The 144179-nt window shown below is 38.3% G+C and overlaps 1 protein-coding gene across 1 annotated transcript; it reads left to right on the top strand.

Moving 5' to 3' along the window:
• The first annotated feature begins 28560 nt into the window (after window positions 1-28560).
• BASP1 (brain abundant membrane attached signal protein 1) lies at window positions 28561-106995 on the top strand. The gene is made up of 2 exons (XM_036742719.1): window positions 28561-28844; window positions 104532-106995. Exon 2 carries the CDS (start codon window positions 104542-104544, stop codon window positions 105244-105246), a length of 705 nt encoding a protein of 234 aa, XP_036598614.1. The 5' UTR covers window positions 28561-28844; window positions 104532-104541; the 3' UTR covers window positions 105247-106995.
• Window positions 106996-144179: the final 37184 nt, after the last annotated feature.

Raw genomic sequence — 144179 nt, 5'->3', positions numbered from 1 at the left:
AAGGGGCTTTAGTGGAAAGAGCCCGGGGCTTGGAGTTAGTGAATCTGGCTTTGATGATTATCACTTGTGTGGCCTTTGACAAGTCACTTGACCTCCCTGGGCCTCCATTCCCTCATCTGTAAAATGACGAGGTTATGTTAGCTGACCTCTGGTGACATTGCCAGTTTTAGAGCTATGATTTTAATGTGGCTTCATCAATTGAATGTTTTCTGGATAGAAGTCTCCCCCTTGTGGCTGGCTGGGAAAATAGCCTGGCAATCAGAAATCCTGCCACATTTTAACCTGTGATGCTTATTTTTAGACTCAGGCTATTACTCCTCGTTGTATAAGTTTGTTTATGATTCAAAATCAAATTGAGTTTCATATAAATTAATGTAGCATTTGGGGCACAGTCACAGGGGTGCATGTTGGGTCACAGTGAGGAGTTTCCTTTGAAAACCATAGTGTTTTGGAGAAGTGCTTCCTTGGCAGGCCAGAGTTCTCAGCTAGCTGTGTGAGCTCAGACAAGTCATTTAACCCTCTGCAGGCCACATGGTCCTCATTTAGTTGTTGTTTGTCCTTTGTTCTCGAAGAAAACTGTGATATCAGGAAGGTGATGCCATGACTTGCAAGTGACTTGGATTAGAGTGAGGGAGAGCTGTGCAAGGTCACCAGCCTCACTTTCTCCTCCAGAGCCATCTGGGTGTAGTGGCCTGATATAGATCAGGATAACTGGAGATGTCCCTCCCTGCTCCCTCCCCACCTTTAGTAAGGGAATCCTGGACTGGCTAATCCTTAAGGTTCTTTCTATTGCCAAGTCTATGAGTTTTGAGCCTTAAAATTTGACTGTTTTCATTGAGTTTAGATTTGAATCTCTGGATATTTGGAGGGACATCAACCTCTTGAAATGGAAATGCCCCTCAAGTTCAAAATCAAAACCACCATCTGCAGTCACTAGAGAACAGACATCATTTAAGGTAAATTTATGGCTTACATCTATTTATTTTTATTGGTTCTCTTCTGGCATTCTACTTCTAAAATGGAAAGTATCTTTTATTATATATCAGCAACTCAATTACTTTTAAAATGTCAAGAAATGACTATACCAATTCATTAGACATTTATTTTATGTAATATTGTATTTCACAGAACCTATGGATCAGAATGGATTCCAGAATCCTCCCTTCAAAGAACCTGGCAGGTAGCCATCTAGCTTCTGTAAGATCCTCACTTGCTTTTGGTTTCAACTCCTTATTAGTCATTTTAGATCTTTCTCTTTTCTGGAGAACATCAGAAACTCTGACTTCATTTGTTCTCTTTGCTTTTTTATGCTTTTGTGAGTAACAAAATATTCCACAGGGAGAATTTGTAGGTTATATGATTTTCCCTGACAAATGAAGTTTGAATTCCATAGCTTGTCATTTAAAACCCTTCGCAACTTGGGTCCAAACCTATCTTTCCAACTTTTTTTTCCCCTCCAACCTATCTTTTAGGGAAAACTAGGTGGCTCAGTGGATAGAGTACTAGGCTTGGAGTTGGGAAGACTTGAGTTAAATTTGAACTCAGACACTTTGTGATCGCTTAACTGACTCTTTCAGTTTTCTCAACTATAGAATGGGGCTAGCAACAGTGCCTACTTCTCAGGATTGTTGTGAGATAAAAATCACATTGATATAAGAGGTACAAAACTTGAGCAACCAACCAACTTCCTGAAAATTAAAATGGGCCAAATAAAAGCTAATTACTCCATGAGACAGGAAGAATTATAATGAAAAATCAAAAGATAAAAAAAAGAAGAAAATATAAGGTATCTCATAGTTAAAAAAAAAAAAGAAACAAAAAACAAACAAAGAAATTACTTCAGGATAATTTTCATGATGGTGCCTGTCACCAGGAGAGAAAAGAGTTGAAATAAAAAGAAGTATACATTCTTGTTTTATTTAGTTTCAGAAAAATCCACTGAGTGACCTATCATATTCTTAACCTGGGGGTCTGTGAACCTGTTAGATAGACAGATAGATAGAGAGATAGAGATAGAGAGAGAGAGAGAGACAGAGAGAGAGAGACAGAGAGAGATAGATTAATAGATATATATGTATATATGTGTATATGCACACATACACACATACATATATACATATATACACACATATATATTTTTATGGGTATATGTATATACACACCTATGCATATATATACACACATATACATATATGTATGTGTGTATGTGTATGGAGAGAGAGATTAGCTGTATGTCAATATATTTGATTTCCTTTATAATCCTGTGTATTTTACTTTATACATTTAAAAATATTATTCTGAAATAAGGTTCATAGGCTTCACCAGACTGCCAAAGGATTTCATGACACAAAGAGTTAAGAATCCCTATTGTAGATATGTTACCTAAATGGGGATAAAGAGCATTCTTAATCCCAGGATTGTATTATAAATTTGAGGTAGCTATATAAATTCCTGGGGAAGAAATTTCCTCTGTGAATGGGTTGTGTGATTCCCTCAGAACTGAGTTCTCTCCTATTCTGGGTTTTGGGATAGGAGATGAAAGGAATGGGGGAGTGGAGATAACCCCCAGGGTGGAGGATAGGATCACAAAATCTTCTGTGACACAGTAAACCTGTTTACTTGGGATGTGCCTCCTGTGGAACTTGGGACACTGTACTAGTGTGATTACCCAAAATGATGCCGGGCTGCCTACAGAAGCCAATCACTTTTATTAACTACCTAAAAAGAGAGAATGCAATATCAGATACGACCAGCAGGTGGTAGACTCAAGCCATCAGTCAAGCGGGGTGCCATCAGAGTTATTTTTGCAGTCTGACTGAGAATAGCCTTCCTCAAACAATTATGGGCATCCTCCCTGGCCCCTAGTAGTAATCAGTCAACAAAACCCATGTTACCACCCCACACACCCTCTCTCTACTGACTTGCACAGTTTCAAATATCAGCAAACAAGAGGCAAGTAAAGCCTATGTTGACCATGTTATTTATAATTTTTTTTAAATTCTGAACTTAAAAAAAGGAGAGCATTTATGTCCCCACAGAACTTGAAAGAGGATTGTATATGAAACTGTGAATGTCAATTTCATATGGCTTGCTTATCTTTTATTTTAAGTATGTAATTCCACGTTACTTTTAAAACTTCTTTCTGAATTTCTTTCTGTTCACCTCTAGGCATTTAAGCAAAATATCACAATGGCCTTTATTTTTGGCATCACTATTGCTAACATGTCTCCTTCTTCCATTAGATTGAGAGAATGGAAAAAAATAACCCTAGTAGCAAATAAACATAGTCCGTAAAAATGAATCCACACAGTAGCAATGTCCAAAAACATGTTTCTTTCCTTATGTCATGAGGTAGATAACACACTTTGTCATACCTCCTCTGGAGACAAGTCTTTCAGAGGTTTAGTGTTTTTTTTTCTAATATATAGTGTTGTTTTCCTTGAATCACTTGTTCAAATTCTGCTCACTTCACTCTGTATCACTTCATATAAACAAAGATTTTTATCTTTTGTCATTTCTTATGGTGCAATAATATAATGTCATTCTTCATTCATATACCATAATTTGTTTAGCTACCCCCAATTAATTACAGTTTCTCTCTCTGTCTCAGTCTCTCTCTTCCACACATACAATCCTTTCAATCTTCCCTCAGGAAATTTGATTTGCTTTCAGCTATCTCTGAGGCCCGCCCTCCCGGGTTCCCCAGCCCCACCAGGGCAGGGAGGTGGGGGATGGACTTGTCTTTGTGAGTTCAAATCTGACCTCAGATATTTACTAGCTGTGTGACCCTGAGCAAGTCACTTAACCCTGTTTGTCTCAGTTTCTTCATCTGTAAAATGAGCTGACAAAGAAATGGCAAATCACTCCAGTATTTTTGCCAAGAAAATCCCAAAATCACGAAGAGTCAGAAATGACTTAGGCAACTAAACAAAAGCATTCCCTCCCCAGTATTATTATTCCTCTTAACTTCCCCCTCCCCCAATCCCTGCTTTTTTTCTCTGTTGAGTATGATTTATTTCTACATCAAATTGTGTGTGTTCAAACTTACTTTGTCCATTTGAGATTGAGGTTTATCTGCAGACCCTTCCCCCATACCTTCCTTTATGTTTTTATTCTTGTTCTCATATGTCTATTTCCATATAAGATTATACCTAGCTTAGCAGGGTTTTATTTTTGGCTGTAAGCCTATTTCTTTTTGACTTATGAAATACTGTATTCCAAGATCTCCTTTCATTTATAGTAGGAGCTGCCAGGTCTAGCATAATCCTGACTGTGTTTCCTTGGTACTTGAACTGCTTCTTTATGATATATGCAATATTTTTTTTTCTTTGATGTGGAAGTTCTGGATTTTGTCTATGGCATTCCTAGGGTTTTTCTTTTAGGGAATTCTTTCAGGAGGCAATCCTTCTCTCTTCACATTGCCCTCTGTTTCTAATAGAACTGGGCAGTTTTCAGTTATGATTTCTTAAAAGTTAGTGTCCAGATTTTTAAAAAAATCATGGTTTCCAGGTACTCTAATGATTTATTTAATTATTACTTTTTAATTTGTTCTCCAAATTAGCTGTTCTATCATTCTGATCCAATAGAGCTACCCAGAGGACTGATAATGACTGAGTTTATCAGCAGTCTATTGTTGTTCTGAGCTAAATCCTGGTAAGGAATTAACAGAACTCAGACAAGGAGGACAGAAACTAGGTTTTTCTTGGGTTAGACGCTTTGAGAATGCTGAAAACTTGCAGGTCTTCAGTCCTTGAGGTCCTGAAATAACTCAATAATCAATTCCTAAAGAAAGCAACAGTAGGATCAGTCCTGACACTCCCTCTGGAAGTGCACAGAGCCTGGCCCTAAGACAAAGTACAAAGATAAAAAGTCTGAAAAAAATGAGAAGACAAAAAATTGAGTCCCATCATAAAAAGTTATTGGGCTAACAAGTATACTCAAAACACAAATGGAAGAGAGTGACTCCAAAATATCCAAAAGCAAAGACTTAGAGAAAAACATAGCTTGGGTATAAGTTCAACTAGAATTTCTGAAAAAGATGAAGCATAAATTTTTAAATTAGCTAAAGATGTTTTTATAAATGAAATGAGAGCTCTAGAGGAAGAAATGAGAAAAAAAAAATAAGACCTGTGGAAGAAAGAATTGGAAAGGGAATTAAAAACTTGGCACAAGAGGTATAAAACCTTGCCTAAGCAACAAACTCCCTGAAAATTAGAATGGACTGAATAGAAGCTAATGACTTCATAAGACAGTAAGAAATATTAAAACAAAATCAAAAGATTGAGAAAATGAGAAACAAGGTATTTCATAGCAAAAACAAATAAAAATTTATTTGGGAAACAGATCAAAGAGAGATGATTTAAGAATCATTGGCCTACTTGAAAGTCATGATTGAAAAAGAGCCTAGACATTATATTTAAAGAAATAAAAAAACTGCCCAGATTTCTTAGAATCCCATAGCAAAATGAGTATTGAAAGAATCCATTAGTCATATGCTGAAAGAAACCCCAAATGAAAGTTCCCAGGAAGATTATAGCCAAAACCAGAGTTTCCAGGTCAAAGAAAAAAATACTGCAAGTAGCCAGAAAGAAAGAATTCAAGTACTGAGGAGCCAAAGTTGGGATCAGAGACGATTTAGCAGCCACCACTACAAAGCAGTGGAGAAGTTGGAATACAATATTCCAGAAGGCAAAGGCTTACAACAAAGAATAATTTATCTAGAAAAACTGAGTATAATCAAACAGGGAGAAAAATGGATAACTTTGAAGTGCAAACACGAAAGTCAAGAGAATCACAAAAAGGTAAAAATGAGTCATATCATAAGAGACAAACAAGGATAAACTGTTTATATTCTAATATGGGGAGATGACACATATGTCCCTTAAGAATCCTATCATGATTGGGGGTTATAGAGGAATCTAATTAGACAGAGGGTCTATGAATGGTTCTATTATCTTTTGATGACATTAAAAGAAGAATGGAAAGGGAGAGGAAGAGGAATACACTGGGAATGAGAGGAAGGGAGAGGAAGGATAAGTCTAGTCAAATAAGGAGCAAAGCATTAGGAGAGTGATTGACATTTGAACCTTCTCATCTAAATTGAGCAAAACACACATATATACATATAGAGTTGGTTACAGTTTTCATTTTACTCCATAGAAAAAAGGAGGGAAAGAGGAGGAGGGAGAGGTAGGAATAAGGAGGGTAGGTTAGAGAGAGAGAGAGAGAACAAAACAAACTCTAAGGGCATACAAAACTATTTAAAGTGGCTCTTTTTGTAGAGGCGAAGATTTGGAAATTGAGAGGATGCCCATCAACTGGGGAATTGTCAAGTAAGTTATGATATATAAATGTGAAGGAATACAATTGTGCTTTGAGAAATGATGAAGAAAAAAAAGAGAAATGATGAAGGGACTGGTTTCAGAGAAACCTTAAAAGGGCTTATATGATAATTATTGCAATAAAAATTTCTAACTATCATAAGAAATCTTATCAAAATAAGCACCATGACTTAGCTAAAGGAATAAATGGTATTGTAGAAAAAAATAATATGATTGAAAAAAATATGTAAACATTTTAGTATACTCAGAAATATCTTATTAAAACAATTTTATATTGATTTAGAATTTTTTTTTCCCTTAAAAGCTTTTTGTGATTAAAAAAACAAGACCCTAGGCTATAAAACAAAGTTTCCTAAATGCTAACTCAGACTTTAAATTTGTGGATGTTTTTCTTGGGGGTGGAGGAAATATATTTGTGACATAATGAGTGTAGGAAATTCCCATACAAGAAATTCTCTCTATCAATTCAGATTAGCAACTGAACAGAAATTTTCAATTTTAGAGAATTTTCTGGGGGCAATGAGAAGTTAAGTGGCTTATTCAAGGTCACACAGCATTCATATATGAGAGAAATGAATTGGATTCAGGTGTTTTGAATCTGAGGCTTACCCCCATCCACCACATCATGCTTCTTCTCCAGGTTTTTAATACTTCCAAATTTTTTTTTCCAAGTCAGTTATATGGCATCTTAAATAGAATTGTACCTTGCAAGAATTTTGTATTTGAGCTCTAAGAGTTCTAACTCATTAAGTGACCATAGAGACTATGGACCTCAAAGGGGTACTGGGGGATGGGCTAAATGCTAACTGCATTGAAACAAACTTCCAGGAGTAATAACCACTACTGTGGATGTTTTGGTGTCCATATGACCCCAAATGAGGGCACACATTTTCTATCCCTATGGGCTGACACTGAAGTTAGTGGCATCTTAAGCATCTTAACCTTACTTACCATTATTTTAGAGATGATATATTTCAACAAAAAACCAAGTTTTGGGAGAAGAAAGCAAGTAGGCAAAAAACGTTTATTAAGGGCTATGTGCCAGTGATGAGGGTACAGTCTCTGAGAACCCCCTTGAACTCTCCTTGAATCTTCCCACTAGATCTGGCCTTCCTCTAAGGCCATAAGCTTTTCATTATCTAGGCCCAAATCTCTACCTAGCCTAGCCCTCTGTTGTCCAGCTGTTTCCCACCCTTGATCCTGACCAAAATATCTATACCCTTGCTCTGTTACCCTAGCCTTCAGTTGTCTGTCATCTCCTTTAGCTATTTCTCACCCTGGGGTCTGACCTCATCCCAGTCACCCCGGACCACCCTAAACCCCTCTCTCTAGTCATCCCAGACTACTCGAGACCACCCTTCAATCCCTCCCATAATCTTTCCGTATATAAGTCTCATCTTGCCTCCATGAAGGCACTCAGATTCAATCTAGCTCAGTAGGTTGAATTTGGCCCTCTTGTGAAAACAAGCGTCACAAATGATAAGACTTCTTAAGACAACCCATTATGGTGAATCCTTAATAAACTTTGTCTTTTTCCTTGACTGAGAAGGCTTGAGTGGAATTCTTTTGTCAGGACCCAGCGTGTCAGTGTTTTGGGGTGTTGAGCACCCCTAGAAAACACATGGTTCCCTACCATCATCATTTTTCTTAAACCTCATCACCAGGTCCATTTGCAAATACAAGCAAAAAAGAGACAGTTCTTGCCCTCAAGGAGCTTAAATTCAATGGAAGAAGAAAACACTAAAATAGGAGCTGAAAATTGGGGAAGGAAGTAGATTGTCTAATGTAGCAGATTGATGCTGACCTTGTCCCAGTTCCCAGATCCATGGATTGCTTGAGGCTGACCAAATATTATCATGTTAGAGTTCAGAATGTCAGAAACACAGAGAAATGAAGATTGGCATGTCTGGGCCCCTCACCAAAATGGAGACTCTGGAGGAGCTCACTAATTGGAAAAGGAGTCTGATGTGGGAGAAGGATCTTTGATGTTGAGAAGCCTACAGGGAAGGATAGATGTTCCAAGGTGAAGAGGCTCCAGGTACTGAAAGAGGTTTTAGGGTAAGATCACAGCTTCCATAGGGTGTTTGTCTGTTTAGCGTCTTAAAACACTATGTAAACATTATTTTCATCATGACTGGCAGTATAAATAAGTCCCCAGTCGGGGCTTCAATGCATGGTCTTCTTTGATCACTTTTCTGGCTGGTCACACCCTGTTTCTTATGTCATATCTAACATTTTGCATCTTGCTTGCTCCAGCTGCTTCTAGCACTCTTTTCTACCTCATTATTGGAATCCTGCATTACAACATTTTTATGCTTATGAGGTTTTATATGCCTTTTATTATGGTATTTTCAACAAAAGTATTAGCAAAATATGCCATTTTCCTCCACAGACATTTCTTGATAGAGCATCCTCTCCATTTAGCTATCCCTTGTCACAAACAAAACATAAAACCAAACCAGTGCACACTGTATTTCACAGCATATATAACATTTCCACACTCGTTGTCTCCAACTTCTCTGCCAAGAGGAGGGAGGGGTGTTTGATTTTGAGCTCTCTAGAACTAAACCTAGTGATTTTCTTTAAATTTGAATTTAGCTGCATTTTAACATTGTTTTCAATTATAACATTGTAGTGAATGCATCTACTATTCTGCTATTTTGATTTTCTTTATTCTGTATTATTTCCTACAAATATTTCCATGTTTCTCTGAACTTTTCATATTTCTCATTCTTTATGACATGATAGTATTCCATTATATTCATGTACCAGTTTGACAGTGTTAGAAATATGCTTGACACTGAAATTCAGGTATCAAGGGCAATTTATTATTATTGAGAAATCAAAGGAATTGGTAAACATTGCTGGCCAGGAGCGGTCTCCACCCTTCTTTAGGAAGGGGGACTGGAGAATACAGAAGTGAGCCCAGCTTTATTCTGTTAGATTGACACAGATTGATACACCATCAGCTCAGTACCTCTCTTCAGAGAATAGATTGGTCCGCTCCCTTCTGGGTTATAATCTTCCCTACATGCCCTCCACATGCAACTCCTTGTTAGCTTACTTAACTAATTAGTTTACTTGACATTCCTTTCACTATAGCTCTTGGCCCCCCACCTCAACATACATCCTATGTTCAAAAATGGTGGAAAACTCCTCCCTGTGGGTGTGTAAGGTAATATTCAATTAGCCAATTAAGCATGCCTAGTAGCCATTTGACCCAGTTTTCTCTTCAACCCTAACCATTATCTGGCCAGTTTAGACCAGTTTTACCTATATCCAGAGTTTGTGGTTTTCAGAGAGCCACTTGCTATTCTCCAATTGGCCTTATCCATCTACCTTGGTTAATTTTTATTCCCTTCTTTGTTCAAGCTGACACTTCATTAAATTATTCTGTGGAACTTAATTAACTCTTCTGTGGAAACCTAACTTTCCCTAACTTTCACCAATCTCTCACATCAATCATTCATTTCTTAATCAAATGGCATGTATTTTGTTTCCAGTTATTTGCTACCATGCCTTTGGATATTTTGCTATATATAGAACTTATCTTTCTGTCTTTTTCTTCTTTGAGGTACATGCCAATAGTGGAATTGCTGGGTCAAAAATTGTGAACAAGTTAATAACTTTTCTTTCACAATTCCAAATTATTTTCTACCAATAGTGTTTGTATGTTTGTCTTATAACTACTCCAACACTTTCCATCTTATCTTTGCCAGTCTGATGAATATATGGTAAATCCTTAAAATTGTTTTAATGTGAATGACTTTTGATTAATAATTTGTAAGATTTCTACATATCTTTGTTAAGAATTAGCAAATCTTTTTGAAATCTGTTAATATCCTTTGATCTTGTATGGCTCTTGGTTTTAACTATTTGTGTCAATTCCTCATATAGTTAGGATATCAGACCTTTATTTGAGATAGTAGATGCAGAAATTTGCCCCAGTCAATAGTTTCCTTTCTTATAGTTGCATTTATTTTGTTCATGTAAAAGCTTTAAAATGCTACCGTGCTCAAAATTGTCTTTTGTGGTCTCCTCTACCCCTTTCTTGGTTATGAATTCACCTTTAAAATACCTCTGCAACGTGTTTCCTTTAATTCCCTTTTAACTTCTTCATTGTATGACCTTTTATATTTAGACTGCTTATCCATTGTGGTCTAAAGTTTAAGATATACATCTAAACCCTTGTTTTCCACCAAGCTACTTCATAGTTTTTCCAGAATTTCTTGTCAAATACTGAGCTTTTCCTCTAAAAAATTTGTATATCATTGAACCACTGTACTCATGTGATTCTAGGTCCTACAAGGGTGGGGAACCTGCGGCCTTGAGGGCACACGCGGCCTTCGAGATCTTTTAAGTTAGGCCTTTTGACTGAATCCAGATTTTACAGAACAAATCCTTGTGGCCTCAAGGCAGCAGGTTCCCCACTCCAGTTGGCCATTCTGATCACTAATCTACCCTTTTATGTTTTGAACCAGAAATTCAATTCAATTCATAGAGCATTTATTAAATGCCTACTATGAGGCATGACTGTATGTGCGGGTGTATAAATGTGAAAACAATAACAAAAGAAAATAGTCCGCTCTCAAGGAGCTTATATCTCTACTAGGGGTGAGGAATAACATGGACAGAGATAAACATGATGGGGTTATGGGACCTGGATCCCTAAGAGGAAAAGACCAAGTCTTTGAAAGCAACCCAGTCCTGGAATTTTCCCATACATTCCAGCAGCCCAGATCACTGGCCCACCCCAGATTAATTGATCACCTAATTAGTTTACTCAACATTCCTTTTACTATAGCTAGGGGCTCACCCCAGACTATATACTGACCACTCCTTAATTCCATCTACATCACCGAATTAGCCTACTTGACATTCCTTTCACTGTGGCACCTGGCCCACCCCAGACTACTGACGACTCCTTAACAGACGCAAAATTTATAAAAAGCAAACAAAATCTAACTTTCAGTGAATATAGTTTGATAACTGCTAATTCAGGCCCTTTTGTTTTCACAAAATTTCATCATTTCCTTTGAAATTCTTTACATTTTCTTTCTTCAACTGTTTATTTGTCTAATTCTATAAGGTGGTCCTTTGGTAATTTATTAAAACACTAAATTTGTTAATTATAAAAGTATCATATTTTCGATGTATTGTCATGGCTCAAGCATGAAAAATGAACCTCTCTAATTACAATATTTATTTCTGTAAAGACTGCTTGGGAGTTGTATTTATGTAAGACTTTCGAGTGTGTCTTGGTAGGCCAACTCCTAGACATTTCATTCATTTTGTAGTTACTTTAAATGAACTACCTTCCTTCCTTCCTTCCTTCCCCACAGAAGGCAATTAGTACAAGACAGAGGCTTTGCCCCAGGGTAGGGAGAAGGTGGCCAGTCTGGCCTGTACCTCTTCCACTCCTCCTCCCTGAGTTCTATTGCCCTAGGCCTGCTTTCACTTTCAACCCGCTAGGAGAGAGAAGAGTACTTTGAGAACTTTAGCTTTCTCCTGCACTTTCTGGCCCAGAGGTTGATCCAGCTCACCTCCATCTCCCCTATGGAGACTGTCCTCTCTACCATGTGATAAAACCAGCTGCTTGTCCTTCAAATTCTTTTGCTCCTGGTGAAACAATACCTACTCATGATTTTGCTGTTGTATGTGAAATGTTATTATGAAAACCTGTCCAAGTTTAGGGGTCATTCCCAAGAGTTTACTTTATTCCTGGTTGTGTCATGTTTTTAAGTACTTATACAGGAAACTCTAGATTTGCAGATTTCGAAGACTTGATTTCAGATATTATTGGTGCACTTTTGATGAGGTTAAAGAAAAAGGATGATGGCAGGGAGCCATATGTTTCTAGGGGTGCTCGAGACCCCAAAATAGCAACACGCCGAGTCCTGCAGATGGAATTCGACTCGAGCCTTCTCAGACAAGAAAAAAGACAAAATTTATTAGGGATTCACCATAATGGGTTGTCTTAAGAAATCTTAACCTTTGTGACACATGTTTTCACAAGCGGGCCAGACTCAATCTACTGAGCTAGATATTGAATCTGAGCTCCTTCATGGAGGCAAGACGAAACCTATATACACAAAGATTGTAGGAGGGATCTAGGGTGGTCCTGGGGTGATGCGGGAGGGGGAGGTTTAGGGAAGGTCTTGAGGAGGAATCTAAGGAGGAGCTTGATGGGACTGGGATGAGATCAGACTCCAGGAACCAAGAGAATGGGATTAAGGGTGGGAAATAGCTGAGGGCTTGGATATCAGATAGTATCAAGGGTGGGAAGTAGATGGACAATAAAGGGCAAGGCTAGGTAGAGATTTGGGTCTAATGATAATGTAATGGCCTCAGGCCAAGGTTGGATCAAGTGAGAAGATTCAAGGAAAGTTCAAAGGGGTTCCCAGAGACTGTATTCCAGATTCAAGGGGGTTCCCGGAGACTGTACCCTCAACACCTTGACACAAATTCAACCACGTCATGCTCCCTGGTGGTCCTCTCTGGCTCCAACCCTATTCCCCCACCCCCTCCTTCCCACACCAACATTTGGCTGGCCGATGATTGCCTTCACAAAGCTCTGAGGGAATGAGGCAAATCTGTCTTCTTAAATGTTGCACTTATATTAGCAGGCACTCTCACAGTTGTAAGCACACGACTTTTAATAACACTGAAAAAGGGAGAGCTTTGAAGAGAAAGAAAATAGCTATTTGACACATTTGGTGGGAAACCTCTCATGATTTTGTCTTTTCCCAGGTATTGCTAGGATTTTTTTCTTATGGAAAATGGAAAATGCATTCATCCTAGCTTCTGGAGGCAAATCACAACAGGTTCAATTTAGTAGTATGTGAATTTTAAAGGAAAAAGCTTATTCTTGATGGTGTTTGTAGCTTAAAGAATTAGAATTAAAATAGCTCTAAAAGATTACACACATGTACATTTAAATCAACATTATTCACCAATTGCCTTATGCTCCAGATGAAGGCATTGTGGTAGTCAGTCAAGCATTTATTAGTCACCTACAATGTGTCAGGCGCTATGCTAAGTGCTTGGGGATACAAAGAAAGACAAAAGACAGTCCCTGCCCTCAGGGAACTCATGGTCTGATGGGGGAGGTGACACACAAACAACTGAATGGATGGCACTTTCAATGGCACAGCTGCCCCTCACTGCTCACTGGAGGGCCATTGGTATGCTCCAACTAACTGAATTGAGCAAATTTCCCCTTGTCTGCTAATGAAGAGTTTTGGGGTTGATGGGTACTCAACACCCCAAAGTACCAACACGCCGGGTCTTGCCGAAAGAATTCGACTCAAGCCTTCTCAGCCAAGGAAAAAGACAAAGTTTATTAAGGGTTTGCCATAATGGGTTGTCTTAAGAAATCCCACCCTTTGTGTTGCTTGTTTTCACAAGCTGGCCAGATTCAAGATGGAATCTGAGCACCTTCATGGAGGCAAGATGAAACTTATATACACAAAGATTGTAGGAGGGATCTAGCGTGGTCTTGAGTAGTCTGGGATGACTAGAGGAGGGGTTTAGAGTGGACTGGGGTGACTGGGGTGAGGTCAGACTCAAGGGTGGAAAATAGCTGGTGGCTACCTGGAGATGACAGGCAATAAGAGCTAGGGTATAGATATTTTGTTCGTGATCTAGGGTGGGAAACAGCCGGAAGGCAATCCAGAGGCAACCAAACACTGGAAGGGAGGCTAGGCTATTTGGGCATGAAAAGCTAGATCTAGTAGGAAGATTCAGGGTGGGGCTCAAGGGGGTTCCCAGAGACTGTACGCTCATCACTAATACTCGGCATAAACCTGCTTTGCATCAATATGCTTACTCCTATTCATCCATTACTCTGTATTGCCTGAACGACCTCTTCCTTCACCCCTTCTGGACATGGTTAGCCATGCTGATATTGAGCTGACTCCTATGCCTGACTAATAAGCCTTTGGCTCTCATACTCAGACGTAGGGCCCGTGAACCATGCCCCACATACAGATAAATCCTTGAGTGAGTGCCTGTCACCATTAGCCAGACATACGCCTCTCCCTTCCCAGGCACTGAGCAGGTCAAGACAATGAGATGCAGACAACCTATAAATCCCTCTTGCATAAAGAGTAAAAGGTAGGCTAGCTTGTTAACTCTAACAACTCAGCTCATCTAATTTCAGTATTTGTGCCTATAGAAATATGCTCATTCATATGGTTGAGAAAATAGCTATTGCCACTTAAAGGTCTGATAGACCAACCCTCATTTGTCCACATTCGCTTCCTCAAAAAAATCAACTATAGATATCTGGGGCCAAAATTATAAACCCGGTCTTTAATCATAAAGAAATATAGTTATTTGGGGGCAGCAAGGTGGCACAGCGAGTAGAGCACCAGCCCTGGAGTCAGAAGGACCTGAGTTCAAATGCGGCCTCAGACACTTGACACACTTATTAGCTGTGTGACCTTGGGCAAGTCACTTAACCCCAATTGCCCTGCCTTCACCCCTCTACCCCCCCAAAAGAAATGTAGTTATTTTAAAACAATTCATATTAGGCAGAGAAACTAGATACAGTATCCCTGTAAAAAAAAATCAAATAATTGTTAGAATTACTGTTGTAATACTAGACAGAGTGTCATTTAGAAAGTCAACACTAGTCTGTTCAATGAATTGCAGATATACCCCATACGGCATCATCAATACCTTATACCCCAAAACTGGAGAGGCAGCTTTCTGTAGCTAATGGCTTCAAAGTCAGGAGAAGCCGGTTTCCAGCCTTACTTCTGAAACAGACAGGCTTTGTGACCTGGGGTTATGTCCACTTTACCTCTCAGAATGCTCCCCACTCTCACCCCCAGCAATTCTCTGAGACTAAGTTACAGAGCAGGTGATCCATTTGTAGAGGGAGTTTCTTCATCAGTTTATTATACTATGAAATTGCCAGTCCAGTCCCAAACAAAACCAAAACAAAATCTCAGACAAATCAACCCTAATTCTACCCTGTTAGGAAAACCTTTATAATGTGATTCTGACCTGAGTCTGGCTAGGGTTGGGTCTGGTGCCAGGTTTTAGTCTTTGTTCTTTGTTCCTACCGCTCCTACCTGAAAGGTCACAGCTTCTAATTTCTACAAACACCTACTAAAACAAATACCCCTACACTGCTCCCTTCCACAAGAGAAAAAAAAAAGTGACCCAGGATTCAGCCAAGCTGAAAACTAAAGAGAGCCATAAAGGTGGGGTTGTTTAAAAATCACGGAGAGTTTGAGAAAGGGGAAGGGAAATTTGGCTCTTGAACTCAGGCTCCAGTTCTAATCAATTAGTCTCCCCCAGCTACCACAGGTTGGATGGGGTAAGCCTAAAGACTTTTGCTTTTGTCTGTCTGAGGAATGGATTTTTCTCTTCTGGCTGTGGGAATAGCTTAAAAAGTTGCTGTTTTTAAAGAAAAACAACATGCAGGCTCTTGTAAGAACTACCATCTATACTTAGATCTTAGAGACTACCAGATTCCTGAAAAGGAAACAATTAACTCCTCTTTCTAACCCCCTTCCAGGATGTAGTGGATTATTTAGCTCCCCATTCAGTCTCAGGGAAACATCTTCACTAGCCCCCAGGGAAACCCCTTTCGGTCTGCTTTTTGTCCTGCAGCCAAGCCAACACCTTTCCCACCCCACCCTCTGGCCAATTTTTTATTTAGTAGTTGGTCTTTCCATTCCATCCTTACAAATTCCATCATTCAGATGGACTCTGACTCTCTGACCCCTCTCAACTGCCCGCTTATCAGTTGAAAACCTGGAGGAGGGGATGGGGTGAGGGTGGGGCGGGGGGATCCCTCACTTTGGTGATTTAGTTTGTCAGACCTTGAGGCTGTTAATGTATTCTGGCACATTCCCCACGAATACTCATACTCTCAGGTCTCTATAAGGACAGATTTCAAGGTGTTTTTTTTTTTCTAGCAATAAGGTTACCAACAAAGGTCAAGAATACAATTTTTTACTATTTTTGTTAAAAAAAACCTAACTGCACTACCTCCTCCCCCCAAGTATTTCACTTAAAGTTGTGTTTTTGAGGAATCAATTAAAATTAATAGAGCCATTCCTGTATGAACATTCTAGGCTCACTTAGCATAAATATCACCACATGATCACATTAAAAAAAAAACCCAATTAGCAATCTCACATCTGAGACTTTTGCTTCTTTGTGTTTAGTTTTTCTCAACTTTGGGGATTTTTTATCAAGGGAAAAAGTTAAGGCCTTTCCACCTACGTTGTTATGAAAAGATCGCTTAGGGCCAGTATGCAGTTCATGGTCATAAGCACTTAACCAGGGTCAAGAACATTCAGAGAGCCCCTCAAAAGCAGCAATCAAAAGTCAGAGTCAGGCTATCAAGATTAGGTTGGAAGCAAAGAGTGTGAAGGATTTGAGGAAAAATATATTCAGTAAATGGAATTGAGGTCAAGAATAGCTGCTAAGCTCATCAGTGTTTAGGAAAGTGAAATAAAGTTGCTGAAATAAAGTTTCAAACACTAGAGGTCAGTGTGGATAGGAAAACTTGGAGCCAGGCAGCATCACAATTAAATATCTAGTTATCTTGTTCATCTTACACCCAGATCACAAGCTAACTCTTACCCAATTAACCTCCTTTGCTTTAGTAATCTAATGATTTCAAACTGGAGATAGAGCAGAGGTGGGAGAAAAGTACTTGAATAAGAATAGAGGCTCGGTCCAGAACCAAACTCTTCACCATGTGCCCACTGCCCAGCCATCTCCATCCCACCAGAACCTAGGACTCCACTCCTACCTCCACTCTGATGGTCAGGAAGCAGGCCTCCATGCCATTTTCTGCATTCTCCCCACCTTACCCTGCTTCCCTTTCTCCCTTTCCTCCATTTTATTCTTCTTTTATAGACTATCTTCTTCCACTAGAACATCAGCTCTATGAGGACAGGGACATGGTTGCATGTCTGGATCTTCAGTGCACAAGAGTGCCTGGCATATAATAAGTGTTTAATAAATTATCTATCTATTCATCTATCTGCTGTCTATCCATCTATCTATCTACTGTCTATGTTTCATCTATCTTTTGTCCATCTCTGTCTATCTCTCTATCAACTGTCTGTCCACCTCTCTATCTTCCATGTCTATCATTTGTCCATCTGTCTATCTATCTTAAATGGACTTGAGAATTGAATGAGAACAGAGGAAGAAATTAGAACTAGAGTTGGAGTTCCAGAGTATGTACGTCTCATATTGAGATTGTTTTTAAGCACAGGTGATGTGGATATGTGGGTACAGCATGGTACAATGGTAAGACTGCTCAATTTACAGTCAAAAGAGCTAGGTTTGGGGCAGCTAGGTGGTACAGTGAGTAGAGCACTGGCCCTGGAGTCGGGAGGATCCAGCTTCAGACACTTGACACATGTACTAGCTGTGTGACCTTGGACAAGTCACTTAACCCCAATTGTCCTGCCAAAAAACAAACAAAAAAGAACTGGGTTTAAATTCTAGCATTTCTATTTATTAATTGTGTGACCTTGGGCAAATCATTTTGCTCTTCTGGCATTCATTTTCTATAAAATGAGGGAATTGGATTAGAAAATCTTGGAGGGCCTTTCTATATCTACAGTAATTCTCTAGTACTCTAAGGTTCTGATAGAATCCCAATAAAGCTGCCCCCAGCCCCAATACTCTAACTTCCTTATAGGCCTCTCTGAACAGCAGGCCCACTGCCCCTACCTAGCCCCCTCCCCCCCCAATATCCTAACTTCTTCACTGCTCACTGGAACAACAGGTGTGTCCACGAATTCATATTTCTCTCAGATCCGTGTGATAGGATTCAAGCCACTGCCTCTAGCTAGCCACTGCCCCCAGACCCATTCCTCATATTTCCCACAGAAACAGCATGTGTGTCCATGCACTCAACCACAACCACATCCATCTAGTCTCAGACAGGACTACAATACTCAGCCAATCAGAAATCAGCACCAGCAGGATGCCCAAGCAGGATGTGGAACCCAAAACAATAGAAGGGACTTTCCCTAAATAGGTACCTGTGCTGGGTTATCATAGAAGAAGCTGTCCTTTAGGTGAACTTGTGATGTAGAGAGGCTTATTATATCATCATACATACTTACTCCTACCCCGAGGGTTTTTCTGTATGCATTGTGGGTAATCACATGCACAGTTCCACTGCAGCTGGGACCCCTCACCTATTACCTAATCCCTTAACAAACTCCTCTTGCCTTTTTAGTATTAATTTCTGTTATGGAATTGCTTCTTTACCCTATAAAAATCCATCTTGCTTTCCCTGAAGTTTCTAGTTCCTCTTGGAACTTACCCTGCTTCATGAGAGGTGTCAATCTCAATAAATGCCTACACTTGGATTGGAAGTGGTCTGACTCTGGATTCTTTGAGACGGTTCCACCACAACACATCATGAAGTTGCAATGGTTCTATAGTTCAAGCAATGATAATAATTTATAGAAAATGCTGAAATTAATCCTGCAGTAAGACCATCATTTTAGCATTTTAGTGCCTAAGGACACCGGTAATAAATAAAACCTATACCTCAGCTATTTTGAAGTAAAAGTGTGTGTTTGCTATAAACGAAAACTGTCTTATAAATACTATCTTATACATACCTATTAAGATATTTGTAAATGTTAATTTGTGATAGGTCATAGATAAACTGAGAGGAAACAGGATAGGAGGAAAAATATAATGGTTTATTAATAGTAAGGAAGCAATCATTTACCAAGCACCTCACAAATATTATCTTCTTTGAGACTCATACATAGCAACCCTGGGAGGTATATGCTATTATTATCACCATTTTACAGTTGAGAAAACTGAGGCAGACAGAGGTTAAGTGACTTGTCCAGGTGTATTCATAATTAGGTGGGACTTTTTACTGTTTTCTCTTTGAGAATGCTAACGTAATCAAGTGCCAGGTCCACACCCTTTTGCTGATTAGGTATGAAGCCTTGGGTACCTGAACAGGGTATATAAACTCAGAGGTTAGCATTTTGTTTGGGGCTCTCACTCATTGGAAGAGTGTTGGTGTGGAGTCTCTGGGTAGCCATTGTCAAGCACCCCACCCCCCTACCCTTGGAGAAAACCCAGATGTTGGTAACTATTGTGATTTAGTCAGACAGGTAAGAGGCCTGTCTGTTGATCTCTGTGTGTTATTTGCTCTCTTTATATAATTTCTGCTTGTAATTTCTGTTTGTATTTTCTCTGAAGTTCAAGGTGCTAGCTTTTTCCCCTGAACGAAGTGAATGGTATATATATTTAAAGTGGGATTGTTAACCCCTTAAAGTTGCTTTCCTTAGAAAAGTAGATCAAAGAACCTGTGCTGGCAGCCTTCTGTGTACTGGTGTTGTTGGTCTTACATAGTCACAGTAGCAGCAAGCACATTGTTGTTACACCAGGGTCACAAAGCCAGTAAGCATCTGATACCAAATCTGAACTCAGATGTTCCTCATTCTAGACCCAGGGTTTGGACTACTGTGCCACTTAGCTGCATATAGAAAATAGGGAAATAGGAATATGAACAGAAGAAACTGACTAGGGGGGAAAGAATAAGAAGATAAATAAAGGAGCAGACTAAGTCAACACAAGATCTGGAGGAAAGCAGAGTAAAAAACATAACTAGGTGAGATTTATTGGTAAAAGGCCATTAGGAAATGTAGAGAACATGATGTGTTTGAGTAAATCCATAACTTTTCTTTATTTTGGAATTGAAAAGAGGGGTGAAGAGAGATGGTCATGGTGTTGGAAGGGCTGAAAACACCATTGTAGTGCCCATGAAGAGAGGAGTGGATTAGTAATGGTAGATTTAAAAAAAGGAAAAAAAGCCTGCCACTGAATATTTGCCTTTCATCTAGTGTAAATCTTCGGTAACACAAAGTTGGGAGTATTTTGCATTTAATTTCTGAGACTTATGTTTGCTCAGGCTTTCTTAGATACCCTTTCCCAGCAGAGAAGCTCCAGAAACAAGGAAGTAGGAATTGCCAAAAGCCACATACTGGGTAAGAACAGGGATTTGAGTTTAGATAGTGCATGATTTTGTGGGACTTCACTTTGTCTTCTCAGAAATTGCCTTGATATTTAGAGGATGTGGTCAAGTTTCAGATATTTGGTCAAGTGTAGGCTCCCATTAAAAGAACCATGTAAGAATTTCAGCTTTGTTTTTTGAATAACAAAGTCATGGATGGGGTAGAAAAAGTTCTTGGATTTCTGTCCTTCTCCTTTGTTACAGAAAGTAATTGTGTAATGGAGCCTTTCTGACTTGGACATCTCGTTTGACTTCAATGTATGAATAGTATACTTTAAATAGTAGTAAAACCAATCTGAAATGAAATAAAAAAACTAAGGGTAACATTCTATTTGACTTTTTTGAATTTATAAATGTTTTAGGAAAGCAGGAAACACGCACATTTACATGCTATACTAATAATGTGTCCTCGAACTACACAACATATGGCTTGTAGTCTAGGTTTTGCTGAATAAACACTTTCACCCAGGCAGCAGTTCCAACTTTATCCTGCCTGTAGCAGATGGGATGTTCCCCTCCAACCTTGTTAATGGTTCTCCATATGTAATTCTTGAGGACAGAGTGTTTGGGATCATGCTATGTCCTGGAAAGGAAGACAGGAACTCTATAAGAATTCAGGAAAAGGAGTTGGAGGTAGGAGGAATGTTAGGGGAAGACTATGAAGGTGAACTGGAACTACTTTGCTACTCCTCTTCTACATCTTAGTTCTTTTCTTTCTACTTCCTCTTCCAGACAATTTTTCAATTTGATCATGTGCACATGCATGCATATATGTGTGTGTGTGTGTGTGTAGGAATGTTTCAAATGCTTTTCCTTTTTTGAACATCTCTTTACTTAACATTTTGGGTTGCATCTTGAGCTCCTTTGCTTTTCTGAACACATTATTCCATTCCCTTCTATGGTTTGTGATGGGTGCAGAATAGTCTTGTGTTATTTGAATTTTCTCTCCTTTATATTTGAAGAGCTTGCTCTCTTGCAAAATTTGTTTTTCCTTGGAATTATTAAATTTAGCCACTATGTCTCTTGGAGTTTGAAGCATAGAATTTTGTTTTTGTTTTCTGGAGGACACCTATAGATTCTTTCCATTGGCACTCATTTTTTTTTTTTTTGTATTCTGAAGTTCCCAGAAATTGTCTTAGATACCCTTTCCCAACAGAGAGGCTCCCGAAACTGGGAACTAGGATTAAGGAATTTCCAAAAGCCACATACTGGGTAAGAACAGGAATTTGAGTTTAGATAGTACATGATTTTGTGGGACTTTGCTTTGTCTTCTCAGAAATTGCCTAGATATTTAGGGGATGTGGTCAAGTTTCAGATATTTAGTTAAGTATGGGCCCCTACTGAATGTATCTTGCATTGTGGTGTTCGTATTTTTAACCTGTCATGTTCTTCTGGGCGGCCTATGATTTTTAAATTGTTTTACACATCCCATTTTCTAGATCAATGTATTTTGCTTATATAAACAACATAGGCTCTTCAACATTATTGCATTTTGCTTCTCTTTTAGATTGTCCTTTACTTCAATATATTTGTACTCCCAATCAATTGTTCTCTCTTTTGCATTCTTGGAAACACATGCCACTGTGAGGCAGTTAGTCATTCAGTTAACTAATAAACATTTATTAAGCATGTACTATGTGCTTAGGAATACAAAGAAATGCAAAATACAGTCCTTGCCCCCAAACAATATAATGGGGGAGACAATAGGTAAAAACAGTTTATGTACAGGATATATAGGAAATCAGAGTAAAAGACTTCTTGTAGAAGATGAGATTTTAATGGGGACTTGAAGGGAAAACAGAAGGCAGAGATAAAGGGGAAGAACATTTCAGGCATGGGGTAAAGCCAATGAAACCACCCAGGGTCAGAAGACAGAGTATCTTGTGAGAGGGACAGCAAAGAAGCCAGTGTCATTGGATAGAAGAGTAGCAGTAGGAAGCCTGTGTATATGTAAGGTTTAAGAATAGAAAGGTGGGGGTGGGGGGGAGGGGCAGACTGGGTTATGAAGAGCTTTTAACACCATAAAGAGGATTTTAAATCTGATTCTGGAGATGATAGGGAGCCATTGCAGTTTATTGAGTAGGAGTACGATATGGTTAGATCTGGACTTCAGGAAAATCACTTTAGCAGCTGAGTAGAGGATGGATTTTAGTAAGGAAAAACTTGTGGCAGGCAGACCAACCAGTACTCTATTGCAATAGTCCAGGTGTGAGGAGATGAAGGCCTGTAGCAGGGTGATAGCAGTATCGGAGGAGAGAAGGGGGCCTATTCAAGAGATGTTACAAAGGTAAAATTGATGGATTTGGACATGGGGCAGGGAATTAAAATATAATGAGGACTCAAGAATGATACATAGGTTGTGAATGTGGGGGACTAGGAGGATAGTGTGTTAGTATAGTAATAGTATAGTTTGGAAGGAGGAAGAGTTTAGGGAAAAGATAATGAGTTCAGTTTTGGACATGTTGAGTTTAAGAGATTTCCAGGATATCCAGTTTGAGATATTAGTTAGAGATATGCAACTGGAGGTGAACTGAAAGGTTAAAACTAGATAAATAGATTTGAGAATCATAAATGTAGAGATGATAACTGAATCCATGGGAGTAAATGAGATCACCAAGTAGTATGGAGAGAAAAGAGAGCCCGGGACAGAACCCTGTGGGATGCCCAAAATTAGGGGGCATGACCTATGTAAAGATCTAGCAAAGGAAAATGAGGAGTGGTCAGATAGGTATTGAGAACCATGAGATGATTCATTCCATTGGTCATAATTCTTCTCCACAACTTGACTAGTGTATAAATTAATTCAATGCGAAGTTATACGTGGTAGTAATATGAGATTCCATGCCATCTTGGGGAGGGAGGGGGGAGGGAGGGTAGAAAATCTGGAACTCAAAACTATGTAGAACCGTGTGTTGTAAACTAAAAATTAAAAAAAAGAGAGAACCATAAGAGAGTAGTATTTCAAAAACCTAGAGAGGAGAGGGTATCAAGAAGAGGAGGATCAAGAGGGGCAAAGGCTGTAGAGAGCTCAAGGAAGATGGGGACTGAGAAAAGGTCATTGGACTTGGCAATTAAGAGATCCCTGGTAACTTTGGAGAGAACAGTTTCAGTTGAACGATGAGGTTGGAAGTGAGATGGTAGAGAGTGAGAGGAAGTTTTTCTATTTTGCTAATTATTTCTGCTGTGCCTGTCGTAGATTCTGCCATTTGTTTCCTTCTAGTTTTTGCTTTCACATTTCTTATTTTTTTCTTGAATTAGTTGGGAACATCTTTGTGTGGTTCCATGCTCTCTTGGGGAATCCACATGGTTTTATATCATCAAGGGTTGGTTCAATTTTCTTTATTCTGCAATATTTATATAGAGACATTTCTGTTTGTTCAGATGTTTTAGTATCTATTTTAATATCTTCCTTTTTGATCCCTTTGTGCTCTAAGTATTAAACTGAAGTATCCTGAAATCTTTGGTGGTTTTAGTACTTTACTGGCTTTATTTCTGTGTTACTTAGTCTTTGAATTCTTTCCCTGGGATGGTAGATCCCCCACAAGGGCTGGGTCTCAAAACTATCACAGCTTCCTTTCATACTAGGGAATTCACTTTTCACCACAGTTCCTGCCCCAAGTGACTTGGGAGGCTGGGGGGAGGGTCTGGGAAGAAAGAACTGGCTTTAGCAGAACTTAGTCCCCTTTCCCTCAGGTACGATGCAGCTCATCACATACATGCTTGTGTACTACCCACTTCCTTCTGTTTTTATACTTCTGTGAGTGCTGATGCAGAGCAGAGTATGTTCTGCCTTCCTGTACTACCTTGAAAGTGGGTGGGCAGATGTGAGGTCTGCTGCTTTTTGTCATAGAATGGTGGGGTGAGATTAGCAGTAGAAATATGTTGGCAAAGACTGAAGCAGCAAGGAATTTGCTGAATGGATCCCAGAGCATAAGCTGGTGGGTTGGGTTGTGTGCTTTTTCGAAGTATGGTGGCTGGTGGTGGGGCGGGGAGGGCTGCTAAGTGAGAGTATTTGGGATTATCCTTCTCTGTGGTTAGTTCACAAGGCTGTTACTGCCTTGGTATCGTCCTTGGTGTCTTGGCCTGTGGAAACAACTTCAATTGCTTTAAGTCTTGTGTAGAATTCCTATTTTGGGGAGCTTTTAAGAGTTTGTACAGATTGAAAAAATGTCTAGTCTTCTGTATCATTCCTTCTAGACACTTGCTTTGCCACTATCATTCTTCAACAATCTCTCCTCCTGCAATTTATTCCATTAAATTATATCATCTCATCCAAATAACTGTTGGAGTCATTTACCTATCTTTAGGACACTACTTCAACCCCAGTTTCAGTGTTCTTCATTAAGAGAAACTATCCTACTTTTAAGATCCAGGATTCTGAAGCCACCCTTTCTGATCAGTCTTTCTCCCAATCTCTTCCAGTGAATGCATTCTTCACCTTCAGCATGACCTCTAGTCCATCAATCCCTTCCTGTCCTCCTCTTCTCTGACTCTCTTCTAGGGAGGATCTTGATGGGAATGGCCAAAAGGCTGGGGTGACTGAGGTAACAGAGAAGGGCCAGAACACCAGGGACCAGGACCAGTGGCCAAGAGAGAATGAGGTCTAGATAGGATCTAGGGTGGGAAATCTAGGGTGGGGCCAGGTAAAAGACAATGAAAGGCCAGTTTATTGAGATCGGTAGATGCCTCAGGCCAGATCAAATGGGAAGATTCAAGGATTGTTCCTGGGGGTTTCCAGAGCCTGTACCTGTCAATGGGGCCAGCCATTTAGCCACAACTTCCTTCTGTATTCTAGTTTTCTTTATAATAAGAATGGCAAAAATGGTACCATTCAATTCCTTGAGTTCTATGTTTACTAATTGGTAATAGCTAACTTTATGAAAACTGTGATTTTTGTTACCCTTCCACTTACACAGGGCAGAATGCCATTTCATTTTTTTGTTTATTTTGTGGGTTGGTGTGGTCTAGTTGGGCAGCCCACTGGTGACAATCTCAATAAATATGGAAAGAGTACATACAATTGCAAAAAAAAAAAATCAACTGTTAGAATGATTTTCCCTCCCCCAATGGAATAATATTTTAAATACTCTGGAAAAGCTTTCAATTAAAAAAACTTTGTCATGGATCCTTTAGTATAATTTTGTCACAAATTTATATTTGTGCATATTGGTTATATTTAAAGCAAGGAATACCAGCATTTTAAAGGGACAGATTTCAGTGTAAAGGAGTCCAAAGTCCCGGGTTGAGTCATACCTTTGCCACTTCTATTGTGATTCTGGGTAAGTCAATTCACTTTAATGAACCTCCCATTTTCTCCATTTGCAAAACGAGGATAATACTTATGCTAACACAAAGGGTGGTAATGTTTGGCTCAAACAATGTGAGCAAATTACTTTGTAAATGTAAACAATTATTGTCACTTTAAATGATAAAGAACTTCACTTTTGAGTCTAGGTTTAGCCTAAGAAAATATTTGAACCATTTGCAAGATAAGAAAAGTTCTCAGAAGGTTAAGTTTCTGAACAACTCAAGGTTTGGCAATAAAACAGGCAAAATACGTTCTTAAGTAATTTTTTGTATGATTTATTTGATTTTTAGCAAATAGAGAACCCCAATAAAACATTATTAACTTTGAGACTTTTGGGGGGTGCACATAGGGAATATTTTGTGACAATGCAAACTTTCAACCTGGGTTCAGTTTTTCTTGTTTCCTCAGGGTGAGGAGGAGGGGTGTGGCATGAGAGAGAAAGAGAAGGCAGATCTTCATGAAAAATAAAATAAACTTTTAATTTACAAAGAAAGGAAATCAATCTTCCTAAATGTAGGAGGTTTCAAATTCATTCCTGTGCATTCTCTAAATCAAACCTTTTCAGCCTTTCCAAGGCCACACACACACACACACACACACAAACACACATCATACCAGGATTCATTCGTCTGGATGTGTGATTGGAAACTGTACTAAATGAGGATTTTAAAGCTATGAAGTTGTTGAATTCAGGCAGTCTTTTGCATGGGAGGGAGTTCAAGGAAAATCTTCCACTTAGGATTAGTGTGCTGTCAGACTATTATTCTATAAAAGCAGAGTCCCTTTTTTAAGCTTCAGGAGAAGAGCTGAATATGATAGAAGATGAATTTCAGTGGACCTGTCCTTCTCATTGTTGGTTTGAGGATTTTTTCCCTGTCTAGTTTCTATGGCAGTAGAGGATCTGTATTCCAATCACAATGTCGGAAAGGGTTGTTTTCCTCATCATGAAAAAACAAGCCTCTACAAAAGGTAGTACTTAATAAGAATTTCATGTTAAAAACAATGTACAAATCTGAAGATTAGGAATAAACCCTAAATGTGAAATCTTACATAATGGGTTGCTTTTGTCTTGCCATCCTTTGATAAATAAAATACCTCACACTGACTTAGGCACAGAATTGAAAATATGTGGTGCCCAAAAACAAACAAAAATAACTTACCTACTAAGATGAGAAATCAATAACCAAGGCTTGAAATGTCTAGATTGACGAGTGTTAAGAAAATGGTATGCTTTGCAGTGAGATGTTATACACTGCATATAATTTACTTTCCTACACTCCAATAACATTGATTTTTCTGCTGTTTCATTTGCTTAAAAAATGAAAATTTCATTCCCTTGGCATATGGTAGTTGGAGAATTTAACTGTTGGCAAATTGCATACAGTGATACAGTCTAATTTAACTGTAAATAAATTACTGACAGTAAATAAACATTTACTACATTGTGATACATCTAATGTATCACAACGCAATTGCAGAACTATTTGCCTGATCACGATTAAGGTAAATTGATTGTTTTTATCCCTATCTTTTTTTAAATGAAGGAACTCTTCTTCCCCTTTCAAATTATGAGCCAACCTACTTAGAAACTATTTTCCACGTCAATAAAAGGACTTACCTTTTCCCAACCTAAATGCGGACACATTTATATCCTTGACGTCTATCTCCTCCTAATTTTAATTGCATTTAATTGCACAGACTCTGGATGGTGATGGCCACTTCTGAGATACAAATTCCTGTCTAAAACCCTGCTCCAATTAATCAATAATCCAGTTCTTCCTAGAATTTGAGGGAAATAGGAACGTTTCGGTAGTGCAGGAAGGGGGCGCCAAAATGCTGCAAATGGAAGTTCAAGTCCTGGACATTGAAGCTTTTTACCCCAAAGTAAATTTCGCTTTAATCAAATCTAACAGCTGTTAATTGAAAGTTTTCCTCCCTTTCATTTTTTTATTTCCTTCTTTCCAAAACGGAAGCCAGGTGTGCAGATTTCCCAACACGTTGTATTTGGGGAATTAATTGGTGTATCGGTTTTACATACTCGTGGCAGCTTTTTGCCAACATTAACTTGCCACAATTTGTCAGAGGTTGGAAACGTGCGGTTCTTTAGCTGGACAGCTGCTAGATGCCTCGAAATGATCCCTTCACTTGAGGCGTGGCTGCTCCCCACCCCCTTTTCTCTTTACCAGGACAGACCCGCTTCCTTGGCTTTTTTCTTCCTTTCTCTTGCTTTCCTAATTCCCTGTGCCTCTTGTCTTTGTCGGCGCCGGGGGCTAAGCAGAAGCACTCCCTTTCCCAGTCACAGTCCAGGCACTTGCGCGCATTTAGCCAACGGGCTCGTCGACCTCTGTTTATCTCCCCCGAAGTTGGAAGAGCCACGCTGCCGAGCCTCTGGCCTTCTGGGTGGTTCGGAGCTAAGACCATCTCGTCTACCGAAGAGAAGAAAAGGGATGTTTGCTGCCGTAGCGGTCTCAGTCTCATGCACTTCAGTCCCTCGGGCTGAGGGAACAATAACCTTCCCGTAGCCCCCCAAACACCAGTGTCTTCCCACGCCGAGAATTTCTGGCAATAGCGAGGGGGAAGAATCCTCTTCTCCCGAATGCTAGGATCCCCGCTAACTGGTAGCACTGTTTGAAAAGGTTAGCTGTTGCAAGCAAGGTACACTTATGGACCCTGCGTCCCAGAGCTCTTAGCACCTCTCCTTAAAACGTTGGGTCTCGACGCCCCCTTAAGACTGGGTGTGAGCGGGAGCGGAGTCTTTCCAATAAATAAAGCAATCAGAGCGGGGGGCGGGGGGGGGGGCAGCAAATACACACTCGGAGCTGGCGTGGCTTTTGAACTACCCATAGACTGTTACCAAGAGGCGAAGGGGGAGGGGAGGCAGGCGGGGAAGAGGGAGGGAACGAGGGAGGGGGGAAGGGAAGGAGGGAGGCAGGCGAGGGGAGGGAGAATGAGAAATGCAGAGGCAGCAGCGGCGGCGGCGGCAGTAGCAGCGGCGGCATTGCTCCAATAGGCTCCCCTCACTCCAGTCTCCGCTCTAGAGCCCGGGAGAGACATCCCGCCACCCAGCCCCAGCCGAGCGGACCCTAGGCTCCCCGAAGCTCTCTTGGTGACACCAGGGCGCACCTCACATACACCGAGGGGGCGGAAAAGAGAACAAATCCAGGTAAGGAGGAGCATCTCCTTTCTACCACTTAAACATTGCATACGTGGGGAAGCATTGCTTTGGAGCCCCTTTGCCTCCTGCCTCCCTTCTCTTCTCTCTCCTTCCCCGATCCCCTTCTTTCTTCCCCGGGAGCGGGAAGGTGGGGGGCTGAATTTGAAGGAGTGGAATGGGGGAAACGCCTCCACATTCAAACAGAGGAGCCGCCTGGCTGGGCTCAGGACGAGCCTCTGGCTTCTGTAAGGAGAGAGCTACGAATTAATGCCAGGCTTCCAACAGGATCGAAATAATTGTTCAAAGTTTGCTCTATTTGTAAAGACAGGGAGGCAAGGATTGGGATGGGAGTGATTAAATGTTGGGGAGGGGGGGTGCGGTGTGTAGTGGGTTGGAGAGCATAGCCATGGAGGGAAGCTATTGAATATAAAACACACACACACACACGCTTTAACTTGGGTGGAAAGCAGTTTTTTGAGGGTTTAAAAAAAGCATGTGTTAGTGGAGCGAATTAATGGTTCATGCTAGGGGTATGGCAGAGAGAAAAGATGGAGGGGCTCGAATGGGGGTGGAGATAGGGATGGGGTGGGGTGGGGGTGGGGAGGAGGAAGGGTGAAGAAATGGGGGATCTCTTGGTACCTTAACTAGAAGGGAGACGGGAATAGGGTGCTGCTTTTAGAAATTGGCTATATTTACCTGTGGCAGTTTTAGGATCTTTGACTTTGGGGAGCCAGGATATCAAGATATACAGGCATTAAAACATTAATCTGAAAACAAATGCTTAGCCACTCATAGCTCTAGCCTTCGACATGGCAATATTATCTTTCCACTAACCTATTGTAATTGTTGGATAATTAATTTATCCTTCCTAGTGTTAAGTAAAGGCGCTCCGTGTTTTTAATTCAGTGACTGGTCACTGGTGTATCTGCTTGGAATTGACAGCATGCTAGCTGCGCGGAAACGGGGTTTAATCCCACTGTGGTCAACGCTTTATGCAAATGTTTGAGGTTTAGCGGCTTGTGCCTAAACCGAACTAACGCTGCAATCAGCCTTCGGTTCCCGCCCTCCTCGCCCTCCCTTCATTCTCTCCCACCAAACCTCTACCCCCTCCACCCCCCAACCAAATTTACAGAGCCGGATGACTATCGCATTTCTTAATTGCAAGCAAACTGCCTGGCTCGGAAGCGCAGTTTTTCCATGAATATTCATCGAATGCTTTGCTGGGATCCTTATCCCCGTGCTACCATAAAGATTTCAGCCATGAAACTACATGGACTCCGCCTGTCCCTGTAATTTTTTCCTGCACTGAAGCAAACAGCATCTATACATTTTTAGAATAATCTGTATGAATACCATGACCCTACTTCCCCTGAAGCTTCTTCCCAGATGTTTAGTTTGTTGAGTAAACACTCAAACATCAATGTCTTTCTTGTATGCCCGGCTGAATCCACCCCAAGATATTGCTGCTCTTGCTAATAGACCAGTACTGCGGTGAAAATGAATGAAACTGGACTGTAATTACCTATTCCTTTGTCTTTGCCTCACGCATGCGCCAGAGAGCTGGGTGTGGAGAGGGACATAGGCAGCTTGATCCTCTCCATCACTAACCAACCTCGCATCAGAAGCGGTGGAACAAAGGCCTAAATGTTGCCTTAGACCCAGGGATGTAATGGCAGGTCTTTGGGGGAAGGAGGGGAACGTTCTTTTCCTACAGGATGTCATTTCTTGCTTTCTTAATGATGAATGTGACAATGTTAAAATTTTTTAAAAATCCAACTATATCCCTAAAATATTAAAGGTGCAATTTACTGTGTCCTGTCTTTCTATACTTATTAATAAATGACAGCTTCCCTTCTCCAGTATTTTATTACAAGTAACGATACTACTTATAGTATCTATCTTTTCATCCTTTGTCCTCCCGCACATGATTTTCTATTGGATCATTTGATTAAATCAGATCTGCTGACCATGAAGTGATCTGGGTGGTGCCTCTGGCATCACTGCTTAGGGAAGTTTACTACTGGAAAGCACACAAACAAGATGGCCTTCAAAATCTAGTGAAGAGAAAATGGTTACTTTTCTGAACATGTAGTTTAAACCTTTATGTTATTTTCGTTTCCATGTTATTGATAGTCTGTGTCCTTAAAGAATGGCAAAATGGAAATGCTAATTGACTGTGGAGACGTTTAGAGTGAGGGCAATTGTTCCTATAAGGTTCCATAGTGTTAACAAGCAGCATGGCCCAAATCAAATCACATTGGTTGTTGGATGCTGGCCCTTCACCAGATTCTTAAAAGCTTTAGGCTTCTAGATTTTTGTGGTCTATTAAATGGATGCCTCTTAGTGTGCTTACAAATAAAAAGATTAAAATTTTCTCTTATATAATGGTTGTGTCTTGATTATGAAGTGTTTATACATCTAAATTCTAGTAATCTTTAACAGCTACAAAATGTAGCTGGATGGGTTAACATAGAACTTGCTTATGGTACTTGATTATATTGTTTTCTGACCCAAAATTTCACTATTCACCAGAAGTTTCATATATAAGGTCAGGTCACATGTCTCAAGTTCTGAAAAGGAGAAAAAGAAGCCCAGTTGCTCCACCATTTTACAGTCAGTTATTTGGGAGGGCCATTGAAGATTGGAAGGGTGGGGTGAGTTATATTTTGTTCTTTTACAAAATCCTAAATTCAGTAAATCTTGGATTTTAAAATAATCTTTTTTGTTCATTACAATCAACCAACTACTTTATTTTCCCTTTCAATGTCCTTATGGCTTCTTTTAGTTTTTTACTACTACTCTGCAAGGAAATAGGAGTTGAAATGGAGACAATTGTCAGTATATATTGATAGCCAATTATTAATATTTTGCTAGTGATATAAGATTGAAAAATTTATTCTTGTGCTTTTGCTATGGAGTTTGAAGTAGACAACTATTTTTCAGATACACCTGAATTTGAAAAGTTCAACCCAACAAAATAGGAGCCCCAAGGTTTGTTTAGTAGTTTCGCCTATCAAACCAAGATGACTTGTGTTCAAATCCAACCTCTGACACATTGGCTGTGGGAGGACACTGGGTAAATCACATAGCTTTTCAGTGCCCTAGGAAGCTCTTTATACTATAAATGAGAAGGCACTGAACTGCATTAGTGGATGGAGATTCCTTAATCAGCCCTATACCAAATGAAATCACAGGTCCAATTCCTAAGTTCTTGTGTTTGCCCTCAAAGTTGAGACTTGGGGCTCTGTATCAAAGGTACTTAATTTTAAATTGAAAAGTTTGGGGGTGGTAGTGGTGGTGGTGATTATTTCACAGAACAAACGTAATGTCTAAAAATGATGTATATTGTCTCTCCAGTTTTTATTTCAGATAAACCACAATTCATGGTCAAGATAAAGTGTGCCAATACTGGGGACAAGTATGACTTTTGGGAAGGAGGGAATTATCTCTGTAAACCCAATAGATTTTTTGTAAGGTGTAGTAGTATTTGTGTTTGTATCTAACTGCATGATCTCATTTGTATCAGCTTGAATTTATGATTTAGTAATTACATTGTGTGAAAATAAAATTTATTTTATGACACAAAAGCCAACTATCCTAGGATGTCCTGTTGCAGCATTTTCATGCTGCTTTTGAAATTTGATTGTGTTTTCTTAAGTTTTTTTTCTTATAGCTTAAAAAGTGGGGCTATACAGTCTGCTAGTGTGCCATTCCCCTAAAGAAATGGGACCCATTGAAAATATCGACCTACTTCCCACTTAAAAAACACATTACTTTTAGAAATTTAAGAAAGAGGGATTCATAATAACTGCTATTAAACTAGGTGAATCAGTGGGATAAGTAATAGAAAAGATTTAAAAAATTGGCCCTGTTTTATATCAATGCCTTCATGTGACATTCAGATAGAAATAATATACATGTATGTGTTATATACATATAAATATATTATATACATTGTGTGCATGTGTGTGTGTGTGTGTACACACATCAACTAAAAAAGAAATTGCTTAGGTATATAATAACCCATATTAGCCCCATATTCTTTTCAGAAGAACTGTGTTGATCTAAGTCCTTTCTGGGACCCTCCAATCTGTGGTACAAACCTTATTAATTTACCTCCCTGTCTAACAAGATTACCATTTACTTAATGGTATCCTCACCTAGTTAAACTAGAGTGCAAACAGTTCAGAAATAATCTTAAGTATGTGGATGAGCTTGTACTGCCTTCAGGCACCCAAAAGATATCTTTGATCTTGTCTTCAAATGGTTGGTAAACCTTGGATTTTACTAAGTCAAGCTCAGGGCACAGCTTGCTTGCTGGGCCTTAACTGTGGAAAACAGTGTTTCTCTTAATAGTATCTTGACAAGGTGCAGTAGCTGTTTTTTTTGTGTCTTTATGAATTTAGGCAAGGTAATATACTTTCTCCTTTGGCTCAATTTTGGCAAACTTCTGGAAATGTATAGCTGGGGAATGATCTTTTCTCATTCCAGTTCTGTTTGTTGGAGACTTCCTTGGTAAGTTTTTTTTTTTGACACATTTGTTCTGTTAAGGTATCACTCTTGAAATTCTATTTGTCTGTTACAAGTTATGGAGTAACACATTCATAATTACTGTACACTCAGGAAGTATTCTATTTTATGTTTAATTCTCCACACTTGAAGAAGAAAAATTTTAAAATTTCTCCAAACAAGTTGGAGAACTAGGAAGGTGCTTTGATTACTTTGTCGATTTCCTAGCATGGTTCTGTGCACACAACAAAGTGCTTAATGTTTGTCAAGGATGTGCTGATGTTGGAGAATAAGCATAGGTAGAGTGTTTTCAAAGAGGCACAGTTCACACTCAGTCGTGCAACATTCTTTCACATGGAGTAATGGGTTTATGACATCTGTCTTACAGTTTTTCCTCACTGGAAGCCAGAGTGATTAGAAATTTTATGTGTATTTCCTTCCTTAAAGCCATAAAGATTTGACTAACTCTAGCCTAAAGCAACTACTTCTTTCTTGAACCCTGGCTATGGAAACAGAAGAAACTGATATTGACAAACCAAAGCTGTCAGTGGCAATGGGATTGGAATGAGGAGAGAAATCTAGGAATAAATTCCTGAAAGCATTAGAGGTTTAGAAATGGAAACCATCTGCAACACAACAGGTGCTCAAACATTTTTCAAAGGAAAATTTTTCAAGATAATATCAGAAAATGGTGTTTAGTTGTGAATGAAAAGCACTTAGGGAGCATATGTCCCATATCATTTTAGAATTTCCTAGATTTGCTCTTTGATTGGTTTTTGATCCTTGTTAGGACTAGTAAGGCACTGAAATTCATTGAACTTAACTGGATTCCAGTGGTTTTATGAATGTCTACTTTTAACAGACTTGTTTCTTTAGAAGACATTGCTGTAGTTTTTTGGATAAAGTGATGTAAAAGGCCTATGATTTATGAATGTAGACATCCTATAACATTTCTTTTTTTTTTAATCTTTTTTAAAAAAATTTATTTATTTAACATATTTAGTTTTCAGCATTGATTTTCACAAGAGTTTGAATTACAAATTTTGTGCCCATTTCTACGCTCCCCCTCACTCCAAGATGGTGTAAGATGGTTGCCCTGTTCCCCAGTCAGCCCTCCCTTCTGTCATTCCACTCCCCGTCCATCCCCTTTTCCCTTCCTTTCTTGTAGGGCAAGATAAATTTCTATGCCCCATTGCCTGTATATCTTATTTTCTAGTTGCATGCAAAAACTTTTTTTTTTGTTTTTGAACATCTGTTTTTAAGACTTTGAGTTCCAAATTCTCTCCCCTCTTCCCTTCCCACCCACCCTCCCTAAGAAGTCAAGCAATTCAACATAGGCCACATGTGTATCATTATCCTATAACATTTCTAATGTCAAATCTCACTAATCTTGCAAAAGTTTTTGCGTATTTATTTGTTAACCCATAATAGATACTATAGCTCATTTTCCTTTTGGGTATAGGCTCACACATCTCTGAATGCAATCCTTGCACCTGTTGGGAAGTAGAAGTAGATTATTCTAAAGAGTGGCAATATGGTCTAATTGATGGAAAACCCTTTTAAGCCCTTGCCTTGATGTAGAAGTGACTTTGAAAAATATAGAGAGGTGGTCTCTTCAATAGTTTCTTTATCTCTAAATTAGGGGAACCTAACGTGGCTCACAGGATGGCATGTGGATTTGGGGAACGAGCTATTTGCCCAAAACTTAAGAGTATGTGAAGGATTATAATGTGAAATTAGCCTGGAAAATTAGACTGGAGCTAGGTTGTTGAGGGATTTAAATGCCAGGCTGAGGGTCTTTTATTTTAAAGGGCACTGAAGGTTTTTGAGGAGGGGGACAAGGTTAGATCTCTTCTTTGGAGCAGATTATTTTGTTGTGAACATTAGAATGGAGCAGGAGGAGACCAGAGGCAAGGAAGTTTGTTAGGAGGCAGTTAGAATTTACAACTCTTGAGATAGACCGTCCTACTTATCAAGATGAAGGGAAACCCATATTAGATTAATAAACTGATTTGAGTATTTAATTCACTTAGGCCCCTGGAATTAATTGGTTAACTTCATTGCTAAAGGAATCAGTGCCATCAGCATTTGTAATAAGCACTCTAGTACTGCCAATAAGAGTGAATAAACCAATCTGGATTAAAAAAGTTCTACTTAAATTGATGCTGGCATCATTTCTGGCCCTACCCATAACCAAATAATCTTGAAGGTGATTTTTTCCCCCTTATAGTTGTCCCTCTGAATTTATGCTTCTACTTACCTAGCTTTCATTAGCAATGGTACAAAATATTATGCTGTTGCTTCTCAATAGTTTCTACATAGAGATATGGCGGTTCTTTTTTAGTGTCCAGAGGAAAGAGCCTTTGGGTCCAATATAGAAAACAAGCAGGACTGTACAGTTCTTAGAATAAAGGCTCGTGCTTTAATTCCTTATTCCTTTGCTTCTTCATATTTTTTAGTTTGGGTAAGGTGTATGAAGTTGGGTGGGTGCAGGAGCAGTTAACCTATTGGAATGATGCCACTTTTTGGCACCTTAAGGCTATTGTTACTAGTATTCCACAACTTACATAGAATGTTGGGTGCAAGGAAATTTATGCTTATAGACATGATATAACTAATCAATAGTAGGCTCAGGACTAAAACTTAGGTATAGTATCCTGGCTAAGTCCCTTGCTTTCCAACATTACAACACTCATTAGCAATTCTTTCCTTCTTTGCTCTTGGTAGGTGGTTAAAAAATGCTTATTGAGTGACTAGCACCCACTGACTATCTGGGTGGGGGCACTTGGTGTAAAAGAGAGTACTTAACTCTTTGCTTTAAACTAAAACTTAACCACTTGTGTAAAAGTTCTGGGCTTTGGCTCTTCCGTTGACTAGGTCTTTGTCTACAATTCCGTAGTAGTAGTAACAATCATCATCTTTCTCCCAGTTTTGTTGATGTGAGAAACGTGGTTTTGGGGATCACTGGACTTCCTAGGCAGGGCCAAAGTCCTGAAGAAGAACCCTGTGATAATCCCTAGGGAAGGCTGTACAGACCACAGGACTCCCAGAGGAAGACCAAGTGGTAGCCATCCCTTAATCTGTGGGGATCACAGGGCCTCCTAGGGGTCAGACCCTAAGGAAGACCCAAGTGATGGCCCCTTAGGATGGCAGTAAGATCACAAGGCTCCCGAGACAGGGCCGGAAGTCCCATGTGATGTCCCCTTAAGAAGGCCGTGCAGACCACAGGGTTCCCCAAGGGAATCCAGAGTGGTAGCCCTCTTAATACCGCAGTGGGGATCACAGGACACCCCAAGACAAGATCCAGGAGTAAGCCTGGCGAGCTTCCGCTGTCTGTTGCTTCCCTTCACTTGACCTTAGGAAAATCCATGTGATTTGCCCATTCACACCCAAAGAACTCAGGACCAGAGTGGGCAGAGGAAGGCATTTTATTACGTTCCCCGAGAGAGCAGGTGTAGTGCTCGCGGGAACACTAACCCTGATACAGCTGCAGGAGCAGGGGTAACCATTCCCTCCACTCCTGCTAGAGTCATGGTTAGTTTACAATCTTTGTTTTTTACATAGTTTTCCTAGGTTATACAGTTTATATAAATAGGATAATAAGGATACAGAAGCAAAAGTGAAGTTAATTAGATTTTCCTTGTATTAAACTATATTCTTTTACTTCCCCTACTTTCCCTCTTTAACATATGCAAATGATGCAAATCAGTAGGCCTGGATTCTTGACCAAGACCAGACCCTAGATAAGCTTGAACAGGTTCAAGTGGGTTTGGCCTCTCTAATTCCCCTTCTCAAAAAGTATGCACATGCGTACAAGCCTCTGACCTCTCACCTGACCGACCTTGAGGCCTGGTCTCTGCTAAAGCTGGGGTGGGGGAGGGCAGGGAAGCACACCTTCAGTTCTGTGGAAACAAAACTCCCCCTCCCATTTCTTACATTGATAAAGTGGGGAAAAGTTGAGCCAGTCTTTGGTATTTCAGATATTTTGGGTGAGTCTGTCTTTTGGAATCAGTCTTTGCATTTTTGGCATTTGAGGGCAGGTGATGCTGAGTGGAGACTGACTCAATAATTCCTGAGTTACTTGTTTATCTGGTGTGAAGCAAATAGGTTTTAGGAACCCCAGCAAATTATACAGAAAGGTTTAGATGATGAAGACATACTTGTTAAATATTACTACTTTTTACAAGCTAATTTACTTTTTTTCCCATAGAGGTTCATCAGCCACATGGAAAAGTCTTGAAGCTTGTGTTGGAGATGATTTTGCATTTCTGAAGCTCTCAACTTTTTAAATTTGAGAGGAAAAGGAGAGTTTTTAGGAGCCAAGCTGATTAAAGAGGGGAAACAAACTACTTTGTCTTATTTTTTGGGAACTCCAAGTGAGACAACAACTAATTTTTAGTCGTGCTGACTTGTAACCCATATCCCTTTACCTGCATAATCTCATCTAAATGAATATTGTTCATTATCAAATTGCAACAGTATTACCTCTCAATTTATAAAATTCTGTTTCAGCCAATTAGTAGCTCTGTGACTCATAGCCAGTAACTTAACCTCCCAGCCTCAGTTTCCACATCTAATAGCACCTACCTCATAGAGTTGTAAAGATCAAATGAGTTAGCTTGTAAAGTGATTTGTAGATCTTAAAGCACCATAAAATGTTAGCTCTAATTATGAGTGTGTATAGTAGTATACATGTTGTATAAATTGGATTGAAAGAAGTTAAATAAGTCCATTAAAATGTCAGGGTATGATTATGAAACAAGGTACTCCATTTGCCATAGAAAAACAGTGAATACTAGTTTCGACCCAGTGTCTTTTGCTCCTCTTCCATTTTTCTCCTACATGGGAGGAGATGAATCTATTTTAAATGCTTGCATTCTTTTTTCTCTTTAAATTCCCAGTTACTGTAAGTGGTATTATGCACTGGGAATTCTCCAAATAAGCACATGGTAGTAACCCTAAAAAGAATGTCCTCTATTTAATGCTGACTGCTTTTGAAGAATGTCATAAAGATCAGCAGGGGCACTTCTTGCAGATTAGAAAAAGCCAGGGATTGAATTACTGACAAAATGTCTCCTTTTGACTCAGCAGACACATTTACAGAAAAGTGATAAATACAGCTTAATTGGTTTACAAGTGAAATCAGTGCTATAGTGAGTACTGGAACCATTTTTGCTAAAAATAATAATATTGGGGCAACTAGGTGGTACAGTGAATAGAGCACCAGCCCTGGAGTCAGGAGGACTTGAGTTCAAATTCGGCCACTTGACACATTTACTAGCTGTGTGACCTTAGGCAAGTCACTTAACCCCAATTGCCCTGCTTTTTCCCCTCCAAAAAAAATCCTTTATAGAGCTGCAATAAATTTTAGAGAAAATTTAACTCAATCCCTTTTGCAGATGAAGTCCAAATAAGTTAGGTGACTCACACCATAGACTACACTGAGTTCCACCTTTTGATGCCTTTCTACATATAATGAAAAAACTGGGAAATCTTAAGTTTCTGCCCTACTTATTGTCTTCTCCCCGCCCCCCCCCCCCCCCCCAAAAAAACCTTGTAATTTCTGGCCATCTATGTTACTGACTTTGTCATTCTACCTTTCCTTGCTCAGTAATCTACTCTTTCTTTTCAATGATTGAAAATCTACTCACCTTTAAAACAACTCAAGGTCTAGATCTTAGAATCAATTGCAGGAAATATTAATGGCTTTTACCGTGGGCTAGTTAACTGTCAGCTAAGCCATTCAAATTGCTTGCGTTCTTCTGGGTGGGAAAAGTCTAGGAAAGTGCCTAAGGTGTCACCTGCCTAAGCACAAGCACTTTACAAATGTTAACTCTTTTCTTCCCCCAAACCCTAGGAAGTAGACCCTATCCCCATCATACAGTTATTTCCATTTGGAGGCAGAGGAGAAATGAGTTGCCCCAGGACACACAGCTGCTAAGCTTTGTGCTTTAGGGAAATTTGAGGTGGTAGAATTAAAATTGCAAAATTAGGATGCAGCCAGAATGTGGAAGGACTTTAATTCTAATATGTGGAGTTTACTTTAGGAACAATAGAGAGCCACTAATGATTTTTGAGCAGGGTAGTGAGGTAAAATTTCTTCTATAAGATTATTTTGGGAGCTTTCAGTATATTTTATTGGAAAAGGGAGAAATGAGAGGCCTGGAGACCAGTTAGGCTGTGGAGGTAGGACCTAGAATCTTAAGATTTAGGATAAGAAAGGATCTTTCAGAACACCTAATCTAATCTCTTCATTTTAAAGATTAGAGTTGAATTTAAGTAATTTAAGGTCAACAGAATTATTACTTGCCTAAGGTCATACATATTGTCTTGGATCACACATTTAGAACTCATCCAATGTGACCTCATTTTCTAAATGTGTAAACTGAGTTTCATGGGCTAAGGTAAGGTCTGACATTTATCACTTAATGTCCTCTATTGTTTTTCCCATATCAATGTCCCTAACTAAGTCCTTAATTTCAAATTTATAGTGCATATCAACTGTACAGGAGTTTGGGGTGTGTGTGTCTGTGTGCATCTGTGTGTGAGGTTTTTTTTTTTTGGTGCGTGTGTATTTTTGAGTTCTATCTTGCCTTTTAAAAATAATAGAGAAAAGATGAAGAGGTTGAGGAATGGGGCTAGCTAGATTGGTGGAGTTGGAATAAGGGGAGTGAACAGTTTCTTAGAGTATAAGAGACACTCATCCATGTTTGAAAACTTTAGGCTCCATTTTCCTTGGGCCTGGTGCTGGAGTGAAACTCAGGCTTAGGGATTGTTGGGATGGAAAGAACACCTAAGGTCCTCCAGTCCAGCCTACTACAGCATAATGAGACCACCTCTGGTGTAGTTCTGGAAAGTTTAGAAAGATACTGGGTTAACATTGTTATGGAAATATTTGGGATAGATGCCTTTTTATGCTGAGTGCCATTTGTTATTAGGGTTCATGTGTTTACGCTGACATTCTTAAATCTTCCTCTGAGCTTGGAATTGTGACCCATAAAAACCTTTCAGTTTAATTTGGATCATGGAATTTAGAGTTGGAGGAAATGTTAAAGGTCAGCTAGACCATTTCCCTCATTTCCAGACGATATAACTGAAGTCCAGAGACGGGAGGTCATATAGGTAGTATTTAAGTAAGCAGAACTAGGATTTGAACCCAGGTCTTTTGATTTCAGCTTTTTTCAAAACATTGTGCTACAGATATACAATCACAGATTTAGATTTAGAAGAGACTCTTAGAAGCCATCTAGTGTAGATAGCCCTCTCATTTTACAGATGGGGAAACAGACCCATGGATATCAATTGACTTGCCCAAATCCACAGTGGCACTACCTAGTGCCAGAGGCAGCGTTGGAACACAAGCCAGCTGACTCATTCATAATACTAAGTAAAATAGTTTAATCATAAGGATATTGCAATAATCTTATGAGTAGACCCCTGGATTTTAGAAAAATTAAAAAACCTTTAGATATTTAATTTTAAAATACCTTAAAATTTTCTAATGACATTCTCATTCTGAATAATCCTATTTTTAAAGGTTATGGATTTTTGCTTCAGATTTTGAAGCATACAATTCTCTATTTAACTTTAGTTGTGGTAACCACACAAGCTCTATACCTCATCATGGTCTGAAAATGACCTTGGGTTTTCAAAGGCCATGGTACATACTGTGATAGATACTTCCAAACTGGAAATGCTTTTAATTAATTATAAAACTGAGAGCTGTGCTAGATGCTTCCAAACTGAAAATGCTTTTAATTAATATAAAACTGCGAGGCTAGTAGGTTGATGGCTAGGCAATGAATCACTCGGCCTTGGGAGCCCATTAAAGCTTACATGAGAGAAAACTTTGTTCAAGCAAATTATTTTTAGATAAAGATTCTACTAAATATCTGACCTGGTTTCCAAAAAAAAATTATTAATTTTACTATGAAGCTCTGAAATCAGAATAGAAGTTGAGTAAGATTATCCACAAGAATTAGAAAAATGATGGGGGAAATAATATAAATGATATAATATATAAATATATATTATAAATATAAATAATATAAATAATGAATTCTAGGACACCAAACTCTGTGTTATGTACATATAGTAAATGATTGTTCTTATTTGAACCATAATTAGGTGCTCATTTTGATTTGAAAATCAGTACAGTTCATTGAACAGACTGAGAACCAACCTTTTAAAAGAATTGAGGGAGAAATATATATCAACTGTTCATTGGATTAAGACAATGAAACACTGGTTCTTCTCTCTGAACTCAGGTTTCCTGCATTGCTTCAAGAAAAGGAAAAAAGGAAGGAAGGAATGAATGAGCTAAGTTGGACTCTGGGTACAGTTTGCTGAAACTACTTCATTGAAGAAGCATAATGCTCTACATAAATTCTAAACCATTTTGGGAAAAGTTGGTCAAAACCAAAAAAAAAAAACCTAACCTGTGAAATCCTCTACCAGTCAAGGAAACTTCTACTGATTGCTAGCCTTCTTTTTCCTTAGTTTTTTTTGGGGGTTGGGCAGGGCAATTGGGGTTAAGTGACTTGCCCAAGCTCAAACAGCTAGTAAACATGTGAATTGTCTGAGGCCAGATTTGAAGTCAGGTCCTCCTGACTCCAGAGCCGGTGCTCTACTCACTGTGCCATCTAGCTGCCCCAATTGCTAACCTTCTACAAAGGCAATTTATGTGTAGACAGCTCTCAATTTATCGTATTTAAACACTTCTGCCATTAAATTGACCTTGTTTGAATAACTTGGGTTCATTCATATTCCTAGACTCTTTAGCCAAATGTGTAAAGAAAAGGTCAAGTGTCTAGTTAGCCCACACACAGGATATAAAATGTCTAAAATTTAAACCTATAGCTTCTAAAATGTTTCAAGTGGTAAGAATGGTCAGTCCATATATCATTCCATATGTATTCGCAGAGATAGTGCTTTAGTGCAGTTTCTCAACCTGGTGCCCGTGAATTTGTTTATTATTTGTTTAGTATATATACTTAAAAACCTTCATCACACACACACACACACACACACACACACACACACAGGTTAAGAACCTTTGCTTTAGAATATTCTTGCTTACTAAAGAAAACAAGTGGGTTTTTGGAGTAAGGGAGGTCAGTGATCCAAAGTTTAGGAGATCTTTTTACCTTTCTGACTTGGGGAAGGCTGTTTACCTAGTCCTCAAAAACCTGCCTTGATAAGACTTTCTTGAGTCTTCCCAGAATGACTCATTTTCCCCAGGCGAACAAAAAAAAATCTTAACAATTAGAGATAACAATAGGTCCTGGGGCTCTTCTTAGTTACCAAACCTCAGTGAATAATGCCCTATTGATGGAGGTTTGAGGCCTTGCGTTTTCCTCAGTAGCCCTGGAGATCTTTTGTTCAAATCTCCTCCTTTGATATGGCTTCAAAAACAATTTACTTGGGTGAAGAATGCTCAGTGCTTCTCTTAAAGAAGCTGGTGACTTGTATTTTATGTGAGTGTAATCTCTTTCTGTTGATAAAAGATTAACATATGAGTTTCTCTTTTCAGTGTGACTCAGATCTTAAGAGGAAATTTACTGTAAATAGGCTACCTCACTCACTTTAGTGGGATGGTTGGGAAGCCATTTGGATGAGGTATTTATGTAAGATAAGGTAATAGTGTCTTCTGCAGTTTTGCCCAATGATGGTCATACAAACAGTAGTCCTTGGACAGATCTTGGAGTCCAGGCAAGGGAACTAATTGAGTTCATAGCTGGACTACCATCACCTCCAGTGAAGATGGAGAAAGGGACTATTAAGCATGTTCTAGTAAGGAAAAGAAATCTTGTAAATCTCAACAATATATTGACTAGTAGGATCACAGACTTAGGGTTGGAAGAGGTCTTCTAGTCTGTCTTTCATTTTGCAGAAAAGGAAATTTATGCCCCAGGGAGGGGAAGTAACTATCCCAGTTCATACCAGTAATAACATATCCAAATCACTGTAGTGTCTCCTGTTATATTCAGGTCAGCTGTGTAATTTAGCAAGGGGCTAAATAAAAGTTAAAGCCCTTCTTGCACGTAACTCAGTTACCATCTTTCTAAATAATCAGTTTACAGCTAGAAGGGATCTCAGATCATCTAGTTCAGTAGCTCTCATTTTACAGTCAAAGAATGAGAGGACCAGAGGAGTTAAGTTTAAGGCCACGTAATAACAATAAACAATAATACCTAATACAGCACCATCTAATATGGCACTTAATGTGCCAGACACTGTACTTTATTATCTCAGTTGTTCGCCACAACAACCATGAGAGGTAGGTTCTCACTATCCTCATTATACTGATGATGAAACCGAAGCAAACAGGAGGTTAAGTCACTTGCCTAGCGTCACATAGTGTTTTGAAATCAGATTTGAGCCCAGGTCTTCCTGATTTCAGACCCAGCACTCCATTCACCGTATCGCCTAGTGTTAGGAGCAATATATATATAGTAGATAGAGTATTGGACTTAAGAGTCAGGAAATGTTGGCGTTGTCATTTCAGTCATGTCTGACTCATTGTGACCTCATTTGGGGTTTTCTTGGAGTGGTTTGCTGTGTCCTTCTCCAACTCATTTTACGCATGAAGAAACTGAGGCAAATAGGATTGAGTGACTTGCCCAGGGTCACAGAGCTAGGAAGTGTCTGAGATCACATTTGAACTCAGGTCTTCCTGACTCTAGGGCTGGCACCCTATTCGCTGCAATCTACCTGTCCAAGAATCAGGAAAACCTAAGTTTATATTCTGCCTCAGACATTTTTGTGTGACCCTGAGTTAAGTTAGTTAAACTTATTCTGTTTCCTCATCTATAAAATAGGATTAATAATAGCACCTACCTCACTGCATTGTTGTGAGGTTCAAATGAGATAACTTGTTAAGTTACTTAATCTTAAAGCACCAAAAAAATTCTAGCTGCTATTGCATTCTAGTCCTCTTAACCCAAATCCCCAGCAACAGGTAAATTGCACTGCTGCTAAATGTTTAAAAAGGATGATCTTGTTATCTGCATTGAATTTTTTTTTAAAGAACATTAATGATGCTGGGCTTTGATCACTAACTTCATTCTTGCAAAATATGTTTGTTCTTCACAAGAATAACTTAAGGGATTCTGGACTACGGTGGAGTTGCAGATGCTCACTGGTTTTATCTGCTCTCTTAAAAGCCAATATAATTTTGAACTGCCCCCTTTCCCCTCCTCCATTCCCCCAACCATGTTAGAATACAAATGAGCATCTACATTGGCTTTGCAAATGAAGTACCTGTCACCCTTCATAGGCTGGCCCAAATAAACTCAGGATAATTTTACAGCAAAATATTTCTGGAATTACCGAAAGAAAACAAATTTAAGGCAGTTTGGTGTGGTTAGTGTTGAAAGACAGTCATCACTAAAGGAGAGGTACACATTTTCCCTCCTCTAGTATGATGCAGGTTGGCAGCAGATTACACAGTGATAAACAGTTTGCATGCCCCAACAAGTTGGCCATGTATTTTGCATAGCATACCTGGTGGAGAAATATCTGGCAAATAGCAAAAATATTTTCGAATACTTCCTAAACTTAGTGATGCTGGTATGTGGGTAAATCTGCTGGGGTGGAGTGAAATTTAAATCTGATTCTGGTATCCTTTAACTATCTTCCTAGCCAATTAACTTAATCTTCAGAGAAAGAGGCAAACATGAGCAACATTTCTTGTTAAATATCAAGTTTCTTTTTTTGAAAGAGTAATTGGTCTTGTTCAATGTAACCTTCAGTGCAATGTTAGTATTTCAGTTTTTCAAACCCTTGTTTTACTAGCAAGCATAAAACAGATTTGAACAAAAATATTCATTTTCCCATGTTTTTACTTTTCTTTGATTTGAAATTAAATGTACTGAGCAAGAGTCAGTGAAATGTTAATAGAAGTAGGTCTTGGAGTCAAAAGATCTGGTTTTGAGTCCTTGATCTGAGACTTTAGTAGCAGTGCAACCTCAGAAGGCCTCCTGTCATTTAACTGGCTTCAGGAACTCAGTTTCATCTGTAAAAGTTCTTTTTCTTTCTGTAAAATGGGGATATTGTGGTTGTTCAGTTGTGTCTGACTCTTAGTGACCGCATTTGGGGTTTTCTTGGCAAAGGTACTGGAGTGGTTTGCCATTTCCTTCTCCAGCTCATTTTGCGGATGAGAAAGGCAAATAGTGTTAAATGACTTGTCCAAGGTCACACGACTAGGAAGCTGGATTTGAACTAGGGTCCTCCTGACTCCAGGCCAGCACTGATCCACTGTGCCACCTAGCTGTCCCTAAAATGGGGATAATATTTATTCTATCTACTTCACTAGGTTGTGAGTAAAGCACTTTTTCCTTGAAACACAATATAAGTGTGAATACTGTTTGGAGAATTCCTCTGCCCCAGGGGTGGAGAACCTTCGCAGAAAAAATCCCCTTAATAAAAGGATTTGTTCTGTAAAACTTGGACTCAATCAAAAGGCCACACCCAAGGACCTAGAAGGCCATTTGTGACCTCTAGGCTGCAGATTCCCTGCCCCCCCCCTCCCCTCCCCCTTTGCTCTACTCAGGTTCTGAGATCTTCCTGGAGGGTAATTGCTCCCACCTTCCTATTCCTCTTACCCTCATCCATTTGGCTGGACATCCGTAAATCTAGAAGCTAGATAATAAAAGCTTAGTCTGCTTTAGCTAATGGGCAACTGCCCCTTGGCTAGCAATCCACTGAACAAAGGGAGACATGTACGTCGGGCAGCCTTAGGGCAGGCAGCTGAAAGAGCCTTTCTGGTGAGGCTGCTCCACCACTTGCTTATTTGGGAGGTTGAGTAATGGGGTCAGAATGTCTAGTGATTGGGGTGGGGACATAGCTGAACCTTGGGGTTGTAACTTGTTAACGTTAGCATCTCTGGAATTGCTGAAGATCAGGTTTATCGGTGGGATCAATTCCTTCTCTAGTTAATGTCATCAGAATATCCAGGTGGGGGGGAGGGGGTTAAGATGATGGAGAACTCCATCTAGATAGAATCTGGGTGCTTATCTTGTTGAATAAAACCCTTTTTTCTATTAACTTTCTTTGGCCAGCAGAAATGTAACTGCAAACTCAACACACAGGTTTTATTCATTTCCTCCACAATACTAATAGTAGTAATAGTTGTAGGTCATGTGAACTTTTTTTTTTAATTTTTTTTTTTTGGTCTAAACCACCAGCAGCACAGCATTTTCTGCGGTAGAGCTGAGGGTGGGGAGTAGGGGATAAGAACAGTAAAAAGTGGAAAGGAAAAAGAAAGTGAGGAAGCAGAAGAGTTCAAGGGAGGAAAGAAAGATAAGAGAAAGGGAAAGTGATTGAGGGGTAAAATGTTAAGAGGTATTTGAATTTTTTTTTGTTTGTTTAGTAGGGTAGCACTTAAAAACAGTTTTTAAAATGAAAAAAAAAAGACAGAAAAGAAGTGTGCTTTTCTTTGTATTCCTGGGCTGTAAAAGCAGCTGTGATGGTAGTATGGTGGCACTCAAGGGATTCTGATGTGAGATATTTCAGTTAGGGAAATTGAGATTCTCAGTGACTTTGTGGATGTGTCTATATAAAACGCTTAATTTGGAAAGCTAACTTTTAGAAAAGATTATTACAAATTTGTGTGTGTGTGTATTCTTAAGTAACTCAGTAATTCACCCTTAGCTCCAGATTTCAGATCCCTTCATGATTTACTGATGGCCATTACAATAAGACATCAATCAATCAAACATTTATTAAGTGCCTGCTATAAGGCAGGCACTGTGCTAAGGGCTGGTGATACAAAAAAGAGGCAAAAGTCCCTGGACTCAAGGAGTTTATAATCTTAGCAAAGGAGACAACATACAAACAAATATATACCAAGCAAGCTGTATACAGGATACATAGGAAGTAACAGAGGTTCTGGGAAAGGCTTCCTGCAAAAGATGGGATTTTTAGTTGGGACTTTTAATGTAAGCTAAAGAAGTTGGTGGATAGAATTGAGGAAAGAAGGTATTCCAGGCATGAGTGATAGCCAGAGAAAATGCCCAGGGCTAAGAGAGTATCTTTTGTTTGTGGAAGAGTAAGGGGCCTGTGTAGCTGGATTGAAGAGGGTGTGGTAGGAAGTAAGGTGTTTGGAATACCTGGAATATCTGGAATACCTGGAAGTACTAGTCTTACAGACTGGAATGGTCAGAGGGGGTAGACTATGAAGGGCTTTGAATGGGAGAGCATTTTGTGTTTGGTTTTGGAGGCAAAAAGTGAACCATAGGTGACATGGTCAGACCTGAGCTTGAGGAAAATCACTTTGTTGGTCAAATGGAGGATGTATGGGAGTAGGGAGAGAGTTGAGGCAGGCAGACCCATCTATGGTAATAGTCCAGGTGTAAGGGGAAGGCCTGCACCAGAGTGATGGCAGTGTCTGAGGGTATAGTAGAGAAATGTTGAAAGTGTGAAATGATAGCAAAATGCGAGTAATTAAATAACTAATGGAACTACTGAAAACTCCAGGTGGGTTGATTTACAAACAAATCTGATGGTGATTTTAATCTCATCTCCTAACATAGTTACACACGTGCATGTACACCAACACCATAATCTGAACTAAAAGCCCTATCACATGAATTTCATTCATCTTGGTTTTTCTTTTCGAATATATTTTGTTATTTAAGACTTATTTTGCCAGAATTTTACCTTATGTGTCCATTTGAAACCTTTATTAGAAGTTGTCTATTGGGGTGCACCATAATGGTCACATTTAATTTGGTGTTAGCAACATGAGAGCACAAATGTTTTTCTAGTGTTTGCCTGTCTGTGCTCTAACATTCAGACCCTAACTTAGCATGAGCCTCTGCCCATCTCACAGAAATGCAGAAATGATGAATTAACATTTGGGGAATATTTCATCAGACCCTCCTAGCCCCTTTACAATAAAATACAAATAGGGAAAATGGTTTTCTTTAGTTTAGCTACATAGGAATGAATAATGGTTTCTCTTCAGAGTCACACCATAGTTTCAGGTTTTTTTTCCCTCTTTTTTGGAAGAGTTTTATTGATGTGTTTTGTTTTTATATTACAGATATTTACAGATTATTCTCACTTCATGAGAGGTCTCATGACAAAGTAAAACAGTTTACTTAAAACCAGTGTCACCACAATGACCTCATCTTGGAGTACATGTAACATCTCACATCTTTAGCTCTCCTCCATTAAAAAAAATTGAACAGAAATGGATTCCTACCTCACCTCATTTGGGAAAAAAAGAAAAATTTTCTTGTAAAAAATATTGACAAACAAAATCTCTAGTTGGCTTTATGTATGAATCATAGTCCTTATAGCTCTAAAAATTTGTATTTATAGTGCTGCACTATGTAAACTGTTCTTCTGGTTCTGCTAATTTCATTCTTCATTGGTTTATAAAAGTCTTCCAAATTGTTCATTTTTATAAAATTGATACACAAAATTGATGACATTGTAAATTATTCTGCTTCTGTAACCTTCAATCAGTATCAGTTCATTTAAATCTTCTCATGTCTTTTTGAAATCCTCTACTTCCTCATTCTGTACAGCACATAAATACTCCATTGCAGTTATATTCTACAACTTACTTAGGCATTCCTTAATTGATGGGCATCTTCCTAGTTTCTAGGGTTTCTCTCTCTCTCTCTCTCTCTCTGTCTGTCTCTCTCTCTCTCTGCCACCACAAAAAGAGCTGCTATAAATATTTTTGTATAGAAAGGCCTTTTTTCTTTATTTTGATTTCTTTTGGCTACAGGTTTCCCATAAGTCTTAGTGCAGTTTTAAGGTATTACAGTTTAAAACTACACTAAGACTTGAGACACATTGTATATCTCAGAAATGAGACCAACCATGATCTTCTCTTATTTGTTTGGTCATAAACTTCTCTTATCCATAGATCTGACAGTTGACTTTTTTCTTGTTTCTCATTCATTTATAATGTGACCATTTATATCTAGGTCACCTATAGTTTTGGAGCATTGTATAAAATGTGAGGTGTTGACATTTATTAAATTTTATTTAAATTTGTTATTTAATTTGTTATTAAAAATTAGTTAATTTTAAAAAACCTGATCGTCTTGTAGTCATATTTACATTACACTTACTGTGGAGGGTAGGACATAGTATAACTTGTGTGCAGTGAAAAAAGCCTTAGACAAGATGGCTTTCTATATATAACCGGGATTTTCCCTCTGTTCTAGGATGCTTACTGGATAGAGGAGTATCTGATGAACTCCAATTAGTATAAACTTTCTGTTTCTAGGCAGTAACTCTACTAGTAATTGCTTCAATCCTGAGACATTAACAAGCAATTAGTACTAATGACTCCTACACTGTTCTTCCTTCCCAAGGTTGTAGCTCCAAAGAAAAATTAAATCCTGTGTTCTTTGCTGGGAACTAGAATGTATTACATTGTAGACCTCAGTTTCTGCAGCACATTGCTATGAATGAGGAGTCAGGGATAAATTGTGGAAGTCTGCAGACCTAACAAAAAAAAATAGAGTTGATAAATCAAATAAATACTTTTTTTAAAATGAATAATTTTAAAAAATATGCTCACTTCAGTAACACAGACTTTGTAAAGGTCAGTATAATATACTATTAGTGAGCAAAGTGCCTTGCAGCTGGCCATATTAACAAAATGAAAAAAATTCATTTAGTCCCTGCTCTGTGCAGTGATAATGACACGGTTTGCATGTACCAGGTGCTACCTGAACTAGAAACAAATGTTCTTAATGAATGAAGCTTTTAACATGACTGTCCTCTGGCATGCAAGGAGAGAATGAACCAAAAACCTGTTTAAAAAGGGAAATTTTCTTGTTCATGGATGTGATGAAATTTTGGCCAAATTCTTACGGGTTTGATTCGGTGAAGTAAACGTCTGCAGTGGTTTTCCACATTTCCATTTTGACTGTGATGGGAAGGGTGAACCTTTCAGCTGCTCTCTCATGGCTTAGTGTCATTGGCCTTAGTTTGAACTAAGATTATTTTTATAGTGGAGAAATACTGTAATGCAAATACTGAAATTTTCTACAGGCCAAAATGTAGCTTTCTCAGGCTGATCCTTAGAGATTGAATCATTTCTGATGAATTGTTCTTTTAAAAATGAATGTACTTCTTTAGTAGGGGACCATAAGTTTTGGGAAAAGATACCCTATGGGGAGGTTTAATTTGGTCCATTAAAAATAAAAATGTTGCACTTAATCTGCACTGTAGAGTATGTAAATATTTGCATATGACTGCTTAAGAATTAATTTTTTATATTTAATAAGGACATCTTCATAAAGAACAAGGGGGGATAGTGCCATGCAGTTTTCATGCTCTAATAGAATTGTGTTCTTAAATACATTTAACAAGACCTTTTCTATATCGGAAAATTAGTTATAGATGAGGAGACTGAGAGATCTAGTGATTTGCTCAGTGTTGCAGTGATAGAACTAGGATTAGAACCCAAGTCCTAGGCCTACAGATTGAGTGGGAGGGAGAGCTTGGAGGTCCTCTGACAACAAAACCCAGTGGTCTTTCCAAAGCTACCTAAAGATCTATGTTTAAAAGATTAAAAAATGAAGTCCTCTCCTTTTGTGAGTACAGCTTTCCTTAACCACTAATGTGTGTAGCTAATTTTCTTCACATTTCTACCAATAGAATGATTTTATTAGGTTGGATAGTCAGAGGGGTGTGTGTGTGTGTACTCTATATGTATACACACATATATATGCGCGATTTCCACTTTTAAAACTTGGATGAAAGCAAGGATATGTTGTAGGTCAAAGGACAGGTTTTTGCCTTAAAAAGTAATAGTTAAGGATTTTGGGGAGGGGAGTAGATGGAGTGAATGGATCATTGTTTTGTTGGTTACAGTAGTAATCAGCCATCCTTGGCATGGGCAGCTAGATAAGGATGGGTCACTGTGCCCCTGGGAGTTTCACTTGAAAGTGCTTTCATTAAGAGTGACGGTCTTGGAAGGAGCCTGCCAGTCCTCTAGGGAACTCTGGGGGGTGGAACCCTGTTGGCGAAACCCTGCTAGCAGGTACTTACTCATGTTAGCTTGACTGAATCTTCACAGAATAGGGGTGTTTTGTGATAGTCTGTGAAACAGAAAGTGGAATAGTCCTGGTTGGAGATTTGTTACATAGAAATGTCAGGGGCTATAATGTTGCTAAGAGTAGTTAAAGTATATTTTAAGGGAAGTTACTTCCTATGTGTCATCTGTTTTCTTAAAAAACAACCCAGCTAATCTGTGAAGAGAAAGGCAGTGTTTGTTCATAAATGGTATGGATCAGTAGCAGTAATATTGAGTGCTCTTACCAAAATTATTATAATGTTGGATAGGCAAACTTGCCTCAGTTTACTGGCAGTCATGTTTTAGTAAACGTTAGACATGTTCTCATCCATATGTAATATATTACATTTGTAGGAAAGGGTCGTTTTGAATGTTGTCAGACTCAAATGGATTCACCTTAAAAATCGTCATTGGCTGGTTGGTCCTGGCTCCAGCAGGTTTGGCTTCAAGTCACAGGACTTTTCTTGCTAACATGGTAAACTGGGCAAATCACTTTATGTCTCTGAGCTGTAGTTTCTTGTCTGCAAAATGGGGATATTAGTACTATTTGTTAAGAACTTACTAATGGGCTTCTAACACTCATTTTCTTAGAGGACTGACCAGTAGCTTTATGGAGCTATCACTGTAATTAAAACACTTTCAAAGGAAACTGCCAGCAGCACAGAATCTGTTTTTTACTCTGGATGCCCATGTAAAGGATGGCTGATTATGTCCATGACCAACAACACAACGATCCTATTCTTTTCAGCTACATATAATCCTTAATACTTCCTTGGCCAGCAGTCTGACCTTTGACCTGTACTATGCTTGGTGATCCTACTTGCCAAAATGAAGAACTGCCTCATTGTACACATGTCATGACACTATGCTTTTCTTAATGTCATCATCACATTAGCTTTCCATTCTGTTATAGAATCATGGGTTTAGAGCTGGAAGCCTCTTAGAGGTCATTTAATTCAGTCCCCTCATTTTACACATCAGGAAAGTGAGAGCCCCCCGAAGGTGAGAGAAAGGAAGGTAGTAATTGGAGATTTGGATATTATTCCATTAATAGAGGCAATGGATAAATTCTAGGCAGGATATGGAAAAGATAGAAGGAGGAGCAGTTCTAAGTTGACCATAGTTGAAGCAGCAAGTTGGGAGAACTGGGTTTTAATATATGGGGAAAAATCATTCTATCTCTTGTCCTAAATAGTAAAATGAAAGATAGTATCTTGGCACAGTGGTGACTAATTTATTCTTTCCTGTAGCTTGGGTATGAGGGCAAGAGGAGAGACCTGCTGATTGGCCCAAGTGAGCAGGCAGGCACATTCCAATTGTATGCTTGTATGAGGCTGGGTAGATCAATAGAAAAAGAAGGATCCTAGGTGTAAGAGATTTTAGGTATTATATTGCCCAGCTCCCTCATTTTACAGATGAAGAAACAGGTTTTGAGGTTTTAGGTGTTTAAAGCTTACTGTTAAAGCTGTATGGCATTCAATAGTAGTTTAGTTCAAAATATAGTAAATTAGATTTGTAAAAGATTCATGACCTACATCTTAGCTAATGGAAAGAAACCTTGATAAACAGTCTAAATGTGGATAAATTTCAAATCTTGTTTAAATAAAGCTAGCTGCTAGCTCACAATTATGGGTTTCTTTCTCTCTTTTTTAAATGAATGACAGAGCTTCTTTAGTGACCCTTGAAAACTTGCCAGTGGAATCTTCCAGTCCATGCCAGCTTTTCATGGAGGTATTCTAATGAAGATTGATGTGCCCACCCAATTAGCGATACAAAGAGTTGTCCTTTCATACTCTTCTGTTCATTTAGACTGCTTTCGGTGGTTTTTGTTTTTTGTTTTCTTTTTTTAAGCACCAAGGCATGGCCTCATGTATATTGTTAACATCAACAACATGGACTTTCATTATTTGTGGATACAGCCCTCCCTAAATACACATAACTACTGTAGACTCTTCTGATAAAATATCATGTGTTCCTGGTTATGCTAAATCAGTTAAATGATTTGTTTATATAACCTGTGCATTGTTGGCATCCATTGACCTTTTAGTCAAGTGAAGTAGCAAGTACCTGGAGTTCTCGTGTCCGTGTACCAGCATTGTTCAAGTGTTTACCTGTCTGACAAAGTAATGGAGAGTCAAGATGTTGAAGCCAATCTAGGAACCAGAAGAAAGCTTCTTTCTAGACCCTGCCTTGTCACCAAGGAATTTACTGAACAGCACAGTGGATATTTCAGTTTATTAGGTGTTGATTGTATCCTTTATTTAATCATTCATAGTTCTTTTTGAGTGATATAAGCATGAACAAAGATATGCTGAGAATCTGAAACTTTTCAAACAGAACGTGGTAAAATAATAGAATATAGGGTTGGCATGATATGGTGGGTAGGCAGATCTGAGTTCAAATCTTGTCTGACTTCGGCAAATCTCTTAACCTCTGTGCCTGCGGCAATGCCCTAGGCTTAGGTTCTGGAAGGGTATCCCTCCTATTGCAGTTTCTTATTCAAATGGATCTGGGATCTCATCACTATGGATCCCTAGTTTGCAACCCATCTGTTCCTGCCTTCTTGTCCAGTTCTCCCACTTTTGCTGTTTGGAATCTTATTTGAAGCTTGTGCCTCCTGACCAGCTCTTTTACCATTTCTTTGACGTCCTTTATTTTGATTTTTTTTTTCAATAGTAGTTTTTAGAATGTATCTTACCTTGCCCTCCACCCACCATACTCCTCTTTTGTTCTCTGAGTGATATTCTTAATGCCTCACTCTGGACCTGGAGTTGACCCAGTTTTTTTTTTTTTTTATATTTATCCATTCATTCATTCATTGATTTATTTCAAAGCTGAAGGCTAAACCAGATGATAGCAAGTCCTGGCAGGTTCTACTAGGCCATAAAGGTTTTCAGTAGGGATATTGCCACAGAATGAATTTGTGCCTCATTTGAAGTGTTGAAGCTCCTCACTGGTAGGCTAGCCAAAGCTGCCAGTGAAACAAGGAAACATGCCAAAAAGCCCCCAGTGGTCTGTAGTCCTTTGTACTTCTACAGTTACTATGACAGAAAATGGGCTGGGGAAAATCTGACAGTTTTTAGATCATCTCTAAAATTTACCTTAGTAGGTGGTACTCTAAATGTGGGATCCTTGTCATAGAATCATAGGGTCATAGATTTAAAGCTGGAAGGGGCTTAAGATACTACCAGTTCAATCCTCTCCCCTCCCATTTTAAAGGCATAGAGAGGCTAAGTCACTTGCCCAGGGCCACATAATTAGTAAGCATCTGAAGTGGTATTTTAACCCAAAATCTTTTAACACATAGTCCAATGCCCCATGGACATACTACTGGAACAACTGAAACTAAAAGGAAGAAGGAATTTGTAGTTATATAAACTGGATCCCTGGTTTTCCTTGAAAAGGAAACATGAGGAGCTGAAGGAGTTGGTTTTTATTATGTGCCCACAGGCACATTTCATGAGATTGTTGGTCACCTCCCACGCAATCTATTTCATATTAATAAAGTTATTGCATCTAACAACAGAATCTAGCTCCACAAACTTTCATCAGTCCCTTATTATGTGTGGGACCCTGTGGAATACAAAGGAAAAAACTTCCCTTCATTGCCCTTAAGGAGTTTAGTTTTATTAGGTTGGATATAGCACATAGATAAACACAAGGACATGTAAGGAAGGAAAGAACACTGATAAATGGGAGGATCACGGAAGACTTTCTGGGAGCATGTGATAAACATCCTTCTAGCACAGACTCTTGAGAGGAAGGTGAAGTTTCTTAGAGGTGGGAATGTGGAACAAGTACATTCTGGGATGCATATATCAAATTCAGAGTATATGAAGGGGAATAACAAGGACTAGATCTGGAAAGGTACATTAGTCATATTTTGGAATCTGTATCTTGTACGCCAGATGAAGTCATTTATAATTTTATCCTAGAGGCAATTAGGTACTATTGGAGGATTCCCTATATCTCTGCAGAGGGGCAGCTAGATGACACAGTGGCTAGAGTGCCAGGCTTGGAGTCTGGAAGACCTGAGTTCAGATCAACAACTGTGGAGGAAAGGGAGATTTGTATATAGGGATATCAATTAAGAGGCCATTTTAATTGTTTAGACAAGAGATGAAGCACTTGAACCAGGGCAGTGACCATGTAAGTGGAGAGTCCAGGTCAGATTCGGTTAATGTTGTGGAAATAGAATAAAGAAAATTAATTGTGTGTGGGAGAGTTGAGTAAGAAAGTAAGACAGAATCATGAATTATTTCAAGGTTACAAACTTAGGTGACTGGGAAGGTGGTTATACCCATAATAGCTGTAAGGAAACTCGGAGGAGAGTTGAGTTTTAAGGGCTAAGGCAAAGAGTTCTATCTTGGACATTTTAAATTTGAGATGCTGAAATGACATCCAAGATGGGGACAGATCCTGGCAGTTGGGTTTCCTGACTACAGTTCTGGAAAAAGATGAGGTCTGGATATGATTGAAGCCATTTGAACAAATGAAAGAATTACTGGAGAGAAGAGGGAGCCAAGAACAGGAATCCTGTTTAGGGGGCTTAGAAGATGGGTTAACCAATGGAGACTGAGGGAAAATAAAGCAGTGAGATTAGGTGGTGAGAGAACTAGAATAAATTCATCAAGGAGAACAACAAAAGAAAGTAAAACAAGCAAGTTAAGCAAAAGCCAATCCATCAGCTATGTCCCCCAGCATATGCAGTATTTCATACCTGTCTCTTGAGAAAGAAGAAAGTGAGGTATTTGGGTTTTCTCAAAGGGGACCAAGTTTGTCATTTTAATTTCAGAGCTTTCCAGTTTGTTTTTTTTTAATTTACTTTGTTGCCATTGTGTATATCATCTCGGCGTTCTGTTTACATTGTATCAATGATTATAAATCTTCCCTTGCCTCTCTGAATTAATCCTGTTGTTTCTTATTGTGCAGTAATATTCCATTACGTCCATATACCACCATTTGTTTAGCCATTCCATAATTCATGGATTCCTGCTCTAATTTCAGCACTTTACTACCATTTAACTTCTCAGTACCCTAGACAACTCTTTAAACTCTTAAATGCAGGGAAGTTGTTAATCTGCATTGGTAGATGAATTTTGAATCCCAAATCAACTTCTGTTCTCATACCTACATTTTCACCTTGGGACTGCTCAGCTGCTGGTAGTTATTTAGAGAATACAAATTAACTTTAGTAATTTATTTAGATCAAAGATATAGAAAGTAAATCTGTTAATATATTTTTAATGAATAAAAGTTACTTTAAAATTATTTGTATCCCTCTTTCCCATTATTCATTAGTATGGCTAATCAAAAAGTTATCTTTCTAAAAAATTACAGCTTATGTTAAAACTTTTTAAGCTCATATATGTGTTCCATAAATTTAAATCTTCTTAAGTAAGCTTTTGTGTATAAAATAAGACTAGGTCAACAAATTGGCTGGTTTATTTGCAAAATATTGTAGGATTTTTATCTCTTTAAGGATTTATTTGGATAGCTTCACTATCCTCCTTGGAGTTCTGAGGACATTCTCTCTTAGGTCTTCAATCTATGGAAGACTCATCCATTGCCTTGGGGTAGAGCTTTACCCAGATCAATGAAAAGAATGTGAGAGGCAGCTAGGTGGCGCAGTGAGTAGAGCACCGACCCTGGAGTCAGGAGGACCTGAGTTCAAATGCGGCCTCAGACACTTGACACACTTACTAGCAGTGTGACCTTGGGCAAGTCACTTAACCCCAATTGCCCTGCCTTCTCCCTCCAAAGATAAAAAAAAGGAATGGGAGTGCTATGTTACAGATGTGTGCATTCTGGAATATAAGTAAATAGGTTTGTGAGTCAGATTACTTAACTATTAGTCAATCAATCGACAAACAATGTAAGCCCTTGGCTAGAACCCTAATAAACTTAAACTGGTCGAAGGAGATGCATTTGATTTGCACTATTACTTTCAGGAGAAGCCTCTTTTTTAAAGTTTTACTGGGTTATTTTGGGACTTTGGCACTGGAATATGTGCTTTTTCTTTTTCCTATTTTAACTCTGTACCTTCGTCCTAATAATAATACTAAAACTAGGCAAACTAGAGATCCTTTCAATCCAGTGCTTGAAAGCACTGAGGAGGAGAAACAGTTGATATTGATAGAACTCTTTATACTCTCATTTATTTCTCAAAACAAGGCTTTTAAGTAGGTGGGGAGAGCTTGCAAATATAGTATCACCCCCATTTTACAGATGAGATGAGGAGCCCAAACCCACCGTAGTGGGCCTGATGACTAGGCTAAGTGGTATCCAAGGCCACATAGCTAGTAAGTGTGTGGACCAGAACACAAACGAAAATTTTCCAAGTCAAGTTTTCTTATTAGGACAAAGATATTCTTCGCCGAAACAGTGAATTCAATAAATTCCAATCAGTCAAGGACATTTATGGAGGGCCTTTTACAGTATGTCCTGGGCACAATACTATTGTACTGATAATTTTTACCTTCCATGTAAACCTATAATGAACGATTTCATTTTTAATCTACTTTGTTTTATAAGAAATGTGAAACATTAGGTAGAGTTCCATATGGAGATTGTTATGTATCTCTATGTCTATTCACAGATTAACATGGCGGTTGTAGTATTCTGTTGGAATATTCTACATGCCTCAAACATTAGGACTTTTTTCTTTAAAATGTAGATTTGTATGTGTGTGTGTGCGTGTGTGTGTGTGTGTGTGTGTCATCACTACAACAGGATTAATTATAATGAAGTGCTTTGTACCTTTTAGGGCTTTTCAGGCCCAGGTTCACAACCTTGATGTCTGATAGAGCTTAAAGGGACTCCAGAGACCATCAAGTCTCTAGATAAGCAAACTGAGGCACAGAAAGCTTAAGTGTCTTGCCCAAGGTCAGGCGGACAGTGTCAGAGACAAGATATGAACTAGCTCTGGAGTTGGTGCTTTTTCTCTTATGCCACTTTCCCCTCACCCTATACAAACAATTGGTTGCCATATCCTGTCATTTTTACCCCCTCAACATTTCTCCAGTCAGACCCCTTCTGTCTACTAATACAGTCTTGATCACTTCTTACCTTGACTATCATAAAGAGCCTCCTATTTCAATAAGCTTTAAATGTCACTCCACTCGAATCAATCTGTCTTCCACATAGCTGCTAACCTGATTTTTGTTAAAGCATATCTGGCCATATCATTCTTACTCAATAAACTTCTTTGGCTCCCTATTACACCTAGGAAAGTAAGCTTCTCTCTCATAACCTTGTCACCCTGTACCTTTCCAGTGTATTATGTGTCACTTTTATATATTATTATTGTTATGTATCATAGGTCACTTTTCATAATGTATTCTACGGTTCACCCAAACTGACCTTACTGTCCTTCAAGTGTGACACTGTCCTGTCTCTGTGAATTTGCACTAACAATCCCTCACATGAGAAAACTGAGGCATAGAGAGGTTAAATTATTTGCTCATTGTCTCACAGCTACTGAGCCAAGGGCAGGATTTGAACCCAGGTCTCCTGATTCCAAAGCCAGTGTTTTTTCTGCTGTGCCACGTGCCACCTTTACGTGAAGCTTTTCCTGATTTCTCTTAGCTCCTAGTAATTCCCTTCCAAATTAACTCATCTTTTTTTGAATATGCCAATATGTGCGCATTTTAGCATCTTAGGGGTAGGCATGGTTTCACTGTGTAATTACAGATTTCTTTTGCATTAACATATTGAAGGGGAAGGGAATAAGTATTTATATAGTGCCCACTATGTGTCAGACACTGGGTTAAGCACTTTACAAACATTGTCTTGTTTGATCCTCACAACAACCCTGGGAGATAGTTGTAATTACCACCCTCATTTTATAGTTGAGCTAGTTTTTGAGGCTGGACTTGAACTCAGGTCTTCCTCACCATAGGCCCAGTGCTTTATCCATTGTGCCACCTAGCTATCTTAACCCATATCTTATTTCCTTCAACTTGAGTGCCCATTTATTTTTATGGTAGTGATAAACAGAATTCCTTAAAAATAAACAAAAAGCCACATCCAGCCAAGCTACTAAAACTGGTTTAATATCATGGTTCAAATTCAATTCAACCAACATTTATCCTGTATGGCGCACCATGCACCTGAAGGAGATCCAAAGGTCAGCTTGATAGCCTTTTGGGAATTTTGTGGCAGACTGAATCAGAGCCTCACAGGATAGGAGGTAAGGCTGGAGACAGTGTCCACATCACTGATTTCACCCTAAAGGAATGGGTGGCCATGTGGCAAACTTAAGTTGGGAAGCAGAAGACCTACAGACCCTCTGAAATCTATCCCTGGACCACGGACCCTAGGTGAAGAACCCTTGAACCAGGTGGTAGAAAATTATAGCTTGGAGAGTCCTTAAAAGATCACCAGAGGCAGCTTGGTATAATGGGGCATAGAATGGGAGTGCTTAATTTGGAGGCAGTGACTATGAGTTATGATACAACTAATAATAATAGTAATAGCTAACATTTATATAGTACTTACTGTTTTCCTAGGTACTTTGCTATAAGTGCTTTACAAATATCTCATTTGAGCCACACCACAGCTCTTAGAGGTGGATGCTATTATTATCCCCATTTCACAGATGGGGAAACTGAGGTAAACAGAGGTTAATTGACTTTCCCAAGTTCACATAGCTAGGGAATGTCTGAAGCTAGATTTGGACTCAGGTCTTCCTGACTCAGGCCTGTACTCTGTCCACCATACCACCTAGCTCCCCAATAACTTTGACTCAGTTTCCTTGTGTGTAAGATTAGGGTATTGAACTAGATTTTTTTTTTTTGAACTAGAAGATTTTTAAGGTCTCTTCATGCCTGGAATTCTATGATCTAGTCCATTTTGCACATGAGGAAATGAAGTCTTAGGTGAAAATGACTTTTCCAAAGTCTTTTCAGGCATGCCCATCTCTTCATGATCCTAATTTGAGGTTTTGTGTTTTGCCATTTCCTAATCTAGTTCGTTTTACAGAGGAGGAAACTGAGGCAAACAGGGTTAGGTGACTTGCCTAGGGTCACACAGCTAGTGAGTGTCTGAAGCCAAATTTGAACTCAGATCTTCCTGACTCCAGGCCCAGCAGTCTATCCACTGTACCATCTAGTTTCCCAGAGGGAAAATAGTGACAAATATCTATAAAACAGACAGCACCTTCTAAGGTCCTTCTCAACTACACAATTCTATTCTGGATGAAATCTGTGGAACCTGATAAATAGAGACAACATTACCGTTTTTCCTGTTGTATTTTTTTTCATTCATTATGTTAAAATTCAGAGTTAAAAGCTGGGAATTATTTTCCATTTGTAGTAGAGACATGCTTCTGATTTGGCCTGGATTAAATATTAAATAAGAAAGGCCAAAAATGATCCCTATCCTCAAAGAGTTCACATTCTAAAGAGGAAGAGAAACATGAAAGTAACTAGGCACATACTTGGATAGAGTATATGGAAGCAGTTCTCAGAGGGAAAGGTACTAGCAGCTGGGACAGGGTTGGGGAGAATGCTAGGAAAGGCAGTGAAGATAAGATTTGAGCTGAGAACTGTTGGAAGCCAGGAAAACTAAGACATAGGTGATAAAGGAGAGCATTCTAAGCCTTGGGGGGTAGCCAGTGTGAAAACATGAATACCAAAGATGAAGTGTCTGCATGAGAAGAGAAAGTGGGCCATTCTAGCCAAATTGGTAGAGTGATTGGATGGAGGGTAAAGTGGAAGGAAGACTGGACATAGGAAAGGCCTAGATTAACTTTCAATGGAAGGAAGACTGGACATAGGAAAGGCCTAGATTAACTTTCAGTGGCAAGCAAAAGACTATATTTGAACCTGTATTTTAATAGTGAGCTCTTCAACTCTGCTTAGTGGTGGGGAGGGAGTGACATAAAAAGGTGAGGTCAAGCACCAAAACCACATAGTAGTTTATTAGCCAGAGCTAAAAGTGCAAATCCCAGGCCTTTTACCTTCTACCCCATTATTCCACTCTGCAAATAATTTATAATTAGTTTTGAGGTGAATATTATGAAATGCACAGGCTAGTGATTTCTGAATGCTGTAAGAGTATAAAGAAGCCATAGTGCCATCTCAAGAGCTTGAATTTTTGCATAAGTGAAAGTGTCCTTATTTCTTTCTCACATTTGTTCTGTTTATTTCTACCCTGATCCCTTAAACTCATGAATTGCGTGGCTTTTGACTGCTTGACTGGACTTTTGACCGCCTGCTTTGCTCTACTTTTTATGAGTGGCTTCCTTTTGGTTTTTGACTCTTCGTCTGATTTCTGACTCATTCTAACTTGTTCTGTCACATGTTATTCATGTGTACTCTGGTTTTGACTTGTCTACTTCATTTCAAGTTTGCCTCAGCATCCTTGGCTCTTAAATCTGCCATCTGAAGTTAAGCATGCCTCAGGATAACCTTAAGGGCATATATATGCTTCCTTAGCTATGGGAATGTGGAGCATGTGAGGAAGGAGACTTATAGCTAGGAATCTAGGGACAGAATATATTCCAGGTCCTAATTCCGATTTCTTCACTTGCCCTCCCTGCTCATCAGCCCATGGCTGGGCATGTCCATACTCTAGAAGTCTTTTAATCTAGTTCAGGTAGGCATCCTTATCTTTGTTCAGGTCATGATTACCTACTTATTGCTTTATAGGACAGTCTAGTACATTGTTTTCTTTGCTTCCAGGGTTTGGAACCTGTAGTTTCATAGTTTCATAGATTTAGAAGTAGATAAAACCATAGCAATTCAAATTTCTTATTTTTCAGATGAGAAAATTAAGGTCCAGAGGAGGCTTAAGTGGTTTGTCCAAGGTCAGACAGATAGTAACAGAGAAAGGGTAGTAAGCTTTGAGGGACTGAGCTGTTTTTTTTTTCCTTTAAGGCATTTTCTAAATGTGGAGATTAATGACCTTCTGGCAATATGTGTTTATGATAAAAATACCATTTTTTATAGTCATTCTAAATTCAGTATGAATTTGAGTGCCTACCATATACCTGCCTTCTTTTAGGCAATGTAGAGATAGAAATAGTATTATGCAATGTGTGCCAATTGCATAACAAAGCAGGATCAGAGCTTCCTCAGCTTGACAGTGGACCCTGAATAAGGGGGAAGACGCATTTTTATGCATTAAAAACAAGATGAACCAAGATTAGGTAATCTGATCTGTAATTGGAGGAAAGATCAGGGACTTTGAAAGCTGGGAGGGGGAGAGCAAATGTGCAATTCCCTGAAATCCAAAAAAGGAATGTGCTACCTCACTCCAATCTGTTGTCCACATAGCTGCTAAAGTGATTTTCTTAAAGCAGGTCTGACCATACCACTCTTACTCAAACCCCTGGCACCTAAGGTGAATAAGTGATATGATAATAGGTAATAGTAAAAATAATGATAATAGCTTACATTTATTTTTATTTTATTTTTTTATTTTTATTTTTTTTATTTTTAGTTTACAACAGATGGTTCTACATAATTTTGAGTTCCAGATTTTCTCCCCTCTCTCCCCCCTCCCTCCCCAAGACGGCATGGAATAGCTTACGTTTATAAAACACTTATGTGTGCCAGGCACTGTGCTAAGTGCTTTACGATTATTATCTCATTTGACCATCAAAACAACCCTGGCGAATAGGTACTTATCTATTTTATAGATGAGGAAACTGTGACTTGCTCAGGATCATATAGCTAGTAAGTATCTTGAGGCCAGATTTGAACTCAGTTCTTTCAGACTCCAGACATGGCACTCTATATGCTTCACCACCTAGCTGCCTATAAAAGATGTGGTTCTTGACTTAAAAAAAAATATTATTGGACAGTCCTGTTCTAGAGGATAATATATGTAGATATATGCAGATGTGGTTAAATGAGTTAATTCATGGTTTTATATCACCTTGGAAGGTCCTTGGTAGGACACTCAAGGATGTGTTTTTATCCCTTGGTTGATACATATTCTCTCTCTCTCTCTCTCTCTCTCTCTCTCTCTCTCTCTCTCTCTCTCTCTCCCTCCCCCCCCCCTCACTTATTTGGACAAAGGCATTTATCAAATTTCTAAAAGATCTCAAACTGAAATCAGGGGATAGCTAAGACATTGTAATGGCAGTCATAGTTTAAAGAGGTCTCATCTAACCAGAACATGAGATTGAATTGAAGAAGGTGAAATTGAACAGAGACAAATAAAAAGTCTTAAACTTGGGTTCAAATGATCAACTCAGATGCAGGATGAGAAGACCGTTCTGGACAGTAGTTCATTTGCAAAAGAGCTGCTGGTTTTGTGAACTCCTAAACTGATAGGAGAAAATAGTGTGATGTGGCAGAAATCTTGAGACTACATCAAGAGAGGCACAGGCAGCTTCTAGAATTAAGGAGGTAAGTCTTGCTGCCTTGGAGTATTGTGTTCCATTCTGGGTTTTACTGATAAGTTGAAGGGCAACCAGGATGGTGAAGCTACATGAGTCTCATTCCAAATGAGGATCATTTGAAAGAACTGTGGAATACGTAAGCTGCTGAAGGGAAGACTTGGAGGACCTGAGTTTAGTGTGGAGAGTACAGCTGTCTTCCAGGTATTTTAGGTTGGCTGTCTCCTAGAAGTAGATTTCACTTATTCTTCTTGGCTTCTAAGGTCAGAACCCGGACAATGGATTGGACTGAATTTGCAGAGGTAGGATTTAGATTTGAAATAAGGGAAAAGAACTCCTTAATAATTAGAACTATCCACAAAATGGAATGAGTTGCCTCAGGAGACAATAGTTTCTCTCTCACTCAAAAACTTTAAGCAAAGGCTAATTAGATGACCTAGGGTGATCATAGTCAGGTATATGATGAATGAAATTCTTTTTCCCTGGCCTTCTCTCCCAAGAAGCAAGCTGCTTGATGGCAGGGACTGTCTCCCTTTTGTATTTGTATTCTAGGACCTAGGTATATAGTTAATGCTTAATAAATGTTTTTCCCCATTCATTATGTCCTGTTGCTGCTGCTGAAGACAGCATCCTCTATACATTGCTGCTACTACAACTACTGCTGCTGCTAGCTAGCACTTGTATAACACTTTAAGATTTGCCAAGCCTTTTATAATATTATCTTGTTTTATCCTCACAACAATTCTGGGAGGCAGATGCATGATCTCCATTTTACAGATGAGGAGACCGAGGCAAATAGAGGTTAAATGCCTTGCCCCTGATCATGCTGCTAGTAGGTGTCTAGCCAAAAACAAAAGATTAAAATAAATCACTTGGTGAGCCTTTTTGAATATAACTAGACTAGTTTTCAGATAACAGGTATATATAGTGGCCTGGCCAAATCGAAGTGTCTCTAGTTTGTCAGGACCTGCTGAGGCTTTTGTTCTGCTAGCATGATCATGAAAAGAAACTGGAGTCACCTCCATGCCACTTTGAACTATTGAAGTAGGACCTCAGTAGAGGATCCTTCTTATGAGTAGTCTACTATCTTAAGTGCTTGTCATCAAAAGGTTGAGATTCTGATGTCTGCTATAAATGCAACAACTGCTTTGGCTTGTGCTTCATTTAGCCCATTGCTTTGTGGATAAAACAGTCTCCAGTAATATGATGCTCATTCCCTGTGTTTCCCAAACCCCTCTTTGGGGGAAAATTACCCACAAGCATGTACTTTTCAGTGATTATGTAGTAAGCTTTATCCACATCCTTTGATATGAAAGTAATTTTAATACTTTAAAGGTGTTTCCACCATGTGCTGTTGCTATGGATATAGCTAAGGATTAGTGTGCTGGGATTTAGAGAGCTAGAAGGGAATAGATTTTAGTGAACTTAACTCCTTCGTTTTATGGATGAGGAAACTGAGGCCCATAGAGGTTAAATAGCTTGTCTACAGCCATGTAATAGCAGAGCCTGGGATTCAAACTTGATTCTTCTCATTCCAAACCCAGGGATCTTTCTCTCTGCCCTTCACCCCCCAGCTTAATGTGTGTCTCATGAGTTTTATTGTTAATATGCTGAAGGTGCTTAAGAAGAGAAGGCTGTTCTACAGATTGTCATTTCAGGGAACATAAAGCTTCTTTTCTTTCCTTTTGTCTTAGTGGTTAGAGAACCACAAAGGACTAAAAAAACAAAACCCAGCATTTATTAACAATTTATTATGTACCAAACAGTGTGGTAAATGATAGGGATATAAAATAGGTTAATAAGGAGAAATACAAAATTAAATAGTTAGCTTTGATATTCATTGTTAGAATCTCTCATTGTATAAACTTTGCCACATTCATACATCACAGAAAGAATTTCATTCTGGATCTACAGTGCTCTCTTCCTCACAGTGGAATGGAAGACAGTGTGTGTTATTGTAGGATATAATACATTTTGTGATGGCTGGGCCTAGATTTGCTACCTAGCCATCGCAAGAAGTGGTATCCTGTTGTGAAATATGCCAACAGCTCTTCAAATGTGTTTAAAGGAAATTACATTAGAGGGAAAAACTTTAGACTCCAGGATGGCAAAATATTATTTCCTGAAAATAGTTTGCCATACAATTTGTATGGTACTTCACAACTTGCAGTCCCCTTTGAGTTTGTACCATACTTTCTTGCTTCCCTGATTTCATTTCTCCTTATCTACTCTGCACTACCCTGAAATGTGTCAAGCCCTCTCCAGTTTTTTGTTGGTTCCAATACCATGTTGTGGTGCCCCCCTCCCCTTTTTTCTTTTTCTCATCTATGTTGCTTGGAAAGATGTCCAAGTATACTCTCTTCCCAGGACAAAATGTAGGTTGCTAATAGGAAGCTACCTTTGATACCAGTTATGAATTTAGGTTCCATTAATTAAGGGACAAAGCTACCATTTAGGTCATTTAACAAGGCATTTTCAGGTAAATCCAGTTGTAACTTTCCTTTAAAATCATTTCTTAATATGTAAATACTTGATATCAAGGTAACTCCTTACTGTAGAATCTTACCACCTTCATTCACCCTTAACCCTTGCCAAGCCTAGCCTCTATTTCCTTTTTTGTCTTTTTTTGTCCCCAGTATGATCTGTCCTCCTGCTGCAGTTTTTCCTTTTCATATCATACTATAACTGTATACAGACGATGTCCTTGCTTCATTTCCCACCCCTTACTTCACTAATTATTTTCTCTGATTATCCTCTTTAACCTCCTAATTAATGTTTTGTAAGATACCTTTTTATCCTTATAGGAAATGCCGGAGAGCACTCAGTTTAGTCTAATGTGAGCTTGTGCTATTGGGGGTCACTTCAAGAGATGTCTATTATTTTATTAGTTCCTATTATCTATTACATATATTTTTGTTGCCACAGATGTTTATAGTTAATATTACTAGCCAACCTGATATAGTATTATATTCAGAGAATTCACTGGACATAAGTATTTTCCCACTTTTGTTCTTTTGTATTCTAAAAATGCATGATTGGGAATTGGTGTTTTGATTTTATTTTTAGTCTTCATTTGAAAGGACTAGACAAGGGCCTTAAAACTATCCCCTTATTTTAAACCAAATTTCAACTAGGGTAGTGGACAGTAACTTTTGTTTCTGTGAAATAATTTTGTAAATTAAAAAATACAAGAGTAATAATGAAAGCATGTTAGGTGACTGGGACAGCCTCTTGTAGGATATGGAAATGAAGTGGGTCAGTCCATTAGCATTAATTAATTAATTAAAGAAATTGCTTGCTCTGTTTCAGGCACTGTGCTAAGCATAAAACAAAGGCAAAAGGAATTCTTACCCTCAAGGAGCTTACTTTCTGAAAGGAAGCGTTTGAATCAGGTCCATCTTGATTCCTAGTTCTTCATTCTTTCCATCCTATCATGGTTTAATTAGATAGGAGTATGAAGTAATGAAACAAAACTTTTCTGAAAGACACTAGCCTTGATACTATTTTCTTCCTCTTTGTCATATTTTGCCGTCCTTTTAGAGTGCAGCACTTTTACAGGAGTCATAGCACCAGGGGATTTCAGTCCCAATAATAGATCCATGGTAACATTCTTGCTCAGTAGGGCCTCACACTGCTATAATGTGTTCAGACCAGATTTTTTCTGAACTATAAAATAAATATGTAATCATAACTATACCATATTTATAGTCTTTTAGTGAGTTCAAAAGGATACACATATTGCATCATTTATATTATCAATAGGACAAGTAGGGAGAAAATTATAAGTTACAAAACTACAATTTAATTGTTCTTTGTTGCTTTTGTTTGTTGTGTCAGCTAGCCAGTACTGTTCCCTCATGAATAAAATGGAATGGTCTACAATCTAGAGCAGTAGTTCTTAAAGTGGTTCAGGGGGTCCAATGGGTTTCTGAGACCCCTTTAGGGGTCTGCAAAGGTAAATAATATTAATAGTTGTAATAATATTAAGATATTTTTCTGTTAAAATATTCCTCCTTTTCCCACACTACATATCTGTGTGAGGCTGGATTTTATGTACCACAACCAAAACGTTGCAACAGATTAAATGTAGAAGCAAATATGAGACTCCAGCTATCTTTTAAGTCAGATATTAAGAGTATAAAGCGGGCCTACGACTAAACAGCTTGAGAACCACTGGTCTAGATGTTATTATTTAAGCTTCAATGTTCTGTGATCGTAAAGGTACAAGATGGCATAACATTTTGGAGTTTTATAGCATCTTACATATGGTGATAGGAGAGAAGTGTGTGTGGCAAGGGAATAGGGCACAATACTTTTCTGGCTACTTTAAAAGTTGGGACTCTTAGATAACCAAGAACATGTTGGGCTTTTCTTTACATATCCAGATGTATGTTTTTTTTTTTTTATGACATTAAGAAATAAGGAAACAGAATAAATGTTGTGTTCTAGAATTCTAAAGGGAAGAAAATGGAAGTAGTAAAGGGTGGTGTGCAGAGTTCTGGTTCTGATTTCCTTTGTTTTCCTGCTTATAGGTAATAGGTGTTCCACAGGGGCAGAGAATCAGTTTGTCTGGAAGGTCCCTGAGAAGTAGTATTGGGAAAGAATGTTAGAGTTACATCATAGATACTGACCAGAAATACTGTCTACCTCATCTTCCCCAAGGAACTTCTGGTAAACTTGGTCCAAAGGATGTGGTTCTAGTTTTTCTTAACAGGAATGGTCACAAGGGGTTCTGCTCTACTGTGTTCCAGTCGAATTTGAGTGCTTACAGCTCCCTGAATTGACTGCACTTTCTGTCTCATCACCTTTACTTATCCAATTTCCTCCATTTGAAACACTCTTACCTCCATGTCTTCATGTGGAAAAAAATTCTACTTATTCCCTTCGAAATGTCACCTTTATAATGAATCCCACCTTGATTTTTACAACCACCAACTGCTTCCCTCATCTGATTTCTCACTTCTGCACTTACATAGATCATTTTTTTAACCTTTCATGTGATACCTTTTTCATTATACTATATTAATTGCTGAATTTCTTAACTTCTACATCTAGATTGTAGGTTTCCTGGATTCCTCATAGGACACTACACATCATTCCTGCCTTTGACATACATTGCCCCCAAACAACTCCCTAAATGTTGTTTCTTTGCATTTGTGGAGGATTTTTTTTTAAATGCTGGGAGTTCTACCATTATCACTCCTATCCAGTACGTACTAAATTACAGATTCAGACTCCCCTCCCCACCTAAAAAAAATCCAGAGGAGAGAACTAGGTCCTGAAAGTCCATGAAAGAAGATTTTTGTATATATATATATAATATACTTGTGCAAATTCCTCTTTTGCCCTCCAAAAAAAAAAAGACTTGTTGTTTCTTAATCTTTAAACATTCCTAGATGTATTTCTGTTTAGTAGCAGCGCTACAAACCAGAAAGTGATCCTGACTAATCCTTGTAGCATCCTTTTGTCATGAATAATGTTCTTGTTTTTGATGGTTGGAACTGACTCACTGGTTAAGGAAGCCTGTGTATGGCCATAGAACAAAGCTGTAATTAAATTAAAGGATTTCTAGCTTCCACTATTATCTTGTGACCATGTAAGAAGAGAAACTGATTGTAGTATCTTTATTTAACAAAAGGCTGATACATGCTTGATTCTTGCCGTTCCTTTTACTTTTAATATTTTAGAATATGTGTATATCTAAGCCTTCATTTCTTTTATAATATAATTGGACTTATAAGTGGCTTGTTCTGCTATGTTAATTTTGAAAGAAACATAAATTGTGATTGCTCATTTGGCATCTGATACTTTCATGTTCCCCTCCAACCTTGGCTAAGTAACTGTAGTGTTTGTAACTGACTCAGAAACAAAATCTCTCCCTTGAACTGGGTAAATATTTACTATATGAATCTTAATATTGAAATGATTAAGCCATTTACTATTTAAAACACCTTCACCATATGATCAAAGTGCTAAGCAATAGAGGAATATAGAAACACATGAAACAAGAAATTGGGGCTTTATTCTACCACAATCTAACCATGTGACCTTGAGCGAATCACTTCACTTATCTAGATTTCAGTTTCCTCACTTTAACTTAAATTCTTAGGTTCATTTCAGTTCCAATTTATAAACACTACAGCTGTCCATAGTAGCTAATATTAATGTAGTTTTGTCAATTGCTCCTCAGCACAGCCATGCCCCCCTTTTAATACCCCAAGACTGTTCCAGCCCTAACACATCTTTTCTTTTTAACCTCTCTTAATTTGTGGCCTCATTAGCTTCCCTAGATTTAATTGTCATCTCTGTGCAGATATCTGATCTATATATCCAGCCCTATTCTTTCTCCTGAACACCAGTCTCCTGGCTGCTTATTGGACTCTTCTCAGTGGATAGCCTAAAGGCTTCTCAAAACAGAATGCATTATCTTTCCTTCCAAAATCATCCCTTTCCTGGAATTTATCTGTTGTTGGTGAGGGTACCAAATTCTAAGAGATTAAAAGTGAAAAGAATCAGATTTAGCTTACTATAGAGCAATCCAGTTCTATTTCTGACCTCAGTCATCATGGGAAGAACACTGCAATATGGAGACTTGAGCATGAGTAGCTCTGGTTCATACCAGCTGTTAGTTTATGTGATTTAAGCAAGTCACTCAACCTTTTGAGCCACATCTATAAAATGAGGAGGGTAATATTTGTGCTGCTCATCTCACAGAGCTGTGAGGAACATTCTTCATAAACCTTAAATCCGTATTCTATTCTTCTGTTCTCTTGTGATGCTTTTAACTAAAACAGACTGGCCATTTTAGCAGGCAATTTTCAAAGACTTCCAAAGTCAGTTTCAAGGTCCAAAAATCAAATAAGGCACTAGGCTTATTTATGAAGACATGCAGATGTAGAGCCCAAACCCAGATGGATCTTGGCTTCAATCCTTAACGTTTAAGAGCTGGAATCTGCTGAGCATCTGAGAATGAATATCTCTGGTTTCAGGCTCTTGAAAGTTTGAGCTTTTGGGGCTTCTGTATTAGGTAGGAGAGTTATTATTTTTACTGCCATTTTTTGGAGTACATTATATACTGTGCACTATGGAATTAGACATATAATATCTTTAGGATTCTGGGGTAGAGTTTGTGGGAGAACTTTGGACTAACCAAAATTCTTTCCATGATTATAGTGAAAAGTACACTGCATATTTAAACCAAGCAATTTGACACCTATTAATGAGCCATGATTATATTCGTGGTCCAAATACTCTTCAAAACCTCCTCTTTCCTTTTCCCTGCCCCACAATCCTGTGTGAATTGAGAGTAATCTTGGGCTGACTTAGTTCAGAGAGATGAAAATGTAGCTGAGTTTTGGAATGTTCATGTTTGTAATGAAAGGATAGTGATATCATGGGATGTATGTTTTGGGGGGAAATAATAATCTTTGCCAGATGTATGAGTTTAAATTCAGGAAAGTGATGGAGGAGGAATGACATGGAAGAATAGAGAAACTTTTGAGTTCTCAAGTGGGGGGTCGGAAAGTCATAGAATTTTAGATTTGTAAGTGATCAGAATATCCATTCTAAATTCCCTCATCTTATGGAATAGGAAACTAGGGCCCAAAGAGATTACAGGACTTGGCCAGAGGCACACAGTGATGACAAGCTGTTTTCTTATTTTCTGCCTCATTGTTCTCTTTACTATATAACACAAGAAAATGTACAGAGCGAACAGATTACAAGTATCTAACAGTGTGAAAAAACCTTCTTCTTCTTTATGTCACCATGGCCAGGAGTGGCTACCCCTGTGTGCAGGGGAGGTATACCTAGCACCCCAGGTTGGAATTTGGAATAATTTTTTTCTTTACTTTTTTAAAATGAATTTGTATTAATATTTTCTGTTGGTTTTTTTTTTTTAAACATCACATGGAGGGGCCATTTTAAACATCTCATGGAGGGGCCATCTCCAGTCATCCTGATCTGTATCTTGCCACTGGACCCAGATGGCTGTGGAGGAGAAAGTGAGGCTGGTGACTTTGCCCAGCCCTCCCTCACTTAAATCTGATTCACTTGCAAGTCATGGTACCACCTTCCTGATATCATGGTTCTCTTTGAGAATGAAGGACAAACAACAATATCCCATGTATTCCACTCCCTCCCAGAGAGCCATCCCATGACAAATAGCATTTTTTTTTGATAGGGAAAGAAGTTATTATAAGTAAGTTCAAAAACATGTGCAAGGTGTCTCACCTTGTAATAGTAAGCAAAGTGGGACTTTTTGTTGTCTTGTTTTGGAGTGCTTCTCAGCACTGTAGGAAGGCCCACACTCTTTTGCTAGTTAGGTCATGAGAGGTGTGAAGTGCACTGACCCTGAAGAAGTGTATAAATATTCTGAGGTTGGCATTTTGCTTGGGGCTCTCACTCACTGGAAGAGTGTCATGTGATTTGACCAGAGGAGACTCTGGGTAGCCATTGTTAAGGACCCTGTCCCCCTTTGAAAACCCAGATGTTGGTGCTTCTCTTTTTGGTAACTATGTATGTGATGTCTTGATCATACAAAGCCTGTCTGTTGATCTGTTTGTAGGTTCTGTTTGTATTTGCTCTGAAGTTTAGGGTGCTGACTTTTTCCCCTGAACTAAGTGAGTGATATATGTATGTTTGATTAAAGTGAGATTGTAAACCCCTTAAATTGCTTTTCTTAGGAAAGCAGATCAAAGAACCTGTGCTAGCCGCCCTCTTGTGTGCTGGTGTTACCAGTCTTTCACCCCCACAACAGCTGCTAGCAAATTTGTTGTTACACACTTCCACAAAGGGGTAGGTTGGAGATAAGTTCTTGTATCTCTTTATTTGAATCCCAGTTGGTCTTTAGAATTTTGTTACATTTACATTTGTTTTTTCGGTATGAAATTTAACAGGGTGTCAGTTTTGGTGATTTTTGGTCCTTGTTAAAGTTAATAAGCAACTTGTTGAGAAGATATTGTCAAGGAAAAACTGGGCAAGTCACTCTTGGGGCCTCAGTTTTTCTTACCTCTAAAATGGGAGGATGGTATAATAAGTGTAGTTCTCAAGTGAAATAACATAAGTAAAGCACTTTGCAAATCTTAAAGTGCTATATAAATATTACTTGAGAAATAATCATCTGCATGAATGGTTATTTTGTTCTAGATTCAAACAGCACTCTTTGCAATTCCGTGGCTGCTTAAGGGAAGCATTATAAGGGAGAGAGGGGAAAATGGATGGCAGCACCATAGTGCTACTGAATATAATCAAATATTTATTTGATAAATTAGAAGTCTTTTTTTGGTGGTGGTGGTGGAAATTGCAGTGCATCAGAGTCGTCATTTGGAACATTCTTACATACTAGAATAGTTTATGATACTGTTGGTTGTTGAAATGTCCGAATACACCTTCCATTGTATATTTACATTGGCCTTTGTTATCATTCATTTAAAAGCCTCTCACAACTTGGCTCCTTCCTACAATCTTATATTTTATTTCCCTCCATGTATTTTACTATCCATTGACACTGGCTTTCTCACTTTTCCTTACACAGGACATTGCCTCTCCCACCTATGCTTTCTCTGGCTGTTCCCTACATCTGGAATGCTCCCTGTTCTCTCCCTCAACATTCATATTCCACCTTCTGCCAAAGGCCTTTCCTTGTCTTGTATAAATGTTGTTGTTTGCATGTTCTCTCTCTTAATGGAATGTGAGCTTCTTGAGGGCAGGGGCCACATTTTTGCTTTTCTTTTTATCCCCAATAACGTTGACAGCTGAGTGGAGGATGGACTGGAGTGGGAAGAGACATGAGGCAAAGAGAAAGAAGGCTGGTTCTTAGTCCAGATGTGAGATGATGAGAGCCTGCAGCTGGGTGGTGACTGAGTAGAGAGAAGGGGACATATGAGAACTGTGGCTAAGGTAGAAATGATTAAGACTTGGCAATAGATTAGATGTGTGGAATGAGTTTGAGAGACAAATTGAGCATGACACTGAAGTTTTAGGTCTGGGTGACTGAGAGGATAGTAATAAGGAAGTTGGAAGAGAGGGAGGATTTTGGGGCAAATATTAGTTCTGTTTTGGGCATGTTGAGTTTGAGAAACCTATGGAACATATAGTTCGAGATGTCCAATAAGCAGTTACTAAGGTGAGGACTGGACTTCAGGAGAGAGGTTAGGTCTAGCTATGTAGATATATGTTGGACAAGCATCATTATTGGGCAACCTCCTTACTTATTCTGATCTTTTCAGGTGTCCTCACTGACTTCCTTTCAGTTTCTCATGAGTAACAGTTCTCTATTTTCCTTTTAACCAAAGTATTTCCTTTTTGATTCCTCGGAGGACCACTCTTGGCTGAGGTGTGACTGAGGCTGAGGCATTAGTATTTAATAAAATATCTTAAAACACATTTATTCAAGCAAAGAATACTTGTTAATCCCATTTGATGACTCCCTATGAGACCTATTCATTTCTGTCAGTCATCTAGACTGATCACTCTCTATCCTTTTCAGAGCTGCTGCCCATCTTATAACAACATATTGTCCCTGTCTTACCATAAATTTAGTTTGGATGCCCATATTTTATGTACTTTGTATTAGAATGTTCAAATCTTTTGATGAGGCAGATTCCTCTGTGACATGTTGTTATTGGGTATCATTGCTAAAACGGTGTTCTGTAGCATTCTTCCTAGATTTCTAATCAGCTTAATTTGATATGGTACAAGTATTATTTAAGTTTAGAAAATGAATTATAACACAGGATTAGAAGATTACAGTCATGGCATCCAATTCCGTACAGTTAGAATTGCTGTAGTCACTTGACTGCTCATCTAAACCTGGCCTGCCATTTTTCAAATTGGCATGTCATGGGTCACTATGGAATTCTGGGTTGGAGGTTTTATGAACCCATACAAATTAATCCCTACTAGGGGACCAACCACTTTCTGCTGATAGATCAAGAGAGTATAAATGTTATTTTTAGAGATAGCATTATAGAATGGGTCATGCCTAGAAGCCTGAAAATCACAGTGAAATGTACCTTTTATTATTAGTTCAATGAACTAGGTCCTTCAAACTGTGAAAACTTTCTCAGTTTTTTTTTATTGTATACAATTACTTTTAATTTTTTCTATTTGTTCTTTCCTAATGTTAGAAAAGCAGAGTTACTTCTGTAACTACCTGTCACCTTAATAATCGTAGTCACAGAAGCCTTCACTGACTACACATAAACTTTAGTCAACTAGAACATTTTCATAGACAGTCTTATTTTTTGCTTGCTTTTATTTATGTATTTTGTTTTTCCTTCATATTCACTTCTTAATGTACTTCTTTCTCTGTCCCCCATTTTCTTATTTCTCTTGAGAAATGAGACTTCTCTTGCACCAAATGTTGAAGGAAAAAAACAAACCTGTGCAATCAGATAAACCAGCATATTGACTTTTTTTTGATAGCATTTGTAATATTCTGTGGTACAGTCTGCTATCTTTGCAATGAAGGAAGCGTGGTCCATTTTTCCAACTTTTCTTGGGACATGTACAGGCTTAGTCATTAAAATCTGGTAGCTTGGTTTCATGTCATTGTTCTTTTTTTACATTGTTGTAGTAACAGTCTTTGTTGTTTTCCTTTTTCTGCTTTCTTTAGTCTGCATCAGGTGTTATTCAGTTTTCTCATGCTTCTCTGAATTTGTCATTCATCATTTCTACATTCACTCTCCGGTACATTCATATACTACAATTTTGGGCACCTGCTTTGTCTCAAGTGTTTTGCTACTACAAAAAAAAATTGCTGTAGTAAGTATTTTGGTATATATGAGATCTTTCTTTAGGTGACATATTTTTAGTGAAAAAAAAAGATAATTCACAAAAGAACATGTTCATACTGGCAATTTTTTTCACTCTTTTTTTTTGGCAGGGGGGCAGGGCAATTGGGGTTAAGTGACTTGCCCAAGGTCACACAGCTAGGACATGTGTCAAGTGTCTGAGGCTGGATTTGAACTCAGGTCCTCCTGACTCCAGGGTCGGGGCTCTACTCACTGTGCCACCTAGCTGCCTCTCATACTGGCAATTTTTAAAAACAATTTATGGGGTGTATTTGCTGGGTTGGTTTATTTCAGTCCTAATTCCCTGCGCTGTTTACATCTAATGTTCCTTTAAATGAGAATTTACTTTCAGAATTGTCATGAGATCCTCTCGTCAAAATTGAATTATGCATACTGTGTACTACCAGGATAATGTGATGGTCATGGATAGAATGTTGGACCAGGAATCATACTGGGGTTCAAATCAAGCCTTTGACATTTATAAATGTTGTGATCATGGTCAAGACACTTAGCAGAATAAAAAAAAAATTGAAAGTTGGAAGGAACCTCAGGAGCCATTTAGTACAATCCATACATGAAAAGGAGCTGTGCTGTAATACAACTGACAAGTAATCATTCAGTCTGCTAGAAGACTTCCAAATGATGTGGAATCTGGCATTCCTTAGGTGGACCAGTATTCAACTTTTGTATGGCTCTAATCATTAGGAAGTTTTCCCTAACATCAAGTGAAACCTTTTTTTGGCCTCTTAACACTAATTTGTGTAGGATAAGTTGCTTTGCTGGAGGGAGTTCTAAGGCATCTGGTTTGACAGAGTGAGCTTTCTATATTTACTCTAGTCTCCATATACTAGACCAAGAAACTAAATTTATATATTTATAGAAAAAGCTGAAACAGAAAGTTTTCCAGGTGTGTATTCATAAAATTGTTAAAATACTGTTTAAAGGTTGAATTTGGCCTTTATTAATTTTTCTTATTAATCAACAGCTATAAATGCTAATGTTCTCTATAGAATCCTTAATGGGCTAAGAAGATACTCAATATTTGTTTACACAGTAAAATTTCATTAGTTCAGGCCAGTTAGAAGATGACGTTAATAGGGTTGTACTCAAGTAAGACCTGAATTCAAGTTATATCTGTGACACATACCAGCTTTATGACATTGGGCAAGTTACTTAAACATCCTTATCCTCGCTTTTCTCATCTCTGAAATGAGCATAAGACATAGTGTTGTAAAGCTGAAATAAAAAAATATATTCAAGCACTCTATAAATAAATGTTAGTAATTTCTTTCATCCAACAGAGGCAATCTGAAGCACTGAAAAGTCTGAATTGTAGATGATTTCTTAAAAATACACTTTTGGCCTGACTACAAGAACTCTTGTTCTGGAGCTAACAGGATAAGTGACTTGCCCAGGGCCACACAGCTAGTAAATATTTGAGGCTGCATTTGAACTCAGGCCCAACTCAGGCTCCATCCACCGGGCCACCAAGCTGCCTTTAATAAATTAACTTCATATGAGTGATTTATGTATAAATACTTTTATATGGGTGATGTTTATAAATCCTTTAGGATGCCTAAATACCTTTATTTCCCTTAAACATCTAAAAAATTCCTTCTTGAGTTTGTTCAGTTCATAAGTTACCCTCATTAAATGCCAGGCAATGTGATAGATTCAGAGGACACAGAGACCAAAAGAAAAATCCAAATAATCCTTTCCCTCAAGGAGTATACAGTCTATATGGGGAAATTGTCATACAAGTGAGTTTTTTTTCAAATATACAAAATAAATACAAAAACTAGCAGTTAGAAGAGTTTAGGAAAGGCTTTGTATAGGAGGTAGGTACTGACCTGAGTTTTCAAAGAAATCAGGGATTTTTAAGGAAGGCATCCCAGGAGTATAACCCTGGTAAAGGCACAGAAATGGGACGTAGAGGGCCTGTTTGAGGAAAACTGGGCAATATTCAGTCAATAAACATTTAATATAGATGTATAGGAAAATAACCATATTACATAAAAGATGAATAATTTGGCTGGACCAGAGTATGTATTTGAGGAGGGAATAATAAAAGAATGCCCCAAAAGTTTTAGTGTCTTTTTAAGCTAAACTTTTAATAGCTTAAAAGGCATTAAAACTTTTGGGACACCTTGTATAATAAGTCTGGAAAGGTAGGTAAGACTTAGATTGTTAAATGCTTTAAATATTAGGCAGAGAAATTTTTATTTTATCCTGGAGGCAATAGAGAACCATTGGAACTTTAGGTCAGAGAGGTGCTTTGGAGTTATCACTTTGGCAGCTTGGGTTGGGGGGGTGTGTAGGGACGATGAAGTAAGTTAGAAAAGGGGAAGGATTTGAGGCCTTATAGGAATAAAAATTCCTGATTAGTGAAATTCATATCAATGAGGTTGTGATAGAGTAGGGTTGATAGCTAGAAAAAATTGGAAATGAGCTTTCCCTTAATTAAATATTAAGGGAAAAAAAATCTGATTTAAATAGCCAGGTTTGCAAGGGTTTTCATACTGTGAAGTCCCATTTTAAAGAAATGTTATTGATAGGTTTTGTTTTTTATTACAAAATTTAGAGAATTACTTTCACTCCATGAGAGTTCTTATAGTAAAACAATTAAAACTAATAATACAGTGATCTTGTCTGAAAGTGCATTCAACCTTTGCACGTATTTAGCACCCCCATCTCTCTCTTTTAAACAGAAATCTCTTTTCTCTCCCTACCATACCCTATGGGGGGTGGGGGGGGGGGGAGAGTGAGAGAGAGAGAGAGAGAGAGAGAGAGAGAGCAAATTCCTTGAAAAAATATATATAGTCATTTGAAACAAATTCTTACTTTACAGATGAAGAAAGTGAATTGTTCAAAGTCACTCCGCTAAAGACTGTCAGAGGCAGGATTTGGATTCTGATTTCCAATGACTACAGGTCTAGCAATCTGTCTACTTGACCACATTGCCTCTTTAATGAATGTGATGTTTAACATATATTGACATATATTTAACATATAATTGTTTTCTCAGTAAAATATGTATGCAGAATGATTTTTTTCTCCACTACAATTAGGGTTTTTTTTGTAGGTAAGGCATATTGTTTCTGTAATCCAATGCTGCCAACACTCCTGGAATTCCATTTAGAGCCTTTGCTTCTTTTGGCAGATATTCACCTTCCAATGTCCAGGTGTGCCCTCAAATCAGGTATAACCAGCTTACTATGCTTGAGAGCTGGAATACAGTTGATTTTTAAAAAGTAAGTCAGAATGTCCCTTTTTCTATATGTAAAATTGACCACTATGGGAAATGGAAGGATGCACAGGCCATAGAAGGGAGAAATACAGCTTGCTCATTAACTCCTTTACTGGAATTAATTTTGCTAGATATTGACCATTTTGATTTGACCATTTTGCTATATACTGACCAACTTTTTTCCCCCCAATTAAACCATTTGAGAACATATTCATTGAATGTGTACTGCCTGAATAAGCTAATTACCAGATACTTAGTTTCATCTACTTTCACTAAAATTCTGCCCTGTCTCTTGTCTCATTATGACATGGAGGTCGTCCCTGGGTTTCTGAAAGCTTTGTGAAAACACAAAATTTGGTAGTTCTTACGGTGAAAGAAAGGCTTTGGGCATCTGTTCACAGATGGCTTGTATCTCTCTATCAACTTGATCAGCCTAGCTGAGTTTAGAGATGCTTAGAGATTTGACCACTAAGTGATGATATCTTTAGTGGAGTACAAGAATAAAATTACAGCTCCTAATTGTGTTGAAATAACTTATTTTCATTAATTTGGATTATGCTAATTTTATGTTTGATGATAATGCAGAGTAGAACTACTTTGATGCTTTGATTTGGATCTGGTATTTCTTGGCATTTTATGTAGGTATTTGCTCACAACCTGCCCACATATTGTATACTCTTTGACACTTGTTTTTATCTTCCCATAAATTCTTCACAGGGAGTCCAGGCAGTGGGGGTGGAGTGGTATTGGGAGGCCCTTCTCAAGATTTCTAATTCTTACTAAGTCAAAATGAGAAATAAGCAGCAAGACTTGGGATTACTATGCTCTATTACCATATTAAGAAAGTCTTCTATAAATTGTCATTTTCTAAAGTAATCTCATTTATTACCATCACTTTATGGCTTAGTGTCCAATACGCTAAATATTGAGTAATGATTCACATTTATAGAGCACTTCAAAGGTTTGCAAAGTGATTTCCTCACAATAACACTAAGACATGAACATTACAGGTAATCAATGAATAAAACTTTTTTAAGTCTTCTCAAATTTGGATGTTTAATGAGATAGGCAGAAATTCTTTCTGTTTCTTGGAAATAGCCAAATCTGTGAGTTTTACCAGACCACTGTTAGCATCTTTTAGTCCTTATGATGAATCTTGCATAATTGGAGAAATTTTACTCAGCTGAGTGCCAGTGGATTGAGTGTGTGCGTAGGATTCAGAGTGAGGAATGTCTAAGTTCAAGATCCTGCCCCTGATTTAGTAGCCTTGTAACCATGGGCAAGCCACTTAACCTCTCTGTGTCAGCCCCTACTTCCCAGGGTTGTTGTGAGGGTCAAATGAGGCAGCATGGAGAGCTCTTTACAAAACTTCAAGACTACAAGTGATAGCCGTTACTATTCTTCCGTATGGATCCCAGGAAAACTTTCCCTTGAAGTAACACAAATGGGCATGTAAAGATGGCCAGGATGGAGTCAGGAAGACCTGACCTGAGCTCAAATCTGGCTTCATACACTTAGTAGTTGTGTGACCCTATGCAAATCACTTAACCCTGTTTGACTCAAGTTCCTCACCTGTAAAACGAGCTGGAGAAGGAAGCTCCAGCATCTTTGCTAAGAAAACCCCAAATGGGGTCACATGACATGACTGAAGTGCCTGGACAACAAAGATGATTAGACAAACTAAAATAGTTTATAACCGTGATATATGTATAATAATCTTTTGCAGGAGAGGGTCTCAGTGAATGAGGACTAAATTCCTTGCTTTCACTGAGATTATTTAGTATTTCTTATCCATTAATAGTCTATTCTTGTTTTGGGCTTTGATACAAGAATTGCTGTGAGTCTTTTCTCAGGTGAAGTGCTATTTTGCGAACATAGAATTACTAGTCACATGCAAGTCAATAGAGTATTTTATTTGTAGATGATCTACTTGGAAAGAAACTATTTTCATTATAGAATTCTTTGTAATGGTATCATTTCTTCTGATTAATTTTCAGCATGATAGAATTTTTTTTTTTCCCCAGATAAAGGAGGTTGTGCCCTGTGCTAGGCCAAACATTGATAGTAATTGGTAGTCTTTAGCACCTGTGTCCTGGCACCTCTGACTCAAAGTCCAGTATGTTTTAAAAATTTATTAGACATACTCTTACAATCATAGGTCTAGAACTGGAAGGGACTTAGGCTGGCCATGTAGTACAACCTGCTCACTTTACAAAAAAGGCCCATGGACGTTGTGATTTGTCCAAGATCATACAGGTAGGGGTGGAGGTGGAATTTGAATCCAGGTCCTCTGATTCTAGACCCAGTGTTATTTCTAGTGTACCACAGGTTCTTATAAAAAGCCTTGGATAATTCATTTAGCCTCTTAGCTTTAACTTCCTATGATTTTAAGCTTAGTTTTATCTACAATGGAACGAGGAAATGACAATTTTTCCCTTCTGGTTCAGCTTAGTAGCTATTTTTTTGGCTGGTCTTGATGATAATGATGGTTTTGAAAGGATCTCATCCATTTCTAAGTTTAAACTTTTACCCCCACCCCAAGAATTTAACAAGTCATAGCCTTTCAGGCTTTTACTATGGTATATTTTAACATCAAAGAGTTTTGTTAAGGAAACTGATATTTCCTCCTCCATATATACCAATCTGAAGATGTTGGCATTACAAAATCTCTTGCCACACATTGAATGTCTAGCATTATCAGGAAATGTTGTAACACACACGAGTGCTCACGTATACTCTCCATTTTTGACACTATCGCCAAGCAGGAAGGTAGGAGTGGGTGACTGGATGGCTATAAATAGTAGATGACTTTTAACACAGGAAGTAGCTTCATCAGTGGATTACTTTTGCTAACATACCAATACCAGGTAAAAGTTCTCTTACAATCTTACAATTTCTCTCTGCATTTTCTTAATTGAAGACTTTTTCTTGGGACTCATCAAAGTATGCCCTCCAACACATATTTAAAACACAACAATAAACTTGATTTGTGCTTGATTTATGGAGTCCCTGCTCTTATTTTCATAAAAGATACCGTCAAGTTTTGTTTGAGAACACTTCGTTGGAGGACTCAGCAATGGCCCACTCTATTTTCAGACAAGGGAACTCAGCCATGTCAGAGATAGCCCAGAGATACTTTTGGATGAGGTTTCCCCTTTATCAGGTCTTTTTTTGGAGCTGCCACTGCTCCTAGTTCTGGCGAGTGGGATCAAGCAGAATAGGCCTACTTCCTCTTCCATATGACAGCCCTTCAGATATTTGAAGAAAATTATCATGTCTTCTCTTCTCAAGGTTAAACAACCCCAGTTTCTTCAGCCTCCACAATATAGCACAACTTCCAGGGCTTTTACTTTTACTCTAAATGTTTTCTGGTGCATCAGTGTCCAGTAGCCAAGACTGAATCCAGTCCCCCAGCAGTGGTCTGGCCAGAGCAATAAAATTGCTTCCTCCATGTCCCTGGACATCATGCTTTTCCTTAATGGAACCTAAACTTTCATTATTTTGCTGTTCATATTACACTGTTGACTCAGGACTTTTTAGTGACTAAAACTTCCAGAACTTAGGTGAAGTGTTGCCATCTTTTACTTAGAAAGTTGTTTTAAATTTAGAGATCAAGATAGCTTTGTTAGATTCAAATATTCAGAATGTATTTTTAAAAACATTCTGAATCTGGCAGTATATGATTTGTGCCGTCTTCTGATCTGGTGATTTTCATTTATTTATTTATTTATTTTGCTTGGCAATCTCTTCCCTAGTTTACAGACAGGCAGTTCAAGAGACCAACAGGAATTATTTTGCTTCATGAATTTGCTGTAATAAAATAGCCTGGAGTTTTGAAAATAGATGAATTGTATGTGGAACAATGCAAGATTTGGGGTAGTGGGTAGAAGGGAGAGAACATAAATTTTCATTAATTGAAAAATATTAAATTGATTTAAAGAAAAAAAGTTAGGTTCCATTCAATAAACATAGGTGGGGAACTTGGATTCCTTTCTACCTAATGAGATATTATTGAACTGTAATTAATGAATAGGAAGAATTCAGGGAATCATAGGAAGACTTATATGACCTGAAGCAGAACCAGGAAAACAATATATACAGAGTATCCAACTCTGAAACAACATTGTGTGATTCTAATAACTGAACTTGCCCTTGAAGAAAAGGTAAATGGTTTTCCCTCCCTTAATTAGAGAGGTAGGAAACTAAGAAAGTGGAACATTGCCTATATTGTCAGACTCAGCAAATGTATTGATTAGTTTTGCTAAATTACAGTTTTTTGTGGGAGAGATATATTTGTAAATAAAGGTGATGTGAAACCAAAAGATACAATAGTATCATAATCTGTAGGAGGGAAAATAATGTTTATATTTTATTTTGCTTTGCTCTTTGGTTCTGCCTTTTGCTTTATAATATATTTCCTGAATGATCCAGTAAAAGGTTGTGATTTTGATGGAGTTCCCTGTGACTTTCAAGGGTTTAGTTCCTTGCCCCGAGGTCACACAGACCAACCGAATCAGGTTTCTTTTGAACCCTTCATGGATCCATTTTCAGCATGCCATCCACTCTACAAGACTGTTTCTATAACCTGTAGGTATCCATCCAAATTGTGGGAGAAGTGGGGAGAATAGCAGTATATTTTGAGGAGTACTTTGTAGCCGAATGTCCAGTTGTATCAACAGGAGGTGAATGCTAGGATAAACATTTTGTTATTGTCACCTCTTGAGATTAGTTCAATTCTGGATCAGATCTGAGTCGTATATGTTATTAGATGGTAAGAAGGAGGAAAGGGTGCTATGAAGACTTTTTTTTTTTTTAACTTGAGATGACTTTTGTTGCTACCTAAAAGCAGGCACGAAATTTTGCAGTTGGCATTCCAGTTCTTACTTAGGTTCTTTGGGACTGGGTTATGTCTCCTGATGCTGCTTTAAAATTATATACCAGTGGTCTAGAGCAGGGCTATCCAACCTTAGGTTATCTTAGGGCCGCATTAAATTAAAATAATTATTCGAGGGCTGCACCTGCATAAAAAATACAGTGCACTAATAGAAAGTGGGGGAATGCATGTCCTCAATACAACAGGCGAAGGCATGAAGTGTGAAAGCAAACACAAAACAACAAAGCAACAACACAATAGTATAAAGGTACGTGCATACTGACTAGTATGCATCCCACAGATGCAACACATCCCACAGATCGATTGAAAATTCCATGTGATGAATTCCGTCTGTAATGCTGCTTAAAAACACCAAAGAAAATTATGATGGAATTAAAAAATCTAATACACGTTCCATGCAAATTGTTATTTTATTTTCTCGCTCATGAAAATTAAAACCCACAGACGGGCCGCATGCAGCCCGTGGGCCATATTTTGGACAGCCTTGGTCTAGAGCTCCAATGGAAACAACCATTTTCTTGAGGCTAGAGAACATGATGATGATTTTTCATAATTATTCCTTGCAAAGTTCATATACATGCATGCATCCATATATACATACATACATACGTATGTATTTATGGAATTTACAAACATAGTGTCTCACAAAATCCTTCATTATGAAGGAGCTGAAACATTTATTATTTGGCTTAAATGAATATTCTTACATAAGTTGTAGATCTGTTAGCTCTTATTCTAAAGAGATATATGTATTGTGTGTGTGTGTGTTGGCTAGGAAGATGAATGGTAGGACCAAATCAGAACTGTGTCCATAAATAGCACTGGATTAGGTATTTCTGGTGCTGAAGTGTAAGTTTTACTTACAAAGATGTTAAAAACTTACAGATTAGTAAATTATCAATTAGATTAGTGAAGTGCTTTTAGTGATCTGAAGGAGAAATATCATTTCATCACCATTTCACCAACGCAGATTGCAATCCCCTAGACTTCAAAAGGCATTTAATTTAGTTAATTGCCATGGCCAGTAATCTGGTGTTGCATTTAGCCTTGGACCGCCTATCACTGGGTACACTTGAAGACTTTCCAACTTGGTACGATCTTGTACTTGGCTAGCATAACTATGATGGGGGCTCATGGAATGGCTCTAGTGGAAGTTACTGAATACAAAGTGTAAAAATGTTTGCCATGACATGGTACTCAATGAGAAATCTTTTTCATGGCCTTCTCAATCTATGTTAGAAAACCAAGACAAAGCCAAGGAAAAAGAGAGAACCCTCATTCCCACCATACTCATTCACATATGAATAAAGTCTTGATTATTTTTCTTTTTACAGATCATCTTTCCTCTAGAACATATTGCAATAGCATTCACTTTCTGAGTCATCCTTGTGTTCTGCATCTTTGGCACCTACCCTTTTCCAATTTGGTGCTTCTGTTCGTATTTTTATGAATTTTTTAACGAGACAGATTTTACCCCTTTGGGAACACCTGCTTCTTTTAAAAGGCAGCTTATGCCACATGGATGATTTTCTAATGGGCTGCACCACAGTAGTAACACTCTAACTTCTGGCAACCTGAGCCCCTTCAAACACAGCTCAGATTGTGGTGGTGGAGGCTCTGAGCACTGGACCCCTGGCGACAGCTGTCATAAAGCCCCAACTTCTCCACACAAAGGCATTTACTGACTTTTCAATTGGCATAAATAAGCTTACTCAGAAATTTATCAGCAAAGATATGGAAACAAAGTAGGTACCCATTTGTTAGGGAAAGTATAGTATATGAATATAATAGGATTTTTTGTGCAGTAATAGATGATAACTATGAGGAATTCAGAAAATTATGGAAAGAGTTATGGAAAGAAAGAACTGATTCAGAGTGACACAAGCATAATCAGAAGAACCGTATGTGCAGCAAGTACAGTAATGTAAATATGAAGTATGCCAAAAAGAATTTGTACCCTGAGTAATCGTGATAACTAATTGGAGCTCTCTAGTAAACATAAACCCATCTCGTTGGCAGAAATGGAGGAGTACTACTGGGACAAAGTATAACATACATTGTCAGATGTGGTCGCTGTACTGGTTAGTTATGTATAACTGTTTTTCTTTGTTAGAAGGGAAGATTCAGTTGATTGGGGACAAGTAAACATATCCAGAAGGAATTGTGATGTAAAAGGCAAAGATATCAATAAAATTTATGGTTATCATTAAAAAAATTAAACTATCCAAACTTGAATTCACTACATTAAATGATATTCATAAGGTTTCCTGCTGATCTGCAGATGATTAGGGAAACAGCATACTAAGAAAAAAGGGTAGAAATTGGAGTTCTGGTACAAACAAGACTAGGAAAAGTGACAGTTTGACAATTCAACATTGAAGGAAAAAGACAAAATTTAAGAGGAAATATGGAAACCATTACACAGTATAATGATAAAACTTCATAATGTTTCCCCTAAATCATTATCAAAAGGTTAAATCATGTTTGGTATCTTCTGTTTAAAATGGTAGAAAGTGTAATAATGCATCTTAGACACATGGCCTTCAAAAATGGTTAACATTCTTAAAAAGTTGGTGCTTGAAGAGATAAGATAAATGACAGGGAGCAGTGCATTCCCTATAAATGTCAAAGAAATGAGAACTTATTACATTTACCAGCAGCAGTTAAAATAATTACAAACAAGTCTTGCCTTTCTATAGAGTTGAGACCTCTGAAGAATTTTTACTTGTCTGTGTTGCTAAGTGTGATCTTAGAAGCTTTGAGTATCTATGTTTCCCTTACCTGTTCCCCTTCCCAAATCAAACAGCTATTTAGTATAGGTGTGGTCTGATTTCTTTCTCTCTCCTCTCTCTTTTCTAACCCCAGAGGCAACCTTACTTATCAGCTTGTTCTCATGGCCATTCACCTAGTTAACATGGACTTTCTAATCAGATTGCAACCTTATCTTTTCTTATTTGTGAGTTTCTATGGAAAAGGGGAAAAAAAACCTGGACCTTCCAGTAATGAATTCTCCTAAGTTAATTAGGCTTGACTTCAAATACATACACTATGGGCTGTAGTTGAAAAGCTTTCCTGTTTGGGAGGACCTGCCAAGGGCTCTTTTATTAGCATAGCATAGGGTCACTTCCATATCACAATGAAGAATCACAATAGGACTTTATTGGGGGGGGTCAATTTTTTTGATAAGCAGCAATGAGATTTATTAAAAATTTTTGATCTGTTTAGAGATAGCTAGTTGCTTGAGAATGACAGATTGGACCAGGCCTAAAGGAGGAAAGATGAGTAAAAATGATCTTGGACAGTTTCCCTTTCCTGAGCTCTAGTTGTGGTTCAATTATACTTTATAGAGTTATTGACTAAAATGGCAGGTGGAACACCCTTCTCTTCTCCCTCACCCGTAACCCATTAAAATTCTATATTAAAGGGCTTTTGAAAAGACAGAATGAAGTGCAGAATTGTGAGTCTAAAAGCACATCAAGGTATTGATGATAATGAATAAAGCCCATGTTCTGTTAATGTTTGCCAAGTGTGGTAGGATGATTTTGAAAATTGAAAATAGCCCTACCTAAGACCTAACATACAAACAACCTTAAATATAGAGAAACACACAGTATTATATACTGACCTAGGTAGCTTATTCACAGCTCTGTGATGAAAAGAAAGCTATTTAAATTCAGAAATAACACCTTATGTTACTTCTACACTAGGCATAAGTGATTTCTTAAAGTCAAATTTGTGTCAAGATTGCTGTGATTTTCTCATTCTTGTTTAGATATATGAAGGATCAAAATGGCAGAGGGAGAGTTTTTCATCTGGATGTCAAAGATCTGGCATTCTCATGGAATGAAGGATGAGTGAATTATTTGACCCATTTTATTTTAGCTCTGATGTCAAGTGGAAAACTTCAGTGCACAGATTTTATATTTAAATAGTTATCAAACTAGCTTGCTCAAGAGCCAGTTTGGTCTTCATAGCGTGTTTGAACTGGAAGGCTGCCTTGTTTCAATACTATTCATTTGTGGGTATATTGAGCACTAAACTAGCTTCATGATGTTAAAAAAACATATTCTCTCTTTGAACTCTCAGTGTAAACTGAGGCCTCCAAGAGGGTAAATGACTTGTCCTAGGTCTTATAGTCAGGGAGCTACACAGGGAAATAGAAATGGGATCTCTTGGGTTCCAGCCCATTGTTCGTACATGGAAGGCAAACTCTCATTATCCATCATTCACCCTGAAAAGATTTAAACAGATTTATGAACAATATGGAAGTCAGTGTAAATGAAAACAATAAAACATAGAGTACATACATGGGTGCTAAGCTGAGAGGCTTCTCTATAGAGGAATGGTCAGATTCTTTAGTAATGAAAGAACATAAACAAGGAAACTATGCTAATATTGTCCAGAATACAAAGGAAGTGAATGTTTTATTTCTAAATGGAGTTTTTTTCTTTCCAAAGGAAGTTATCCAAAGCTGTTAGTATCATAGATTTAGAACTAGGAAGGACTTTCCAAGCAAGTCCAAGTCTCATTTTATAGTGAAGACACAGACACAAGAGAGCAACACCCATGGGCAGTATCTGAGGCAGGATTTGAACTTAGATCTTCCTGACTCCAAGTCGAGTGCTATCTCTTTGTATACCACATAGCTTCTTGCATAAGGTCTGGGACATTTTTTCCACGACTATAAAGATACCTGTTACTTTTAGTGGACCAGAACGCATTTAGGTTTTTCACTTTTATTCTGAAGCATCATTAAGAAATACTCTACAACAAATTACTTTTTATTTGTTTACTTTTATATATGTCTTCCTATGCAGAAGATAAGCACATAAAGGACTATTTAATTTTTGTCTATTGTATCTACAATGCCTTGTACCTAGTAGGTGCTTCATAAGGGTTTGTCAAATTATATAGAATGGTGATTTTTTTTCCTGCTAAAAATGAAGCTTTTCTTAATATTATTAGCACTTTGAATGAATGAATAAAAATACATTTATTAAGTGCATATGAATTTCTCTCTTTCAATTTGTAATCCCTGCCTGAAGGAGTTTACATTCTAATAGAAAGGACAACACAGGAGTGGTATTCTGAGAAGGGAGTTTTGGTGTGGTAAGTCATAAGGATGGTGAGTTGATGCATAGGGCCCAGTGGATCAACTCACCATGTCTCTGGCTGTGTGACCCAAGACAAGCTGGTTCAAAACTACATGCGTGTGTCTATGTCTGTCTATCTCCTCTGTATTGGTCCCTGTCCCGACTTAAATCAATGCATTTTCCTGTTTGTTTTACCTTTATGCAGCAGGCTCTTTTAAAATTCTAGTATGTTAACCTAAAAAAAAATTAATGCTCTCAGAACAACAGCTTCCCTCGCCCTTCACCCACCAAGAAAAAAAGGAAAGGGTTGTAATGTGCACAGTTAAACTGAGCATATAACAAGTTAAATAGCCAGTTTAACAAGAGCTGAGTGTTCTAATTCAGGAGAGCTAAAACTGACTACTGATTTCTGTGCAGTGGGATAAATCAGATCTGGCTGTTTTTGTTTAAGGAGAGGATGGGACCAAAAGTAGGGAGGTGTATTAAGAAAAGGAGTAAACACATAGTGGAGCCTTTTTAGGGGTGTGGGGCAGTGTAGTGCTGTAGTGTTTGTAGTGAACCAATACCTTAATGATTTATTTTTCTGTTACAAGTGTCAACCAGATTGGGATGTGTGCGCCTTTAGAGGGCCAGGAGAGGGATTCAGATAAGGATGAGAACTCACCAGTGAGTCTTTGAAGCCAAACTTAGATGACCTGCTTTTGGGGGAAAATCTAGGTGATATAGCCCTTCTGGGGAAATCCCTAGTTAGGTCTGCATGGACTCTTATGAGGTGAGAATAAAATGAGTCTGGAAGTGCCGCAGCCAGTTTTCCTAGCCATTTTGTCTTAGGGAAGCTATTGAAAAAATCTTTAGAACAGCCCCTTTGCTAACCTAAGGTGTCAAGGAAGTCATGGAAAGGAAGAATCAGGCAGAACTGCATTGAAGCTTCTTGGGAGAATTTTCCTGGCTCTTTCTTCCTGTTCCTCAGCCCAGTTCTTGAGCTCTGTTGGGGTACCTGAATCCTTCCTAGGACCAAAGTTAAACTCCGTTAAGGTCTATAGATAGAAATAACAACACCTCATTTTTATCCTCACAACAACCCTGGGAGGGCTACCTGTTATCATCGGTTGGCAAGGTTTAAGTGACTTGCCTAGGGTCACTCAACTACTAAGTATCTGAGGTCAGATTTGATCTTAGGACTTTCTATGAGTCATCTTACTGTAATGATTAAGCATTAGAGTGACACCTCATTTATGTGATGTTTACAAAGCACTTTCCTCATAACAACTATGTGGGGTAGGTAGTATATGCACTATTGTATGCACATTTTTTTTGCTTTTTTTTTTTTTGAGGGGGGGAAGGCAAGGCAATTGGGGTTAAGTGACTTGCCTAAGGTCACGTAGCTAGTAACTGTCAAGTGTCTGGGCAGCATTTGAACTCAGGTCCTCCTGACTCCAAGGCCAGTGCTCTACTCACTGCCCCACCTAGCTGCCCCATTGACGTTTTACAAATCAGGAAACTGGAGCTTAGGTTTAATGACTGTCCACAGTTACATAGTCATTGTCAGAACCAAATCCAGTGCCCTTTTTTGGTTATACCACGTTGCCCTTTGGTGCTATCAGGGATTAGTACTGGATGGTCCTAGAACTTGTAGATACAATACAAATGCAACTGTATTCAGCTGTTCATTAAAAATAAATGCTTGGCCCTCTAGAACAATCAGGCTAATAATTTTCTCTCAAATACAAAAGAGGTGTAATTGAATTACAACTACTCACAAATGGCTCAGTTGTCCTAGATGTGTCATCACTGAAAAGCCAGAATGTTCATCAAAAATATTTAATCAGTTGTTCTAGAAATTGATGTCTGTTTTTCCTTCCTCGGGACTCCCTCACCCCTGCCCCCTGATGTTGGCAATACTTCTGAATTGCTAAATAAAAGCTTTGACTGAGTCAGACTCTGAGAACAAAAAGTCCACCAACGGAAGTTCTCACAATGCACTGATGAAATTTGACAGCTAAGCGTAGAAAACATTGTGTCAGAGCATGAAGGGGAAAGGATATTACAAAACCATCAAAACGCACACTGCAGGCTTTTCTCTTATACCTTTTCCCTTTTCCCTTAAGGGAGGAAAATCTTTTTAGATAGAGTTGACCATCTGGAGTAGAGTTTGCAGTAAATCCATCAAAGAAAAAGAAATTTCGCTATTGTTTTGTCTCTCTATCCCTCCCTCCCCACCCCTCCCCTCATCCCCTCCCCTCAACAGTAATACTTTGCTAGAGTTAACTGAGTTTCTTCACCCTCAGGAACTCACAGTTGGACTTACATCTCTTTCCTCATTCTCTAAAATGGGTGATGCTATTTCTCTTCCAAAGCCTTATTACTTCAATATGGGGCCATAACTTGATATCTTTCTGACCGAGTAAATAACAAACTGTTATGTGGGGCTGCCTTGGGTATTTTGTTTATATAAGAAATATTTAGTGCAACTAATGAATTAATTTTGGAAGAATGGATTGCCATAAAGATGGATTGTATGTTTTTGGTAGAATTAAACTGTTTATGTTTAGTCTTGTAAAATAAGAAGGCTGATTTATAGACTTGGAATTAAACTATTTTATGGTCACAGCCCTAAAAGCACAAATTGTGATTTTTTTTTTTGGTACACTAGCTGTCATAACAATAATAGTTTCTATGTAGCCTTCTAAAGTTTGTAAAATACTTTGCTAAGATAATCTCATTTTAACTGGACAACAATCTTAGCATAGGGATAGTGTTGTATTGTCCCACTTTTATAGCTAAAGAAACTAAGGTTCAGAGGTTGGCTACTTGACCTTGTTTATTTGAATAGTGTCAGGGGTAGGATTTGAACAGAGGTTTTTATTAGCTAACTCTCAAGTTTGTCACTCTGCTTCCTAATTAAGCAGCTTTATATATATATACATACTTAAATCATGTACTATGTTGTATTTTTCTCTAATCATTTCACTCTTGGTTTAGCAATAGGAACTAAATCTTATATTTTAAAACTCAAACTTGGAAGAGATATTAGAAATCATCCAGTTCAGCCCCTAACTTCTTGTGTCCTTTTATGGCTAACACCATACTAGGTATATATTAACTATTCAGTAGATCCTGGTTGACTGTTTGCAGTGGAAGTGGGATTGGGCTGAGACTTGAAAACTAGAGGGCTGGGGTAATTGGGAAGGTTCTTGATTAGTCAGGGAATTAGAGGTATAAGTTGGGACCTAAATGAGCACGGCTAACCCATAGCAAAACATGAGGCAGATATTTCCATGGAGGGGGCCTTGTTCAGTGGGGCCAGGGAAGGAGCAGCAAAAAGGCAAGGCTAATGGAGAGATCTTCATCATAAGTCTGAACCTAAGCCACTTCTGCCAGGAAATTGGGGGAAAGCTGCAAAAATCTTCATCATCTCTGACTGTCCTCTTAGAGTCATTGTTGAGAATCCGGCTCTAATTAGGTTCTACTTCTACCCCTATGCCTCTGAAATCATTCAGGAAGGATTATAGTAACATATTTAGAACTGATGAATTCTCTAATTCTCTTAAAGTCTACTATCCGAAAGGTGATTTAAAAATCTTCAGTATTCCTACTGATGGAGAAAAGTAATACAAACATCAGGTTAGTATTCTTGTCAATGGGATTTCTTGTCTCCCAGAAAATCTAAGCTCTTTGTGCAAATCGTCCCATTATGATCTTGTAGACAGAAATGGAAAGAGCTTTGATCAGATTGAAGTTTATTTTTCTTAAACTGAGAAGAAAATTAGAGACAGGACTAAACATTAGATTTCTCAGGGCTAAGAATCAAGATTTAATCAAGATCTTAAAGAAGAAAAAGGAGGTGGCCTATAATGCTATAATAAGGAGTATTTTGTTTTAAGTAGGAAATAGGTGAATTCTTCTTGTTATTCTTCTGTAATTTTAATAACAATAGTAATAGCTAACATTTCTATAGCTTACTATGTGCCAAGCATTGTGCTAAGCAAGACTAGATTTGAACTTGGAATCTTGTGACTTTTGGACCAGACTTTCTGACTTCTATCTACTATCCCACCTAGCTGCCTGATATGGATTGGTTCACTAGCACCATCTCTGGAAGGGAACATATCAGAAATGTATTTCCAGAACAAAAAAATGGGCTGATCCCATAGCAAAAGTAGGGAAAGCCAGTGGATAGTTTCTGTGTGCCATTGGTATTTACATGATACCAAGAGAACAGAAGGGAAGAGCACCCAGCACATTGAGTAATGAACACATAACATGGGAGGACTTCAATGAAAGTAGCTAGGGGTGGGCAGGCATTGGATGGGTTGTAATCCACTGTAAGGACTAGTAGCATATTTTAGAAAAAGAAATTGAGCCACTCAAGATGGGCCCATGTGAAGTCACAAAACAAAGAAGGGAAAGGAACCAGTCAGCTTCCAAAAGTCCACATGTTTTCTGATATATTTTCCATTATTTTACCCACATGCATTTAGATCTGCCTTTCAGAACAGGGTCAGCACTATCCTCTCCACGTGGGCACACTAGGTGGGGAACAAAGTAATGAACTGAAATTTATCAGTCACACTTTAACATAAGATGGATGGATTTTAGAATGGAAGAATACAAAAATTATCCTGGAAAGGATATTCAGCACAAATAGTGGAGAGTAGAATTGTGACAAATAGAAAGAAAACAATTAGAACAACTTGTAAAAGTTCACTATATCCCTCCCTAGAGAGTGTGAAATAGTTGTTCTAGTTGGAATTAGTTATAAGAAAAGAACTATAAGGATGGATCTGGTGAAAGGGACATGATAACTTAGATTTTTTAAAAAAATTATTTATTTTTTAATTTTCAACATTCATTTCCATAAGATTTTGAGTTTTAATTTTCTCCCCCTCTCTTTACTCCTCCCACCCCAAGACGATGGCTCTTCTTATATATTCATATTAAACGTTTTCGCATTGATGACTTAATTTCGAAAACGGTACTAGAAAATAATAAAAGTAGAAGTGAAATTATATTAGGCCTTTTTATAATAGTAGCAATACTAGTTCACTTCATATAACCCTTACTTTATAAAGTGCTTCCTTCCCAACTACCCTGAGGTTGGTAACCTTATTATCCCTACTTTACATATGAAGAAAGAGGTTAAGTGACTTGGCTTCCATCACAATGGAGCATATAACTTTTGGATTAATGTCAATTACTTTTCTACTAAGTCATACTTTTCCTCTTGTTATTTATTAATTAGTATTTAGGAAAAAATGGCAAAAATTTTAGGATGCCTAAAATTTTGTCAGAATGATACTGATATACAACTTTATGTCCCTGTAGTGTCTCCTACAGTCTTAATGTTGGAAGAAACTTCAGCAATTATCTTGTCTAACCCATAAGAGAGCAGGAACTCTCTTTGGCTCCTGAGTAGTAGTTATCCAATATCTTCTTGAAGACCTTTAGACATGATGAATCTCCCAACATGGCCCATTACACAAATAGTTTGCTCATCTTCTAAAAAGTTAGGAAGGATGGTGCCAAAACTGTTTTTTACACATGCGAAGAAAGCTTTCAAAGATTCTTTTTAAATGATTCATTTGCTGTTATTTTGGGGAAGAGGGAGGAAGAGGAATTGATTACCTTCTCCTTAAACTAAGTATCATTACTTTGTGAGCTATTATTTTCTGAACTCTTCAGGAAAGATGAACTCTCCTTGGAATGTTTAAACTTGTGATACTTGATACGAGCAACATTTGGAGAACAATCAAAGCATGATGTTTTATAACTTAAAATGGGAAGACATCGACCAACTGAAATCTCTGTTCTCCATGCTAGTGTCTGTACATAGAACAAAGAAAATAACAACTATAAACCTCAGTAATCGTTTTAAGTTATAAAATTGTAACATGTAAAATTTAACTTATAAAATTATACCGCAAGTCTAAAGTTAGCTTAAGTGTGTCATACACCTTGATTTTATATAGGTCCCCATTGTACTAGAAAGTCTGCCTACAGCACATGAAAATTCAACATCACTATATCATAAATGTGACCTAAAACTAACGTGCGAGCAGTAATAAATATTAATTAGATATTTAATTAATAGCGGTAATGATTGCTTTCTTAGAATGATGAAGGAATCACAATGTAGTTTAGACAGTCTGGAATTTTGTTTCACAGGGCCTGAGTTCAAATCTCAGTTGCATTATTTTGTCACCTCTTTGGTCTTCTTATTTTCTCCAGGCCTTAGTTTCCTTGTCTGTAAAATGAGAAGGATGGATTAGGTGACCTCTAATCACCCTTCCAGCTCTAAGTCTTAGGATCCCATTAATTTAGGGGTGGAGGAATGAATGATTAAATAAACCCGCTCTCTTAACCACATACTCTTGAGCTCACTCTTAAAATCACTCATTCTTGTCCATCTCACTTTTTTTTTTTTGGTGGCTAACAGGGACATATATGGCACCAATGCCCTTGAAATGCCTCCAATTATTGCAATAAGTATCCAGTGTTTCTCAGTTGTGTCCACCTCTCTGTGACCCCTTCTCCAACTCATTTTATGGATGAGGAACTAAAGCAAAAAGAGTTAAGTGACTTGCCCAGGATTACACAACTACTAAGTGTCTGAGGTTGGATTTGAACTTAAGGAGATAGGCTTCCTGACTCCAGGCCCAGTGCTCTTTCCATTGTGTCATCTAGCTGCCTCAGGGTACTCAGTATGTATTGACTTCTTGATGATGGTATTTTTATTGAAAAGCATTTCTAACTGTGAGGATTAAACTAACATTTCAGATCTTACTTTCCTTCCTCCTCGGTTTATTTGTGGCCCCATCCAATATCAGAAAGACAAAGTAAGAAATAATGCGAAAGCTACTGAAAGACTTCCCATTTCTCTCTACTGACATGGACATCAGCCTAGTTCATGCCCTCTTTACCTCTCTCCTGAACTATTGCAGTAGCTTCCTGGTTGGCCTCCCTGCTTCTAATTCCTGTTAGACACATCTGCAAAAGTGATTTTTCTAAAGTGCAGATTTGACCATGTTGCTTTTCCTAGTGCCTCTAGGATCAAATATAGGTTCGTCTGTTTGCCTTTTTAAACTCCTGCAGAACTTGGCCCCCAATCTATCTTTCCAATCTAATTATATATCACTTTCCCCCCCAATTCTATAGGCTGCCCAAGTTGGCCTTCTTGCTATTCCTCGCTCCTGAAATTCTGTCCTTGTGTCTTTTTGCACAGACTGTTTCCCCTGCCTGTAATGTACTCATGTCTCACTTCTGCCTCTTAGACTTCCTTATTTCCTTCAGAACTCTTCTCAAGTGGCAGTTTCTACATGGAACCTTCCCTGATTCCCCACATGACCGTTTGGGCCCTTACTGACAACTTACCCCACAAATTACATCAACTTTGCACCACAAATTTATAAATGATCTTTGAGTATTGTGGTCCAAAAATTCATCACCCAGTGGCCAACCTTCCAGTGATGGATCTCTCTGAACTTGAAAGAGTTTTTGCCAAGGTTTTCTAGTTTGGTAGAATTTTTCAGAGGTTGGGGCTTTGCTACCTTAATATTTGAGAACTCTATGCTACATCAGAGCAGTACCTCAGTGGTGATCAGATTCTTCAAATAGCGTACAGTGGGGCACATGATTGTTGTATTTTTCTTAGTTGCCAGCTACTTTTCTTTCCTTTTTTGGGGGAGTATAACACAAGATTAGTTTGAATACTGACTAATTGGTTTCAATGTGTACAGCAATGTTTTGTCTACTGCTAGAGTCACACCAGAATTTGAATTTCCACTTCTCATTTCTTTTAAGTTCTAACAGCAACAAAATATTAGGCCCAGGATGGAAGCAAAGAAAGATAAAATAAGACTCAAAAAGAAATTTTTTTAAAAGTTATTTACATTTTATGATCAATTGGTTCAGCCATTCTGGAAAGTGGTTTTGGAACTATGTCCCCAAAATGATTAAATTGTGAACACTCTTGGTCTCAATGATACCACCGCTAGGAAAACGTCCTAAATGTACAAAAAATGTTTACAGCAGTTTTTTTTTCCTGTGTTGGCAAAGAACTGGAAACCAATGGGGAAGGCTGAACAGAGGATGGAAAAAAAAATGTTATGGAATACTACTATCCTGAAGAAAGGGATGGTGTCAGTGAAACCTAGGAAGACTTGTGTGGCCTGATATAGAATAAAGTGAACAGAATTGGGTTAAGTATTGACAAAAGTATGGCCCTATGAATTTTAGATCTCTGCCACACTTTTAAGTGGCAAAGATCTAGGATTAGGAATTTGATAGAATTTTGATAATGTTTTGGCAGAAGTGAATCTAGCATATTTTTTTTTAGCTGATTTGACCCAGTAGCAGAGTAGAAAGTTGTGGGGTTATGAAGTCCCGTTCTTCCCACCCCCCCACCCTCCCCTTTTGTAGAAAGGGTATAATCTGTAAGGAGGAGGATACACATGGCCAGGGTTTCAGTATTCTCAACCTGTGGAACTGCACACAAAATTTTTACTCTAAAAAAAGCCCTACATTTGCATGTCCCAGAAAAATTATTTATGTGTGAGCATATGTTGCAAGAGGATTTGCAAACTCATTTTAAAATGCCGTCTAAACTTGGACAAAATAGTCTGAATGGTAGGGGAAGAGTTTTCTTTTATGAGGACAACTAGCTTTATAGGTGTTTTTAACTAGAAACTATTTAGGTGTCTGTATGGGAAGCTAAATATATCCTTAACTTCTGACTGTACAGGGGGTGGCTCAAAAATAATGATACAAAAAGAAAAGACACAGTGGTTTTGCATTTCTGTATCACTTTCTTTTTTGGGGCTAGGACTCCAAAAGAAAGGGTTCTTTGGTATTGGCAATTATCCCCTATGTATCCCTTCCCTTGACCATTAATTACCTTTTTTCATCCTCTGTAGGGTACAATAGCAAACTACAACGTCCTCAATGTCTCAATTAATATAGTCTTTCATGTCCTAAGTCTTCAACCTATTAACTCAGGCTTTGTTAGTATCAAATCATTTTTAAGTATTTGAATGCCAGAACGTATTTGTCATTGTTAAAGGGTAAGAAAGACAGTCTTTCGTTCCTGGGAAATTTGTTTCTTGTAAAATGTGATTAGAATTTATTTAGTGTTCTTTGCACAGCTGTGGAGCTATCAACAGTAGGTAAAGAGAAGATACCCTAACAACCTGCACAACTCCCACACAGCCTTATCCAAGTGTTAGTGTAGAGCCACAATCATTTAGCCTACTTCGGCTTCCTTTTTGAGAGGCAATGTGGTATAATGGACAGGGCATGCTGGGAGTCTGGAAGACCTAGCTTCAAATTCTGTCTGGACACTTGCTTTTATGTGTGACCCTGGACAAGTCACTTACTTAAACTGTTTATCTCTGTTTCCTTATCTGTAAAATGAGAAGGTTGAACTGCTGAGGTTTCTTTATGGTTGTAAATTCTTTGTAGGTTTACTTAGGTGTAGTAGGTGGGGGTGGCAAGATCTGTTGCTATGTGAATTTCCTTAATGTATTTTTAATACATTTGGATAATGGTAGAGGTCAACAATTTATAGGCTTTAAAACTACTAAAATGTATCAACAGGCTAAAGTACTTACCCATATTGGGCAGCTAGCTGGCATAGTAGGTATAGTGCCAGCCCCAGAAGTCAGAGAGACCCGAATTCAAATCCGTACTTAGACATTTGCTAGCTACGTGACCATAGGACAAGTCACTTATCCTTGTTTGCCTCAACTTCCTTATCTGTAAGATGAGCTGGAGAAAGAAATGGCAAATCACTCCAGTATCTCTTAGAAGAAAACCCCAAATGGGGTTCCCAGGAGTTAGATGGGACCAAAAAACAACTGAGAAATAACAACTACAAGGATCAGTAAACGAATCATTGAATCTTTAAAAGACTAGCATTCCTTCGTCCCTAAAATATCTAGCATATGGCTGATAAAGAAAGATTTTGCCTACATACTTTCCTTCCTTAGACTAAGCTGTCTGAATTGGAATTTATTTAATAGGCCATGATGATATGTTGAGATTGGATTTAAGGTAGAAATTAAATAATGTACTTACTAAATAATTTCATGAAGTTTGTACATATAAAGTATCTTAGAAGTCCACGTCTGCCTCATTTGTGCAGTTCCTAATAATTTCCTGCCGCTGGTCTGAGGAAGAGGTAGATGTGAAAAGTCTGAGTCTTCATCTTCTTGTATGATGGTTATTAGTAGCATTTGCCCTTAGGGAAGGACCTGATGAGAGAACTTCTTGATTTTTGCATGTGCCCCACCATCTGTCATCTCTGCTTCTTCCTGTCATTACTAGATAAGAAAACCTCTTCAGAAACACACTGATACTTGTTCTGCCCCTTAATTTTATACTTGACTTTTTTAATCATAGTTTCTTTAGGCTTCTTTTGCTAGGCTACAACTAAATCAATGATTTATTGCAAATTAAAAAAGAAGTGACTAGGCAATGAGTTGTGTTTTTTGAAGTAAGATGGCAAAGCAGTTCTAATGACATTGTTTCAGGGAGTAGATATTTACTAGAAATGTACTTCATTCAGTTAGAATAAGTGCCTACTAAGTGCTAGACATTGGGATTAGGACAATTAAGATTAAACAGTCCCTTCCTTTAAGGAGCTTACATCCTTTTGGGGGAGATAGCAAGTGCACATATAAATAAGTAAAAGAGAGCCTGGATGATGAGAATAAAATGTATTTTGCAGCGTAAATTTGTGTTTTTAAATTTGAATTGACTAAGAACTATTCTTGGCTCCCATTGAAATCATCGTCACCATTCTCTTTTTCCTTCTTCTTCCTTTAGTCCCAATCTGGAGAAAAGAAAGGCAGGATGTATTTATCTCCTGCTTAACATCAAACTGATTTAATTTCTCATAAAATATTTAAAATGAAGACCAATTCACTGATCAGATGTTTGACTTCATAATACAGATACCCTAATATTGGTCACAACTCAGTTTGGAGAGCAAAATAAAATGGTCCCTTGGCATGTTAGAAATTGAAATATGTGAACTAATCTCTTGGTTTTCCTGGTAATTTTCTAAGACCTTCAGTCTTAAAAAGAAGTCTAAAAACAAAAGAAAAAAGAAATGTGTCTTTCACTTTAGTCATTGGAACACTCAAGTCAGTTTTGACTTTTCTAAAATAGTACTTCCTCTAACATACTTACTGACATCTAGTTTGGTAAGAGAAGTGATACAACTGACATATATATATATATATATATTATACAAAGTACTTTTCCTTTTAAGCAACCCTGTGAGATTGTGCAAATATTTCACAGATGAATAAACTGAAGCTTAGTATAGCTAGTAAATGTCATAACCAAGATTGGAATTCAGCAACCTTGGCATTCTTGTTGAGCATAGTCAGACCGATTCATTGTTTATTGTAGTTTTCTAATTTACAGGTTCATGATAGTATGCAAAGCTTTCTGAAGAGGGTGATGTGATTTGTGTATTGGTTAGCAGATTGTTCTGCTTTAGTTAGAGGAGTAGAGAGAACTGAAGATATAATGAAAGTTCAGTGAAAGGGGAAGTGATTGATACCGTTTCCTTTGTTGTCACTCAAACAATATCTCGGCTAAGGAAGCAGCTCATATGATGTCTGGCCTAGACTTTTTAACTCTGTCTGGAAGATTATTTTTGGCTATAATGAGTGGTTTGGTGCTTAAGTGCCCATCGATGTTATATACTAAAAGGTTCTTCTTACTAATTAAAAATGAAGTATCTTAATGGTTCTATAATTTGTCTTCTTGAATATCTTGAATATACATAAACATTCATACTTGCAAAAGTAGGTTTTAAAAATGTTGGTATTGCTATGACAATGTAATCCCCTTTCCCTCTCCAACCGCCCCCTCTCCCCCTTAGAGTGGGAAAAAAATTAGTTTTAGTATAAGACTGAGGCAAGGATGATGATGCAGAGTAGGTGAGTCACTCATTAGGTTAAAGATATTTTTGTATCGGTCTTTGAATTCCTTTTTTCTTTTATTGTCACATTGGAATAGCTATGAGCATAGTGGGGGACTTAAAAGATCAACCTGGCTTTCCCCTATCTATATTCCCTAGCAAGTGTAAACCTCTGACCCTTCCTTTTCTCCTGTAGGAGGCAGTATGAGATGTTTTCATTGAATGTACATTGTAAAGGTAAAGTATTATAGTCATACAAAGTCATGTTATAATGGTGGTAGAGCTCACAAAAAGGCTTTCATTCTGCCATTCATGGGAATTCTAGGAGACTAGAGTCACAGTGAGCTAACAATTTAGACTCATAACGTGAGAGCTGGAGGTGACCTTAGGGATTGTACAACCCCCTCACTTTTTGCAGTAGATAAAGTTTTATATAGATTGTAGCAAAACCTTTGTCCTATACTAGGTGGCACGGTGGGTAGAGTGCTGGACCTGGAGTCAGTAAAACTCATCTTCATGGGTTCAAATCTGACCTCAGAGACTTACTAGCTGTGTGACCCTGGGCAAGTCACTTAACTCTGTTTGCCTCAGTTTCCTCATCTTTGAAATGGAATGGAAAATGACTGGAGTATCTTCACCAAGAAAACTCTAAATGGGGTCATGAAGAGTCAGACACTGAAATGGTTGAACAACAATTCTTATAGAGAAGATGGAGAGATATGGAAGAGGTGATGAATTAGATGGATTATACTAAAGAAATGACCCAATTCAAAGAAGAGTTTTTAATATTATGATGTGAACTTGGCAGACAATCTCAAGTGGAGTACCCTAGGGATCTGTGCTTAGTCCTGTGCTATTCAACACTTTTTTAACATCAGTAATTTGTATAAAACCAAAGATGACATGCCCATCAAATTTGCAGATGACACAAAGCTGAGAAGGGATAGCATGACACAGGGTGACAGTCAAGATCTGAAATATTTTTACAGGCACCCAGCACTGAGCTGATTCTAATGAAATGAAATAAGAATGAATGTAAGTCTTATGCTTGGGTTCAAAAAGTGAGCTTCAAAAGTAAAAGAGGGGGAGTCATGGTTGGTTAGTAATTTGAACCAGATCTGGGGGCTTTAGTGGGTTATAAACTCAACGTGTTCTAGTGTGATATGACAGTCAAAAAAGCAAATGTAATATGCTACATTAAGACAGGGATAGTTTACAGGAATTAAGAGAGTGCTACTTTAAAGACATTGTTAAGTTGGAGAGCATCTAGAGAAGATAACCAATATGGTGATGGTCCTTGAGTACACGTATCTAAGGATAAGTTGAAGAAACTAGGGATTGTTTAGCTTAGAAAACAGAAAACTGGGGTGGGGGCAGGGTGAGAAACAACAGCTGCCTGAAGAGCTATCCTATGAAAGAAGGATTAGACTTAATCTGTTTGGCTCCAAAGGGCAGGACCCAGGAGCAAGGGGTATAAAATTTATACTTGATGTCAAGAAAAACTTCCATTATAGAATTATAGTTGTCCAAACATGGAATGGGTTGCATTAGGACATGGGAAAGTCCCTCTCCTTGGAGGTCTTCAAGCAGAGAGGCTCGTTAACCACTTAGTTGTTGGGTGTGTTGTAGTGATAATCCTTTAAAACAATACAATATACAATATGGTTTCTGAGAAAGAAATAATCACATATAATAGAGTTTTGAACATGGGACACCGAGTCAAATCGTGATGCCACTGACAAAAAGTAGAGTCAAAAAGGGGAGCAAATTTGGAGGAAGAGATGATAAATTTAGTTTTAGACATTTTGAATTTGAGATGCTAGTGAGAAATTTGGTTGAAAATTCAACAGTCATTGGAAATGTGTTCTAGATCATGGAAGAGATTTCAATTTAGGAGTCACCTATGTAGACTTGAATGCCAAGGCCATGGGGTAAATGAGGTTGTCAGGAGAAAGAACCTAGAAAGAAGAGGGCTAAAGATAGATTCGAAGGGAGCACCTGTCTTAAGAGTTTGGGAAGATGAAGGGCCAGAGTAAGATCCAAGGAATAATTAGAAGAGATAAGAGTGGTGTTCTAGAAAGCTAAAGAAAGGATGCAGTTAGTCACTGCGACCTGATGTCATTTTACTAACTGAAGTTTCCAAGTCAGCATATGGAGCTCTATTAGGGTGCAAGGAGAAGCATTGTGAACATGACTTGTCAGTTTTTCCATTTCTTTGCGCAGTGTGCTGTGGCCAAGTGTCATGTCTCCAGCAATTGGAGCTAGAGTCAAATTTGCTGACTCTACATGCACTCGAGCCAGTTAAAAATTAAATCAGATTGTTATAAACCCATATCTATTTCAAGGCATTATTTATTTAAGTAATGACTTCTGCCTTAATTATAGCTCTTTACAAAGAAAGTATATTTGTGTTTCACACTAGGAAGCCAAATTGAGCAAAGATACTTTCTGATGCTAAGGCTCTAATCAAGGCCAAGCAGTTATTTGGGGGGAAAAGGGTAAATGGATCCATAGTTCATTTGTTTGCTACTTCATTTCCTTTCAGTGGTAAAAATCTCTTTGGATGCACCTATCTTTTCTGTCACTAATGACATGTAAGAAGTATTGGATCTGGAATGGAAAGACTAATCTAAGTTTGACACTCTTAATTAATAGCCTGTGGTTATAGTAATTCACAAGTGAATAATATGCAAGTTACTCCATCTCTCTGAGCCTCATAAAGTCCTTAGCTTACTCCAAATTCACATTATCTTATCATCTAAATTGTTGGTAACATTTTATCTGTATCCTGTAATCCCCCTAGTACCAAGAATGGTGCACATAATTAATCTTTATTAACACTGTTGATGATGACAGTGTATATTAGCTAATCAGGGGCAGTGAACCAGGAGCCTTGAAGTCCTCATATGTGGCCCTCTCAGCCTCATTCTGGAAAACTTGGACTGGGTCAAAAGGCCGCATCCAAGAACCTAGAAGGGCACATGTGGCCTCGAGGCTTCAGGTTGAATCCTGAACTAAATGGGTTGTGTGACAACCTAGCATATTACTTCAAAGGGGGCAAGATTTTCGTAGGCTTCATTTTTTTTTTTTTGGAAATTTCTGTCTTCCCTCCTTCCCCCCCACCCCCCCGCCACCACTCCCAAGCCTTATTAGTGTATGTTTTCCTTTACCGACTTTATATTATCCAAAACTGAAGTACTTTTAAAAAAGCAGTGAACAGAAATCTACAGTAGTTGACAACTATAGTGGGAGTAGACGCTCTATTTTTAATGACCTGGACTATTGTTTGACTGTAACAGGTCCTTTGTTAATTACAGGGTAGGTTGAATCTCCTCTGTTCTATTTTAGCCTAGGTATTCAAATACATGAAAATATATTTTTGTGCGTGAGTAAGAATAAGAGAATTTCTAAAGAATCCAAGTCTTCTGGGATTGATTTTTAAAAGGAAATTATGATCTATGGTACATAATAGTTTGAGGTTTTCATATAGAGGCCTATTTTTAAAGCACGAAGCAGATTTTGATCAGCTGTATGCTAAATCTAAGATGGCTGCTGTTGCCATTTTAGGCTTCTGGATTCAATACTTCGTGTTTGCTTTAACTGGAAGAGACGGCACAGCCAGGGCTCACTGCTAACTTGAAAATCAAATATTTGTTCCATTTTCCTTTAAGACTGACAGCTTAGCTTCACTGGCACTTGGAGCTCAGCTTTTTTACCAAGCTGACTGGTCAGTCAGTAGCTGTGTAACTGAGCTGTTTACCTTTGAAACTAAAGCCTCCTTTTGTTTCCTCACTCTAAAAAAGGAAATCTCTTTTTATTTTTCTGTTGCAGAACTCCAAAGATGGGAGGCAAGCTCAGCAAGAAGAAGAAGGGGTACAACGTTAATGATGAGAAAGCCAAGGATAAAGACAAGAAGGCTGAAGGAGCCGGTGCAGAGGAAGAAGAAACTCCCAAGGAGAATGATGAGGCCCAGACAGTGGCAGAGACCACAGACGTGAAGGAGGGCAAAGAGGAGAAGGCCGATAAAGATTCGCAGGTCACTGTTAACAAGACTGAAGATAAGGAAGTGGAGAAAGATGCAGCGGCTGGCAAAGAAGAGGCTCCGAAATCAGAGCCTGAGAAACAAGAGGCTGTCCCTGATGGAAAGGTGGAGCCGCAGAAGGATACTGAGCCGGAGCAGGCTCCTGCCTCTGCCCCGGCGGCCAGTAGTGATGCTTCTAAGACTTCGGTATCTAGCACCGAGGCAAAGGTCTCCCAGTCTTCAGAAGCCACAGCAACTAGTAAAGTAGATGACAAGAGCAAAGAGGAAGGGGAAGCCAAAAAGACTGAGGCTCCCGTCACCCAAGAAACTAAAAGTGAAGTGGCTCCGGCTTCAGACTCAAAACCTAGCAGCGAAGCTGTGTCTTCTTCCCAGGAGACCCCAGCAGCAGCGGAAGCCCCTAGCTCTACACCTAAGGCCCAGGAACCTGCAGCCCCAGCAGAAGAGGTTAAACCTTCTGAGGCTTCGACCGCGAATTCGGAGCAAACCATAGCAGTGAAAGAGTAACATGGACAGCCTAGTGAAAAAATAATAATAATAATGATGATGATAATTAATAATAATCACTTAAAAACAACCTGTGTCTCTCTCTCTCTCTTTTTTCCCCCCAGCTATACTAACTTGTTTCAAATCTGAAATAGCGATATGTATTGCCCCCAAAAAAGGATATTCCCATCAAGGGAGGGAGGGAGAGGGTGGGGGAGAGAATCCAAATAGTATTTTTGTGGGGAAATATCTAATATACCTTCAGTCAACTTTACAAATAAGTCCTGGATTTTAAAGATGGATGTCTGAAAGTACAATACATCTTTTGTACCTGAACTGCTGTTAGATGCACTCCACCGATATATCAAAATCTCTTTTCTTCTTCTGTAATAGGGTTTGGGAGTGATGTGTTTGATTCTGCCCACAGGGCCTGTGCCAAGGCAATCAGATCTTTATGAAAGCAGTATTTTCTGTGGTTTTTTTTTTATTTACAGCCTTTCTTATTTTGATATTTTTTTAATGCTGTGGATGAATGCCAACTTTCAGACAGTACCCACTTAGCTGTCCACATTTTTTCTCAATGCCAATCCTCCATTCTTCCTCTCCAGATATTTTTGGGAGTAACAAACATTCTCATTCTACTTAGCCTACCTAGATTTCTCATGACGAGTTAATGCATGTCCGTGGTTGGGTGCACCTGTAGTTCTGTTTATTGGTCAGTGGAAATGAAAAAAAAAAATCTGCGTTCATTGCAGTTCCAGTTTCTCTTCCATTCTGTGTCACAGACACCAACACACCACTCATTGGAAAATGAAAAAAATACACAAAAAAACCAAGAAAAAAAACGAAATGTACAATGGATGCATTGAAATTATATGTAATTGTATAAATGGTGCAACAGTAATAAAGTTAAATAATTTAAAAAGTTGTACAGGCTGTTAGTTTTGTTTAGGTTTTCTTCTTTCTCTTAAGATATTCTTATAATAGAACTGCCCCTGGAATGAATACAATATTCCATCACGAAATAACATCCAGAGTGAGAAAATAAATCAAGTCATCCTCAATGTCATGGTAGTGAAAAATCAATCTGCTTTAATGAACACTGAAGCAAATTTGATGACTTGGAAGAAAGGAATTCTAATTTGGGTGCTTTTTAGTGTTAAGGGCCATGATAGCATGTTCTCCAGGTTCCTGGTGCTGATGTCCAGCAGTGTTCAGTTTGTGTGGTATGGTACGTGTAACATTATCACCATTCCCAGTAAAACGAAAGCATCTTCAACTCCACCATTTTCAGCCTACCTTTGGATGGGGTGGGTGAAGGATAAAAATCTGGCACTATGCCTTTGGTTAGTAGCCGCAGTATCTGAAGTAGCACAAGTAGTCAGGTACACAACAACAGGAAGTTTTTTAAACTGAAAAAATATGAAGAATTTCCCATTTTTATTTAGTATAATGATTCTCAAGGTGCTGGCTTACATTGATATTGAATGAGAATAAAAATAGTGTTCAGTATTTTCAATTTAAAAAGAAACCTTCATGTCCCCACATTTTCTCTTCTACTTAGAGAATGCAAATTGAAGTTTGCATTATTATTTAGAAAACATTCTTCCCTGGTGTATCCTTTTACCACTGAGCTCAGTGACAGCCCACATAGCTAAATCTGTAAGCTTGCATTTAAAGCTACATAGCACTTCAATACAGACCCTTTTCTATTTTTGCATGTCATGTTCTGTGTGATGAAATTGTATTAAAAACCGGTTCAATACTTGACTTTGCCGCTTTCAAGATGATCTCAAATCAGCATTTCTATCAAATATGTTAAATAAAATTCTGAAGGAAGAGTTGACAAGGGTCTTAGGATTATTTCTTATCTGACTGCCTTTCAGAAGATGCCATCAAGAGAGGAAGAAGTCTTGAAACTTAACAGGCAAATAGCAGGCCAAAGAATGGTTCACTTTAGGCCTCTGAATAGCCTTCAAAACACTGGATCCTTGAATCAGTATTAAAATTAATTTGAGTTCACAGTGCTTGCAAGTACAAGCAAACAAGAACTAGTTAAACAAATGAAGCCTCCAAAAAGCTCTTTTTAGAAAGGGGAATGCCCAGACTGTGCCACCTCACAGCATTTTTGCACCAGCCACCTTGTTTTGCACATGAGGAAGCTGAAGCCTTGAGAAGTTCAGTCACCCGGAGTCAATCTGTTAGTGGCAAAGTGAGGTTTGGAAACTAAGTCACTTTATTCACAGTGCATGCCCATTTAGTCACAAGCCTGTGCTGTAAACCCCAGTTTCTTAGTGGTGAATGACTACACCAGTAAAGCCTTGCTAATTTCTATTACACTGACCCATAAAAACAAGTTCTGCACTTGTCTTCACAAGAAGATGCAAATTGATGCATGTACTCTAATAAGTGGTTTTAATTGCTTTTAAGAGTTTTGCTTTCATAAATGGGAGCAAATTTGCCCAAAACTTCATCGTTGCAATTACCTGACTTATCGGGCCCTATTTTTTAGTGTTAAATCTCTTTAATTTTCCTGTTAATGATTTTTGTCCTTGATATTTAGTCAAAACGAAGGGTATTAGAGTTCATTTAATCCAACCCCATTATTTTATAGATAAGACAACTGAGGGGGGTTCAGTAAAGTTAATGACTTTCTTAATGTATCACAGGTAGAAAGGATTAGCATTTGATAATAATTCTTATTACAAATGCAGAGCTCTTTATATACTTAGATGTTTTCCCCTGTGGATTTTTTTTTTAGATATAATTAGAAACTTTCGAAAAACTTTTTCTTGAGTGGATTTTACAGATATGGTTTGGAACTTTTAAGTCAAAAAATAAAAATAGAATTGGGTGCCATCTCTCTTTGGCAGCTTTGAAGGTTAATTTTTTTTTTTCTGGAACCATTCTTTCAGCAAATTACAAGATCTAAATTTAAATTGATGGGGTTGGAACTAAGATGTATGTATAGGCCCTTTCAAGTCAGAACCATTAAAATATTCATCATAGTTATGTAATTTATATGTAGTCATGTCATATTAATGAAAAGGATATATCCCAGTGACATACTTCACCCTGAGAAGAAACCATATCAGAGGCAGAAATAATGTCGGTAGCATGTGGATGTTTTATGAGGCCTGTATTTCTTTCAGGTAGGGCCAAACTTGGCCTGTGTTGGCCCTCATGTAGGTAGTGGCCTTGTTACACCTTGTTACAGTGACAATAGTACCAGCTGACAAACCATGGAAGTACTCATGACTGATTCCCCATTCAAGAGGCCTGTGGCAAAAGAGGTTTCTCTATCATTACCAGCACTAGAGAGAAGATTGAAATTAACTCAACCACTTTTGCAAAGTTGAAAGCCAATTTTGTTAAAATTTTGTTGCTAGAAAACTTATTAAAGTATTACTCATTACTGGTCCCTGCCACCATTTATTATGTAAAATTGACTTTGTTTGAGACTTGCTCCATCCTTTTTTTTCTCGGTGTTGATGAAATTACACTTCCATCATGTTGTTCTCTAGTTCGCCTTTCTATAAGAATTTCAAGCTTTGCCAAACATTCTCTTCTCTATTTTTAATAAGGGAAATATACCAACACTTTAGTAAAATGAGCATAGTACCACCAATTATTGTGGAGCGGTACTGTCTTTTATTCTTGTGTTGGATGACTTCTAGAACTACTGTATAATAGAACTTTAGGTGTATCTGTGTAGAAAATAGATTTAAAATTTCTTGATTTAGATGTTGACATTATAAAGAACAGCAAAGAAGAAATTTTATTAGATCAATTGTTCCTCTAAAAGAGGTATATTTTTAAAATTCACAGTCTAATTTTCAAGTCCAGGCCCAGGCCCATTTACAGTTATTTCTCCCTCGGCTTTTAATTTTTGACATGTTGAGAAAATTATTCCTTAAGAAAAACATATTTAGTGAAATCGATCTTTAGGTCTCTTATGGCTAAAACCTCTGATACTGTGAAACTGCACAGGGAAAGAAATATACAGAGGATATAGAACCACCTATCAAAATATGCTTTATTGGCAGATAAGGGCAATGTAGATGTGACATTTCTTTACTGAATAACACATGTTTTTCCTGCTGCATTTTGAAAGTGCTTCTCCATATTTGTTTTCTAGTGTATCTTTTGTGTCCAAAGCAAGTTTACTTTTTAGAAAAATTTTTCTAAATTAGTATGTCCTATACTATGTGCCTATTTCTCCTTTTCTCCCCTCTTCTCTCAGATAAGAGGACTGACTTGCAAAACCAACAAATGAAAATGTTGATGAAGCAATGTGGACCGATTTTGCTGAATTCAGAGAATACTCCCTATGTGACCTTGATAGAGATTCTTTTTAGTCTCAAAGGAAAGTAGAAGTACTCAGAAAATGAATCCAGGTAGTAATTAATCTCTTAATACTGCAGCAATTCATATATAAAAGAGGGGGAGGGAAGGTATCTAAAGTAGGAGATTCCTTTACAAGTCTGCTTCCTGTAATGGTGCACAGGTAATAAATGACACATTGTCAAGTTCCAGGCATCCCGTACATTCACAGGTCCATTCATATATTCCACTTAAAAAACAAAAACCAGTCACTGGTGAGAGGAAACAGTCTCCCCAAATTTACCAATTTTTTTTCATAATACATGAAATACACCTGAAACAGTTCTCCAATTTTATATAAAAATTCTGAACAGGCTGCAAGTAGATCTAATCAAGTCAAATGAACATTTGTCATGTGCTACATTGTTTTGAGTATTTAAGAAAGGCAAAAACAGTTCCTGTCCTCAAAGAGCTCCAAATTTAGTGAAGTAGAGTTATTCCAGGTGGAAAGTTTGTGGGGACTATAATTATGAAAACAAAAATCTACAGGTTAATATTTTTATTTTTTAATAGTCCAATTCTTGGTGGTGAGAAATATAACTGAAGAATGACGTGGAGGGAATAAGAATGTGAAGTTTTGTTGAAAGAATCTTGTGCCCTAGATTGGCTGAATCAGTGCCTTAAGATACATCTTGGGGAAAAGAAAATACAACCCCCCAAAACTTGGAAAGTCCCTATGCTATACCTAGCTGTGAACAATTGCCAATTGCCATGGTGTGTTACTGCCGTTAGTGTTGGCTTATGAAAAAAAAAACCAACCACCACCACCACCAAAAAACAACCCCAAGAATAGAACTAACATTGAGCCAGAACCACCCACACCAACACACTAAAGTCTGAATATTATGCAAATTCTTTAAAACACTTTTTTTTTAAACTTAGGGAATATGGAGAATGTACATTGCTGGCTACCTTTTCTGCTGTCTGTCGTTTCAGGGATCAAAGGGGTCCTGAAATTTGGAATAAATTGTTCTTTGCAGAGAAGAAGACACAAAATTATATAGAATCAATACGCTACAGTAAGATGTAGGTTTCAAGTTGACATATATATAAATATAAACTATATATATGTATGTGTGTGTGTGTGTGTGTGTATACAGTACAGGCTGGTTATCTTTGTGATGGGTGTCAGAACTCCATTTTATCTTATTGCCCTTTTTCCATTCATTCTCTCCTTTTGTCTTTTATCCCTTTACTGGGATTTTGTATTAGCAACTTTATTTCTACAGTGGCACATGCTCTTTTAAATCCTTTCCTCCCAGAGAGGTGGAGATCCCAACCCTTATACGCTTTTTTAGAAGTAGCTAAGGTGGAAAAATGCATCAGCCTGTGACCATTTTGGTTTGGTGAGCCTTTGGGAAATCAAGATGGTACTCAGATGAAATAAGAACCATTCCTCCCTTCCACCCACAGTCTTCAATTTCTTAAAATTCTATAAATCCCAGTAGTAAAACAAAGCAGATTTCATCTTTCTTAAACTCTTAGTCCTGGTGAACTGGAAAGGTATGTACTCTCTCATTTCCTTGGATTATATACCAAACAAATGCATGTTTCTCATCCCATTTTCAAAAAGTAGGACTGGGTTATAGATACTCTTAAGATTCCCTTAGATATAATCCATATGTTTTGGGACAATAGAAGAGAGAGTATGCTCATAAGAAACCAATAAACATTGTTAATATTAATATTGTAAAATCTAATTAATTTCCCTTACTTCAGAAGTTGTAATCAACAAAAACAGGGCAAATATATTAATTTTTCACTTTTGCTAGCAAAAGTGAATTTTTCCTTTTTTTTTCCTCTTTATATATTTTGTCACATTTTAAGTTCTGGATTGTCTCCCTCTCTCCACACCTTGCACTAGAGAAGGACACCATTTGACACATTTGTAAACATATGTAAAACCATACTTTGCATACTTCTAGTCATCAATTCTTTCTCTGGAGGTGGATAGCATCTTCCTTTATGAGTCCTTTATAGCTGATCTTTAAAATACTCAGAATAACTTGGTTGTTCACAATTATTCTTCAAACGATATTGTATTTTTAACCATATATAACATTCTCTTAGTTCTGCTCACCTTGCTTTTCATTATTTCATACAAGTCTTTCCATGGTTTTCTAAAAACAACCAGCCCATCATTTCTTACAGTGTAGTAGTATTCCTTCATAATCATAAACCACAACTTATTTAGCCATTCCCCAATTAATAGACATCCCCTCCATTTCCAGTTTTTTTGCTACCATAATATTTTGCCACCACAAAATCTGCCATGATAAATATTCTAGAAGATATAGGTTTTTTTCCCTGATCAAAATATATATTAATTTTTAACTTTTGTTAGCAAAGGTGAATTTACCTATTGCTAGCACTCATTTCTAAGGCCTCAGTATGAGTTTGAAGGAGAATATCCAATATATTTTGGGGTCTGAAGACTTTTTGTTTCTGCTTCAAAACCTAAGTGGGTTGTTGATGACTTATACATGAGGCTTTGGAAATAATAGTGTGAAACTAAAACCTACCTCACAGGGTTGTTGTGAGGAAAACATTTTGTAAACCATTAATTGCTAAAGAGTTGTGAGCCATTAATAAAAGGGGCATAGAAATTAACCTCTTCAGCATTATATTCTTAAGGTGAGTTTCCTTAATGAGAAATCTATGTTCAAGGCTGAAATCCCTTCACTTTCTTTTTCTCTTTTGATCCTTGTTTTTATAAACCATTTTTGTCTTTAAAGAAAATTCTGATTTGAAGGCATGATCTTGGCTTCAATCCATTCCCCATGGATGCCTCTTTAGCCATTGCTACATTTGTGCTTATAGAGTTAATGTTCTATGGTTAATGCTGCCCTAACGTGTGCGGATTAAAAACATGAGTTCACAGAATCTTGGAGTTGGAAAGGACTCCAAAGACTTTCTCATTCAATCCATACCTGAACAGGTACAGGACAAGAATCTGATCCACAGCATACTTGACAAGGAATCTTTCAGGCTTTCTGCCTCTTCCAGTTGATATTCATTCCTTTCAATACTGGAAGACTGTTATTGGGAGTCCCCCTAAATTCCTGTAGGCTAAATGAATCCAGTTCCTTCAATGAATCCCCCTTGTCTGTGAACTCAAAGCCTTCTCTGTGTGAGTTGCCCTCCACTAGATACTCTAAACTCATGAGAGTCTTACACTGACTCATAGTCTCTCCATAAGACTCCGGTGCAAGCCATTAGCTCAATATATTCTTAGTGTGGCTCATCAGTGGCCCCCAGATATCCCTGATACCCAGGTATTTTAATATCTGAAGTTCTACTACTACAAATCCATTCCTAGATGAATCCTTCTTCGAAATGCAAATATTTCTAGGAAAGTAATTCAGCAAAGGTGTTAGTGATTCATATAATTCCTTTTCCAAGGGATCTCAGCCGCATGAAATCACAGGCACTCGTTGAAGAGGGGTAAGGGATGAAAGGAGGGAGAGAAGATAACAGGAGGGCCCTCAGGAGGAACTTGTTCACATTTTTATTGAGTTACCCCTCTACTCCTGCCCCCCCCCAGCAATCAATGGAATAAACCAGGTGCCATTTTACCTTCTTTTATTTGTCATTAGGTAAACAAACAAACAAATAAATAAAAACTCTATCCCAATTCCAGGTCAGCCTAGAGCTATTTTAGTTCCCCACTTTTTGTCCCTAAAATATCATTTTCCTTAGGAGTAGAGTTTTTCTTAGACATTCTTGTTGAAGTAGCATCTGCCCAAGCATTTCAGAATGGGATCATATATTTGGAGGGCAAAGGGACTTTATTCCATATACAGTAGGTAATGAAATTAAAATAAAATAAAGTTTAAAATAGACTTCCGAATATATGTAAAACTTTGCTTGCTTTAAAAGGAAAAAAAACAATAAAGATCTTTCTAGGGTCCCTTCTAGGCCAAACTGTGGTAAAATAAATCTTTGGTATTCCCAACCTGCCCTTTCTACATCTTTTCTCCACTCTGTTTTCTCCTTCCTAGGCAAATACTACCACACTACCACTACCAGCGCCACTGCCACTACTACTATTGCTGCTGCTGCTGCTGGAGGGGTAGCAAAAGAGAAAAAGCACATTTAAACACCTACTATGTGCCAGGGACTTTGTAAAGCACTTTATCAATATTTCATTTCATCCCTATATCCACTTTGGAAGGCAGGTGTTGTAATTATCCCCATTTTACAGTTGAGGAAACTGAGGTAGAAATTAAATAACTTTCTCAGGATCACACAGCTGGTTGTGCATCTGAGGCCAGATCTTCCTAATTCCAGGACCGTTGCACCAGGTAGCAGCTACTGTTATTACTCCTGCTGCTAGCTAGCTAGCTGGTATTCACATAGCGCTTTAAGCTTGTTGGCAAGGCACTTTAACATGTAATATCTCAGTTTGTCCTCAAAATGATCCTGTGAAGTAGGTGATATTATGACCCTCCTTTTATAGATGAGCAAACTGAGGCCAAGAAGTCAAAGGACATGCCCAGAGTCACATAGCTAGCAAGCATCTGAGGCAGGCTTTGAATGCAAGCCTCCCTGACTGAGCTCATCGCTCTGTCCATTGCACCATTAGAATCACAGAACTAGATTATCAAATTAGGTCACTCACTACATATGATGAATGGGCCATGGATTAGTGAGTGAATTCACGTTTCCCTAGGGAATCACCCTAGTGCTCACGTGTTCTCTAAGTGGCTACTTAAAACATGCTTTCTGGGAAAGAACCTAAGGAACCTACTTATAAATCTTGATGTGTTATCCTTCTCAAAACTATTTTAATTTAAACAGCTCTAAATGGTTTCCCCTTATGGCGCTTGCAATCTCTTAGGGGGATTAGGTTAGATTCATATAGATGAGTATAATGTACAACATGACAACGGGAACTATGTGGTATACTGGGAGAAGTGTTATGGAGGAGGTGACATTTGGGCATGAGGGGAAAGGAGAAGTGAGCCAGGGAGGGAGGGAGAGAGAGAGAGAGAGAGAGAGAGAGAGGGAGAGAGAGAGAGAGAGAGAGAGAGAGAACCTAGTATGTGTCAGGCATACAGGGGGGATACAGAGAAAGGAAAAAGACTGTCCATGCTGTCAAGGAGTTCAGAGACTAAGGAGGGAGACCACATGCATAAATAAGTACAAATAATATAGTGAAAGGATAAATTGGAGAGAAAGTGCAGTACATGTTTGGGAAAAAGAAGAGCCCCACCAATCTTCCTAGTAACTGGAGCACAGAGTGTATGGAAGGAGAATAAAATGAAGTAACATTAGAAAGGTAGAACAAATAGCTTTAAAGCATGGAGAGTTTAAATGCCAGGCAAGAATGTCTTTTTTATTTTGGGAGACAATAAGGAACACTTGAATATTTTTGAGCAGAGGTGGGTTTTGATCATATATATTCTTAAGGAAGATGAATATGGAAGGTAGATTGGAGAAGAAAGAGAGCAGAGGCAGGAAAACCTGTTAGAAGGCTTCTGAACTAAATCCAGGCAGATGTTAATGAAGGATTGTATTACCTTATTGATGGTGGGAAGAAAGAGAAGTGCATGGAAGTGCAAGATGATTCAGACAAAAATAAGGGTCCAAGATGATGTAGCATAGCATCAGGTTGTAGTGGGTGACGTTAGGTTGACTTCATTTCCTACAGCAGTGCTTAGCAGCTGGAAAACAAAAACTGAAAAATGAATGGTGGGGATTACCAAGATAAGGATTAGCCATTGGGAATGGCAGAAGGTCAAGATAGGGTACAGGTGATTTTGTAGCAATAGCTAATTAAATATTAAAGTGGAGCTCGGAGGTCAAGGCTGTGTATGGAAATCAGTGTAAACTGAGAGGGGGAGATCAACTGGGGGAAAAAAAGCTGAGTCAAGGGAGCAGGGGTCATTATAAGGGCAAAGAGTAGGTTTAGTGTAAGTGAGAGGACGGGAGAAATGAAAGGGTAGGGGAGTGGATAGTCAGAGAGTGGAATTTCAAATTCTCAGGGACATAATTCTCTGGGAAGGTATGAGGTGGACAAGGGGGAGGAATTTGGAGGTGAGACAGTTGAGGGATTGCGTAGTGAGATTGTTAGAGGGGTTAATCAATGCGAATATGAATTCCTCAATAATTTATTTCCCTAGGGGATGAGGGAGAGATGAAGACTACGAGTCATTGATGAATTTTGGAGAGTGACTTGAGGGTCATCAGATGATGACCGCAAGGATGGGAAGAGGATGTTATAAATTGATTTCATGGAATTATTTTCTAATTTGTTCCTTTTCTTTTCCTACTTTTATCTGGTTGTTTAATTCTTCCTCTCAGTTAGTCAAGTAGATTTTCCCTTCCTCTTCAACTAGTCCCATGTCATTTTTTGTGCTCCTCTTCAGAGAAAATTTCTCTCCTTCAATCTCTTCATTCATTCTCTCTTTCTGACTGCTCTAGACGTCACTCTTTACTTCATGGCCCCCATTACTTACCTAGTCCCTCTCTATTTTCTTCATTCTTCATGGAATCAAAACTTTCTATGTCACCCACTCTGACCTCTGCATGGAATCCATTTCAAAAGGAATAAAAAGATCGATGGCGGTAGAGGAATGGTCAAAGAGTAAAGAGAATGGCAATGCTCCCTCTAGGGGTCTCTGAGTCAGGGGGAATGAAAGAGTGGGTCACTTACAGAGAGGAATCCGGTCTATTTCCCCTTTGCGACATCTCAAAATCTCCTATGACAGTTCCACCGTTGGAGTGCAGGCCCTTATCACTTCAAACCATGATTATTGCAATAGCCCATTGGTGGGTCTGTCTGCCTCAAGTCTCTCCCCACTCCAGTCCATCCTCCATTCAGCCAGTAAAGTGACTTTCCTAAAATGCAGGTCCAATCATGTGACCACCAGCACCATTCTACCCACACACTCAATAAAGTCCACTGGCTTCCTTTTGCCAGCAGAAGCAAAACAAACAAACAAACAAAAAACTCCCTTTAGCCTTTAAAGCCCTTCATAATTTAGCCCCCTTATCTTCCTAGTCTACTTACAAGTCACTTCCCAACGCATACTCCTCAATCCAGTGACACTGGCTTCTTGGCTGTCCCACAAACAAAAAGAAACTTCAGTCCTTTGGCTCAAACTATTCTCTCTGGATAAAGCACTGGAACATTCTCCCTCCTTCACTGACTACTAATCTCCCTGGCTCTCTTTAAGTCCTAACCAAAATCTCACCTTTTACAGGAAGCCTTCCTCAACCCCTCTTAATTTTAGTGCTTTCCCTCTGTTAATTATTTCCTATTTATTCTATATATATAGCCAGCACTTAGCACAGTGCCTGGTATATAGTAGCCATATAATAAATGCTTATTGATTAAGTGATGAATGTGTTATCCTCAGGTTTCAGTACCAGGGAGGAAGTGGAAGGAATCATGGTTGGAAAGGTCAAGGATATAAGAGAGCTTTTGGTAAATTGAGAGTGAGATTCAAAGGACTGAGTGAATTGTTCTAAAATGTGGATAAACCAGCTTGGAATGAATCTAGGAAGGAGAAAGGCTGATTGATGTCGGTGTTACTGTTCCAGTGGAAGTAGTATGGGGATGCAGTTTACAAAGGAATTAATCTCAAATTGTAGGGTTTCAGGTGAGCGTGCATTGGAACAGGGGGTCCTAGCACACCACCCCTGCCTCAAACCAAAGCATATAAAGACATTACATACTCTACTTGTTAATGAGGACAACACTGTACCCAGAACAACGTAGTCACATTCTCATCACTAAATTAAGAACAAAATAACCTTTTATATTTAGCAAAGAGAGATGGAATCCCTCATTCTATGTCTCTAAATAGTGAAATTCTTTGATAGATGCACACATAAGACTGGATGTAGCATGGAATTTTCAAGCATCTGTATAACTGTGTGCCAATTGACTAGGAAACTAATTTAACATTTAAGACATGAAAATATTGTTTGATTTAGCTACAATGAAAACTAATACGCCTTAATATTGCTAAATACTTTTTATACAAAGAATTCTATTATCTGGGACCTCTCTTGGTACTATGAGTAGGTCAATTTCTCTTTTAGATAAGGTGCTATTTTATTCTCTAACTGTTTGGGTTATAGTGTCCTCTACTCTCAAATCTCTTTTCCTTTGTCCTGTTGATATTCACTCCTTCACAAACTCTAATTCTGGGTTACTCTTACCACCTTCCTTCTCTTCCTTTTTTTTTTTTAAATCATGTAGTTTTTATTTGATATTTTTTGGTTATCAGCATTGGTTTCCACAACATTTTGGGTTACAAATTTTCTCCCCATTTCTACCCTCCCCCCCACTCCAAGATGGCATATATTCTGATTGCCCCATTCCCCAGTCAGCCCTCCCTTCTATCACCCCTTTCCCCCCATCACTTTTCCCCTTACTTTCTTGTAGGGCAAGATAGATTTCTATGCCCCATTGCCTGTATATCTTATTTCTTAGTTGCATGCAAAAATAACCTTTTTTTTTTTGAGCATCTGCTTTTAAAAATTTGAGTTCCAAATTCTCTCCCCTCTTCCCTCCCTACCCACTCTCTCTAAGAAGGCAAGCAATTCAACATAGGCCACACATGTATCACTATGCAAAACACTCCAATAAATAGTCATGTTGTGAAAGACTAACTGTATTTCCCTCCCTCCTATTCTGTCCCCCTTTATTCAGTTTTCTCCCTTGACCCTGTCCCTTTTCAAAAGCATTTGCTTTCAATTACTTCTTCCTCCTATCTTCCCTCCCTTCTATTGTCCCCCTTTTTTATTCCCTTCCCCCTACTTTCGTGTAGGGTAAGATACCCAACTGAGTGTGTATGTTATTCCCTCCTCAAGTCAAAGCTGATGAGAGTAAGATTCACTCATTCCTCCTCACCTGCCCCCTCTTCCCTCTCAACAGAACTGATTTTTCTTGCCACTTTTATGTGAGATAATTTACCCCATTCTATCTCTCCTTTTCTCCCTCTCTCAATATATTCCTCTCTCATCCCTTAATTTGATTTTATTTTTTTAGATATCATCCCTTCATATTCAACTCATCCTGTGCCCTCTATCTATGTATGTGTATATTCCCTTCAACTACCCTAATACTGAGAAAGGTCTCACGAATTACACATATCATCTTTCCATGTAGGAATGTAAGCAAAACAGTTCAACTTTAGTAAGTCCCTTATGATTTCTCTTTCTTTTTTTACCTCTTCATGCTTCTCTTGATTCTTGTGTTTGAAAGTCAAATTTTCTATTCAAGTTCTGGTCTTTCCACTGAGAAAGCTTGAAAGTCCTCTATTTTATTGAAAATCCATATTTTGCCTTGGAGTATGATACTCAGTTTTTCTGGGGTAGGTGATTCTTGGTTTTAATCCTAGCTCCATTGACCTCTGGAATATTGTATTCCAAGCCCTTCAATCCCTTAATGTAGAAGCTGCTAGATCTTGTGTTATCCTGATTGTGTTTCCACAATACTCAGATTGTTTCTTTCCAGCTGTTTGCAGTATTTTCTCCTTGATCTGGGAGCTCTGGAATTTGGCGACAATACTCCTAGGAGTTTTCTTTTTGGGATCTTTTTCAGGAGGCAATCGGTGGATTCTTTCAATTTCTATTTTACCCTCTGGCTCTACAATATTAGGGCAGTTTTCCTTGATAATTTCTTGAAAGATGATGTCTAGGCTCTTTTTTTGATCATGGTTTTCAGGTAGTCCAATAATTTTTAAATTATCTCTCCTGGATCTATTTTCCAGGTCAGTGGTTTTTCCAATGAGATATTTCACATTGTCTTCCATTTTCTCATTCCTTTGTTTCTGTTTTATACTATCTTGATTTCTTATGAAGTCACTGGCTTCCACTTGCTCCAATCTAATTTTTAAGGTGGTATTTTCCTCAGTGGTCCTTTGGACCTCCTTTTCCATTTGTCTAATTCTGCCTTTCAAGGCATTCTTCTCCTCATTGGCTTTTTGGAGCTCTTTTGCCATTTAGGTTAGTCTATTTTTTAAGGTGTTATTTTCTTCAGTATTTTTTTAGTTCTCCTTTAGCAAGTCATTGACTTGTTTTTCATGGTTTTCTCACATCACTCTCATTTCTCTTCCCAATTTTTCCTCTACTTCTGTTACTTGCTTTTCCAAATCCTTTTTGAGCTCTTCCATGGCCTGAGACCAATTCATATTTTTCTTGGAGGCTTTCAGTGTGGGCTCTTTGACTTTGTTGACTTCTTTAGGCTGTATCTTTTGGTCTTCTTTGTCACCAAAGAAAGATTCCAAAGTCTGAGTCTCAATCTGAGTCTGTTTTCGCTGCCTGTTCATGTTCCCAGCCAACTACTTGATCCTTGAGTTTTTCATGGGGGTATGACTGCTTGTAGAGTAGAGAGTACTTTGTCCCAAGCTTTAGGGGCTTTGTGCTTCTGTTTTCAGAGCTACGTCTACACAGCTAGCTCTGCCACAGCAGTGCTTCTCCTCCCCCAAGCACTGCCAACCTGGACTAGACTCAGATCTTAAGCAGGCTCTGCACTCCTGCTCTGATCTGTGACTTAATTCCCCAGGTGGGCCTGGGGCCAGAAGCAACTGCAGCTGGTAGCAGCCTCAGAGCTGCACCACCTCCACTGCCCCCAGGGTGGTGGCCAACCACAAACTCCTTTTACTTTGTCCCCTGCAATTTTTCCCACTAACCTTCTGTGTTCTCTTTGGCCTTTGTGGGTTGAGAAGTCTGGTAACTGCCACAGCTCACTGATTCAGGGCCCTAGGGCCTGTTCCGCCTGGCTCCCAGTCTGGTTGGTTCTGGCACAGCCATGCTGGGCTCTGCTCTACTTCCAGCTCCGTGTGATAGACCCTTCCCCGTGACCATCCAGGCTGTCCTGGGCTGGAGCCCTGCTTCCCTCTGCTATTTCGTGGGTTCTGCAGTTCTAGAATTTGTTCAGAGGCATTTTTATAGGTGTTTGGAGGGACCTGGTGGGGAGCTTATGCAAGTCCCTGCTTTCCAGCCACCATCTTGACTCTGCCCCTCTTCTTTTCTTTTATTGCTGAGCAGAGGTAGAAGAAACTTTGTAACCTGTCAAACTCTGAAAACAAACGACCAAAGAGTCACAGAGGTTATTGTACCAAATTTTAACTCTAAAAAAATAAAATAAAACAAAACCAAAGAGCTGACCAAGGTCATAGGCAAAAAGCCTTCTTTATTTGTTGGAGGAGGGAAACTAGACATATATGCTCATTCATAAAGCAGACCCAAGGCAGCTAGGCTAAGCCTTGATACATATAGTCATGGTTAGATGAAGAGCTAGGCAGTGAGGTGGAGCCATACTTACTACTCTCCTGGGTTTTCATGGGACAATGGTCTTTCTTAGTTCTCGTCCTACCTGTCTGACTACTGTTCCTCAGGCTTCTTTGGTGGTTTACTATCCATATCATATTCCCTAACTGTAGATGTGCCCCAATGTCCTTGTCCTCTTTTCTTTCTATAATCTCTCACATGGTGACATTATCATGTCCCATGAATATAATGAACATTTCTGTGCACATGACTCTCAAATATCTAAATCAAGAATTACTATCTTTCCTGAATCTCAGTTTTATATCTTTAACTACCTATTGGATATTTCAAGTGGATGTTTTACAGACATCTTTTGAACATGTCCAAATCTTGTTTTCACCCTCAAACCTATCCATCTTTTGAACCTTCTGATTTCTGTTGCAGGTGCTAGCAGCTTTGAAGTCACCCAGGTTTTCAAGCTTGGTTTTAAACTGGACTTTTCACTCTCTCTCACTGCACATATTCATTTGGTTGTCAAATCTTGTTGTTTCTACTCCACAACATTTCTCCCATCCATCTTCTTCTTTCTATTCACCTGGCCACCAAACTACTTTAGTCCCTTATCATCACCAGCCTGAAACTGTTGCTGTAGCATCTAATTGGTCTCCCTGACTCAACTCTCTCCTCTGCCCACGTGATCCTCCATACAGCTATCAAAGCGATTTTCCTGAAATGTAGGTCTGACCATGCCACTTTTCTACTCAATAAACTCTAGTGGTACCCAATTACTTTTAGGATCAGGTATAAGTTCTCCTATTTGACTTTTAAAGCCCCTCACAACCTGGTTCCAAACCTTATTATACATGACTTTTCTTCCCCCACTCTATGGTCCACCTAAAATGTCCTTCTTCTGTAGTATACACACAGTTTTCCTCCCATTCCCATGTCTTTGAAGTGGCTACCCCTCACTCCTGGAAAGTACTCCCATTTCACCTCTTTGCTTCTTAGAATCCTTTATTTCCTTCAAGATTCTGCTCCAACCCTGGAGGAGAGAGAGAGGCTGATGACTTTACACAGCTCTATCTCAGTAAAACCCAATTGACTGGAAAGTAAAGACATCATACTTGTGATGTCATCTGTCCTCTAAAGGACAAACAACAACAACAACCTTCCACATGAACTCTTTCTTGATTCCACCCTTGGCAGTTAGTGCTCCCCACCCCAAAATGTATCTTATATTTATTTTGTATGTACTAATTTATGCATATATTGTCTTCCTGGATGGAATGGAAGCTCCTTAAGGGCAGCCAAGGACTTTTTCTTTTTGGCCTTCGTATCCCCAGCACTTAACATAGAGCTTGATACAAAGGCTTATTAGTTGCTCTATATTTGGAATCATGCCATACATTGATTAGAAAAGCTGTCTCCCTTTCCCCTTTACCCCAGACCCATAGATGGAAACTACTATATTTAGAAGAATCCCCCCAAACCCCTAATAGTTATTAAATAGCTTTATCTCTGTTGAACAGGGAAAGAAGAGCTTATGTTCTAAGCTCATAGTTAGATCTGTCAGGAAGTTACTAAATAGCAGAGAATAAGATTATTCTGGCAGGGCCCCAATAACAAACTTTAACATAAATATTATCTTTTCCTTCTGATATAACGAATGATAGTTTGGTGTAAGTGTAATGAAAGTATCTGTGACTCTTTCATGGGTTTTCTTTTCTTTAGCTATGATGTTTTCCTTTCTCAGGAAGAAAAAAATCAGAATTACATTATATTTTTATGCCTACTCATTTTCATTTGCAGGTAAAAAGGTCCTGTATCCCTTCCATTTTCAGTATCTATCAGCAAGAAAATTCTATTTTTTCTTCATTTATATAAAATTGGGCTTTTAAATTAAACAGAAAGACCATAATGTTCAATTTAAAAGCAGTCAACATTTTTTTCTTTGCTTTGATTTAGTAGATGGTATTTTGCCAATGTTAATAATTAATAATGTTCTTTTTCAAAACACTTTCACATTTCTCAATGGTCCATTCACCTAGTCCAATTTTAGAGGGAAAACCTTGCTACTGCCATGCTACTTATCCAACTTGAGGTCTCCTATCCTAAAATTTTGGTTTTAGAAACAATTGCTGGTAGAAACAATGCCCCAGATAATTTGCCAAGTTAAGTCTTGAATCAGGCCACCCTGGATCCTTTTTGATTGCAACTATCTTGTTTCTAGTTTTCATGTCTGTCTAAGCTCCCTCTATCATATTCGTGTCTACCTCAGACCTTTCTAACATCATCGCTAAGGATTCCCCAGTAGATCTCTTTCCCCCTTTGCATCTTAGCCTCAGGAAGTATGTATAAGACTTAAGTCACCCTACCTTCCAGATTAATCACACCTGTGAGACCTAGTTATTAATTAGCAAGTTGTTCCATAATGTTCTTTCTAATTTTTCAAATGTATCATAGTTTATAACTTCATTCAGAAGGAGGAATGAATAAAGGATATTAATAGAGTAATAAATGGCCTTTATTTTATTATTGTAATTAGAGAAGAAAATGGTAATCCCCTCCAGTATCTTTGGCAAGGAAACCCCAAATGGGGTCACAAAGAGTTGAACATGATTGAAATGACTGAACAACAATTAGCACCATTCTAGACACATTCTTATCATTCAGTTAAAAATAGTATACCTTCCATGTTTGCCAAAGAAAATGGAAACATTGTCCAGAAATTTTACAATTAAAAGATTTATTTATTCCCCTATTAATTGAAAGCTGAATAAGAAAATTACTCATTTCAGCTAATTTTCCTTTGGGTCTGATGTAGAAAGCTGCATCAGGAAGCAGAACTCCGGGAATTTAGATCACGTCCAAAACATTTAACAGAAGCAGTAAGTTAAACAAACAAACTAACAAAACAAAACATAAAGGGAACACCAGTGTTTGACAGGGGTTAAATTGGACAGGGGTCACCCTCTATGCCCAAATTCTATTTTTTGGAAAAGATAGGTGCTGATGAATGAGCATTATGCCTCTATGCCCAATGAACGGACTTAAATTTCAGCAAGACAGATTGGGTTTGATGTAAGGAAAATATAACTTTTTGTAGAATCATTAAACCCTAGCATGGGTTACTGAGTGCTATGGAGGGTATTCCTGGAGAGCTTTAAGACTAGTATAGCTAGGTTGCATAACGGACAGAGTGCTATACTCAAGTCGGGAAGACCTGCATCAGACACTTGGGAGCTGTGTGACTTTGGACAAATTCCTTAGCTTGTCTCATCCCCATTTCCTCGTCTATAAAATGGGTACAATGTCTGCCTTGGAGGGTTAATGTGAAGATAAATTAGATAACCTGGAAAGCACTTTGCCAGTCTTAAAGTGCTATGTAAATGCTAGCTAGAAGTATTATTAGAATAGCCACGCGTATTTAGCATGGATCGTTTTCGTAGTTGCCTACTTGAAGACAGAGAGAGGGCTGAACCAGCAGATCTTTTAAGGTCCCTTCCAACTCAAGGATTCCATTCGCCAATAATCCTAGTCAGCACTTTCAGATGCTTTCTTGACCTCCTTTTGAGTAGCAAGGGAAATTCAAATAACTACTGCAGCATTGCACGATTTCAATTCAGCAAGAGATGGGTTGAAATCCCCTCTCATAACCATACTAGTCATGTGACCCTGGCCAAATTACCCAATCTCTTTTTGGCCTCGGCTTCCTCATCTGCAAAATGGGGATAAGAAGAATGCCTACCCTAACAGCAGAGCTATTGTAAGAATCTAATGAGGTAAGGTAAGTGAAATGTTCTGCAGACAGTAAAAATACTCCATAAATGTCAACTATTATTATTATTATTATTATTGTTGTTGTTGTTGTTGTTAATCATTTCAGAATAGTTCTGCTGCTTTGTGTGTTATCATATGCAGCTATTTTTAGTATTAGACTTATTTATAAGAGATTAGCAGTAGGGTCGGAAAAATGAGGGGAGAAAAGGGGAAACTATAGAATGCCTACACCTCAGTTCTGGACTTGTTTTGAATCTAGCTTCAGACACCTCATTATCTGTGACCCCCAGTGTTCATGTGTATAAAAGGTTTGTAGCTATTAAAGCGCTACGGAAGTGGCAGCTGTTGTTTCAGGGCTGTTCCTTTTTTATACTTTCTAAATGTTGAATGGCTGAGTGTAATTCGTGGGATGGTGCAATGTTGAGCATTCTGGAGAGCGCTTTAAGATCTTCAAAGTTGCTTTAATTATGTTAATTCATTAGATGCTTGCAACAACTTTGTAAAGTAAGTGCTATTATTATCCCCATTTTACAGATGGAGAAACTGAGACAGGAAGAAATTTTTGTGACTTCCCCAGGGTCACACAACTAAGTAAGGGTCTAAGGCAGGATTTGAACTTAGGTCTTCCTGACTCCGGGTCCAGCATTCTGACCACTGTGCTACCTGGCTGCCTCAAAGCATCATCAGAGAGCTAGAAGGAACCTTAGAGGTCATTTAATCCAATCCTTTCATTTAATAGAGGAGGAAACTGAAGGCTTAAAAGGGGAAGATACTTGTTCAAGGTCACAACATATATTTTAGGCAAACCACCAGTCAGATGATAGGAACAGAACCAGTCAGATAATATGACCTAGATTAGATGAATGATATTGTCCAGTTGATACTAGCTTATTTAAATTAAATTTTAAGTTGACCTTATCATGTATCAATATATATATATAGTGATTTGCAAAACTTAAAGCTCCATATGAATTCTAGTAGTAGTAGTAGTCATCATTGTCGTCATAATCTTATTATTACTACCATGTGTGGCACATGGGGAAGAATGTTGGATTTGAATGTGAATCCTGACTTTGTCACTACCAATGTGACCTTGGCAAGTCACTCCTTCCCCCTCTTATCTTTGGACCTTGATTTTCTCATCTATAAAATGAGTGGATTGATAAGTCGACCTCTAAGTTTCCTAGTAGCTCTAAATCTTTGAATATAGGATATAAACTATCTATGTCATCATCCACATCAACTCATTAGAAACTATTTCTTTTCTTCATCCAAGGTCTTATGGGATGGGATCTGAAGACCCCTTCCTCCCCACCCACCACCTTGTGGGACTTTAGATTGGTGCTAAGGGGCTAGACCTTTGCCACTTCTCTATGAAAGTAGGAATATAAGCATCAAGAAAACCTATCTCCGAAACAACAGGATTTCTAATCCCTCTCCCCTACCCTCTATTTCATACTGTTGACCAATGTTATCTCTAGCCTTCTTTATTTTTTAACCTCCTTCTCCAACTGAAGCAACCCTTTTTGACTTAGAGAATGTTTTAGTGTCACAGAATCATAGCATTTGGGCTCTGGGAGTGATCAGAGGCATCATTTAGTCTAAACAAATTTCCAATGAGGAAATTAAGGCCCACAAGAAGTCAAGAGCCTTGCCCAATGTCACACCGTTAGAGTTGGGACCACAGTCTATGGCCTTTCTATTAGACAAGCACTCCCTCTCTTGTTCTGTATTCTGGTAAAACCATGATATTAAATACCTGATGACAGATCCAGTAAGATGCAACTCAAGTTAAGACTTGTTTTTGAGAGTCTTTTGCAAGACTAGAGCTGGTTTTTGGATTACAGAGCTTGCCATTTGGAAAGCATTCATACACAAACACCTGGTAGTCTGGGAGTGCTGCCAGGTGAATTGATGCAGGTCTCCTTTTTGGAAGGGGAAAAGCCTTCTTTTCAGTGATCTGGACAGGAAAATGACACCTGTAGGAAGAGTTCAGGAAGCTGGGGCTTAAGGAAAATCCTTACCATTCTTAAATGAGCGAATTTCATTGTGCTTTTGATTATACGATTGATAAGGTGGAAGGCCTTAGAAGAAATATAGTTCCTAAGCAATAGTAGGAAATTGAAATAATACCTTTGGAGAAAAAGGAGGCATGATTGAAGCATTTATTTAACTTCATATCCTTTACTTTTTTAGGGGAAAGAAAAGGTTCCTTACTCATGAGAAGAAGTTACTTTAAATTCTCTAAATTCCAAAGGAGATGTGTCATTGGCCAGAAGAATATGTACATTGATAGACATGTGTTTCCTGAGAAACTCTGACTACTTAATTATATGCTTAACAGAAACAATCTGTGTTGGTGAATGCTCCAACATGGCTTGGAGCTTTCAGTGATTCAGGCTATGTCCTTGCAGCACAAGCATTTAAAAGATAATTCTTTTTGTCCCCATGCACTACCACATAAATGGTTTAACTAGCTTTTTCACCACATTGACCTCTCTGTCATGTTGATGGAGGCTTAGAGAGGAAAGGACAGAACTTGTTGGAATATTTTTGCAAAACTTTGCAAATACTCCTTCCTTTCCTTCAGTAGTATTGTAACGTCTGGGGAAGCTCCTTGCTCCTGGGGACTTCTATGCATTACATTACAAACTATTGCTACTTGTTTGGAAGCCATGCCTATGCACATATGGGGTGGTTTGGTAGGATTGTCAAATAGATGAAGGCTGTCTTTGGCTCCTTTTTCCACAAGTGTCTGTGGGCCCTTATCTCTCTAATCCCACGCAACCATTGTGGCACCCATTCAGGCTTACATTAGTAAATAAAAACTTACATTTATATATCATTTGGTGGTTTTCAAAGCAGCTTTGTTCATAATAACCCTTTCTCGTATAGTATTCCATGCTATAAACTATTCCCTTTATCTTTTCCTGATCAAAATCATATTCTCTCAATGCTTTCTGTTCTCAACTAGCCAGGAAGAAATCAGTCTGATTAATTCACTCAAATTTAGGTTTGAATGTTTGACCCCTTCCAGAGATTTTTGCATTTTTGAAGAGAATGCTTATTAGCCAAAAGCAATAGCTAGAGATTTACAGGTGGAAAGGCCCTTAGAGATCAGGTTTTTAATCCTTTTGGTGTCATGGACCCCTTTGGCAGACTGGTGAAGCTTCTTAAAATATAAAATATATTGGCTTTTAAAAGAAACTAATGATATTGAATATGGTTATCAAAATATTAAAAAAACACAAGTTCATGGACTGACTACAAGTTAAAAGCCCTTGATCTAGTATAAATCTCTAATTTTACAGAGGATGCCCTCGACGAGCATTTATTAAGGGCTTAGTCTGGGTCAGGCACTGAAATGATTCTGGCCATACAAAGAAAGGAAGAACAATCCTAGATCGAAGCATACTATTTTCTCTCTTTTTTTTTGTTTTTGTTTCTTCTTTCTCATAGTTTTCCCCTTTGGTTCTAATTCTCTTTTACAACATGAGTAATGTGGAAAGATGTTTAATATGATTGTACCTGTACAGCCTATATTAGATTGCACTCCATCTTGGGGAGGGGGGAGTGAAGGGAGAGGGAGAAAATTTAGAATTCCGAATCTTATAGAAATGAATGTTGAAAACTAAAGACAAACAAATAAATAAATTAAAAAACAAATCATGTAGCTAATGAAGAAGCCTTTCCTGCATATGCAATCGATAGATACATTTTGATTAACTGGTCATAGCCTGAATTTACTAGATCTTTGAAAATGATATTTCTTAGGATCTCCCACAGCCCCAAGTATAATGCTAGACTGTAGTGAAGATTCAGTAAAGGTTTACTGAATGAATAACTGGGGTGGGTCAGCAACGGATAGAGTATCAGGTTTGGAGTCATCTTCCTGAGTTCAAATCTGGCCTCAGACACTTACTAGCTGTGCGATCCTGGGCAAGTCACTTAACCCTGTTTACCTCAGTTTTCTCATTTGTAAAATGAGCTGGAGAAGGAAATGGCAAACCTCTCCAGTATCTCTGCCAAGAAAACCTCAAATGGAGTCATGAAGAGTTGGACATGACCAAAACAATTCAACAACAACAAAAAAAGAACTAGGGAAATTATCTGGCTCATTCAGACAGACATCCTACATTTGCCACAAGTACTCAGTCCCTGAAGATGATGATCCTAAGTCTACATTATACAAAGAGATACCAGGGTTTGCAATGATAAAAACTTGAATGGATTTGGAAATTGCTCCATGAAGGTGTTTCTCCAGGAGGCCAAAATGATCCATTGAGAAGTGAGATGTTGGCTGGGATCATAGTGAAAACTTCAGCTTGATTTGGATCTTCCATGTCCCAGAAGCTTAATCACCCTGGAAGACACTTCAGCTTCCTCTGATTGGTCAGTTCCTCCTAGAACCATCATTTCAAGGAATTGGCCAAGCCAGCCATGTTTTTCTTCCAGACTATTTGGGTACCTTCCTTGCTCCCCTTACTCTCTTATGATCTTTTTGAGGTATTCTCTTCTCTCTTTAGAATGTAAGTTCTTTGAGGTCTAGAACTTTCTTTCTTTTTGCTTGTATTTACAATCCCTGGTCTAGATAATTAACACTCAATAAATGCTTATTGACTTGATCACTGAACAAATTGGCAAGCCCTTCACGGACTCATTTTCATTTCCTTGCTACCATGAGGAACTGAGGCAAGATTTAATTGGAGCTTGTAAGGCATCACACGCACTAAAACAATCCCCCAAAGTTTTTTGAATGAAGTAGGATGAGCTGCCTAGGGACATGGTAGGTGTCACCTCTTTGGAGGTCTTCAAGCAGAAGCAGGATGACCTCTTGTCAAGCATGGTATAATGGGGGTTCCTTTCAGGTTTGGGTTGGATTAGACAGTTAATGAAGTCTCTTCCAGCCTCTCAATTCTATTCTTCTGTAATTATACCCAATCTAAATGTGGTTAGCAAAGCTATGTAACCTATACAAATCAGACCTTCAAGCTTCCAGGCTTTTGGATTCCTTTAGGCAAAGTTCTTCATCTTTTTTGACCCCTTGCCCAACTTATCTAGACAACTGTACCTTCCCAAACCTGGCTGACATAGTTTCATATGCTCAATATGCTGATTGTTCATGGCAGATGTATAAAGTATTAAGCATTTTCCCCTACTCAATAACTTGTGGAGTTTCTCTTTATTGCCAGAATTGTGTAGCACATTTTGTTTGCCAACTTAATCAGTACTTTGTGAAAGGGCAACATTCCTGGAGAAGCATTGCTACATTACGGGTGGATAATGGGTTTAGGTAAAAACCTGTAGATATTTTAATATTTGTTAGTGATAGGCACTGGAAGCAGTAATTAGACTGAGAAATTATGGAATCAGTTTCCAAACTTCAGGTCACTTCAGCTGTATTCTTAGGCAAGCAGGTGAGAAGTACATTTTATATTTGCAGAGAGATAAAGAGAGAACTCTACCTGGGGCTGGGTGTGGGTGAGAATAGAGGGAGAGAAAGAGAGGAGAGAAATGGAAACTAACAGATGAACTGGAGGGTCAGGCAGTCAGGTAGCATTTATTAAGTGCCTACTATGTGCCAGGCACTGTGCTAAGTGCTGGAGATACAAAGAAAGGCAGAAGACCGTCATGAAGCTCACAGTTTAACAGAGAAGACAACATAAGAAACAACTATGTACAACAAGATGAACATAGGATAAATTGTGGGGGAGGGGCAATTTCAGAGGGAAGTTAGTGGAGATTTAAAGGAAATTAGGGAAGCTAGGTGGCAGAGATGAGGAATGAAGGCAGAAAATATTGGGGGTCAGAGATAGAATGTTATATGTGAGGAACAGTAGGGAGGCCAGTGTCACTGGACTGAAGACTAAGTGGGGTGGGAGGGGAGAAGGTGTAAGAAGAGTGGAAAGGGAGGAAGGGGCTAGGTTATTAAGGAGTTTGAATGCCAGACAGAAGATTTCATATTTGATCCTGGATGTAATAGGTAGCCATCAGAATTTATTGACTAGGTGTGTGTGAGGGTGTGGGTGTGATATGGTCAGAAGGGAGGGTTGTGGCATTAATTGATAACAGAAATGTTGCTAGCTGGCCAGGAAAACAAAAGGAAAGTCGACATTTTCAGAAACTCCTTCTCAACATTGACTTTCAGGCTGCATGGGTATTGCAAGCAATGCCAATATGTGGATGGTAATTTATGGGAGAATCTATTCACCCCTATCCACAAACACAACAGCGTGACCAAGGAGGAAAACAAGAATGTGCCTGTTCCTGTTTGGGCTCCATAATACCTTTGCTGTGTGATTTGGGGAAATGTGTCTGACCTCTCAGTTTACAGCCCTGAGGGCATTTTTGTACAGTATTAAACAGTACAGTATTACACAGTACAGTAATGGATCTTCGTGATGATGACAGCCCCAAGTCATCAAGAAATGTCACTGACATTTTGTGCAAGGTGCTGTTTTAGGCAGCAGAAAGGCAGAGGAATACCTAATCCCTCCTTGAGATGTTTTCATCCAAAAGGTAGTGTGTGAATGCTTAATGCAGTGAGCTTCACTTATCCAGGAATGCCCCCTGTTCATTTTGTAGTAATGAGGGAATAAATGCAATTTTACTAAATTATCGCTATGATCATGAGCTCCTTGAATGCAGGGACTATATCTTAATTACCTTTGTAGCCTCTCAGTACTTTCAATGTTTGGTACTGAAAACAGTTGCTTAAAGTCTCATTGAATGAATCGTCATGTATTTCCCCATTTTTTTTCTAGTTGTAAAGGACATGCTTGATTGAAAAAACTAGTACAGTCAGTTTTGCTATAACTTGACAGACAAGCATTTTCATAAAGCACTGCCCAATACAAAAATCACAAAATAAGAACCATAGATCTTATGGAAAATTGAGGCTAGGGTCACAACACTTAAATACTCCTTCAGTGACACATAAAAAAGATAAGAACCTAATAAAAATGATAACACTTTTATACATGTTAAATAGTTAAAATGCATAAAAACTACAATAAATCATGGCAGAGATCTAGGCTTGCTCTCTGGTTCTCATTGAGCCTGGGCTGGCAAAATCTGGAAATAGTTGGGAAGGCTGCAACAAGGTCTGGGGGGCTGGGGGTGATATTGACCAGCCCCCCTCCTCTCACAGCTTCTACTGTGAAGGAAGATAGGCAAAAAATGTGGCACTTCACCTTGACAAAGACCTTAAATTTGCTTGTGGAAGTGAGTGTCTGCGGGGTTGCTGCTTATGAGCTATTGAGTGGTACAGTTCTGCGTCCTCAGGGTTTCTCTTGGAAGAAACATGCACAAGTCAACCCAAATTCTCACTATGCTCAAAATGTTCTCCAAATCTCTCAGTCACCTTGGAACAAATCTGTGTTTTCAAAAAGGGCACTATAGCAGAACTGGCTGTATTTTTCTAGATCAATGATCTCCAGTGGCAAGAGAGAGGAGAGGAAAATAGAGGGCTGGAAGGGAGCAGAGGATGGAAAGAAATTACAGTAATAGAAGATTTTTGTACTTTAGAAACACATCAAGGTATATAGCAATTATCTTTTCAGAAGGATTACAACTGTCAAAATAAATACTTTTCAAATGAGGTTTATAATAGAATAAATAGGAGCAAATACATTCTCTGCAAATGATAAAAGCATCTAATAGGCTTCATGGGCATAGTGCTTTCTTTATGAAAACTAAGATAAATTTGTAAAGTAGGAATAGAATTGAGATTTAAACAGACTAATAATCATAAGAATCATAGAATGTTTGAGCTACAAGAGACATTGGAAATTATCTAGGGCAGAAGTTCTTAACCTGGGGTCCATGAACTTAAAAACATTGTTCTGAGAAGAGGACCATAGGCTTCAACAGGCTGCCAGTGAGTTCTATGACCTGTCCTTGGCAGGCAGCTTGACTCTGTGGAAAGAATATTGAACATAGAGTCTGGAAGTCCTAAGTTTAAATCCTGTCTCTGAAACTTACTTGCAGCATCCATGGGCAAGTTCATCTTTCGGAGACTCACTTCCCTTAGCTGTGGAACTGAAAAATGACCGTGATAAGATCTACCTCACAGGGTCACTGGCAGACTCATGAGACGTGATCTGTGTGTAGTACCCAGAGGTATGCTGGACAAAGGCTAGGGCCCACTGATTAATCTTCAGTGTGAACATTTACACATCGTAAAACACTGCAAATCAGGGCTTGGTTTATTGTTTTATTGATTGTCTAGAATTAAGAAAGTGATGGAGAAGTTATTAATAATGCAAATGCAACTTAAATGCATGTGGGCTACATTTTTTTGTTTGTTTTATTTGGATAACAAGTTTTTAAACATCTATGGCATGCCATTGGAAGGACCTCTTCCTGAAGATGCTACTCCAATTCACATTCATACTCGCTGGTTGAGTCCTTAGTGTGAGTTCAAATTATGGGAGTGAGGGGATCTGATTCCTGACTAATTGATTTCTCCCCCCACCTCATTCCCATGCAGTGGATAAAACTAAAGAAAGTGACAGTTAATAGAGAGACAAGGTGTTAATGTGTTTGGAATAGAATTACTTGCCCAGTAGGAGATGCCACATTTGACAGAGAGCAAAAAGGAAGAGGCATAGGTACACAGAATTGGGAGCAGCTACCCTCAGATTCTTGGCTACTTTGTGGGCCCATACTCCTAAAACCATAGCTTACAAGCCCCTACTAGGGTACTTATCTTTGATATTCAGCCAATATACATAATTAGTTCAAAGCAAAGGCATTTACTAAGATGGTAATAGTAAGCACTACAGCTATACCATATTTCCCCATAAACTGGGATGGACTAACAAATATACACAGCATCAGTGGGAAGAGTAGGCATAAAATTATATTAGTAAGAACTATGCCTCAGGAACATATGTGACCCAGGCAACTTGTCATATCTGTTATACCCCTGGGACCTAATGACCTACCATGCTGTCTTCACCTTGCTCCCTATTGGAGCAGGTTTGGCAGGTTTCTCAGCTTCCCTGTGTTGGTCCTGTTCCTCTTTACAACTCACTCCCAACTGCTGGGCTAATTCTCCCTTGAATGCAGAGTTGTCTATCTGTGCTGCCAGAGGTCATGCTCCTTGAAACTTGATTTCTGGTGCTGAAAACTCTCTGACTCTGCTGGATTTGGTGACTCTTGTTGGGTCAGCTAGGTGGAGCAGAGGAAAGGCTGCTGGACCCGAAGTCAGGAAGACCTGAGTTCAAATTCAGCCTCAGACACTTGCTAGCTGTGTGAACCTGTACAAGTCACTTAACAATTGTTTGTCCCAGTTTCCTCAATTGTAAAAGGCGTATAACAATAACACCTGCCTCCCGGAGTTGTTGTGAAGATCCCACGGGATAATGTTTATGAGCATTTAGCACAGTGGCTGGCACATAGTAGGTGCTCTATAAATGCTCACTGGAGAAGGAAATGGCAAACTACTCTGGTATCTTTGCCAAGAAAACCCTAAATGGGGTCAGGAAGAGTCAGACCTGACTAAATGACTAAACAACACTGGGCAAGTAGCTCTCTTACAAAATGCTATGGTCAACGTGGAGATTGGAGAGAAAATATTCTTCTTGCCCATGATCCCCTCCTACTTGAAAAGCTTGTTTTTCCCCAGAGGCTGACAAGATCAACTTTTTAAAAGCCAGAGGGGCCAGAGTCAACCTTTCAGCATCCCAGGGCCAGCTGCGCTTTTAATTAGATTAATTAAGGGAAGAACTGCTTCACACTTCACTTTATGAATAACAACGGGTAGAGGCCAATCTGCATTGGATTTTTTTTAACCTATTAATACTTCATTACCACTGCTATCTGACCCTTAATTTCCATGATTTATATCACCTGAGTTGGAGGGTGAGCAATCAAGCCCCACCCCCTCACCTCACACCACCTGGGAAAAGTGCTTTGTCAACTTGGATACACTATGTAAAGGTGAGACAAGAGTGCTGTGAAGAAACCTGTTCAGAAAGATGAAGTCTCTTCCTCAAAGGTGAGAAAAACTACCTGAGAGCTAAGCTGAGATCAGAACCTAGTTCTCCTGTTCCCTAGTTCCCTGAACTTTCTTTTATATCGAAATATCTCCTAGTCCTATCTACACTACAAAAGATAAGTGAGCTAGGAAACCAGGACAGTATCTCAGTGGCTGAGTGAAATTTAGCAGGGAAAATGTATTATCAGATTGTTTCTATTGGGTTGGAAGTGTTTCTATTGGTTTCCAAGTTTACTATTGGCCAAATTTACTAGTTTGAGAGAAAATTGAAGAGGTGGAATGCCATCTTGGATGATTTCTGCATTACTCTTAACCTAATATATTAGAATTCCCTATATCTTTGAAAAAAATTTATTTTATTTTAAATATATGGAAAAAAACAAACATTTCCATAACATAGTATAATAAAAAGATGATTGCACATGAAACTGCAAACCTATCATGTACAATTCGCTATTCCTTTTAAACATATAAAGTTATTATGTAGATTTATTATTTTTTCCCCTTTTTTCTTCCCTCTCTCACCCCCTCCCCTGATGGTTACCATTTGACACAAATACACACCTACTCACACATACGTACATGTAAATCATTCTATACATCCGTTTATCAGTTCATTCTCTGGGTGCAGATAGCATATGATGTCTCATAGCAATTATAAAATTACTTATTTCCTCAAAGTCATTCTTCAAACAATATTGTTGCCACTGTATCCAATGTTCTCTTGATTCTGCTCATTTTGCTCTTTATTATTTCTTCACTCTGCATTATTTTGTGCAAGTCTGTTCATGTTTTTTCTAAGATCATCGAGCTCATCATTTCTTATAGCATGGTAGTATTCCATAACAATCATCTACCACAACTCGTTCAGCCATTCCCCAATTGATGGGCATCCCCACAATTTCCAGTTCTTTGCCACCACAAAGAGAGCTGCTATAAATATTTTAGAATGTATAGATTCCTTTCTTTTTTTCCTCATCATTTTTGGGAAAAGATCTAGTAGCAGTATTGCTGGGTCAAAGGGTATAGGTAGTTTAATAACTGTGGGGGCAGTTTAATAACTCTGGGGGCAGCTCCATCAGGAAAGGAGACCAGGCCTCAAGAAATTTCATGTCACCAGCTTTCACCTACATATTTATACTTGGAAAATAGTTCCTTTTTCTTAACATCCCATTTTTATACAGTAAAGGTTTGCATTGAGATTTCTTAAAATCATGGAATAATATAGTCATGCTGTGTCAGTGCTGAAAGAGAATTATTTAGGGATGAGTTAATCTAAGCTATCTGAGCTTTGGTTTCATTAGCTCTAAAAGTAAGCAGGTTGATGTTTCTGTTCTGCAGTGAGGTGGCCTAATGTCTGGAATGTTGGACCTGGAATCAAGAAGATCTGAGTTCAGATCCTACCTTAGACATTTACTAGCAAAGTGATCTTGGGCTGGTTACTTGATTTCTTTCAGTTTTTTCATCTGTAAAATGGGGATAACAAGAGTGCTTAACTCCTGGGGTTATTGTGAAGGTAAAATGAGGTATTTTTAAAAAAATTATTTATCTTTAGTTTACAACATTCAGTTCCACAAGCTTTTGAGTTCCCAATTTTCTCCCCCTCCTCCAAGATGTCATGCAATCTGATATAGGTTCCTTCACATTAAAAATATTTTGACACTACCCTTGTTGTAAAGAAGAATTATAACCAATGGAATGAACCACGGGAAAGAAAAAACAAAACAAAAAAAGAGAGCAAATAGTTTGCTTCAATCTGCATTCAGACTCCATAATTCTTTCTCTGGATGTGGATAGTTTTTTCCATCATGAATGTTTTGGAACTATTTTAGTACCTTGCCTTGCTGAGAAGAGCCAAGTCTATCAAGGTTAGTCATCGCACAATGTGTCTGTAATTGTGTACAATGTATTCCTGGTTCTTCTCCCCTCACTCAGCATCAATTCATGTAAGTCTTTCCAGGTTATTATGAAGTCCATCTGCTCATCATTTCTTACAGCACAATAGTATTCCATTACATTCATATACCACAACTTGTTCAGCCATCCCCCAATTGATTTCCAATTCTTTGCCACCACAAAAAAGAGCTGCTATAAAATATTTTTGTACATATGAGTCCTTTTCCCATTTGTATGATTTCTTTGGGATATAGCCCTAGAAGTGGTATTGCTGGGTCAAAGGGTATGCATGTTTTTTATAGACCTTTGGGCGTAGTTCCAGATTGCTTTCTAGAATGGTTGGATCAGTTTACAACTCCACCAACAATGCATTAGTGTTCCAATTTTCCCACATCTTCTCCAGCATAAAATGAGATATTTGTAAAGTGCTTTGCAAACTTTAAAGTGCTATACAAAATGCTTTTGTTATTATTACAGCTATGATACTATTAATGTCTTTATTTTAAACTGAAGCAAAAGGTAATGTGATGTTTCTGAGATCTCACAGATAATTAGTTAAATGGAGACTGATACTAAACCTAGGTTTCTTGACTCCCAGGCCTATGCTCTTCAAAATGAACTAATATCATACATAGCTTTTTAATTTTTAGTTTGTTTGTTGGGAGTTTGATATGGGTCCAGGGGTATGCTGGAGCCCCACTGGCTCTTGAGTGGCCATTGTTATATTTTAAGTGTGAGCATTTACGCCCTTTGATTTAGGGCTTGATTTATTGTTTGGTTGGTTACACTTAAGAAAGTGATGAATAAAGTGTTACTGTTGTAGATTAAACTTTTAAGTGTGTTGTGCATGCATTTAAACACCACCCTCTCTCCCCCACCAGTTCAACATTGACCAGCACATCTTTGGATGGGTCTCTACAGAAATAGAAGTCACAAGAATCTTCCTACCTAGCCTCTCTCAGATGGAAATGAACACCTCAAGGTGTTTGATCATCAACAGTCACGTATCCTTACCTCCCTCCTTTTGTCTCCCCTTAATTTTTGCAGGGATCTACTGTGAGGAGGGGGATGGAACCATCCATAGAAACCCATTGTCCTTCCTATACGAGGGAGTTCACTGTGAGCTCCTGTATCATTTCTTATTGTCCTCCCCTGACCCCACCTACTTGTACGCGCCTTTTCTAAAAGTTTTAAAGAAATTAAAAAGAAGAATTAACCAAGGACTTCATTTCTAACTGATATAGAACTGACAGTCTAATGGCAACTGCAAATGAAGAGTTAATAGACTTCTGCCAGTATTGACTATCCATAATACTGTTTGTCCCTTTTGCTTATTCTAGACCTAGGGGAGGAAAAGCATTTGTTGGTCTGTGTTCTCACTTATTTGTAGAGGGAAGTTCACTGCACCAGTTAGGCAGCTGGGGTCAGGAAATATTTCCATCATAGACAACATTGGCTGTTGTAGTGTGTGTTTTGATTGGAGTTTGAGCTAAATATTAAGGAGAAAATGCTTTGGTCCTTTGGGTATGCCTTGAGCTGAGATACTGTCATGGTTTCATAGCTCACTTATCTTTTGCAGTGTAGATAGGACTAGGAAGTATTTTACTCTAAAAGAAAGATGTCTGCTAAACAAATACTCTAGATTTTAACTTTGCAAATGATGTATTTATTTGGGATGATTTATGTTCAGAAGCTGTATCAGTGTTGTAGCTAAAGATGAAATTTGAAAGAAATCAAAGAGGAAAAAGATCTGTATGTACAAAAACATTTATAGTTGTTCTTTTTTGTGCTAGGGCAAAAGAAAAAAACTAAGGCAGTGTCCTGTTAGGGCATGGCTAAATAAATTGTGATATAGAAATGTAATGGGATATTATTGTGCCTTAAGACATGATGAAATGGACAGTTTCAGAGGAAACAGGGAAAAACCTGTAAAGCAAGTAAAGTGAACAGAACTAAGAGAACATTTTGTATAACAATAATAGCATTATAGAGAGAAAAACAGCTTAGAAAGACTTTAGCACCCTGATCAATTAAGGAATGAACTACAAGTCCAAAAGAATGAAAAAGAACTTGAAATGCAGAGATATACATTTTCAGACATGACTAATATGGGAATTTGTTTTGTGGGATTATGTGGCTGTGTATTGAGGGCTTTGTTTTTTGTTTTTGTTGTTTTCATTTTCATTTTTTTTTACTTTACTGGGGGATAGTGGGAGTAACAGTTTACAGATGTTACAGGAAAAATGTCACATGAAAAATAAAAATTATAAAATATTTTTTTTAAAAGACAAGCTAGTGGTCTTGAGGAAATAAATTCATTCATTAGTTCTAATCTTATTTTGAAACTCTATTGGGAGAAGTAATGAAGCTCCCAGAGAAAAGATAATGAAATATTCCTTACTTGTGCAGAAGGATAGGGGACTATTAGGACAGAGTATTGTATACCTTGTCAGACTTGGTTTCTCTATCAGAGAGGTAAGAGAACAAATATTTATTAAATACCTATTATGTGCTAGGTTCTGAACCAAATGCTTTACAAATAAAATCTCACCTGATCCTTGCAACAACACTGTAAGGTGGGTGCTATGAGTTTTCATTTTACAATTGAGGACACTGAGACCTAGGTTAAGTGACTTGCTCAAGGTCATGAAGCTAGTAGGCATCTGAAGGCAGATATAAACTGGGGTCTTTATGACTCCAGACCCAGCACTCTATCCATTATATCTGTTCCCTACCTGATATCATGCTCAGATGATTGTGTTTATAATTTTCTTTGTCACAAGAGAGGGCTCAACCTGGAGGTGGTGGTAGGGCATGGCTGTGATGGAAAAACAAAAGACCTCACAAAAGCATTCAAAAATATTCCACTGGGAAAGATCAAGATTTCTTAATTTAAGACTTCGGTGCTTGTCTTTGTTGGTATAGGAATTTTGCTGACTGGCTCCCTGGGAGAAAGGTGAAGATTTATCATTTACTTGTATGAGATTTTTTTCTTATTCAGTGTTTGGGGGAACGGAAAGGATGGAAAATTTGTTTTTTTTTTAATTGAAAATAATTTAATAAAAAAAATTCACACAAGAAATTCAAGCCTTTGTTCTCATTTACCTTAATGATGGCAAGAGAGGAAGAAGACCTTAAGAAAGGAAGAAGACCTGGCTATGGTTTACATTTGAAGTATAATTATTTCCAAAATGAATGAGTTTGCAGATATTTGTATCTTGTTTAGGGATATTATCCCCAATTCTGTTTAATGGAGACAACTTGACCCACAACTACTGTTTTTGCTTAACTGCCCAGGTGAGTAATGGATGGGGTATGTAGCAAAGTCTTGATCCCCCAATCTCCCTGTAAGGTAGCATCAGCCCCATATACTGGAGGGGAGACAGGAGTGCTTGTTTGAGATTACAGAGCAAATTAAAGGCAAGACTAGGACTATCTTTGGGGTTTCTAAGTGATTACAGTTCACTAAAGAATTTTGTGTCCAAGACCCTGATGCCTTCTATTATTGCCAAATAATTATTTGGCCAGGCATTTAACAGCAGATAGTAGAAGAATTTTTATTGCCGCAATTCATTTAAATGCTGTTGACTCTTGGTAGCAAAGCAAGCCAGGATTGTATTTGTCCAATGTCTCTTAAAGCGGTGATGTCAGAGATCACTGGTACTGCTAAAATAAATACATCCTTAGATTCATTTAATGCCAAGTTACGCAACTGGAAATCTGGCCACCGTTTCCACCTGCTTGGTTGTTGTTGTTTTTCAACGTTAGGAAAAGTTCGCTGGCAATTCTGGACATTCACCAAAGTGAGACCTGGGAAATAAACATTAATTCTAAAATTTTGAGATAAGCCTGGCAGATAACTGGAGAGGGTAGACCCAGGAAAATGCCACTGCTTTCCTGCCGGGCATTGGAACAGCTCTCTATTCACATTGGCTCGGTGTTTGCATGCTGTTCTGAATGAATGAATACTACTCCTTGGAGTACCCAGTCTCTGAGAACTGTTTGTTTATTCTTCTAGGTCACTTTTTAAAAGTTTAACTACTATTTTTTTTTCCAATTACGTACAAAGACAATTTTTAACATTCATTTAAAAAATTTTTGTGTTGCAAATTTTCTCCTACTCCACCCCTTCCTCCCTCCCTAAAACAGTAAGTAATTTGATATAGGTTATATATGTGCAATCATGTAAAACATATTTCCATATTAATCATATTGTGAAGGAAGAAACAGAGCAAAAGGAAAGAAAACCTCAAAAGAAAAGTGAAAACAATATGCTTTGATCTGCATTCAGACTCCATCAGTTCTTTCTCTGGAAGTGGATAGCATTTTCCATCATGAGTCCTTTGGAACTGTCTTGAATCATTATATTGCTGAGAAGAGCTAAGTCATCCATAGGTGATCATTGCGCAGTATTGATGTTACTGTGTACAATGTTCTTCTGGCTCTGCTTGCTTTACTTTGCATCAATTCTTGTAAGTTTTTCCAGGTTTTTCTGAACTCTGCCTGCTTGTCATTTCTTATAGCATAATAGTATTCCATTACATTCATGCAACTTGTTCAGCCATTCCCTAATTGATAGGTATTCCCTCAATTTCAAATTCTCTGCTGCCAGAAAAAGAGCTGCTATAAATATTTTTGTACGTGTGGGTCCTTTTCCCTTTTTTATGATCTCTTTGGGATACAGCCCTAGCAGTGGTAAGGCTGGATCAAAGGGTATTGCCCTTTAGACATACATAGGTCCAAATTGCTCTCCAGAATGGTTGGATCAGTTCCCAACTCCATCAACAATGCGTTAGTGTTCCAATTTTCCCACATCTTATCCAACATATATCATTTTTTAGCTAATCTGATAGGTGTGCTGTGGTACCTCAGAGTTGTTTTAATTTGCATTTTTCTAATCAATAGTGATTTAGAGCACTTTTCCATATGACTATAGATAGTTTTGATTTCTTTGTCTGAAAACTGGCTGTTCATATCCTTTGACGATTTATCAATTGGGGAATGACTTGTATTCTTACAAATTAGACTCAGTTCTCTATATATTTGAGAAACAAGGCCTTTATCAGAGATATTTGCTGTAAAAATTGTTCCCCAGCTTTCTGTTTTCCTTCTTGTTTTGGTTGCATTGGTTTTGTTTGTGCAAAATCTTTTAAATTTAATATATCAAAATTATCTATTTTATATCTCATAATGTTCTCTATATCTTGTTTGCTTCTGGGTCATTATTACAGGAGCTTAGTAAAGTGCTAGAGATAGCGCAGTATCTTTCTCATTTTTCTCTTCTGATAAATTTTTTTTTGGGGGGGCAGCCCTTCAATTTCAATGGTGTAGACTCTGCTACACCTCACTTGGGAAACCCTCTACCAGAGCAAGTCGGCTTCTACTCTGTAATTGATTATTTTTAAGATTTGCCTGGCAAGAGATTAAATATAGCTTGCCTATACTTAGGCATTATATGACAGAATCTCAATCTGAGCCCAGCTCTTTATTCATGATAATATGTTGCTTCTCAATAAACATCTATTGAATCTAAATGTTTGTGGGATGCCTTGGGAATTTAAAGAGCAGAACTAGGCAAAACAGCCTTAGAACTTAAACCAAAACCAAAACCAAAACCTAACCTTGAGTCATCTTGAAGCTCACATTTTATCAGTGCCAATCTCTAATAGTGTTGATCAGCCTGGTAGAAACAATAAAAATTGAACACTGAATGCTTTTTGAACACCTAAAATGTGCAAGGTACTGTGCTAGAAGCTGTGAAGGATATTAACTTATAAGAAATAGTCCTTACCTTCAAGTAGCTTGTGATCTAATGGGAGAGGTGAAGTATAAAAATATGAAAAGTTAAATAGCAATGGGGTTAGGGTTAAGAGAGCAATAATAGTGTGATAGACTGGAAAGTACTGGGGGTCAGGAGATGTGGGTTCTATTCCCAACTCTAATTTGTACTTAAAGTGTGTACCTTTAGGCAATTCAATTAAGACCATAGTTTGAGGTAAAATGAGGAAGATAGAAGAGTTTCTAGGGTCATAGAATCATTGATTTAGAGCTGGAAGGGACCTCAGAGTTCCCCAGTACAACTCTCATTTTACAGAGGAGGAAACTGAGGCCCCAAGACATTATGAGTTGCCCAAAGTCACATAGCTAATAAATGGCAGGAGTCCATTTGAACATAGGTGTATTCCTTCCACCTTCCCCTTCCCTCCTTTCTCCCTCCCCTCTCCTCCTCTCCCTTCTCCCTCCACCTCAGCACTAGGGTTCAACTCTAATATTCTTTGATTCTGTACATTACAAAAGGAGACAAATCGTGGAATACTGTGAGTTCAGAGGAGGGGAGGTCATGGAGAGCTTGAAGGCTGAAGGGTTCTGTAGATCTTGTGCCATTCATTTTTCAGTGTCTGCTTTAGGCCTAATGCCATAGTAAAATGGAAGAGACTAGTGTTCTGAATTTGAAATTCTGTATTGATGGCAGTAAGAGCCTAATCGAAGTTTGAAAATGGGATAGAAAGAATAGAGAGGGAAGGAAACAACAAAAGAATTGAGCTTCAAATAAAGACAAAGCTTTCAGACTAGGGCAGCTTCACTGAAACTTTTATAAAAGCCAAACTAATCTACTCAATAATTTTTTTTAGTGTCCTCACAAAACAAAGAAATATGCTCCTGTCTAATTAAATTACAGTGATTTGATAGTATTCAGCTCCTCTGAGCATCAGCTAGAGTTCATTAGGCCTATAAGACCAAGAATTTCAGTTGGATACATCTCAAATCCTTGAGCCATTTCGCAAGAGAAGCAAAAAAAAAAAATGGGGGTTGAATTAACACAGAGATTTAGTTTAAAGGCTTTTGTGCAATTATGACCAGTGGTCTAAATAATTTTTTTCCTTGATTCAGCCAGTGTGGTGTAGTGGTTAGAGTACCAGGCTTTTGGAGTGAGGAGAGACCTGTCTTCAAATTGTGCCTCCAACAATTACTAACTGAGTTATCATGGGCAAGTCACTTAACTTCTTGAGTCCAAGGGTCTTCATCTGAAAAGTGGTAGTGTGCCCAGTTTGAAATGAGGAAGACCAGAGTTCTAATCTGGCTATGTAAATGCCTACTACTATTTTTCTTCTTATCCCTTAGACCATTTCTATCTCTTCTCTATATTCCAGATAAATATTTTTAATTCTTTCTCTCCACCCAAGCCTTTCCCTTCCCCTCCCCCCTCTTTTGGATCATAGATTGGGAGCAAGAAGGGAACTTAGAGGTCACAAAATCAAACTCCTTTATTTTATAAATGAGAAACTAAGGCAAAGAGAGGATAAGTGATTTGCCCAAGGCTTCAGAGATCCAAGCCCGGGTCTTTGGATTCCAACTCTAATGTTCTTCCCCTCATGCCAGACTGTCTCTCATGGACCATTTGGTGGGATTGGTATAGACACCTGGGACTGATGCTAGGTCTGAATAAACCCAAGTTAGTATCTTGAACTAGGAAATTTTTCATATAAGCAAAGAAATAAAGAACTGAAATGTGTTATTGGCAATGTGGGAATTCATCCAGTGTGGCATAATGGATGGAAAGCTGGCCCTAGAATCAGAAAAATATGGGTTAAAATCTCCCCTCTGATGCATTGACAATGGGTAGATCCCTTAACATCTGTGTGACACGTGCAGTTTTCTAGGA

This window comes from Trichosurus vulpecula, chromosome 1 (assembly GCF_011100635.1).
Source record: "Trichosurus vulpecula isolate mTriVul1 chromosome 1, mTriVul1.pri, whole genome shotgun sequence".
NCBI classification, from domain to species: Eukaryota; Metazoa; Chordata; class Mammalia; order Diprotodontia; family Phalangeridae; genus Trichosurus; species Trichosurus vulpecula.
The sequence above is the reverse complement of the archived record's forward strand: the minus strand, read 5'-3'. Positions and strand labels throughout refer to the sequence as shown.

What these genes read in the sequence shown, in the direction of transcription:
- BASP1 (XM_036742719.1), top strand. Translation starts at nt 104,542, where the DNA reads ATGGGAGGCAAGCTCAGCAAGAAGAAGAAGGGGTACAACGTTAATGAT.